This window comes from Brienomyrus brachyistius, unplaced genomic scaffold (genome assembly GCF_023856365.1).
Source record: "Brienomyrus brachyistius isolate T26 unplaced genomic scaffold, BBRACH_0.4 scaffold70, whole genome shotgun sequence".
In the NCBI taxonomy this organism is placed as follows: Eukaryota; Metazoa; Chordata; class Actinopteri; order Osteoglossiformes; family Mormyridae; genus Brienomyrus; species Brienomyrus brachyistius.
The window spans coordinates 924183-1052362 of NW_026042345.1; the positions used below are offsets into that span (position 1 = coordinate 924183).

At 45.0% G+C, this 128180-nt stretch overlaps 8 protein-coding genes across 16 annotated transcripts; 4 read left to right on the top strand and 4 right to left on the bottom strand.

Annotated features, from left to right (window-relative positions):
- Positions 1-38070: 38070 nt before the first annotated feature.
- Positions 38071-43924, bottom strand: LOC125726357 (eukaryotic translation initiation factor 4E-1A). Its single transcript, XM_049002672.1, has 7 exons — positions 43774-43924; positions 42503-42609; positions 42036-42131; positions 40662-40725; positions 39687-39800; positions 39455-39594; positions 38071-39055 (listed from the first exon to the last, which is right to left on the bottom strand). Exons 1-7 carry the CDS (start codon positions 43891-43893, stop codon positions 38941-38943), a joined length of 756 nt encoding a protein of 251 aa, XP_048858629.1. The 5' UTR covers positions 43894-43924; the 3' UTR covers positions 38071-38940.
- A 550-nt stretch (positions 43925-44474) lies between these two features.
- On the top strand, positions 44475-51579 carry metap1 (methionyl aminopeptidase 1). The gene is made up of 11 exons (XM_049002666.1): positions 44475-44671; positions 46848-46899; positions 47056-47162; positions 47346-47406; positions 48134-48225; positions 48536-48619; positions 48734-48872; positions 49100-49231; positions 49609-49752; positions 49849-49914; positions 50255-51579. The coding sequence occupies exons 1-11, from the start codon at positions 44558-44560 to the stop codon at positions 50419-50421; spliced, it is 1158 nt and encodes a 385-aa protein (XP_048858623.1). The 5' UTR covers positions 44475-44557; the 3' UTR covers positions 50422-51579.
- A 292-nt stretch (positions 51580-51871) lies between these two features.
- Positions 51872-56755, bottom strand: LOC125726355 (alcohol dehydrogenase class-3). The gene is made up of 9 exons (XM_049002669.1): positions 56637-56755; positions 55640-55741; positions 54388-54529; positions 53985-54072; positions 53658-53877; positions 52926-53186; positions 52523-52658; positions 52231-52369; positions 51872-52071 (listed from the first exon to the last, which is right to left on the bottom strand). Exons 1-9 carry the CDS (start codon positions 56652-56654, stop codon positions 52047-52049), a joined length of 1131 nt encoding a protein of 376 aa, XP_048858626.1. The 5' UTR covers positions 56655-56755; the 3' UTR covers positions 51872-52046.
- An 847-nt stretch (positions 56756-57602) lies between these two features.
- LOC125726354 (alcohol dehydrogenase 1-like) lies at positions 57603-63875 on the bottom strand. The gene is made up of 10 exons (XM_049002667.1): positions 63768-63875; positions 61777-61878; positions 61069-61210; positions 60772-60859; positions 60582-60593; positions 59988-60207; positions 58817-59077; positions 58606-58738; positions 57964-58102; positions 57603-57835 (listed from the first exon to the last, which is right to left on the bottom strand). Exons 1-10 carry the CDS (start codon positions 63783-63785, stop codon positions 57799-57801), a joined length of 1152 nt encoding a protein of 383 aa, XP_048858624.1. The 5' UTR covers positions 63786-63875; the 3' UTR covers positions 57603-57798.
- Positions 63876-64504: 629 nt separating this feature from the next.
- LOC125726351 (alcohol dehydrogenase class-3-like) lies at positions 64505-71423 on the bottom strand. 7 transcript variants are annotated; one of them, XM_049002662.1, is made up of 10 exons: positions 71352-71423; positions 70095-70138; positions 69756-69857; positions 69227-69377; positions 68278-68365; positions 67605-67824; positions 66857-67117; positions 66418-66550; positions 65979-66117; positions 64505-65777 (listed from the first exon to the last, which is right to left on the bottom strand). In XM_049002662.1, exons 2-10 carry the CDS (start codon positions 70110-70112, stop codon positions 65750-65752), a joined length of 1140 nt encoding a protein of 379 aa, XP_048858619.1. In that variant the 5' UTR covers positions 70113-70138; positions 71352-71423; the 3' UTR covers positions 64505-65749. The 7 variants fall into 7 exon arrangements, 6 of the variants coding, with proteins under 6 accessions (XP_048858619.1, XP_048858617.1, XP_048858616.1 ...); XM_049002660.1 differs by having other exon boundaries at positions 65964-66117; positions 70943-71407; XM_049002659.1 differs by having other exon boundaries at positions 70943-71405.
- Positions 71424-71815: 392 nt separating this feature from the next.
- LOC125726356 (AP-1 complex-associated regulatory protein-like) lies at positions 71816-81251 on the top strand. Of its 2 annotated transcripts, none has more exons than XM_049002670.1 (11): positions 71816-72193; positions 73735-73777; positions 73973-73999; positions 74115-74140; positions 74767-74863; positions 75534-75635; positions 76322-76377; positions 76885-76940; positions 77061-77174; positions 79878-80068; positions 80101-81251. In XM_049002670.1, the coding sequence occupies exons 1-10, from the start codon at positions 72105-72107 to the stop codon at positions 80054-80056; spliced, it is 789 nt and encodes a 262-aa protein (XP_048858627.1). In that variant the 5' UTR covers positions 71816-72104; the 3' UTR covers positions 80057-80068; positions 80101-81251. The 2 variants fall into 2 exon arrangements, with proteins under 2 accessions (XP_048858627.1, XP_048858628.1); XM_049002671.1 differs by having other exon boundaries at positions 71817-72197.
- A 4534-nt stretch (positions 81252-85785) lies between these two features.
- LOC125726350 (leucine-rich repeat, immunoglobulin-like domain and transmembrane domain-containing protein 3) lies at positions 85786-96416 on the top strand. Its single transcript, XM_049002658.1, has 4 exons — positions 85786-85912; positions 87623-88089; positions 92012-92317; positions 93613-96416. Exons 1-4 carry the CDS (start codon positions 85797-85799, stop codon positions 94638-94640), a joined length of 1917 nt encoding a protein of 638 aa, XP_048858615.1. The 5' UTR covers positions 85786-85796; the 3' UTR covers positions 94641-96416.
- A 2288-nt stretch (positions 96417-98704) lies between these two features.
- Positions 98705-118755, top strand: egf (epidermal growth factor). Of its 2 annotated transcripts, none has more exons than XM_049002656.1 (22): positions 98705-98982; positions 101366-101565; positions 101876-102057; positions 103420-103647; positions 103992-104197; positions 104729-104869; positions 105438-105560; positions 106522-106644; positions 106731-106856; positions 107185-107321; positions 107857-108005; positions 108290-108394; positions 109059-109282; positions 109374-109541; positions 109658-109807; positions 110230-110394; positions 110585-110701; positions 112002-112164; positions 112436-112600; positions 114720-114822; positions 115720-115822; positions 116472-118755. In XM_049002656.1, exons 1-22 carry the CDS (start codon positions 98799-98801, stop codon positions 116630-116632), a joined length of 3423 nt encoding a protein of 1140 aa, XP_048858613.1. In that variant the 5' UTR covers positions 98705-98798; the 3' UTR covers positions 116633-118755. The 2 variants fall into 2 exon arrangements, with proteins under 2 accessions (XP_048858613.1, XP_048858614.1); XM_049002657.1 differs by having other exon boundaries at positions 114726-114822.
- The last annotated feature ends 9425 nt before the right edge of the window (positions 118756-128180 follow it).

The window sequence follows — 128180 nt, forward strand, 5'->3', positions numbered from 1 at the left end:
TTGCATAGGTGTCCCTCTCCAGTCACACATATGTTCTTAGGCCAATTAACATCTTTGAATTGCCCATGATGTGCAGGGTCTGTGATAGACGGGCGCCCCCTAAATTGTGTACCCTACCCTCGCACCCTCTGTCTTGGGATAGGCCTCAGGCCCCCGGAGAAGGCACTGGAAGATGGATGAAGCACAATATTAACTCCAAATGCTGTTGGCTCAATAAAATGATCAAGGTTATTATAAATGTTTTACGATGTTGGTTTCAGCAGCCTCACGTTAAAGAACTTGGTTTATGTGACGTCTCCTTAATGCAGTGTCTAAAATGGTTCTTAAAATTAAATTAATTTCAGACCCCCGATTCAGGCCTGCAGGGGATGAGTCAATAAGCTTGAGAAATTCATGTTTCACAAAAAAATATATATATATATGTATTCAGTCTGGATAACTCTTTAAAGACACAACTCTTATATTTTTCACAAAACTTGGGATTTGCGGGGCTACTACATTGAATAATGCATACACACGTATAGGAACATATGCAAGAAAGGGTGAGAGTGCGTGGGACACGTGATCAGCAGGCTGTAGGGGTGACAGGCGTGCGCCCTTTGATCCAAGCTTATTGTGGTGCGATCTTCTCTCGGCCTTCATGTGGAATCGAACACACTTGGGCAGCTTCCCTCATTTAGGCGTTTTTTTTTTTTTTCCCCATGACACAGCTATGAATTTTGTGACATAAAAGACCCCCTTGATGCTGTTGGAGCGTGTCGGTCCTGAAAGTAAAGATAAGAAGAGAATGGCAGCTGAGATGTGAGCTAGCAATGCCTGCGTGAGTCATGTGTTTTTAAAGGCTGGACGATGAATGTTACATGAGGCCGTTGAGTGAGTTGCAGGTATATAGTGAAGCCTGCGCCCCCCCCCCCCCCCCCCACTGAAACCCCACTCTACACAAATCACCGGCCCCCTGCCCTCTGTTCTAGTTAGGGGTTCGATCTCTTCGTTCCCCTGCAAGGTGAGTCACATGTCTCAGCTGTGGTCCTGACAGCTCTGACTGCAATTCAAGGTCAAATCCTGCGGAGGTCACAGCTGCAGCAACTTGCAACCACAGTTGCGAGGGCAGCGTGAACTTCTCAAGGCCTAGTGGATGGACATCTGCATGCCTCACTTTTGGGAGTGTAACACATTATGTTGGCTTTTTTGAATCAGATTTGAGTCAGACAGGGTTTTCAGTCGACCATGTATAATAAATCGGTGTCTTTAAAAATGAAACAGCACAGATGTGTTCTATGCTGATGGTTGCGGGATTGGCCAGCCAGGAAGGGCAGACTGCTGCAGTTGATGCATTATAGATGCACATACAACAGTCTCAAGTGCACAGGTCAAATCATTTAACTTTGTTTGGGCGGCCAGGAGACCCTCCACTCAGTTCAACTGAAGGAAAACTGTTTTCTATTTATACATATGTTTTATATTTATTTAGATCTATTAAATTAAAATGCTCTTTTTCCGAGAGGGAAAACAAGTTTTTGAATGTTTTTGCTCTGTGTCCCATAGCAACAAATCAAGCATTTTAATTACACTTCATTTTTAAAAATCACTTTATTAAGCGAGTGTTCAGAATCGATTAGCAGGGTATAAAGTGTCCGTCCATTTTCCAGGATATGATGTAACAGTGAGCCCCCCCCTCACACAAACAGAGCCAGAGCCAGGATTCAATCCCTGGAGTTGGAGGTCACTGTGCCTCCCAGCTAGCAGCCCTTATCTTCCATATTTTATACATTAACACCAGCACACAGACTGCTGGACCATGCATCTGCTTCTTAACGTAATGCTGCAATGGATAGCGGTAAAAAATAATGTATTTCTTTGCATTTATGACTTGTTACTGGAGGTCTGTTGTCTTTAGATAAAAGCGGGAAGCAATGTTGTCTTGCGATAAATTTAATTGCAGCGTGCTGGGTGGGGCACGAGTTGAAATCTATTCATTTCGCTGGGTGTTAGGGTAGGATTTGATCCTGACTTTCATCTTTAAAAGTCATTTTCCCCGGCGAATATCGTGAAATTGAATAGAAATAGTGTAAAATGAAAATCGATAGTGGATCGTTTTGACGTCTGATATTAGTGGCACTTGCAAAATGAATTGGCGTGAAGATTCATGGAAGGAGGGGCTGTTCTCCGAATGTTTGTCGCTTCACTGGAGGTGATTTTTTTTGTGCCGCACCTCAGTGACATAGCAGCGATCGTGATTTAACAATGTACACATCTGGAGGATCTTTCAATTGCAAACAGTCTCCTACGCCAAAAAGAGAATACATCCTTCAATTCGCTCTCATCCTAGCTGGGGCAGAAGAAACAGAGAACATGCTGAAGATTATTAAAATTCGCATATGTTAGTTTGGGTGGCAGTGGTGCAGCGGATAGCACTTAATACCTCCAGGTTAGAGGGTTTGAATGCTGTGTGTGGAGTCTGCATGTTCTTCCTGTCTCGCGCGGTTCTTCTCCAATACGCCAAATTCCTCCCACAGACCACATACATGCAACTGAAGAACAAACTATCAAACCTCACTCACCCCATTTTTTGTTGTTTATGAAATGAGACTGCCAATGACCTAAATTCAGGCTGTTACGGGATTGGGAGCCAAAACTCACTCTGATTTAGTCCAATGAAAAATTGTCGTTAAATTTCCAAAAGTCGTTAAAGTCTGCCAAAATCCCGTGAATTTTGGAATTCTTCGGTGGGTCTCAAATTGCCAGTCACATTTGACTGAGCATGTGAGTGTCTGTATTTATGTCTCCTTTGATTGATCGACATCCTGCCCAGGATGACTGCCAGGCTCCAGGCCTCGACACCAACCAGAAAAAGATGGAAGATTGGATGCATGTATGCCCTTTTAAAATATAAGATTTCTCTTGTTGTTCCAAGTAAAGCTCTAAAAATAATTGTCAAGCAGGCAATTTAATAAGATGCATCACTAAGAGCACTTATATAAATTGCATAATTGAAAGTCTGATGCAGCTGCAGTCATGGATGAGTCTGTTTATGGATAAGAACAGTTCATACATTTACTCATTTTTTAGCTACGCATCCAGCACAGGGTCTCAAAGTGCCTTGACTCCATCATGCCTCCTGATGTCACATGTTTATTCAAGCAACAAACATGCTGTTCCTTTCTCAAAGGTACAGCAGCAACATCCCTGCTCAGAGCGCAGTATTCCTTCGCAAGTTGGGAGCCAATCAAAAACGCAGCACAGATGTAGTCAACGTCATGTGGCAAAAAGTAGCCAATCGGAGCCTAGAGCGGAAGGTCACAACCCGGAAAGATACAGATGGAAGGGGAAGAGCAGAGATGGCTTCCCTAATTGGCTCATTAATTTGTACTATTATACTGCTGCCCATTTAAACGCTAAAGGCAATACTGATAGGCAAGGCCCAGAGCAACACATATGGCAATAAATCATGGCCGGACCATTCACTTTTAGGTAAAGTGCTTTGAGACAATGTAATGTTGTGGTAACGCACTATAAATTTGTTGTTGTTGTTGTGTGTAAAACATGGCTGTTTCTCTTGCATATCGCTAGCCCCACATACTGCTGGGGTATGAATAAATAGTGAAGGTTAGGGGGCGGAGCAAAACAGAATGTGGCTGCCAATAGGAGGAAGGATTTCGGTGACGGTATTCATAAATCACACGCTTTAATGATTCACGCTGGTTGTACCAGCCAATCGAAATTATAAATAATCCTCCCATCAGCCAATAGGCACTTGGCCAGAGTGGCGCCAGGTCTCCACCACTAACCCCATGCCAGCTGCGTCCTCCCATTTTCTCCTCGCCGAGGATTATGGGGCTCTTTTCACTTCTGAGGCAGCCAACATTGGCCATGTTGACACATAACGGAAGCCAAAGTCCACCCTGAAGCAGAGAGCATTGGCGTCCTCCTTCCTGGAGTACCCTGCTCCTGCAGATTGTCTTATAACGCTCATGCGTGAGGTGTGTCCGTCTCCTACACCTGCGTGGGGTTTGAAAAGCCACGACGGGCTGAGTCAGAATGACACTGCGCTTTATTGCATCACAGACAAACACATGCCTTGGCTCCCGGCAACTTGTAAAATAATATGCGCTACACAAATGACAAAATCTGTCTGCGAAACTTTCCATGTTGCATCTAACAGCTCACTGATATTGTACAGAGACATTCTTCGCTCAGGCTCATGTTCGGCGAGAATGCCTGCTTGTTTTTGACGTGCCCTGTCGCGGGGTAACAAAGTGACCTTTGATGCGACCACCTGACTGAGCGGGTCGGCGTGGTGTCACTGATGAGAGGCGAGAGCTGGAGAGAGGCTGACGTCTGCCTCCGTAATTGGGCTGCTTCGCGCCGTTACAGTCACGGCGGATGGAGATATGAGAGACTGGTGGGGGTGGAGAGGCGGGGGAGCTGAACGTACAGGCTCAGTGCAGAAAAGGAGCAGCGAACGAGGCCGCGTCCAATTAACAGGGAAAAAACTGACTCCAAATTCCCCTACTGGAAAAATTGGTTTTCAAGTATTTCCAATGTTTAAATGATTGGCGGGGATGGGGGGGGGTGTCTTATGTCTGGCTTATATCATAACTGTAGACACAGAGAAAAGACCATGCACCCCATACCCTGACAAAGCTGAAAGGATGTGGAGAGAGGAAGGGCTCTTATGTCACTTTCTTTCACCCCCAACACTATTACACTATAATCCTGGGGATGAGGCTGAGTTAATCATCGCACGGAAGAGACCAGGCCTCATGACGCAGGGATCATGTGCCGCAAAGCAACATGCGACAGCCGAAGAGCCGCCTTTGTGAGGTGTGATTTCATTAAATGACTGAATAAATCAGAAAGATCTTGTCGTTTCCTTAGTAATTTCATAAATATGTTGGGAGGAGTCTAAGTCGGGTGGTGGTCATGTGACCCCAATCAGGCCGAACAGCTCCTCACGTCGTTAGGCTGCGGGATTGTGGTAGTCCTGACTATTGGCGTATGATGCAGCCCTCCAACCGGCTCCGGTGTAATCGAATGGGCATACTGCTTATTCATTATCCCATAAAGCCCTTAAATCCCATATTTAAAATAGAGACATATTTCCTCTTGTCATCTCAGCCATCTAAATGTAAATGTAAAGACAACATCGAGCTGATAGGCTGTGAGGTCATTAAGTCCGGCCGCAGCCGACATCAGTTAACAGGATGAAGCACACAGATGATGCAAATATCGATCGCTGGGTGTGACGGCGCGGAGAGCAGGATACCGCAGATATGGATTCCTGCCACACTGCATCTGCTCATTTGACAGGCAGGTGGAGTCTTTGGGACAATCACACTCCAGTGCAGCTGGGGGGACAGTCACACTCCAGAGCAATGGGCGGGGACAATCACACTCCTGTGCAGCTGGTGGGGACAATCACACTCCAGTGTAGCTGGTGGGGACAATCACACTCCAGTGTAGCTGGGGGGACAGTGACACTCCAGAGCAATGGGTGGGGACAATCACACTCCAGTGTAGAGGGCAGGGACAATCACACTCCAGTGTAGAGGGCAGGGACAACCATACTCCAGTGTAGTGGGTGGGGACAATTGCACTCTGCTGCTGTTTAGTCAGAGCAGTTCATACTTTTTCTATTTTAAAAAAGAGATTCACATGATGAAATGTCTGTAAATTTTGCTCTGGGCTTCTAGCAAGTCATACAAAAAATAGAAAAGTTTGCATGCACTGAGGAAACGTCGGGTTATTATTATGAAAATTCAGTATTCATCTATTGTCCATAACTGTTTATCCTGTACAGGGATGCAGTGAGCTACAGCATATCCCACAATGCCCTGGGCTTAGGCCCAGCACTCACTGGAAGCATGCCTGTTTATCACCATGGACTCACTCGCACACTATAGGCAACGAGTAGTGAGTGGCAATTCTTCATGAAGACCCTTCCGAAAGGCTGGTGATTAAGGAAAGGGGGAATCAAGATGTGAGTGGTGGGGGGGGGGGACTTTCTACTGAGGTTTCTACATAAAGGTCCATTTGTAAAAAATGTGAAAGTTTTTACAAAAAGAGAGAATAAAAATTCCCCATCAGGGATGTCAGTAGGAATCACCGGGTATCCAAGGAATTCCACAGCGGTCCAATAAAAGAGAAAATAAATAACCCCCCCCCCCCACCCACTGAAAACTGCACTATTTAATGGGCATATTCTGAAGGCTAATCTGGGCACAGTGGGCTTGAAAGGTCAACGAGCATGAAGAAGCAGTCATCAGCGCATTTACTCTGTCAGGATGAAATGGCGGGGAATTTCCGTGACGCCCACTTTGACGGCAGCATTTATTTTATGTATCTGGCCGTCGCTTTTGTCCAACGTGAAGCACAAGCCATGACAGAGTGAGGTTGAGGAAAATCCAGAAATTCAGTAGCAGTGGACCTTACCCAAAGACCCAATGGTGATATGATCCCTTGCATAGACATAAGTTTTGAACCTACATCCTTCTGGACACAGATTCTCATCATCCATACTGTATACTAATTAGATTGACTTAAGGGTCTTACAAAAGGTGATATCACTCTAACAACCCTGGAATTAGAACCAGTGACCGTCTAATCAACTGCCTAACCCACTGTGCCACACATCAGCGTTTCAAGTGAAGTGTTTTCTGGATCCATTTGTGGTCTAGGATATATAATATTTATAATAATATACTCACTCGTCTGTGAGATACACACTCTTAATTAAATAAATATTTAAATATAATTTATTTATTTGTTTTTTTACCCATGTTACACTGTCTTGGCTGAAATGGCCTTATATATTAAAAAGACTTCGGTCTGCATCATGATTGGTTCTTTCAGGTGTCATTCACTCTCAGAGGACCAATTGAGTTTTGGGTGTGGCTGGCTAAGGCCTGACATCCTCTGCTAATCAACATCTCCAGGCCTACCAGGCCTGTGGTCTACCAGGTTAATACACTCTTAAAGCAAGACTCCCGTCCTAATCCAATTCTTCAGCTGCATAATCTGTAAATACACAAAAATTAATTTAGTGCATTTTTACTAATTGATTATCTCAACTAGCAAGAATGTCCGTGTTCCTCCTCCGGGATTTTAAAGCAATCAAGTCGTCAGGCTTTCTTTAAGCGAGCTGCCTGTCGTTCATTATCTGCTAATTAAATGTCCCAGATATTCCCTGTAGCTTAATGGATTTCTGAAACATCCCCTTATTCAATTAATTTGCTCCGCATTTTCCCAGACGCGGCTCCCACCTGTGAGCCGGGATGGATTAACAAGCCTTTACCTTAATGCCGCATAAGCCTTCTCCATAGTCTCCGCCCTCATTATTAAAGCCACGCCCTCCAATGCTGTTTGTGTGGTAATTACACAAATACAGCTGGTTTACCCTGAATGTCAGTATATATGTTTGTATGCGATGCTGCTGGAAGGGGGTCATTTTCAACCTGTTCCTTTTATTAATAATTAGAATTATTAACACTAGTATAAATGATATTTTCATCAGAAAGGATGTCTTTCTCTACCTGTCTTTGTATGGGTCACATTTACTTTAAGTACAATGCTGAGGAATAAAAATGTCATACACTAGCATACCAGTACACCTACCAATGCGTAACCCCGTAGCCCTGCAGTCAATACTCTGACCCTGGGGCTAAGCCCCTCCTGCCCCTGCATCGCCCAACTCCGAGGATCCCGCTTCTGGGAGTGTTGGACGTAGGTGGCTGGGTGGAGAGCAAAAGGAAGAGTGAGAGGGAGAGCGGGTGGGAAAGGGAGCGAGAGCTTTTGGCAGATTTCTGTTAGCAGGTCGGGAGGGTCACCCGTGGCGGGGGAGGGGATGTGCGAGCTGTGGGGGCGGGAAAAGCAAGGAGACGCTTGGCGTTAGACTCGGAAGTAGCGGTAAGGGCTGAGGGAGGTACGCTGAGTTTATCCAGGGCCGCCCAATGATCCTGGGCTAGTGAAGTGCAACTCGGAAGCCCGGATCACCGTGGCTGCGAAGGAACAGCGATTCGTCAGGCTGTACCTTGTCTTCTAACATTTTCTTGTTTTAGTCAATAAAGCATATCGATAGTGCAAATGTAAGAATGAGCACGATGATAAGGAATGCATCCCATCCAATCAATCGATCAATCAATCACTTTATTAATAAAGCACATTTAAAGACACCACGTGTCAGCCAATGTGCTGTATAGAGTACCAATAAACACAATGAAGCACAAAAATACACTTACATTATCATCATTGCATTCAGCACACCAGGTCAGCACAGTGAACCACAGCCCCCTCATACCCCAGTGGCTGTATGTTTGAGTCCCCTTCCCATGTGTGGGAAGTTCACATGTTCTACCTGCGTCACCTCTATAAACTCCATTTCTGTCCCAAAGTTCAAACAAATGTCATCCCAGGGTGCGTACAGGGTCAGGCAGTCACTGGGCCTTGCTCCAGAGCCAACATCAGTCAGAGGATCCTAGGATCTGAACCAGTGACCTGGAGAACCGACATGGGATTCTTATAACTTATATAGTACAAAAATGGCACATAACAGAAAATACAAACAGATACACAGGACTGGATGCACTGCACCCCCTCTGATGCAAGGGAACCCTTGGTGAAGAAATGGATAAGCGTCCATAGAAACTGGATTGGTTGCGTGTGGGTACCACCCCGGTTGCTAAGCAACCACAATTTCCATTTTTTTTCTCCAACTCTCATTTTTACTTCATTAGCCAAGACTTGCCGCCCGATCGCAATCATTCCACAAAGCAGAGCTGGCTAAATTCTCTACCTGACAGTCGCATTATTTACTGCCCGTGTTAGCTGACAGTACATGTAATTGCATTAAGGACTTAATGGGCTCCATTGAACAGCACGGCTGCGCAGATGTGTTATGTGTTAGGAGGTAGCCATGAGCTAAAGTGGGACAGGAAGAGGGTCTCCACTTTTCTGCATGGGGGTTTGTTTTACGTACAAAAATTTTCTCAAGTACAAACGTTTCCAGAACGAAAATGTCCCACAATGAACAATTATGTAGTTAAATGTAATCAATGTTCTTGTCTTCTGCAATATGCATGCATGTAAACACAGGGGGGGTAGCAAGCAAGTTCTGGGCCCCCTGACAAACTGTCACCTTGGGCCCCCTCACTGCATTCTGCCAAGTGGGGGGAAACTTTAATTCTGCCGCTCCCTCCATAATCCAGGACCTAAGTATGTCTGCATTATGCATGAGTATAACCAGGTTTATAAATGATTTACTTTAAATATTTTATGGATTGTATGTTGGATGTGCTGTGGTGGTTTGGGGCAGCATACTAGTTTATTCCCAGTTTCTGGGACTGGCTCAGGACCCCCACAAACTGGAAGACTGCGAGCAGGTATGGAAAGTGAATGGACCGTCAGAGGCATTAATGATAAGCAGCTGCTTCTTCCAGTTTTATCACTTTTTCAATGGAGAAATGACATGTTACTGTAGCTATGTGGGCATGGTACCCAAATGTTTTTGCACATGTATTTTAATATGGTGAAATGATAGTGAAGAATCATCAATCACTGTCTCAGGTGCCTTATGTGGTAACGGGGCAGCTGAACATCCAAACCACGCAGCTTGAAGAAACGCCTGCTTTTACCCCCCTGACGTGCATGCGATCTCTCCCAGGAAAATCACAAGTCAAGAAGATGGCATGGTGTTATATTGTTGGGATTTACGGAGGGAAAACAGATGGTGCGGCTTATTGCTCATCATCTAAATTACGGAGATTCCGATAGAGGCTTCTTGTGTTTGTACCTGACTGAGCACGGCTCTTAGACGTGAAGGAGACCCGCATTTTCCGCAAGATCGATGAGAAGCCAGTTCCCCGCACAGGACAGTGCAGAGAAAATACAGTCCTGCTGCCACTTTGAAATATTTCCCCCGCTTTGTTCAAGGACGATTGCAACACGTGCGCCTAATGTCGCAGCCGTAATTGGAAAACCATCTCGGACCGCGGCTAATTGAATCCGCGCTTCGTACGAACAAGAAAGCTTTTGTTTTTGCGATTAAATTTATTTATTTTTATTCCCCAGAAACGGAAAATTCTGGAGCTTTTGAATGTGTGAACCATCATGATTTGCTCTCCTTTTTTTCCATCAGCACGGCGGCCCAAGGCCTCTGTCCCCAGATTCTGAGTTTCAGGGAAATCGTGTGTCTTGTTGTGGATCGTGTACCAGAGTGCCTCCAGTGGCCAGTGAAGGATCTGCAGCTCTGGGACCAACTTTATCTCCCATTTCTCTGAGCCTGTGTTGGCTTTCCAGCCCGGTGACTCAGAACCACATTTACCACAAAGGGAGTGACCCCCCACTTTGGCTCAGCTCTGCCAAGTACACAACCCAGGCTTTCCGTTGTAAATCCTGAATAATTCATGTGGTAGATCCTGTCTGATTTCAAAAGGGCTAATGGCTATGCAGTTTCACAGTAAAATCAGTGGAATCAAAATTAAAATCAAACATAACCATACACATGAGGCCGTTTCGGATTACGTGGTGCACACTAATATCAATTTCAATTATAAAACTGTCAAATAGTTACATGGGAATAATGAAAATTTGACGCCTTCTACTTGATGCAGTGGCTGTGGGCAGCAGTGCCGACTCACACCTTTTCAGGTCTGGGTTTGATACGCACCCCCAGCTATGTGTGGGGATATTGCATGTTCACCCAGTGTATCAGTGGGATACCTCCCAGAGTCCTTAAATAAGCTCTCAGTTGGTAGAATTGCCATCTTTAAATTGCTCATATTTTGAATGTGGGAGTCTTAAAATACTTCCTGATTTATCTATTTCAATTTCACTACATCTTTACATGTTTACCGAAACCCTAAAAGTATTATATGCCATAGAATCACATTCTGTAAGCTGAATATGTCAGTTTTCCCTAAATGACCACGGTTAGCATTTTGCTAAAGAATAGCATTAAGCTGGACTGCTGCCATAGTGACCTTGGTCTGGGTTTGACCGCACAGATGTCCGATCCTTTGGCTCCAGGCCCTGCAGCAGGGCAAAGAGAAGCAGAGACGTCTGTACTGGGACCTCAACGCACTTAAATAGAAAAGCAAACAAAAGAGGAAAGTGCAAGAGAGGCTGTCAGCCTGGTTATCGTTAAGTTCCTGCAACCAGAAAAGGTAGGCGATACTGACATTTTGACTACTAAGAATTCGAGGCCCACATTTCCATAACAGAGTTTTTTTCTAGTAAGAATTTAATTATAGATCTCTTCAATTACATTACAGAGATCTGAAATTCACATTTCGGATCTGTGCAATTTCAGATATCTCTAACGTAATTGTAGAGATCTGCAATTAAATTCTTACTAGAAAATAACTGAGTTATGAATATGTGGGCCTGTAATTCTTACTACTCGAAATGTGATTACAGATATCTACAATAATAGCTATTTCTGGGAAGAATTGAATTATAGAGCTTTATAATATGGCGTTTTACTAGTGAAAATTAAATTTAGGATGTGTGAGGCAAAAATACAACAGAAGTCAAGTGGAATATATGACTAGTAAAAACTGAATTACAGAGCTCTGTAATATGAATTCTTACTAGTAGAAATACAATTGTTACTAGTAAAAATGATCATTCTTACTAGTGATAATTGCCTTGAAGATATCCATCGATCCATCCATCCATTTTCCAAACCGCTTATCCTACTGGGTCGCGGGGGGTCCGGAGCCTATCCTGGAATCAATGGGTACGAGACAGGGAACAACCCAGGATGGGGGGCCAGCCCATCGCAGGGAACACTCACACCTCATTCATTCTCACATGCATTCCTACGGGCAATTTAGCAAGTCCAATTAGCCTCAGCATATTTTTGGACTGTGGGGGGAAACTGGAGTACCTGGAGGAAACCCCATGACGACATGGGGAGAACATGCAAACTCCACACACATGTAACCCAGGCGGAGACTCGAACCCGGGTCCCAGAGGTGTGAGGCAACAGTGCTAACCACTGCACCACCATGCCGCCTTGTAGATATCTTGAATTCATATTCTTACTAGTAAAATGTTTATTTTTCACTAGTAAGATTGTTCTTATTGGTAAGAATTTAGTTATGACGAGTAGCCCTTATACTAATAAAAGACAATTTGACTTCCCTTAGCAGAAACTTTTGTCCAGAGCAACATACAAGTGAGGCAAATAGCACATCGTAAGCTTCTATGCTGTGACAGAGTGAACTAGGCATAAGTGCAGCTAGGCTGAGCTTCCAGCGGATGCCCAGGTATGAGTGTAAGCAGGACTGGAGCTGCAGCTACACAACGTCTCCCAAACAAAGCAAGAACCTAATAAGACTATTCAAGGACTAGAAGTGCAACATTAGAACATTCGGCTAATGTAAAAAGAGAAGGGAATTAGTGCTAAAAGTATATTAATGGACAGTGTAACTCAGTAACAGCTCTTAAGAGGACATTTAGCTACAGAATAGCTGCAAGCATAGGTGGCTTCAGGGGTTCACCTACATTTATGAATTTTATGAATATTTTTAGCATTCAAGGGCCCCTGTCAAGTGCTGGACCTCCTAAATCTTCCAGGGTGTCCATGCCACCCTGGTACACATTGGTGGCTTTATCTGGCAAATTGTCTTGACTGGAGCAGGACGACAAGCAGAGAGAGCAGAGAGAGAGCAGAGACAACGCAACTGCGCCCCCTGTAGGGCAAGAAGGTGCACCACAGAGGCCACAAAGGTCGGTTTAACCTGACCTCTCAGATCAAGGCAGAAAGAAAGTATTAAAAGGAGAACAACAGTGCATGTTAGGAAAAAGTTAGTAAAAGATGGGCAGACTGAGCTGTGCTGCCTTACCAGTAGGGGGCGCTCTGGGTCTCGAGGGGCATTCGGGCAAAAAAGTGGGAATGGAGGAGGAAAGAAGAGGAAGGGAATCTGAAGAAACAGGAAGTGCAAGACAGTCTGGGGGCAGCCCTCCGGGGACCAGCAAAGTACGAGTAGGAAGGCATCCTCGATTTCGAGGCGTGTTGCGGGCAGAAAGACTCAGAGAGGGTCCGGGGGTGAATTATGGAAGCTTTGCTCTCTCCACACTCTCTGGTCCTGCCAGCCACGCAGATTAGAGCAGAACAGGATCTGTACAGCAGCACTCTAAAGCAGAGCGGCGTGTGGAGGGGAAAGACACTCTGTTACCGTACACAGCACATGTGACGCGGCTCCTCGATACCCCACCACTCAAACACGTCACAGGGGGCAGCGGGGATCTGCCGCTCGCGGGGGTGAAAGGGAGGGGCGGTGGAAGAGGCAGATCCGCCAGCGCGGAGAAGTGCTCCGATGACAGATGTTGGAGCAAGAGGCACGGAGCTCGGAGAAGCGTGGGGAGGTGCTTCAGGTGGGCCGGAGTGGCAGGGGGTCCTGGAGAATATTTTGGACAGGAAGCTCATGTATCAAAGGGAGTCGAGTCTCAGAAAAGGTAAAGCTTCTGTATCAGACACAGTTCATTTCTGAAGTTACCCTGAAGCATAATCAGCTGCGTTTCTCACTTTCTGAAATATTTTGCAGTCAGATCACGAGACAAGCCTCCATCGCGCCTCCAAGCCCCTCTGCCAGGCCCCCATCACATCACAATGCTTTCTGCCTTAAAGGAAAGTTACCCCGCCGCCAAGTTCAAAGGCAGCTGATAACGCTTATTTACCTGACCCACTTTCTGATCCTGATGTTTTCCCTTTAAAGCTGTCATGCCACATCATCTTAGTATTGCTCTCTTACGGCAAAACAAATAAAACGAAAAAATACGGAGATGAATACAGTACAGGTGCCCCCTTAGTTACGATGTCCGTGTTACGATATTTCGGACTTTACGATGGGTATTCCAATTCCATTCAGTTTTTCACTTTCAGTACATTATTCAAGAAATTACATGGGATATTCAACATTTTTTATAAATTATGCGTCGTGTTAATGAGTTTGCTCAACTGCAGGCTAATGCAAGTGTTACAAACATGTATATAAGGTAAGCTAGGCTAGGATATGAAGTTTGTTAGGTTATGAACTGTATTAAAATGCATTTTCGCCTTACCCAATCAATATTTTTATTATCATCGGAACGTAACTCTATCATAACCCGGGGAGTGTCTGTATATAGGCACATATAGGGAAAATCTCACCTTAATGCAGCAACTCGCGTGCCTCCGACATACTGGAAAATATGCAAGAAACAGATAAACAAAATCAATAACACTGTGACTCAATGCAAGGACTGAGCCACGTAAGAGGAGTTAGGCTTCTTATGCAAGAGGTAATGCAGTAATTAATATTTTCCCTGATACATTTATTCAAGTATATACACAAAGCAGACAATGAGAGGATATTTAACTGGCCCCAAATGTCAACTGTGACTCCAGTTCAGATTGAGTCAACGATAGACAATCGTAGAGAAGGACACCTCAGAATGGACCGTTCATATGCATAAAATTCTAATTAAAAATATGTGGCAAAAACCATGAAATACATATTTTTTTAAAAAAAACTGAAATGCCCTGTAAAAAATGTCCTTGTGGAAAGTAGATAAAAAACACAGAATATCTTGCCTCCAACCAAGTAAGACCATAAGCTAACTTTGAGGTCAATTTCCCAATTAAACATGCATTTATATGTATAAAATGACCTTGATTCCTTCTCACCATGCTAACATGCATTAAGTTCTCATTATTTTAATAAGTACATGAAACTGTTTAGCGAAGCAGTGTAGCTTGTGTGATACAGCAATAAGACAGCTAAGTGAAGCTAAGTGAACTCAATGAAAACATGCTCGTTTGTGTAATATCAAATTAAGTCCTGTTCTCTTGTTTTCCTCCCCTTGGGGGAATAAATGGCTTTAGTTTATTTGTATGACATGCAGAAACATTCAATGCTAACCTTTCCTTTTAGCATCTGTAAGCTGCATCCATTACAGACAGTGCAGTGCGCTGCAGTGATCAGTCCCGGTGGCACTGGGACTATGCGGGAGTCGCACGTGACATCAAGCCCTGTCGAGTGTTTGAAATGAAAATGCAGACAAATGACAGAATCGTAATGAATCTCATCTTGTTAAATTTCTCGCTTTAAAATGCATCGGCTCTTTAATACACGGACTAACGGGACGGACGCTGAAAAGTGTTCAAACTAACCTTGTTTCCTTACTTGTTTACATGTTTTATTATAATAAAACTCTTACCATCGCCAAGGTCATCAGCTTATGGTTGTCATTCCCCCAAAAATGGCCACTTTAGCAGGTACTTGAAAAAAATTGCAAAAGTACCATAGTTCAAGGTGCTGGTGTTCTACTGGCATAAAAACTGGTATCGGTGCTGAATAACAGCACAGTGTGAGGTGACTTGCGGCATTAATACCAACATCGCATGTTATGCACATGTGATTCTCACATCGCAAGGACCGTGATAGTCAGCTAGTTCGAGATCCGACTTTTTCTTACCTTCATACTGTACAGACATTGTACCTGGGCTTCTCCAAGACGACCATTTTCATCCAGGCAGTTTAAATCACTCATTAACAGGTCTTTGAGAAATTAATTTTGAACCCCAGTATGTATCACGACAAAATCACATTTCGATATATTTTTTTCCAACATTGTCCAGCCCATTTGAATTACAGCAAATGCTTTTTTTTATTTCTTGTCGTACCATCCAGACCTTCTTCAGGTTCTTCCTACCAGATTGCAATTAATGCTTGGGTCTCGTACACATACATTATTAATACTTTTCTCACTTTCTTTATCATTGTTTTGTGAGTTTGTTATTTATGTCGAGACATATTGAGGCTATTTGCGTAACATGTAGACAAAGAAAGCAAGTCCCACCCTAAAGTACCAAAGTACCATAAAAGTACCCAGCAGGTTTGGTACTTTAAGTACTGGAACTTTTGGTTCTGGTTCTCGACCGGAAGTCAGTGGAAAAGGGAAAGTACTGAAGGCACTGCACCAAAAGTACCTGGTGCAGTAGAAAAGCACCCTAATAAAACAGCGGGGAGCCTCTCACAACTTAAATTGCCCAGGAACCTCAAACCTAGTTAATGTGCCTCAGTTAAAAGGTCACAGAGCTCAGCACAAACTGGATTGCGATGCAGTGATCTTTTGAATGCTGCCATAAGCAATGGCAGTGGCTCAGTTCAGGTGTTTGTCATGCCAGCCGGAGTCAGTAGCGCCATCTGCGGGAGAGATCTTCCTGGATCGAAGAGAAAGGCTTCCTGGATCGTTTTCGAGTTCACATGGCAGGACGCCGTGCAGCAACATTTATGGTGACAAACGGAGATCTGGCAAAAATTCTTTACATCTACGCTATTGTGGATACTGATTCTGTTTGGTCTATAGCTAGGCAGGTTAGCATGCTGTACCTGTAACCAGAAGGTCACTAGTTCAAATCCCTTGGTTGGTACTGTGATTTCATTGTACAGCCCTTAAGCAAGACCCTCAATTGCTCCAGGAACTGTCTGACCCTGATTTGTAAGACAGCAGTGTCTGGGTCTTATGCTTATCAAGCTGCATTTTAATATAACTAGCTCTTTCCTTTAGCTAAGTTGGGATTCCTCTTCTCTGCTGGCTTTTGGATTCTTGGACTGCGTCTGTGATGCATTTCTTTTTTCAAACATTTGTTCAGTGCTTTGGAGAACCTTTTGTTTTTAAGGTTGCAGTACAAAAACATGAACTGAATTGCTATTACACTGCATCTTACATTCACGTATCAGCAGGTGCCTTTATCTAAAGTCATGGATGTTTTTGAGAGCAGGGTCAGATTTTCCCTGGAGCAACTGGAGGTTCAGGCCTTGCAGGGGGGCCAAATGCTGAAATCGCCCATGGGATTTGAACCAACAACCTTTTGCTCACAGATGCCACAGTCTGACCCACTGAGCCACACACTGCCCCCTACTGACACACTTTTGTGTGTAAATTTTGTGTCATTATAAATGCATTTTTTTTTTTAATAAAAAACTTTATTACAGCATTGCTCTTCTTATGCTGGACTTGGGGGGCGGCATGGTGGTGCAGTGGTTGGCACTGTTGCCTCACACCTCTGGGTCTCAGGTTCGACTCTCCGCCTGGGTCACATGTGTGTGGAGTTTGCATGTTCTCCCCATGTCGTCGTGGGGTTTCCTCCGGGTACTCCGGTTTCCCCCCACAGTCCAAAAACATGCTGAGGCTGATTGGACTTGCTAAATTGCCCGTGGCTGTGCATGTGTGAGTGAATGGTGTGTGAGTGTGCCCTGGAAAATGGATGGATGGATGGATGGATGCTGGACTTGCAGAGCTCAGTACAGCTTGGTTTTTAAATTCAAGCATCTGACAGGAGACAAACAGCAGCAGACCGTCTCACTCCCAGCGCCACCAGCAGACAGGAAACATGGACGGTGGCAGACTGGAAAGCAACACTGTGATTGATTATGAGAAGCAGCCAGAATGAGCTTGCAAAAGCTTCTCTGCTCAGACTATACAAGACCAGGTAGCAGTACGTCTGGGTCAGAGGAGAACCATGGGCACCATCCTCATCTCTGCAGCAGACAAGGCAGTAAGGCCGATGTAACACCTGCCGTCTCCTCTCCCACGTCCCGCCGGATTCTCCGGTCTAGCGGCTCTCATTTCAAACATTTGTCCTGCGCTGTCTGCTACATTCTGACACATATACAAGAATTTTTCCTCTCAGGCCAAAGATAGAAATATGAACAAACGGGGACCCTCACATATTTCATGGTAAGAAATGTTTTTAGAGCCATTTTCCAAAAGACACTGTTGCAGCTATGGGTTGGGCTGTAGTTTGACTTTGAAATTCTTTTTTTTTTAAAACAAAAAACAATGTGTTACTTTAATTTGGAGCAAAGATACATACAATGAGCAAATTAGCTAAACATGAACGATGGGATTCTCCAGAAAATACCTTCCACAGTAGGGCTCCTGTTGACCTTCTTCGGAACATACACCTCTTTCAGACTGCAGGTTGATTATGAAACTAGTCACACCTCCCGCTGTGATGTAAAACCAACATGCAGTGGCAAAACAGAAGCCTTAATATTCATTTGCATTTTGCTTTTGGATTTCCAAGGGAATGTGGCAATTATCCAATCCATTTAAATTATCCATGTACAGCACTGCTTGCCTCAGCATGATGGGGGAGATTCTGAAATGATCCTCTTCGCCCTATCAATCTCCCGGACCTTTTGGGATAATCCCTGCTGGGACCTGTGTGACCTCACGCTGCTGCACAAGCTTCAGCCCAACAGCACCCCCTACCCCACACTCCAGGACATGGACTATCACTGTGACACATGCTGGATGACATGTCATTTGTCAGTTGGCTGCCATTTTTGTAGTTTTTTTGTATTCAATGAGCATTGAAGCTCAATTAAGGATTCGGTCCAGGAACGGTGCATATTATTCCACCAAGGACCATGTCAGCTGACTAATAATCTCCTCCCAAGATGACGCCCCCCCACGCACAGCTATAACATATCAGGAAGCATCCATTGTTGAAACAACCGAGTGCAGTGAAGCGGGATATATATCCATCCATCCATTTTCCAAACCGCTTGTCCTATTGGGTCGCGGGGGGTCCGGAGCCTATCCCGGAAACAATGGGCACGAGGCAGGGAACAGTCCAGGATGGGGGGCCAGCCCATCGCAGGCCTATATATATATATATATATATATATATATATATATATATATATATATATATACATATATATATATGGTATCTCCGTAATATATATGGTATCACTGTAATATACATGGTATCTCCCTAATATATATGGTCTCACTGTAATATACATGGTATCTCCCTAATATATATGGTATCACTGTAATATACATGGTATCTCCCTAATATATATGGTATCACTGTATTATTAGCCAGGATTTGGCTTGCATCCACGCCCCCTGGATGCCCCTAATCTGCCTCCCTAAAATCAATATCCCTATGTTAGGGATGTCAGGGATACTGTAGGGTTGACTATACTTTTTAAATTTGCTTTCTCTGTACTCCTTTCTCTGCACTATATGAACTGTCTTTCACTTTGTCTCCTTTCACACTATATGCTTGTTGACTGTACTTATATACCTTGCTGCAGTACACACAAGAACTTCCCCCGGGATCAATAAAGTTCCTCTTACCTTATTTTAACCCAGATTTGTTTGACGGCTGTACAAAAAGCAGACGACAGTGGAGATGCCCCATCCTGTCGGTTCTTATGCTTTATGTTCACAGAGAGGCTGAATTTGCATTCGATTCTTTTCGTTAATTTGCCAAGTTTTGTTGTTCAGCTTCCACTCTCCAGCCACGACGAGAACATGGAAGGTCACTAGCATTTAAAGACTGGTGGAATAACCCTCCAGCCTACCCATCTGCCACTGCCTCTTACGCCACCATTCATATCGTCATATTTTCTCCTAAACCCTGAACTGGATGTCAGAAGACATGCAGCTTGATGTGCAAGAGTGGGCATCCACCTCGAAGCCAAAGCAGGTTATAAATCAGCATCTTCCCATCATTGACTTTGATGTCTAAGAACTTTCCTCAGCTTTATGTTTTTCCGCAGTGTGTTTCTTGATATTACTATGGACTAGCAATTCGGGCGTCTAATTCTGAAGTCAGTCATATTCCGGCTGATAAGCAGAACGCGGAGAGCTGGACTTTTGTGTTTTAGTCGGTGGCAGGTCCCCGGTGCTGTCTGCAGCGCATCTCATTCATGTTACTTTGGACAAGAACTTCCTCTGCTGGAAGTTCCTGAGGTCTGAGAGGGCTCAGAGGTCAGCAAGGCCAGCGCTTCTGCAGTCCCCGTGGGCTGAAGCCCTCACCGACATGGACAGGGTCGGACGAGGGGGCGCTGGGGAGACGTCTGTCCACGTTCAGTTTGATGGGCTGCAGAGAACATGGCTACAGACTTAGAGAAGTTACAGGTGATCGGCTATAAAAGGGAGGAGGTGGACACAGCAGTCAGAAACAAAAGAAGAATTTCCTCACGTAGGCATACTGCTAGCACCCTCTGCTTTTACCTGGCATATAAATAAACTCTGTTTTGTTTGTGATTGGGGAATATAACGAGCTAATTTATTTTTTTGTTTTGTTTTGTTTGGGGAAATTTTATTACTGCCAAAGGCAATTAGCGGCAAGTGCGGCACCAGACATAACCTCAGGGCTGTACATTGTTATTCCAGTCAGGTAACAAGAAAATCATTTTCTGAATATCATTCCACGCAACAAGCCGAACGTAGACATTTGTGCTAGTTTGTTTATCTGCAGAGCTAATCATTGGTTTATGCTAACTGAAACCCACTCTGTAAGATTCCGGACAGCTTTGTCAGTACAGCATCAGACGTTTAGTCTGAGGGTACAGAGTTTAAGTCCTAGTAATCCTGTACATTATTAATATTCATTATTCATTATTCCTGTACATTTTCAACAAATTACATGGGATATTCAGCACTTTTTATAAATTATGCATCGTGTTAATGATTTTGCCCAACTGCAGGCTAATGCAAGTGTTACAAACATGTAAGCTAGGCTAGGATATGAAGTTTGTTAGGTTACGAACTGTATTAAAATGCATTTTTGCCTTACCCAATCAATATTTTTATTATCATCGGAACGTAACTCTATCATAATCCGGGGAGTGTCTGTATATAGGCACATATAGGAAAAATCGAGATAGCACCTTACTGCAGCAATTTGTGTGTCTCTGACATATACTGGAAAATATTTTAATTATATTTAATTAATATCTATCCCTGACAAATTTATTCATATATATACACAAAGCAGACAATGAGTAGATATTTAACTAGCCCCAAATATCAACTGCGGCTCCAGCTTAGATTTAATCAGCGATAGACAATCAATGATCCCACACAGTTTTGTCAGTACAGCATCAGACATTTAGTCTGATGGTCCAGAGTTTAAGTCCAAGTTTGTATCACATTTCCTACATAGGCCCATGAAATACGTCTTTCTTAATTTAATCCTCAGCAGTCAATCAAGTTCTAGTATCTATCTAAACCAAAATTGAAAGACTATATATTTCATTGCAAAAATATCACTAGAGGTAGTTAATTTATGGCCTTGTGAATGGAGCTGTTTAATGGCACTCCTGCATCCTGAGATTCTGCCATTAAACATGTGCCGTCTCAGAGAAAGATGGTGACTTTGTACGAGGCTGGTTTCCCCGTTTTTCAGAAACACCGCCACCCTCCTGGGCCATCAGGCACCAACCCCGCTGCCACGTACCTCTGCTGCTCCGTCATGTGGTGCGGCTCCATCGCAGAGGACGCCACACGCGCCGCCACATGCCTCCGCCGCTCCCTCGTGATGTGCGGCTCCATCGCATAGGACGCCAAACACGCCGCCACGTGCCTCCGCCACTCCCTCGTGAGGTACGACTCCTTCGCAGAGGACACCACATGCGCCGCCACGTGCCGCCGCCGCTCCCTCGTGATGTGCGGCTCCACCGCAGAGGACGCCACACGTGCCGCCACGTGCCTCCGCCGCTCCGTCATGTGGTGCGGCTCCATCGCAGAGGATGCCACACGCGCCGCCACGTGCCTCCGCCGCTCCCTCGTGATGTGCGGCTCCATCGCAGAGGACGCCAAACGCGCCGCCACGTGCCTCCGCCGCTCCCTCGTGAGGTGCGACTCCTTTGCAGAGGACGCCACATGCGCCGCCACGTGCCTCCGGCGCTCCCTCGTGAGGTGCGACTCCTTCGCAGAGGACACCACACGCGCCGCCACGTGCCTCCGCCGCTCCCTCGTGATGTGCGGCTCCATCGCAGAGGACGCCACACGCGCCGCCACGTGCCTCCGCCGCTCCCTCGTGATGTGCGGCTCCACCGCAGAGGACGCCAAACGCGCCGCCACGTGCCTCCGCCGCTCCCTCGTGATGTGCGGCTCCACCGCAGAGGACGCCACACGTGCCGCCACGTGCCTCCGCCGCTCCCTCGTGAGGTGTGACTCCTTCGCAGATGACGCCACACGCGCCGCCACGTGCCTCCGCCGCTCCCTCGTGATGTGCGGCTCCACCGCAGAGGACGCCACACGCGCCGCCACGTGCCTCCGCCGCTCCCTCGTGATGTGCGGCTCACCGCAGAGGACGCCACACGCTCCGCCACGTGCCTCCGCCGCTCCCTCGTGAGGTGCGGCTCCACCGCAGAGGACGCCACACGCGCCGCCACGTGCCTCCGCCGCTCCCTCGTGAGGTGCGGCTCCACCGCAGAGGACGCCACACGCTCCGCCACGTGCCTCCGCCGCTCCCTCGTGAGGTGCGGCTCCACCGCAGAGGACGCCACACGCGCCGCCACGTGCCTCCGCCGCTCCCTCGTGAGGTGCGGCTCCACCGCAGAGGACGCCAAACGCGCCGCCACGTGCCTCCGCCGCTCCCTCGTGAGGTGCGACTCCTTTGCAGAGGACGCCACATGCGCCGCCACGTGCCTCCGGCGCTCCCTCGTGAGGTGCGACTCCTTCGCAGAGGACGCCACACGCGCCGCCACGTGCCTCCGCCGCTCCCTCGTGATGTGCGGCTCCATCGCAGAGGACGCCACACGCGCCGCCACGTGCCTCCGCCGCTCCCTCGTGATGTGCGGCTCCACCGCAGAGGACGCCAAACACGCCGCCACGTGCCTCCGCCGCTCCCTCGTGATGTGCGGCTCCACCGCAGAGGACGCCACACGTGCCGCCACGTGCCTCCGCCGCTCCCTCGTGAGGTGTGACTCCTTCGCAGATGACGCCACACGCGCCGCCACGTGCCTCCGCCGCTCCCTCGTGATGTGCGGCTCCACCGCAGAGGACGCCACACGCGCCGCCACGTGCCTCCGCCGCTCCCTCGTGATGTGCGGCTCACCGCAGAGGACGCCACACGCTCCGCCACGTGCCTCCGCCGCTCCCTCGTGAGGTGCGGCTCCACCGCAGAGGACGCCACACGCGCCGCCACGTGCCTCCGCCGCTCCCTCGTGAGGTGCGGCTCCACCGCAGAGGACGCCACACGCTCCGCCACGTGCCTCCGCCGCTCCCTCGTGAGGTGCGGCTCCACCACAGAGGACGCCACACGCGCCGCCACGTGCCTCCGCCGCTCCCTCGTGAGGTGCGGCTCCACCGCAGAGGACGCCACACGCGCCGCCACGTGCCTCCGCCGCTCCCTCGTGAGGTGCGGCTCCATCACAAGGGACATGTGCTACCACGTGCACAGACACTCTGTATTGATACAAAAATACAGAGCTCCACAGCTTTCAGCTACAGCCATAAACAGAGGGGAGAGGAGAGATGATGATGGTCGTCTTCCAGATGGCATTTGTGCGCTGGTCATGGACCTTGCCTAATACATTCATGCCTCACAATCCTGCCAGCCAGCCCGGCGGTTTGGCCCACATTCCTCATGGCTGGGGGTACAAGCACAGCCTTACACAAACACAGAGGCTCTACTAACTCCACAAGGCAGCTGAGATTCCAAACTCCTCAAAATTCTAGCATCCCTAATACTGGAGAATCACCAGGAAGGAGACCTTTGTACGGATTTTGGCTTATTTCAAACCTCATTGGCAGTGCCTAAACAATAAACTATAAATTAATGGTAAGGGCAACAAAAGGAATTTTTGAGGTGGAGGGCATAAGATCGGCCATATTCACACAGAGGGGCCGACCTCATCAATAGCGAATAATGTGTTTTGAATTGGTGAGTGATGGGGGTGGGGCCCTCTGGAGGCCAATAACTTTTCAGATGGTGCTCCTGTGGCCCCCCCATATACATCCCAGGGTAACGGTGTGTTTGTGTGCAACTGGTCATCAAAGGTGGAAAGTTCAGGTCCAGAAAGTACAAATCCAGACCAAGGTTTTGTTTCAAACAACCAGTTGAGTACTTTATGATTACGATTCTATGCTGAACTGGTTGGTTGGAACAAAATCTTGGTCTGGATTTGTATTTTCTAGACCTGCGCTTTCCAACTCATGCTGGTCATTGCTCTAATATGTTGTCATCCCACCTGTCTCCTGTACCTCCGGCCTCAAACAGCCCCCTCGCCTCTCTGCCTTATCGAAGGACACAGAGCATGGAATGGTTCTGATTTGGCCAAACGGGTCAGCGACATGGTAGCGGACGACTCTTATCGGCAGAATTAGCCTGGAGGGGTCTGATCCCTCGGGAAGCCACAGGAATTGAACATCAGGTATATAACTGGAAAACTAAAAAAAAGATGTTGCCATTTCTAGGTCTGCATAATGAAAACGATTTCGGAAAAGGTACCTATTGAGATCTCATTGCGCAGACAGGAAGATTTAGCGCCCGAAGTCTTATTTCATTTAAGTTTGTGTGGATTTCAGCAAATCATTGACTAATCTCTACATGGTGTATCATTTGATTTGTGCGAACAACAAGCCAAACTATCGGCTCACTGCTGTCAGCGAACTCAGAAAAGCACAGTGTGTGGATTCCCATTAACTGAAAGCAGCGACTGAATCAGGGGTCTAATTTAGAGGGTAGGAATACTCTCCGGTGAAAACAAATTGTATCTCCATAAAACCCATTACATGGATCAGAAGTTCTCAAAACAGGCAGGCCTAGAACTGTGTCTTCCTATGAGGACGTAGAGAGATGTTTGATTTTTTTAAGCTTGGATGATCTTATACACCACTCTGGTTTCCATCAACATGTCCTGTTTTCCATGTGACACATATTTCAGCTAAAAAGCATTATACCGGCTTGGGTAGAGTTAATGGATGTATTTTTTTTTAACAATGTCCGAAATTAGTTATCAATTTCATTAAAAGAGAATAGAAAACCATTTAATAATGAATTTTTAGATACTGATGACAAGATCGATAGATATCCATCTTTTAATACTTCTAAAAGTTTTTTGGAAATTTATGATACCACATTTCGTTTCTCACCAGCATTTGTCACCCTGCAATTTGTCACTTGCGTTTTATCTTCCTGCCAGTGAAATTTGTGTCCCCGTTGTTTTAACGCAGCGCGCATTTCAATCCACGTACAGTGTACGTCAGCATTTTCCGACTCGTTATAAAAAGGCACCATGCTGCGCCTTGCGCAGGAGTCTTGAAAGTGATCCAGGTTTATTTTCGAAATTTTTAACGGCCTTCCATTCATCAGCGTCTGTCAAGGGGGAGCTTTCAGACTTGCAAGCTTTTCGCTCTCGTCGCATAACTTCAGGCCCTTGCCCTTCATTTTACATATTTACACAGATTCCACAGAATGAGAGAAACCCGAAGCTGTGTTAATCATCAGGCCTGATTATCAGGTGCTGAGTCCATGTTGGGAATTGAGAGTCCTCCTCATGCTTTCAGCCATTTAATTCTTCCTCTACTTAGAATCTTGCTGTTCGCCCTTATTGGGGAGGGGGGGGGGGTGGTCTTAATGGCTAGGGAAACGCGCTTGTAATTGAAATATTGCTGGTTCGAATCCCTGACCAACAAGGCACCACTGAGGTACCCTGAGCAAGGTACCGCCCCCAAGCACTGCTCCCCGGGCACTGAATTAGCTGCCCACTGGTACAATGTCACATATGGGTTAAAGGCAGAGGACACATTTCTTTGTTGTGCACTGTGTGCTGTGATGTGTCAACAATGACCACTGATCACCAAATTCGAAAAAATTCCAAATTCTATTGTATTTCCTGTCCGCTTGCCCTTGTCTCCTGCCCCCTAGGGGGCGATGTCTGAAGTCAGAAATCAACAATAGAGAATAACCACGTTTTTTGAGGGTTTGCGAATGAATGATGAGACTGCAGTATAAGAGGCACCTCCTGGGTCATTGGACAAAGGTGGGTTAGTGTACGTGTCTTTGTGTGAGTGTGTGTGACAAAGTTATGTGTTACGATTGCTTGCCTACCTATCTTACATTCACACTTCATCCCTTTTTTTACTACAAAAGATGTTGCCCCTTCATTTCCTCTACTCCCATCTATCTGGGATTTCAGAAAAGGAATCGTGGATTGATTATGTGTCACATTTCAGAAACTCACTAGTATTCAATGAGGAGATTCAGTCCCCAAAGCATTCTCCCTGTTCAGAGTGCAGAGCAGAAAACATCCTGTGGTACATCTACAAGAGAGGAACAGCTGCGTAGTGCGGACCATCTGAGTCGCAGGTAGATCCCTAAGGAAGTTATATTTAGTTGGTTAGAGAGCGATTAAGGTCCCACATGACTACCATCATAATGAGCATGCTTGGAAAGTCCTTCTGAACAAATACAGACTTAATAAGTCTTTATTACACTTTTTATAGAGAAAGGCAGATCTTCAGGATGTTTTTAAGCCAATTAACTGTTAGTCAACCAGCACTTTCATACGCAGAAGCACCAGAAAAATGGCAGCACCAGAAAACAACACTTTATGCACAGAGGGTTCCTTTGATGTCAGCGGTACACAGCAAGCCAGCGTGCTGCCTTCAGCTTATTTTCACAGGAAATTGGGTCCTGAGGGACCCAGAGATGATCTGTGAACAAGGCCAGGTACCATGAAGAACCGAATCCTGAGGGATTCAGCGATGATCTCCGAGCAGAGTGAAATGCCAGGAGGAGCTATAGATGATCTCTAAGCGGGGCTGGGTTCCAGGTGGAATTCCACCATTGCCTAATTTTCAACAATATGGAACTAGTGCTGGTGCTGGTTCTCTCTTGGTGCCTGTTGAGAACCAGCCTGCGTTTCCAACAGGTTTCAAAAAGAACGAAACAGAAATGTTACATAGGCAGTGAAAGTAAAGCAAAGGTTAATCTGTAATTAATTTCTTGGATTTATTATGCCAGTCTGAAAAAAAAAATTCCAGAGTATGACTCGTTGCGCCCTGTCTCTATTGCCTGTATCCGCTTTTGTCTCCTGAAACAGGATCCCCCCCCCACCCCCCACCCCCCACCCCGTCTGTGTATGTAAGTAAGTTTATTCTTTATTCTAGCTTGTTATTTTACCGCTGTCCTTCTAAGGATCACGCAACAAGAGTCCGCCTAAAACTAACCTTTGCAGTCCGTCTCATGATCTCTTTGCCTCTCAAATGCCATAATGTTTTATTTATTCAACCTGTGACATATTCATACTTTATTATTAAATCTGGCCAGCAGATCCAACTTTCATTTTCCTCAAAATATATAAAAATGATGTAACCTCATTCTGCTAATAAGCTGGCAAGTTATTTCAATAGCAGCACTGCCAATATTAAACTAAATTGTATTGGTTATAGACTGATTTTTTCCCAGGTATACGGAAAGTTTGGATGCCATAGCTCGCCCCACCTACGCTGATGTTATGCCAAATTCTAAGTCCAGCTTTTCTGTGATGCTGTGCTGGAGCCATTTTTTCTGACCCATGGGCAGTTTTCTTAAGTGGAAATGCACGGAACCAGTGCCAGATTGGGAAGACGTTTGGCACCAGGCCCGGCACCGTGTTGGTGGAAATGAGGCGCATGGGGGAGTCTCCAAACAAGGCCTAGTTCCAGGAGGAACTGAATATTGAGGGAGTCAGAGATGATCCCTGAACAAGGCCAGGTTCCAGGAGGAACTTAATCTTGAGGGAGTCAGAGATGATCCCTGAACAAGGCCAGGTTCCAGGAGGAACTTAATTTTGAGGTAGTCAGTCATGATCTCTGAACAGGGCCAGGTTCCCGGAAGAACTAAATCTTGAGGGAGTCAGAGATGATTTCCTAGAAAGGGTCCGATATATCACTTGATTTACTGATGTTGAAAGGGGTATTTTCTGAATACAGAAAGCTAACAAAACTCACTTCTGATGCTCCCGGCACTAGTCTGAATTAGGCTGAAATAATCAGAAACCTGCTTGCGAGGTCATTCAGGGTTCATGAACATGTGGATCCCAGTGCCAGAGCCATGTAGAATATGAAAGGTCTCACCTTCTGCTACTCGTAGGGAATGTCCTACACGCATGGGTCTGGTGTTTAAACCTCCTGTTTAGAGGCTACTCCATTTTATAACACTGTGCCGTCTTTCCTTCCCTGTAGAATATGCCATTAACTGCCGTTGCTCTTATGCAGTCACAGCTGAAAGCTAAGAGAATTTCTGATGCCAGAACTTTGATGAAGTGCAGATGGACTCAGAACATCTTCCTCTAAATTGCTGCCTGAATCCAGTGGGATTATATGAGGGCAATGGAGAGTGAACCATCTCCCTTTACTACCGCCCTGGTTTTGTACAAGCATGGGGAGCGCTAGGTGGGGGTGGGGGTTTGGCGAGGCAGCGAGGCACCTTTCAGATATCAGCAGGGGGGGCCGTGGGGCATCATTGTCGTGCCTCTGAATCGCTAGCGGTGTGGTCTCCTCGTTTAAACTTCCAGTGCTCAGGCATCAGGTGACAACAGATCTACGATAAAAATAACAAAAGCGCACAAATAAAGGCCTGTAATGGCATCGCCTGAGATGTATCATCGGAACACAATGAGAGATCAATTTGGCAGCTTAGTGCTTAGCAACAGGCTGCATCATTGGTGTGACTCTATGTTAAGGCCACGCCCACGAGGGAACGTTCACTCTTCAACACAGCTGTTGTAACAAGCTGAACCCCTTCCTGTAATTTGCATACCTCCATGTTTGGCTTTCCGATTAGCTGTTCCAGTTTGTGACACCTGATATAACTGTATTATATCTGCTTCTCATCAGCTTCTCTCAAGTGATCCATTTAGTTCTGATACTGATGATGCTCTATGTCAGTGTGCTTCTAATTTCAGAATCATCTGTCCAAGAGTGAGAGCTAAATATGAATAGAAATATTGGCTTTGCGGTATGTGTTTTAGTGTGTCGCAATGCAGAATTTCCGTTAAATTCTAATTCTAATTGCGTTAAATTACTAATTTTCAGTAAGACGTTAAGTATTTGATTGCAAGACTGCAAGGAAATGCACATATTTACCAGAGGAAATACACCATGGCTTTTTGAAAGATGAACAAACAGAAATCCTATATTGTTTGTTTGAGTTTTTCCCCCTTTCACGTAATGGGGGTTATGTCCCTGAGAGAGGCAATTATCTAGGCCTTATAGATAGTGTGCCTCCCAAACGACCCCCTGTCCGTGGTGAACATCTCCGGCTATGTCTGCCATGATCTGTCATGACATGGAGCTCCAGCACATTAGAAATACTAGCCTTCATGGCACTGGGCCACGGACTGAGCTAAAAACAAAGGCAGGTTTTGTCAATGACAAAGTGCAGCCCTCGCGTTCGACCTACACTACCCGAAATTGGTCCTCGCGGTCATGGTTAGGGAAGAGGCACATTACGAAATGCCCGTGTCAGCGTTTCCTAGGGGCCCGTGTGTATCGAGGCCATTAACAGAGACTGAGTGGGAGGGGCTAATGCACATAGCAGCGAATCAAAACTGAGCTGACCTCAGCCTCCGATTCTGGAACAAGCCAATGAGCATTCAAATGGGCAAAACATTAAATCTTAGGTAGTCAATCAGACAGGTGGCACACAGTCAAGATCCAGCGTATCACCGTTAACTTAAGTGGTAGAAACCCTGCTGTTATTAGCATTTAACATTTCCAGTACTCGTTCGAAAAGGAGACATTTATCACGATTATCTGAACACATACACATGGCATGAAGGAGATCTTTTAATTCAATATTCAGCCCTCCAAATATACATTAAACATGTTGTCAAAGCACCCTCTACACTGCATAATGAATAACATATAAATGTAGGTATATAGTGCAATTCATATAACCTTAATTCCATTTATAACTGAAATAGTTTATCATTCATACTTTATTGTTGCCTCTGATCCAGCTAATATATTAGCCAAACATTAATTATATATTCTTTGTGTTAGCATGTCCAATACATATAAATGAAGATCTGAGATATTACATGGCTGTCCTTTCCTAGATTCAGAGTCTTCACAGTTAAAACTGTAGGAGTGTTTAAATCCTGGAGAAAAAAAAGAACATGAACTCATCTTGTGTGAAAAATGAATATTATTATTAATATAATTCATGAAAGCAGCACACATTAGGTGATCATGGAAGGCGGATGTGGATCTTATAGCTCTGGAATGGCAGTTCTCCGCCCAGAAAGCACACGCCTCGTCCTCCTGCCGCCCGCCAAGACCCCTACCCCCGCTGCAGTCTCTCCACACGTGTGCTATTCCTGTGCTTTTTCCACACGAGCGAATTTAAGCACCGCTAACTGAACAAAAGAGGGAGAACGTGTCTTACAATGGCAGGTGCTAACGGGACCTCCTGCCTGAGACTAAGCTTCCTATCCACCCATCTGAAGCACTTCCCCCTGCTCCTTTATCTTTGGACGCACACATACCTGCACACGCCAGTGTTATCGGGCAGGACCAGGCACATGCAGAGGTGGGGGCTGAGCACCTCCCTCTATTGCGCAAATGACTGAAAGTGCCCTGCCCCCCTTAAGGCCATACGTGCCCCTTTCAACATTTACTGAAGGTGGGACCCCCTATTATTTTGGCACCCACCCATCGAAAAGTCTGTGTACTGTATCGGTCCACAGTGCCCCTTTTCAATCATCGACAGTCACCAATCATTTTGCTTTGGGGAACCGCCCCCACAGCCAGTTCTTTTGGCAAATATAATCTACTCCCTGTTCAGTAAATTCAACCTAGGGCAACCCCCCCCCCCCCCCCCCCCAGTTGACAGAATTTACCGGTCGAGCACCTGCCCCTGGTAAAGCATGTCTGCACGGCCCAGTGGGACACCCCCACTGATGGAATTTGGACCACAGGGAATAATGGTTGAGTAACTGCAATAGAGCATCTGCTGTTAGATCAGTGAGGCTAAGTGTCTTTTGGGGGGCGTCTCCAGACAAAATTCTTGAGAACCAATGACTAACATGACTGAATATAAGTTTTACACCGTTCCCATGGTGACATCCACCTTCACTGTATTTTTCCAGTGATTTTCCCAGGAATATTACAAGGAAAGAAATCTGTAGAAGTATTATGCATAAATATGCATGCAGCTATAGATACATTCCCATGAATTATTCTGTAGAAAACAGCTACGTGCAGTTCTGCACATGAAAATTGGTGATTTGGGCTCAGTGTAAAACAGGGTTTTATTTGACCAATAGAAAGGAAAAATCTCATGACAGGACACTCCCTACAAGACCGAGGCGACCAATCAGGCAGCCAGTATACCTGCGTGCCGTCGTCACTGGTGACTGAAAATGCTATGATTGCAGTGCGACAGCTATGGACACACGGACCCCCTGATCATGCGTCTCCACTGCATCGCAGTGCCACTGGGCGGTAATCAGGATGGAGCAGACATCTGCAGACTGATATTCTCCATCGGGTTGGTGTGTGAAGACTGAGCATACTAACCAATCACGAAAATAGATTCTCTGTAAAAGTACGTGCGTAACAGCTCCCTGCCTGCATTTTTTCTATGCGGGGGGGAGAGTAGCAGCTCCTCAACATGTAGCCACATGAACAAGATAAACTAAATAGAGAGTTAGAATCTCAATTACTGTAATTCTTCCTTTCCATGGGTATAAGAAGGCCTACTGGCCCCATAATGGTCTTTTAAATTTATCATACCGTAAAATTAGTGCCAACAAATTTCCGCTCCATCTCTCTGGTGACGATGCAACAATGTTTTCCTTGCTTTTGCGTCCCAGTGCCCAGAAATGGGAGGACATTCTTGGGCCCGGCACTAAAAAGCTTACAAAATCACGCCAGCAGGCCGTGCTGCGGTCAGACTTGGGAGAAGCAACCGAAAACTCGCCGGCGACCTAGAGGGTCTCGTGCGAGTCGACTCTGGAGTAGGAGATTAAAAATGAAAGGTAACTGGAGGGCTTTTTTGGGCATGGGCATAGTGACTGAAGAACAAAAGAAAATGACATGAGACAGAAAAGATGGAGGGAGCCAATCGTGAGGGCGAAGATGTCCACCTCAACAGGGGTGTATGCTCCGGGACAGTCAGATATGACTGTGTCTCTTTGAGGTCCATGGTCTGCTGGTGACAGATTTGGGTTGGCAGCTGAGAAAAGCTGGATCGAAGGGCATAACTGGGGAGGGTGGACATTCTGCTCCCCCCAGGCCTATGGATGCCCACTACCGACTGCCAAGAAAACACATGCCTGAAAGGCGTCACCAACCCGAAGTGCTGATGACACATGGCAACCATTACAGTCGTCGCGGTGACACCCCTAAGTGGGCTGCATTACCCATAAGCCCTCTGGGCTGCCTTAAAGTCAGGCGACAATGATGCTCATGTCTTAAAGGGACATTATGGCATAACTGAGTGTTCGGGATTCCAGAGTGATCAAAACATGGGAATTTTAGTGGGGAGGTAAAGGTCAAAGTTTAAATCAGGCCAGATGTTCAGGGTTCAGCAACACAGAATATGGGGCAGGAGATGATCTGAGAAATGGTGTCTTTACATTCAGTGATGCAGTAACTAATCAGAATTCACAATGTATACAGCGTTCTATAGAATTAGTTTATGTTGAGAAACACTCCGACAAATCATCACGAAGTCCTACAGGGGATACAGCTGTGGTGTGATTTATGAAATCTCCATGCAGAGCAGGAGGAAAGCGGACGGAAGGGGTGGATGTTAGTGAGGGCGTAACTTTGGTTTGAACATTGAGGGGTTGGGGTCTCTGCCCATTTACGCTGGAGACATGATTATTGGGGGGGGGGGGGTTTAGAACACCCCAATCGTGCCCATAATTTATGACCATGAATGTCAGGCTTGGAGAGACAGTTGAGGATGGATATTCTGTAAAGACCAGTGTCTGTCTACTTGGGGTCACGTCAGCTCCTCATTAGGGTGAAAGGAATTGCATAATATAGCCATTACGTGACCATATGCCAGAGAGGTAAAGGTTACTTCTATTACGCCAACACTGAATTGGGCTCACCTAGACATGGTTATCACCGGAATAATGTGGTTTCACAGTGCAATAAATAGCAATGGCCTTTAATTTAGGCAATATATTATGGCCATCATAGACCCAGAGTGGGTGGCTGGGGCAACAGCGCTGGGCTCCGGGCTGTCAGCTCAGCAAGTTTGCATGGTCCTCCTATGTCACGTGGGGTTCCTCGGGCTTCCCTTTGTGCGCATGCGCCGGGTTTACGGCACGACAACGCCCCCAGTGTTACCGCGATGGTACAGCACCTTCTCCTGTGCTTTGAATATGCCTGTCCTGCTTGGAGAGACTAAAACGCTTTGAACCCCCCCAGTGGAAAGGTCTTTCTTGCTTGTGTTTATTTGCGCCGCATTCCTTCTAAATGTTATTCACAGCAGCGTGAAACCTGAGATTCCTTCTTTCCATAAAATGTGGGTTTGAAGAAATTCCGGTAATGACGGAAAAATACAGTTAAATTACACATAGGCAGTAGTCTCCATGTCTGATTTGTTTTAAAATAATTGTAAAGGAATTGTTCTAAAAATTAAATAATCTTAGGTACGCTATTTGTTTTTCTTGGCCAATTTCCCCTGATCAATCTGAATAAGCCTCCCCGTCGGTGAGTTTCTACTCCCCGCCTCTTTGCCTTGTGTTTGCTTGATTGATTCACTTTGTGGGAAAACGTCTTATCCACACAAGACATTTACTCGTATGTTTATAACAATTATTTATTCGGCGTGGCTCGTTTGTCCCAGAGGAGAAGCCATTCTCTCTAAATTGCATGTGAAATTTCCAAATAAAATAGTAACTGTCAGTCTGCGACTCTGAGATTAATGTGTGCAACATCTAAACAAATACTACAGCACAGTGAACTGAGCGGCGTTCCCTTAATTTACAACTTAGTGAAAGCTCTCCATAAAGCATTTTATTCCGATTATATCAGGGGATTCAGCTCGAGCCAGAGACCTCCTGCCACTAATGTGTTATCGCTAAAGTTACTAAGGGAGGGTGTTAATATTTATTGAACAAAGGGCTGGGGTCCTCCTTGATTTTTTTTTCGGGTTGCATAAATAATAAGTGTAGACTGTAGGGGCATACTAAAACCGTGGGAGTGGGGGACGGGGGCTGATTCGGTCCCGACCAATGGTGAAAACAAATTCGCACTCTCGTGGCAAAGGTTTCAATCAATCAATAATTGTTTTTTTTCGGACGTCGTTCAGTTAACAATGTGTGTGTGTGTTTGTGAAAGAGAGAGGGGGGGGATTAGGTTTATATTATATTGTGGGGACCATAATGTGATAAAAACCTGTTATTTTAACGTTGTGGGGACCTTTTCAGGTCCCCACAAACATCTGTAAATTCAATAAAAAAAAAAAAAAATGCCTAAATTGTCATGTTTTATTTGGTTACTTATGTCTAAGGTTACGGCTGGGTAGGGGTTAAGGGCGTCACGTAGGAGTTAGAGTTTTCCCCATAGAAAAGAATGGAGAGTCCCCACAAAGGTATAATTACAAACGTGTGTGTGTGTGTGTGTGTATATATATATATATATATATATATATATATATATATATATATATATATATTGCCGCCCTTTAAATACAATGCTTAATTCTCGACTCGGGTCTGGCGTAGGTGGACAGCATCGTAATTAACTTCCCTTCAGAAAAAAGTACATCACCCTTCTTAATTGAAACTCAAAGTGTTGGTATCTGGCGAAGCTTTAACGGGAACCTCTATCATGCTGCTCTTTGTTTATACTTCAAATACAACTTACTGTTGAAAATGGGGTCAGTATACAGCGTAATGATATAGATTCAGTCTGTCACGTCTTCTGTATACTATGTGATCTTTTAAGGCACCATCCTCAAACATTTGGGCCATTTTATTTACTTGCGCCTTTATCTGTTTTGACAATGAGAAGGAGAGAGTACGGGCTGTTTTTCCTGCCTGAGATTATCCCTCACACTCATCGCGGATGCATTAGCACATTTTAATGCAGTATTTCTACCGCTTAATAGGTCTGCCGGATAATTGCATTTCGCGTCTTATTAGCGTCTGTACAGTGCGACGTGTCCGTCCGCTGCACTTAGCGGGAAGCGGAATGCTGGCTTGGCTTGGGAAATAACAGACCATCCAGACATGACACCGCGGTATAGCAAAGCTATCCGCTTTTCCCCCGGGGAGGGGGGGGGGCGGCGTTGGTGTAAAACTTCTTGCCGGTTCATTTTACCGAGGCGCAATAGCGGAACGACAGATTTGCGGAACGTTGCGCATCATTCGCGGGTGTCAGGGAGCTGCTGCCAATTTGCGGGAGGCTGCCGGATCTTCCCGGAGAGGTTTGGTATTAGCTGCCCTGTGTACCTATACTAATAAATTCAATTAAAATATGGCTTCAAAAATATCCGCTATTTGATGCAGTTTGGCGCGTCTCTCCAAAAGAGCCGTGCTAGTGGAAATGTGTGCTTGAACTCAGAGAATATAAAACAATTTGGAAGGTTATGTAAGTAGCCTACAAGAGGAGAGTAGAAAGGCGATCAATAATTAATTTACTCTCAGCAGACTGACAATTAGCATCCTTTTTTCATTCTCACCCTATAGAAGCGGAGGCTACGTCTTGCCCTAATTTACACTGGATTACAATGCAGCTGTACACATGCAGCTATATAAGGCGTAGGCAAAATTACACGGATTCTGAGTGCGTAATAATAATGTATCGCTGGAATAAATGTTTCATGGAATCATAAATACAGAAATATAATCAGCTCAAGTCCATTTCAGATCCTTTGATATTTCAGTTAGAGTGTGTCATGTATAAGTGATCAGAACTTTTTGTTTTATACGAGATATGAGAAATATTTAATGTCCGTAGAAATCTATATTAGCTGTTTTGATTGTGTCTGCTTTGCAAGGGGAAAATGAGTTGTAATATAAATGTTACAGCTGCAAGAATTGGGTAGGGGTATTTTCAGTTATTTAACGGTTGAAATGCAAAGAAACGACGCTTCGTATCTCCAGGTGTGTCACAGTCTTTTTTGAGAGTGTCTTCCAATAATGACAATTATAACCGCGTGATTATGAAATATCTACAGGCTGTCAGAACATTGTCAATTTTCTCCTTCGGATCGATTGAAACGCTGCCTGATGCGCAGACGCACACGACGCTCGTAACGTGACTGTATGTGACGATACTTTCAGTTAACGGTCTAATCTTAGATGACACGTTCTGTGAAAATCAATTTGATACACTTGGTTTACAAGATAAGAATGTTTTAAAAATAGGAGAAATCTGCATCAATAAGATGGCTGAAATCCAATATTACATTCGAACAGTGCCCCCGTTTTTTACTGTGTCCGAGTGATAAAACCATGTTTGACTACCGAATTAAAGGGATACGTCCGTTGGTTAAGATGTAACTCATGCAGAAACACCAATAATAATAATAACAACAACAACCAGTGCTTCTGGAAAACACCCACACTTTCCTCCGCATCCCAGAATAATTCACATCATCTTCTGCCTGAAAATCTAGACACTTCCAATATGCCAGACCGTCTCACGCAAATGTTTACATCTATAAGACAGATAACGTGATCGGGCTCATAAACGGTAAACGTCCGGGAATAAAACGCGATTAGCTTTTAAAAGTCCTTGCCCCTGAAGTCTGGAGAAGGGGCTCCGTGGACAGCGTGTTTGGAAAAAAAGACCGCCGTCTTTGTTTTTCTCTAAAATAAAACTGATTTGGCTTCCAACATCACTCCAATTAAACACTCCATAAGCTATTATCATGTAAAAGCATCAGTATGGACGTTGTTATGGCTCGACTTAATTGTTCATGTCCGCATGTCTCAGCGACGCCAGTTCCAGCGCCGTTTTCTAGCCAAAAGCCGAGGAACCCAGCTGCGCTCTCCGCAGATGGACCCAGCTCGCCATCTAGTGGACATCCGTATATCCACCACATTCTTATTCGTTTACTTGAACGAAAGAATCATCCAGCTGTTTCACATTAACATTAGCGACACATGGATGATTATAGGAGACTGACCAATAAGCACCACAGCAAGGCAGAGCCCATAGGAGGGTATTCGGGGTATGCATCCACTCACACTAGTTCGACACCAGTCCACTTCACTACATATCATGGGACTGTGGTAGGAATCCAGAGTACTGGGAGGAAATCAGTCCAACACAGGCAGAACATCCACACAGCAAAAAGGCAGGACTAACTCCCTTACCCTGTCAGCTGGAGTGGTAACTCTGAGGCTAGGGATCTGTGGCAGTAACCGGAAGGTTGCTAGTTCAAATCCCGTGAATGCCCAGATTGATTCTGCTCCATTGGGCCCTTGAGCAAGACCCTTAAGCAAATGCTTCATCCTGGGTATGATGTTAATCTACATCCAGCCCTATAAGGAGGTCCTCCAATTTACAGGGAAAACCTGGGGGTTGCTGGCAGGATCAGCACTCCAGCCACTGGAAAAAAAGTCACATTCGCACCGGTGTGGAGCTGAGGTATCACCTGCCATATGGCTTCACTCAGGTTCTCCTCCCTGAGGTGCTTTGTCATGTGGTGCGTGTGGCAGCACACAGTAATCAGCGCACGCTCCTTACCTCTACCTCACCTGTAAGTATGAAGCAAGAGCACTATAATCTATTGTGCCACCAGGCCATGTCTTAATGTCAGATAACATAAGGCCAGACGGAGAGATCTAACTCAAATAATTGCATCACTCTGTGCCGTGAAGTGATGTGCATTGTTTCAGCCTGCAGGTTTAAACCACTGAAAGTTTTAATTCACATTTAGCTGTTGGGAAATTTTGTTTAAAATTTATCTGCGCTTTTCTTAGGGTTACATCATTGTAGCAGTAAGTGGGGCGTCTCGTATGCCCACGACTGGCACCTGACCCGTTTGGAATATCTCGAGCTTACTTCGCTATGGGCAGGGCACAGCGGTGACGATACCGAGAGCGGCCTGTTGCCAGGCGATTGTGAAGCGGGCTAAACAGAAAGCACCTGTTGTTTACATATCTTGAAGGTCAGTATCCTAATCCTGCACAACAGCTAGACGCAGCAGGCTGCTGGTCTGCTAGGGGCCGCTGACCAGTAATATGAATGTGCATATTGCTCAGCAATTAGAACACAGATGTGAACAGCTTGGATTTTCAATTCTGACACTGAAGTTAATAAAAAAATAATAATAATAAAAAAAAATCACACTCCTTGAATAAAGACAATTAACTGTACACATTTATTTACAGTTTTTTTTACACTGCCTTAATGAGTGAAATTTAACTGAACACATTTTAATGAACACAAACAGAAATGCTTAAAACAAGCCTTTTGGTGATACGTGCAACTGTGTGAGACAAGGAATGTAATAAAGTCTAAAAAAAAAATAAAAAAATGATATACAGCTGCAGTAACAACCTTTTCCTTATAACCAAAATAATATTTTAAGAGGAAATAAATCACACCAACTATTAATTCCAAAGCCCTCTAAGATACATATACAATAAACCAGCCATTTTAACCTTCAAAGTTAAGGAAATAAAGTCTCAACACTGTCAGAACAGCTACATAAAATAAATTACAGTGAACCAGAGGATTACCGCAGAAAACCTTGGCGGTAAACCGTGAAAAGCGTTGGCTAATTAGAAAAGCTTCACAAAGAGTGAAAATCATCCGCCACTAAATGGATCAATACGATTTTAAAGTGAGCACGGTTCTTAAATTTCGTACTTTAACACAAACTACTTTTTCAGGTTCTCTCTTTCCCCCGGAATTTAAAGTCGCCTAAAGAGACAGCCAGCCGTGAAATGAGGTCATCCTTTGTTTTCCCAAAGTCCATCTTTGTTCCTGCGACATTGTCCAGAGGAGCGGAGACAGGCTACGGAAGACCGGGTGTGAACTCAGAAGAGGGCTTCCAACTCCGAGCAGCCTGATCCTCCACGAAGGGACTTTGGCTTTAACCTGGGCATGGATTGTTCGACGCTATTTTGGAACGTTAAATGAGTAAAAAAAATAACAATAATAATAATAATAAAATAAAAAGAACTTAAATTGAGAAGGTGCTGTGTTTCACAGGCTCTGATGGCCTCCCTACACAACAAACTTGTTCTTGGTGGTAGAACCGCTTTTTGTGGCTGTGTCTGCGTGAGACTGGTATCCGATGATTATCTTCGATGGGACCCCCAATCTCTCCTTGTACACTCTTCTGCATAACAGACACATATAATCAGTGTCAAGGCACCACATCTGGTGCGTTATGCATTACTTACATTTAAACCGAAAGACTGCTTCATGCTAAACATAAAATAAGATAGACGATGACAAAAAACAATCCCGTCTACAATGAAATAGGAAACACCTCTAGATTTCTACAATCTTCGTTAATAAAATAACTCTAGTACCCAATAAAATAGTGCCAGGTCTTTTTAGTACTTATCCTTAGGGGGCGCACAATCATCAGATATCACTGGTCAAATTAATTTGTCCTTTCAAAGAGAATATGGGCAGTTACCATCTGGCTAACCCTAACCCTAACTTCCATTGAGAATCCAAGCAAACAGTTTAAGATCCCCACACCTGCCGCAGGAGACCATGTCACACTCACCCTATGTGCGTTACGGCATCTTTGTTTTCATAGTTAGTCGTCCATATCGATATTTTGTCCCCTTTTGCTCGGATGTTGACGACAGCGCCACATACATCGTCGCTATGATCGTCAAAGGCTTCGCCTACAAGGCACAGGAGCTGCGAGGAAAGACGGATGGCTTTAGGCCGGCTGAGCCGCCTCGCGTAGGATGAGGGAGGAGCCAAAACAACCCCGGATCACGCCGACTCACGGTCTCGAGCCAGAAGCGATCGAGGTCGGCCCTCCGCTGCTGCTTCGAAAGGGTGATCAGCCAGCGACCTCCCTGCTTGTTTCGCTCGTCCTCCCACATTGGCTCAATTCCGTCCTGTGCAGGGGTCACAGGCTGAGTCACGGCATTTTAAAATTACTTAAATAAAAACTCTTTTGGTGAAGAGGAGTGAAAAAATATCAAATGGAAAAACAATTGAAATGTTGTGGCAGCTTATGGGGAAAAAGTCATTCATTAGTTAAAGTCAACTTTATTGTCATTGTCCGCATGCACAATGAGATGAGCTGATAGGCTCTTAGAGCAAAAATAACACTAGTAAGTGTTAAACAAGGCAGTACAATAGAATAGTAATAGAATAGTACAAGATTAAAAAAAAACAGTGCAACAATAGTGTCTTGTGTAAGGTGCAAGGGTCACACATATCCAAAATGACATGGTGCAAACATTCGTTATCATGTAAAAGTGGTTAAATGCACCAAATTATTTTACACTTCTTCAGCTGCTTCCATAAAATAAGGAGACTATGACTTGTGCAAGACATACGATAGCTACAGCTGGTGTAACGCATCCTAACAAGTGCAAAGCCTGGCGGTATCCAAGCACGTCGTCGTTATGACAAAGAGGGCTACTCGGGGCATGTTTGACCCCCTTAGAGACAGAAACCTTTGACTCTGAAACGAAACTCGGGACGAGCTGCTAGGTAGTACAGACACGCACCATGGCGGAAGGGAGCGGGAGACGTGGGGGGCCAAGACAATTTGTCAATGGAGGCCAATACCATGGGCTTTTACGAGGTCAGTAATTAATACCGTTAACGACGACAATCATCTGAGGGCTTTTCCAGAGCCCAATCACATAATTATCTCACGCAAAAAAATAAGAGGCAGAAATGCCCAAAACTCCCCTTTTAATGTGACTGGATTTTAAAGCGAATTCCTCACAAACGTCAGCCCCTACCTTGAAAAGGCAGTAGTCACAACCCGACATCAAGTTGCTTGACAGCTGAATGTGATTGTAGAGACTGCAAAGACAGGACAACGAATGAGCAGAAGTGCAGAGCCAGACGCCTTGACATCACATGCACGTCTATTGCGAATGGTGACCTCACATTATCCAGAACAAAGAAATGGCAAAAATAAAAGAAATGATGCAGTTAAAAATCTTAAAATCGTTCATTCAGAAACTGCAATAAGCATTCAGGCAATACCACACATAATAAACCACAGCTGTGGGAATAATGTAAACATTTTTTTAAAACCTGTGTTGAATGTGAAATTCTTTTGGGATTTCCAAAATTTGGTCAATTTCTATGTTAAACTGTATAGAGAGACAAAACTGGAATAGCAGCAAATTGATGAGCATCTGGTTAAGTATTTTAAAATCTAACAAGGACCATAGAAAACAGCTTCCATTCAGTTCCATTCCCATATCCACCGGAGGTTAACATTTAACTAAGCTTAAGGGATGTCACAGTAGCAAGACCCGGATTCCCGGATAAATAGAAAAAAATAATAATGACTGAGATGTTTTTTTTTTTTTTTAAATAAATCTCATCACCATGGCAACAGACTTCCGCACACAAAACAATATGTGCTTTTATATGACCTGTATTACGGAAAACTATTAATTCAAAAAAAAAAAAAAAAAAAAGGAAAGACGGTTGAATCCTTATGTAGAATGTCATCAACTCCCACAGCAAAGAGAAACATGAGTGTTGAGGACAGGAAAATGTAAAGTCATATACAATAATCCACACCTAACTGCAGACTTTCAAAGAAAATAATTGTCATCACCATCCTGATCACACTGTAGGTGATATTGTCACCACACAATGTCATCTCACTTTCAAGCAGATGATTACTGCTGCCTCACCAATGGAACAACAGAGCAAAAGGGTCAATTTCTAATAAACCTGCACGGCAGATATTATTTCTCTGTACTACTGAAAGTCAGACTTACACAGGCTTTCCTTAAAATCTGAACATACCCAAAACAATCAGCCTATTCCTGTTATCAGTTCTTTCTGTTGTAATTTTATGTAAATATCTAATTTCTGTCCTCTTCCCAGGTTCAAAATCACCTAAAATGTTCAACCATACAAGGCAGAATATATTTAATATTTTGTTCTTAAATTTAAATAATAATAATTTTAAATGATCTTAAAGCCACAGCTGCCCTTTCACTGGACAAAAACATAAAACGATTACTTAATATTGCTCAAAATACATTATTCACATCACACTTACCATGACACTATCAACACCAATGCAGACAGACAGACAGACAGACAGACAGACAGACAGACATACATACAGACAGACGATCGCTTACGCCCAGAAATCCTCAACAGTGTCGAACTTGGAGATGAGCCGCAGATTGGCCTGCCAAGTTTTGCTTTTGTCGTTTTTGAAGAACCAAAGTGCCCATCTGTTTTAGAGGGGGACAGTCATTACAGCGGCGTGAGAGAGGCTAGAGAAACAAATGCTGCAAAAGGTCCAAATGTATATTCACACACACACACACACACACACACACACACACACGAGGAAGGCCTCAGAAACACGATTAGCTGATCCCTAGTGCAAACGGAAGATGCATAAAGGTGCAAACATTATAGAATTGTATCAGCATCACCACAGTCTGCATAATTAATATTTAAGCACACCAATGGGTAAGTCAAATTAAATGCTTATTCGAGGCTTTGCCCGAGACCGAATCTGACACTGATCGTGGACTAACAGCATTTCAGAACACTGTGCTCCTTCAGCTGGGGTGGAACGGCTGACAGAAGGGCCCACCTGTTCTGTAGTGGGTGTTTGACGTAGTCTTCCGGACACACAACTTCCTGGCTGGCTGCTTCGGGCTGCTTCTCCTCGTCAGAATTTTGGGAACTTAAAGTGGTTTCCTTTAAAAATAAAATAAAGGTTGGAAAAAAAAACCCCGTTTAGCTAGATTATGAAGTTGATGTTCCTTTTGAGACTAAAAGTTCACACATGTACATAAATAAATAAATAAATAAATAAATAAAAACAACTGAAATAAAAATAAAGTACGTAAATGAATAAAAGTTTCGTAGAACTTTCCCAGCTACTACAGCCAGTTCACGTTCAATCAAATTATTTGCGGCATCAAGACTTTTCAGTTCAAAGACAAATAAGCAAGAATACGTTTACAAGAAAACAGGAATAATGATTCATTCATCTTATGATGAGAGACTATTATATCCTTCTGGATTGCAGCCTTCTGTCTTGTCATCTTTTCCCTTTATCTACAACTTCCTAAACTCACCCATTCAGCCAGAAAGAAGTGATCCCCTCTGATTTTATTATGGCAGCTTAAAACTTCATGCCCAAGTTGCTTCAAGACTTAATATTAACTGCATACTGAATTCTGCATACTTCACAGTAGCCGTAAGTCGTGTTGCCCGAGTCGTACGGATTTGGGGCACAACACATGGTACCGTTTTATGTTATTTTTATTCTCTTTTAAGTGAGGTTTCGACAATACAACAGAAATCCATAAGGAGAAGAACCGCTTGAAAAGAACCTGAAACGGATTGATAGAAGTTATTATATTTTAGTTTACTTCTAGCCTGAATTCTGATGACTAGGAACCCGCTGCGCACTGACCCTTTGCCAGACATGGAGTATAAAAGTATGATTTTCTTTTTCTTGTTTTGCAGCGAGTTAATGAGCTTGACAGAAGTGTTTTGTTCTCTCCCCTGAGGGTATGCAGGCCCTGCTGGATGAAACGAGCTCAAAGTATGTAGGGGGACCTGCATCCGCGGGATGCCGCCAGCCTCAGTGCCTCTGCTAGGGCCACCCGCCACAAGCACCCCTCTCCCGGGGCTCCGCCGCCTGCCATAACGAGACACTAACGGGACAGAGAGCAGCAGTTTCGCAAAGACCTGCACCGTTACACCATCGTCATATAAACACACACCGACACCAGGGCACTCCCCTCCATCATTGCGACACATCCGTCGCCCGACGCTTTGCAAAAAAGGCGACAACCAGAACCAGAACCCGGCGCACGACATTCTATGTCTCAGAGGGCTGCGTTCACTCACCGGTTCCGCGGTCGCCATCTTATAGCAATCTGACTCAGAGGCCTCTGGTATGATCATAAGAGCTGATTGGCCCGAAAGATCCAATAAAAAGCGGCCTACGATGGCGTCCTCTGTGCGCATGCGCACCAGCAAGTTCCTTAACCGCAACCAGGATTACAGGATACTACATAAAATGAAATTGGGTCTTAAAACAAGAGGAGCAAAGGAAATCTATTATTCTATAACATTTTAGGGGATTATAGAAAAGTGAATGGAATATTACAGAATGACGAAAATACATGACTACTTTTCAATAAAGCCTTACAAACCACATATGTATTATAATTCATAATAAAAACATCTAATAACATTGTTCCTTCGAGGAAATTGGAAGATTACTTGAGGGGGGTCTTTGAAAATTATGTAAACTATTTAGTTAGTTTTTCCAATAAAAATATTTCATAGAATTTTAATTTATAGAAGGCAACAAGGGTGAGTTAGGGGAAAAAGTGATCGAAGTTGCATCCGCACCGCTAGACTGTTCGGTTATGTGAAATCGGCCCTATTTCCCAGCCCTCTCCCGCAAACCCTACCATCCCTGGTGGGTGCCCTTAAATAATGTGGAGTGACTGTATTGCGCTCATGTTCCCTACAGACGCACGGGGGAGGGGGCGGGTGGATGCGATGAATAGGCAGCGTTGAGCGGGGCGGGCGACGTTTAGCTGGCCGAGCAGCTCTCGGTCAGTCCCTCCCCAGTGCGCACCGCCAGTCCCTCCCCCTTTCCTCGCCGTGCCGGGGTGTCAGCATGGCGGCGGTGGAGACCAGAGAGTGTGAGACGCAAGGCTGCGGCAGCGAGGCCAAGCTGCAGTGTCCGACGTGCATCAAGCTGGGTATCCAGGGCTCGTACTTCTGCTCCCAGGTACCCACAACGCCGTCCTGCATGGATCACACGCGATCGGGCGCTACGACTTCCCCGCACACGCGTTTTCCCTGGGAACTCCTGTGTCCCGGTTCACGGCGCTGAGAAAGATCAGACATTTTATATCGACTCTGTAGTGCTTCGAGACAAAAGTTCGGCTTATACAATGAAATTCTTCTCGTTTTTCATTCACTTTTGCCCAGTTTTGTAGTGTTGTCACCCCGCCTCGTGTTCCTCAGAGAAAGTTAATGATAGGCCTCCTGACACGTTTTTTTTTGCAAGCTAGCTGGCTAACTCCGAACTTTTCTGCATCTTTTACACGTGTCTACACGGTATCGTGCTCCCCTACACGTCTCCGCGTGATTCTACAGGATTCCTCGGGGCTCCGTGTGATTCTACACGTCTCCACGAGCCCCTACACGTTTCCACTCTCGCCCGCTTTCCGTCATACGTGTAGGTCAGGCGATCACCGTCCGTGTCTGTCGCCCATCCGCGCATCCCACCTAACTTGGGCACCGGTACCGAACGGTTCCGGTAACCCGTTCATCAGAAATCAGTTCACCGATTTAAAATCCATTTATTTGTCCTGCTAGATGCACCTTGTTGTTTAGTGTTCATTAAATATCATGTCAAATATTTGCAGATGGAGTCTTTATTGGGCCATGAAAATACAAAAGGTGGATAATGAATTGAAGAATGTTCACATTGTAGTGCTAAATGATGATTAGAGGATGCACAGTATCTCATACAGGCTAAGGTGCTAAGCTTCAGAATTTTCCATCCATCTTTCTTACATCCACTTATCCAGTACTGGTGTGTGGGGGTGGGGTCTGGAACCTATCCTAAGCAAAACTACACATAAGGCTTGTGTAGGACACAAATTGGATGGGGTGTCAGTCTTGGTAAACATATGAATGCACTCACCCACCATAAAAATGGTAAGCTTCTATTAAAGACCTTAACAGTCTCTCCTCATTAAATAACAAATCAGACTGGAAACAGAAGTTCCAGGTCATTGATAAAAGCCATGTTTTCAGTAAAATGTTTCAATTCCGCTAACAGTTGTGGCATATTAGAAGTTTACTGATGTAGAGTAATGATGCTCATTTTCCCGCATCTATTCTTGGTCCAGAATGGTTTCAAGCTACTATTCATTGTTTTTTTGCTTATTCTGGTGCCTTAGTCAGTCGGTGGGTGGCCTGTTGGAGAGCAGGGCAACCTGCAGATGAGGATGGCCTTAACTATGCAGCTGTCTTGACCATCAAAATCTAATGATCACAACTGCTCTCTGGACCCTTAGTTTCTCTTAAAGTGCCGTCTACAAGGGGCGATGTTTAAACGTCCCCCGGAAGCACTTCGCAGGCCTAGTCTGCTTGCCACAGCTCTATGTGGTGACTTCTCCCGCTGGTAGCGTCGCCCAGAATGGGCATATACAGGGGTGTGGCCCCAGGGGCACTGGTCCCCCGCTGAAAGCTGATTGGCTCACGGAATCCCCCCCTCCTCACTGTTTCAAAACATATCATTGGCTAATGATAAGGTTGGCCCCCTTCAAAAATCCTAGAATCACAACTGTCATCCACAGTCCATGCTATTTTTACTCCTAGCCCTGCCCTTTTGACACCAGTAGACCTTACTGACAGATGTATAGCCTGGGCTCTTACTTTACATGTCGTCCATAAGCTTTTACTAGACATTAATAATCTGTGTTTGACGATCGAAATGCTGCGATCTTGGGCCTAAGGAGCAGAATGGAGTCGGAAGCAGGTCTTGCTGCTACCTAACTGGCCCTTCACAAGAACTGCTGCCATTATCACTTTGTGTTTATGCCGAGGGTCCAATTATGAAGTCTGCCGTTCATTTTATGGAGACCCTGAGAGAAGAGCTGCAATTCCGCTTACAAGTTAAATCCCACTGTTTCCGATTAGTGAGAGTCTCACTGTCACTGCTAGTGAACTTTGCAGTAGTTAGTGAAGCACTGCTTTTAAATAAAATGCTGCAGTTTTATTGTAGGGGTGCAAAAACTGGATCTATCGGCCTTACCATATATGAATATGAGCGAGCGCTCCGTACATAGCCATGTACGGTCTACTCAGGTCACATATTAGCTGTGTCGTCTCTCTTAGAATAAACCAGTCAGTGTGGTTTAAAAAATGTATATTTTTTATCTCTCTTCTAGGAGTGCTTCAAGGGAAGCTGGGCCACCCACAAGCTGCTGCACAAAAAAGCAAGTATGTGTTTTTGTGAATAATCAGCTTGTTTATTTTTGTCCAGTCTAATTCAACTGTGAAATGCTCGTTATGTTGAGTGTCTTTGTCACTTGCTGGTATGACATAGTCCTGGCTGGGCTTCTAACCGGTGTCTGTCTTTCCTGCTTTTAATTGCAGAGGAAGACAAGACCAAAGATGTCAAGAAGAAAGTCGAGAACGATATTGACACAGACCCCTGGCCAGGTTACCGTTATACCGGAAAGCTGCGGCCACACTACCCCTTGGTAGGCCTCCCCCAAGAAGAACTGTGACCTGACCGTTGTGGGAATAGAACTGCAGTGTGGGATGCTGGGTATTTTACTGACATGCTCTGGAGTGAAGTTCACTCTTTGATGGATTTTGCCCGAGGCTGGTCTCTCTTCCAACTCGTATCCCTCCCTCTATCCCTCTCTTTCTTTCTCTCTCAGACCCCAATGAGGCCTGTGCCGGAGAATATCCAGAGGCCAGATTACTCTGATCACCCACTAGGTAACTGCTGCGTGTTCTTGACTCGATATGGCAGAAAAGGCCTATGTAGTGCTGCCTGCTTCAGCACCAGAAGGGTATTGTAGGATGAGTATGACTCTGAAGAAACATCAGTCATTCTCGTCTAGAAAGTCGACCCCGCGTCTAAGCGCGCTTTACGGCACGGTGTGCTGTTATCGAGGTCCCTCAAAAGTGTCGGAGCGGCTGTGGTCTCTAGGAAGCAGTTAAAGCTTTCCATTTTCAACATGGAAGTCATTGTTTGGCGTTTGTCCCTTTGCTAAGGTGCTTTAGCATGTAGTGCATTAGCAGCCATATAGATACCTATTAGCATAGCGTGCCTTAAGGCTACTGTGTGCACCTTCACACCTGCAGAGCACCAAGAAAACGTGCTACATCCCCCAGCCTAAGCTCTGCTCTAGTAATTATGTCAGTTTTCCACTTTTTCTTATCTCTCAGCCCACACATCTGGGATTAGACGGGTGTTGTTTTTTTTTCCCATGTTTGTTTAGCTATGTTTGTTTAGTGGTGTTTGTTTGGAAGTGATGCTGTGTGGTGAGGAACATTTTTTTCAGCATTTTTATTGGCAGCGGTTTCTGCAGTTTCAGAACATTGTGAAAACGACTGACCCATACGCCACTTTACCTCATGACACTGGTTGGGTTTTGGATCAGATCTGACTGGAAAAAGTGAAGCAAAAATGGTTTCCGTCTTCATTTCGGTGTCGTTCCAGGAATGTCTGAGGTGGAGCAGTCTTTGAAGGGGACCTCTCAGATAAGAATTCTGTCTCCTGAAGACATTGAAGGGATGAGAATCGTGTGTAAAGTATGTCTGTCTCCCCACCTGGTCATTTTTATAGATATCTCAATCTCTTTAAAAATTCCTGTCATCTGGACCCTCGTCTACCATCTTGTGGAGTAAATACACCATGACCAGGTTCAGCACAGGTCACATGTACCTGGATCAGACATTATGCAACCGTGTGTAACAATGCATATTACAACTATGGTCTGAATAGAGTATCCCTGAATTGGATCATCTCTGGGCAATAATAACAGCTTAGAATGGGACTTGGGTTCTGTTATGGGGCAGATAGGGTTTCATTCAGATGGTTCATGGTTATTTACACCTGCAGCTGGCCCGAGAAGTGCTCGATGTCGCCGCCCTGATGGTGAAGCCGGGCGTGACGACGGAGGAGATTGACCATGCTGTGCATTTGGTGGGATAATCCGACACTCTGCTAAACCTCGTGGGGTAACTGGGGAGAGACACCCCCCCCCCATTCCACCAAAGAAGCCAATAACCAGTAACCCCCCTCCCACTCCCCCTGCAGGCCTGCACTGCCCGGAATTGCTACCCTTCCCCTCTCAATTACTACAATTTCCCCAAGTCTTGCTGCACGTCTGTCAATGAAGTCATCTGCCATGGGATCCCGGACAGGAGGCCCCTCCAGGAGGGAGACATCCTCAACGGTCAGAAATCGAACCCTGTGCTGATGACAGAAAACCTTCATTTCCCATAATGCTTAGCTTTAACACTGTTCAACAAAGCCTTATACTTTTCTTTCGTGTACATGTTGCCGATTGGGGAAATATTATGGGATGTTTAATTCTTTTCCCCCCCCTCTTTTGTGACACGTGTATATTGGTCGCACTCTCCGTTACTGAGAGAAGCATCTACTGTCCTGTTTCCCATTCAGTGGACATCACCGTTTACCGCAACGGTTACCACGGTGACCTCAACGAAACTTTCTACGTCGGGGAAGTTGACGAGGGGGCCAGGAAGCTAGTTCAGACCACTTTCGAATGCCTTATGCAAGCCATCGACGCGGGTAAGGGTAGGAATTTGCTAACACACTTAGGTTACCTGGGAGCAGTTTGGTCGCTATAAATTCTGCTAATCTTACACTGTCCTTCCTAAGTGTCTGGAGGTATAGAGGCTGCTGAGTTGCACTGCGTGTTGCCATAGCCACAAAGATGCTGGCTTCCACTGCGCGGAGAGACTTAATTGCCTTTGTCAGCAAAGTAAAAATAACAGCGTCTTCATTCTCTGAATATACTGAGCTTTTAAAGGCATTTGGCTGTGGGTCCAGGGTAACTCCAGCCAGGTGTTTGGGGTTCCTTTTTACATCATAATTAATGTCTGTGATGTAACCCCGTCGTCGCCGTGGCAACAACCTCTGACCCCTTTCTCTATTTCCTGCTGCAGTGAAACCAGGTGTCCGTTACAGGGAGCTGGGCAACATCATCCAGAAGCACGCCCAGGCCAACGGCTTCTCGGTAGTGCGGAGCTACTGTGGCCATGGCATCCACAAGCTTTTCCACACCGCTCCCAATGTGCCACACTATGCCAGTGAGTGGCGCCGCCCTAGTGGCCACCTCTCAGAGCAAAGCGGCCACCTCTCCTCCTGGTTGTTAACCAGATTATTCTCCTCTGTCCTATCTATAGAAAACAAAGCAGTGGGAGTGATGAAGCCAGGCCATGTTTTTACCATCGAGCCAATGATATGTGAAGGTAAGGAAGGGCGCCCTCTGTTGTTGGTGCAATGCAGTTACCTCCTGGGTGACTGGGTGTAGTTCAGGGCCGAGTTGTCAGGTGAAAAGGTTTTGTAGCTCTGTGGAGATGTTTCATTAAAGCAAAGAGAACTCCAGTCGTCTTGCTCATAATCTGTTGGTTTTTGTTCGTTTAGTTCCAAATACTTGATTTTATTAGATTTTGCTCAATAGATAAATTACCAGAAGTTTGTCTGGGATTTGCGTGGGTCTGCGTGTGTTGCTGTACGTTCATGTTCATCTCCAATGACCTCCAACCCCCCCCTGACCGACAAACCCCGTCTCCCTCTCTGCCCCCCCAGGCGGCTGGCAGGATGAGACATGGCCTGACAGCTGGACGGCCGTGACGCGGGACGGCCGGCGCTCGGCACAGTTCGAGCACACCCTGCTGGTGACGGAGACCGGCTGCGAGATCCTGACGCGGAGGCTTGACGACAATGGACGGCCCCATTTCATGAGCCAGATATAGAGCGAAGCTGCCCCCACACCACACACACACACACACACACTAGTGAGGGAGCCAAGTTTGTCTAATCATCAACCCCTTGATCATCCCTCATTTTCCCATGATATTTTTTTTTCCTGGCTTGTTTTTACCCTATGGAAACATCTGGAATTGGGTTAATTGAGACAAGCTGCAGAAGGCGCACTCTTAAAATGCCGGAGCTTGTGAAATACGATGAAGGGTCATTTTGGTGGCCTCCCTGCCACTAGGGGGTGCCAGTCATGGGTGTCACGTACTCTGTGGATATATACTGATATTTCCCTTCCCTGTCTGTGTTATAGAAGTATCAGCTGGAGCTGCAACAGTCAGGGCTGTCTGTTATACTTCAGATAAATTCACTGTAAAAATGTAGATCCTCTCCTGTTTCCCCCCCATTCGTAGAGGTGCTGAAACGCATTGTAGCTCATTCAGCCGAGGCCAGTTTAAGCTGCTTGGCTGTTGACTGACGGTAATGGAAGTACATGAAGTAGTTTTAATCAAATAGCACTGTACATGGATACCTGCAGTGTTTTTTTAGATGTAGCTGTGCCATTATTATTTTTTTTGTTGCAGATTTTATTTGAAACGCTGAAAAATCAGACTTGGCACCCTGTGTGTACCTCCGGCTGGTTTCCAACAGTGTTCAACCCAAAGATCTTGTCTTGGAACCAGGCTTCTAGCATCTCCTCGGAAGAGTGCCTCACTATTTCACCTTGCACGTTTCCTTTAATTGTCAGTACTGTTTTTTTCTGTCCCGCATCATGTGATCTACACCCAACCAATCGGATTACTGTGTGCCCTTGCCCTAATGTTGCCAGATCCATAATGCTGAAACAAATGTCTTACAGTCCTCAGAACTGCTTTTATGTAAAGTTCAGGGGGAAATGTTGGCTTACACCACCACATTGTAACAATGCTGCAGTGTATGGTGCTTTGTAATGTGGGAGTGCTGTACTTTTTTTATGCTTAACTTTCAAGTGATCCCAGTGAGGATCGGTGGTTGTCAATGCTATGGTCACATGTTTATGTGTAAGTGAGAGATTGTGGAAGATCCGCTTCCACTTGCTTCACCGTGATTGGCTGAGCCCATTCACTTGATTGGATTGTCATTAAAATGAGATTTGTCCACCTGGGACATCTGTAGTGCAGTAGATCACAACGTCTCTTGTTTTACAGTTCATCTCACAACTGGGTGAATACAACTTGCAAAATATTTTTACTCATTTCCTTAGTTTAAGACAGTTAAATTTGCGTTTCTTGGGCACTTGTGTTGAATTAGCCTGTTAGAACATGTTCTCTATCCAGAATTACAGTCCATAGAAACGATCTTTGCACAACATAGGCTTTGTTCTTAATTTAAAGAAATGTATAATCAGTTACCTGACAACCCTCTCTTATACTCTTAAGACATACAGAGGGGGAAAATGAAGCAGGCTGTAATTTCAAACGGTTTTAATTACCCTAGTATGCGGAGACACTCCCTCAACGTTAATACAACTGCTGATTACCAACAAGATCAGCTCATTAAGCTGTGGGAAGTGCATGGAGCCAAGAACAGCAAGGTCTTCAGTGGCTAAGGCAATGGGGGAACCAACAGACCGGCAGGAGCTTCAGAACTTCAGAACAGTCCGAATGCTGCAAGACGAACAAACGAGCCAAAAATATCCAGCCTTATTAATTTTATATTTATGAAATCCTAAGTCAAAGACTCAAAACTTCCAGCTACTTCCTTCATTGACTATGAGCACAATTTCACGTGTTATACAGCTTCAAATGTAACACTGGAGATCTTACCTCTTGCCAGCATGCATGAGGTCAAAGCCCTCATTTATCTGGCCAAAGGGCAATGTGTGGGTCACAAACTCATCCACCTTCAGCTTCTTGGCCATATAATCATCCACCAGCCTGGGAACACTTTCCACACTCTTCCAACCTACAGAAAAAGTAACGGTATAATCAACCCATCGACAAAATCAGCCAAAAACATGGTGTCAGTACTATGACATTCAGCTACAGCCAAAGTCAACGGAACATCCCATAATATACAGGGTTTCTGCATTTAACGCACGCGTCCACTGAAGCTCACCTCCGAACGCTGTTCCCTTCCAAGTGCGCCCTGTGACCAGCTGGAATGGGCGTGTTGATATCTCCTGTCCTGCACCAGCCACCCCAATAATGACACTGGTACCCCAGCCTTTGTGACAGGCTTCCAGAGCAGCTCTCTAGAGAGCGAAATGAACAAACCAGAATTTAAACTCAAGCTTAATATTTAAGCCAGAAAAAGCCCAGTCCAAGTTTGAAATATCTGCTACTTCGGTAAGAGTGACATCAAGCCACGATATGCTGATGCACTGTTAAAGTCTCCTTTTGTAAACAGGTGAGCTTTTTAAAGAATTTTCACAAGAAATGCATGAAAAAAAAGACACAGAACCTCTGTGTATCTACATTGATTTCCTGATGATCAGCAGGAAAAGTGCATCATAGCTCACCATAATCCCAACATTGCCAATGCATTCAAAGGAATAGTCCACCCCTCCATCGGTCATCTCCACAAGAACCTCCTGGATGGGCTTCTTGTGGTCCTTAGGGTTCACACAGTCCGTGACTCCGAATTCCTTGGCTTTCTCGAACTTATCTGTGTTGATGTCGATGCCGATGATGCGGGCAGCCCCGGCTGACTTGCACCCCATGATGGCGGCCAGACCCACGGCGCCCAGGCCGAACACGGCACAAGTGGAGCCTGGCTCCACCTAAGGGTGGAGAGAGGCCATGACACCACAGCACGAAGGACAAGGGTTACACCACCAACACTGTCACACTATTAATCAGCACCAGAACCAGAACTTAACAAATGTTAATGCTACTGGTGTCCACATGAAAAAATATATAGCAAGAAGCCTTTGGGCTGATACACTTTAGCATGAATTACCAAGGTCCATGGAGAGAAGCTTCTAGTGTTATTTGTGTCACACTTAATCTGGGGCCACTAGCGACAAATACAAATCATATACAAGTCTGTAAACCATGACCACTGCTGCTGGTGATGAAAAATACAGAGTTTGCTGACACCAATTAGCTGAATTTTTCAAAGTCTCTGCAGGCCAGAGAATAATAATGTCAATCTGTGGTCCAGATTTTGGCCACATGTCACGATGTTTATGAAACGATCTCGGTACTCTGAGACCCCCGTGTCGACGGGTCCGGCCGTCTTCCCGTCTCACCTTGGCTGTGTTGAGGGCGGCACCGTAGCCCGTAGAGATGCCACAGCCCAGCAGGCACACCTTGTCCATGGGGGCCTTCTCGTCCACCTTGGCCAAGGAGATGTCTGCCACCACCGTGTACTCGGAGAAGGTGCTGGTGCCCATGAAGTGGAACAGCTGCTTGCCTTTGCAGGTGAACCTGGACGTCTTGTCGGGCATCAGGCCCTGACCCTGGGTCACCCTGGGGGACGAAAAGGTCAAAGGTCAAGCAGACACCCACAGTTATATACTAGTGCCTACCGCAAATAGGGAACCATCTGAATTTTGAAGGTCCGACTGGCTGGTTACCTAATCTTCTGACAGAGGTTGGTCTTGGGGTTTTTACAGAACTTGCATTCTCCACACTGCGGCACGTACAGCGGTATGACCACGTCCCCTGAAGAGAGAAAATTATCCACTTAACGACACTTTTAACTATCAATTTAACAGCAGTTAACTCACTGGAAACAACTCATATTTAGTTTTAATTTTAGCCATTACTTTTCTGTCAAGTTTGTAGCCTTGACCACCACTTAACCTATTGAACTGTAACATTTTGGACATGATCAAGGGTAGCATCCGTTATCATCGCTTTATTTTTCAATATTCTATTCTAAAAAGTCACAGAGCTTTTTGGACACATGCAAAGGCAATATTTAGAGATATTCTAACAACCGATTCTAACCCCTCCCCCCCCCCCCCACTACCTCACCTGGCTTAAACTTGGTGACCCCCTCTCCGACGCTCTCCACAGTCCCGGCACCTTCATGGCCCAGGATGACCGGGAAGAGCCCCTCGGGGTCGGCCCCGCTCAGGGTGTAGGCGTCCGTGTGGCACACACCCGTCGCAAAGAGCTGCCGAGATTATAGCAGAGGGCCGGCATTCACACCCAGCACCGAACACCCACCCACCCCAGAATCTCCCATTCTATAAATGCCACACCTATCCAGAACGTGTCCAGTAGGGGGCAGTGTCCATAGCATGGAAATGTCCAGAAGGCTGATATTCTTAAACCAAAAGCATGTGTATACCCAAAGTTATGCAGGATCAGGAGTAAATCCAGGATTTTTAACATAGGGAGCGCAAAAGAGATCGGAATTTGTACAGAGGTGCAAACCGTATTAGCTAATACATTTTGAATCAGTGAAAGACAGAGGGGATTGGCCAGGGGCCAGTCAGCGATTAACTGGGGACAGTACCTCTGTAGCCCTGTATACCTCTGTAAACAACATGCCTAATTTCAGTCTTCATTTTAAAGGTTCTTCACAAAAACTGTCCATATCACAGTAGAATAAAGAGCTGAACAAGGTATTTCAACAATTTAATGCACAAGTAAACAGACTCAAAAAAACTGCCCAGAAAACAAACACTCCTGTTTTGCCAACAGTGATATGTGGTGCATGGGGCTATATGTGTTGCTTTCAATATGCTACATGCTAACACATAGGGGAAAAAGGAGTGTATGAAATTGTTGAAGCAGTTTTGCAGCTGTGGAACGGGATATGAAGGAACCCCACAGCTGCTCTACTAAATCCTGACAGAAAGCAAAAGGCTCATGGGAGTTTTACTTGTGCAAAAATGTTCTGAGGGCAGAACAAAAACTGATTGGTGAAAGCAACTTGAGGAGGCGGGGCCAACCAATCAGATGTCTTGGTCCCACCTCCTCTACTGTCTGAACCTGAATGAATGAATGAATGAATCATTTTTCATTCTGCCCACAAAACATTTTTGTGCAAGTAAAACTACCATGAGCAAGTAAAAGGCAGGACGGGGAAACACTGCAGGATATTCATTCCAGCTGCCTCCCACTGCCACATAATGAACCCACATTGCTGCTTCACCCGCCAAGAAGCACGCCTTCAGTTTGACACGGGCCACCACCGGATCGCAAGCTCCTTCATGCACTGCTCTATGTTCATTGACAAAATGTGGAAGTCGGTGATCTCCTGGAGGGCTGGCGTTACCTTGATGCGGACTTCGTGGGCCTTAGGTGGGGCCACCTCCACGTCCTCGATGGACAGTGGCTTCCCCGCCTCCCAGGCCACAGCAGCCCTGCACTTGATCACCTGTTTGGCAATACACAGGATCGCAATTTGCTATCATTCACTGACACCTGAAACATGGGCCAGCCAAGCAGATTTTAAGCATAGGCGGCCACCTAGGGCGCTGACTTGCCACCCAATTTCACTTCAGAGGGGGTGGGGGGCGAAAGGTAATTGGAGCTACCTTGTCAGAATGACATTCACCACATAAATTAAATAAATCTGAGGAAATTTGAGCTCTTGCTCATTAATGTAACCTGCACATATACCCGCACTTCACAGAGGACTTTTGCTGAACTTAATGTGGTTAATATGTCAGAGCGATTATTGGACTAAACCTCGGAGGTTGATATTTCACAAAGTCAGCTGCCTCGACGTTAATATCCACGTTAACGGTACAGCGTCTTACTTTCTGAAAAGCGAAAAAAATACGCAAAAATAGATCATAATAACTGCATCCGTGCACAACTGCAACTTGCACTCATTAAAGAAAAGCGTGCGGCTTCTGGGAAAAATAAATGGTTCGCTGAAACTTCTGTGCAGTTCCGCTAAATGCGACACTTATCTCCGAGAAAATTATTAATTAATCCCTAAGATCTGGGTAAATGGTATGCTGCCTCTCTAGAAACGATTATTTTTGTAAAAGCGAGGATGAACTTAAGTTAACAATTACATAACGCCATTGCAAGCCAAGCACACCAACACCCGGACACACAACGTTTCTTTGTATAAAATTTGAAGTCCAACTTTCAGGTCAACGTCCATTAAGAAGGAAAGAAAAACTAAATATACAGCAATGCTGAACATGAAACTCGAGGAACAGATAATATAGTATAATGTGTACAATATGCATATCAACGTTAGGGCGGCGTACGCGTTAACGGCATCAAGTAATATTTAAAACAACGATCATGCTCACTTTGCCAGCCGTGTCCATATTCGTATTCCCACTGCGGAACAGCGAGCGTGTACGACCCGGGAATATGAATAAGCAGCTGTCAGCCAATCACCAGAAACGTTCAGCCAATCATAACGCAGAGGTGTCACCTCGTGTTATAGTTTGTAGCGTGCGGCCAATAAGAGTAGGATAAGATGCAATGGGCGGTGCTACTGTGTCAAATTTCAGTTACTTTATTGGTCAGAATCGCAGTGGGTGTGTAGCGCTTCTTCGCCTCATAAATGTTATGTGTTTATGTCTGGAGAAACAAGCTCAGAGCTGTGTGGCACCTGACGGCTTCATATACTATTATACATTAGTAAGATTTAGGATAATTTTGACGCCTGTCATTATTGACTTTTACTTAGCAGTCATTAAAGAATTACCTTAACAATGAGCATTTATTGCGTTGTGTTATAACTAATCACTCATATACTGTACAACGTATAGTACCAGTCAAATGTTGGAGTACACTTGCTGGTAACTTTTTTTCCTCCATGATCTTTAACAACGTTTATTTTTTTCTCTAAATACATGAAAGCGAAAACAGTCTATGAAATATTACATTATACGAAACATAAGAGATAAAGAAGTCTTTACGAAAACTGAACATCTTGGATTATGGACTTGTTTCCATGACAGTCACATCCAGTTCTTTTTATAGACAAGTGTAAGTTTAATGAATAAAAAGGTATGGTTTTATGTGTGTCTATTCAGACATTTGACTAGTAATGTATAATATGACGTGTCATCAATGACACAAGTTCACTGTATTAATCTGTTCGGCTTTGTGTGTGTCACTGACCATCTGCAGTTGTAACCGGACACAAAGAACGTAGCTGAACAATGATTTTGACATTGACGTTTTGCTAAGGTAGAGGTACCTTTACTGACGAAAGGTTTCGATAGTACAACACAGACATGTTGAAAATTACAAAAGCTGTAGGGTCGGATCTGTTATCGTCGCTTTATTTTTCAGGGCTGGAATTACAAAAGTGCAACTGGTAACCCAGGCGAAGGACAATCGAGGATAGAGCCGTGAATCACGAGCAGCAGTGAATATTATTATGAGCGGTAAGAATGAATTTTCTTCAGCGAACCAGAAGTCATGAATCTTTAAACACAAGGCAGGTCGCGGCACTTCTCAGTTTCCTGCAGACACCTTTAGGACTGTTCGAATGCTGGAAGACAGGGTGGGTGGGGAATACAGTGTCATATGAAAGGTTACAAAGCTGACATCAAACATTTGCTTGCTACATGAGCATGGGGCTGTAAACACGCTAGCAGAAAGCACAGGCAGGCACAGCACCTTTTCCCTTGAACCAAAAGGTCAAAGGCCTCGTTAATGCTGTCCAGGGGTAGAGTATGGCTCACAAACTCATCCAACTTGAGCTTGTTGGTCATGTAGTCGTTGGCCAGCATTGGGACACTCTCCACACTCTTATAGCCTGTAAAATGCAAAGTGCTCCCTGTGAGCTCATCTCACAAATGACGTTGAGGCTGTCCATTGAGACGATCAGAAAACGTATTGATAATATGATTCAACCTGCTAAACTGCAGTTATTGGTAATATGTGAATTCTGAACACATATGGTATTGTAACATATGAAACCAGAGCATTGAACTTAATTAGATTTAAATATATTGTATATATTCATTCATTCATTCCTTCATTCATTCCTTCATTCATTCCTTCATTCATTCCTTCATTCATTTATCTTTTATACTGCTATGCAGGGTTACAGGGGTCTGGAACCAATCCTGGGAACTTTGTACATAGGGAATATCTCTGGCCGGAGCACCAACCTATGGCTGTAAATATATTTATTTGTTTGTTTGTTTATTAAAGATATTTATTTCATATGTTTTGTAATACGCAGGTCGGGAGATTACATGTAATTGGTTATCAGAGCATTACTAAGGAGAAAAGTAAAGGTATCTGAGCGCTTACCTCCGAACAGCGAGCCCTTCCATGTGCGCCCGCTGAGTAGCTGAATGGGCCGAGTGGACACATCGTGGGTGTCTGTGTAGCCCACCACCACACTGACCCCCCAGCCCTTCACGCAAGACTCAAGCGCACTTCTCTGGCATCAGAGAACGAAAAACAGAGGTGAAGACCAATAAATCAGACAAAAATGACAGCAGCGGAGTTCTACACCCACCATAACATCCACATTGCCGGTACACTCCAGGGAGACGTCCACACCTCCATCGCTCATCTCAGCCAGCACCTGCTGGATGGGTTTGCTGTGCTTCCTGGGGTTGATGAACTCGGTGGCACCAAACAGCTTCGCCTTTTCAAATTTGTCCTCGTTGATGTCAACTGCGATGATCCTGGCGGCACCAGCGGCCTTGCAGCCCATCACCGCTGCCAGACCCACGGCACCGAGTCCGAACACGGCACAGGTGGAGCCGGGTTTGACCTGTGTGAGACACGTCCTGGATAGATGCATCCAACTCACGGAATGATGATACAAACCATGAAACAACAATGTTGCTATTGATACTAATAATGATAATTCACTACCTGTCAAAAGTTTTTGAACAAACTAAGAGTTTCTACATTTGCATGTTACTCACTTAGTTACCAGAAATACACTCAATATTCTTTGCTAACAAATAAATTTACAGCATGTTCACTATTTCATTGCCTTCATTAGCAAGAAAATGTCAGATCTTTGATTCCTCAAGGTCACCACCTCTGGCAGTTATAACAGCAGAGAAAATTCGAGGCAGTCTTTCTACATGTGGCATTAAATACTGCTCTGTTTCTTGGGAGGCAAGAATTAACTAGTTCATATAAAATTAAAAGACAGCCTTTTCGAATTTGACTCTGCCATCACCACACAAGCAGTTAACAGGATGTCAGACATGCACTGTTACATACTCTTTCCATGATATAAAGAAAACTTGTTTTACTTGATTTAAAATTTTATTTGTAGTTGTTCACTCAACTCCAGCGCTTAACAAGAATAAAAAAAATCTGCAGTGTATTGTGATGCCTGACCCGTCCGCTCCTCATGTGTGCCACGCCCCCTGATTACCCACGTGTGCTTCCCCGATTGTTTCCAGCCCCGTCCGATTATGTTGCCCAGCTTTAATGTATTTAAGTCCTGGTCTCCCCTGTTTCCGTGTCTGTCATTGATGTTACTGGTCTTAGTGGATGTCCGTTTTCTCAATTAAACCCTCGTTTGCCCGATTTTCTGCCTGCCTGCCTGTTTCTGATCGCTCGCGCTGCCTGAGCGATCTTCTGTCCTGCGCTACCCGTGACATGTATGAAATAAATGGAAACGTGGTAAAAACTTTTGACCGGTAGCGTAGTATCGGAGTCACCTTGGCAGTGTTAATGGCGGCACCGTAACCTGTGGAGACACCACAGCCCAGCAAGCACATCTTGTCCAGCGGGGCAGAGTCAGGAATTTTGGCCACTGCAATCTCACTGACCACAGTGTACTCTGAGAAGGTACTGGTCCCCATGGACTGAAGGAGGGTCTGTCCCTTGCACGTCATCCGTGACGTGGTGTCTGATGCCAAATCATACCTCTTTCCAGGCCTATAATCAAAGGAAAGTGCACCAGGAAGGTCACAAAACCTTCCGCCATATTCTCCTTAGTCACATGACCTAAAAGTTTATATTACTGGAAGTCATGTAATGCTGCTATTACAGACACAAAGGTACAGGGTGCACTGCATGCTTTCAGTCACTTGGTGGCAGTATAACACCAATCCTGATCACAGCACCCCAACTGCTGGAAGCAAAGCACTGTGTTTACATTACAGTGATATGAAGCTCTTAAAGTGATTTATAATTATTGCTTAAGGATACCACAGCTCACTTATGACCCTGACAGCAGGTCACCACAATTTTTTTGTTCAAAGTTATTTATTTATTTTTTTTACGATTAAAGTTAGGTAACAACGTCTTACCTCAGGCTTGACCTATGGAAAAGCAAAAAAAAATAAAATTAAAAAAGAAGAATATTAATAATACATTGTTTGGTGCTATTTATAAGTCTCAATGAACAACTTTATAACCTTTTAATTCCCTTATGATGTTTTCCCCATACAGTAACATAACAAATACTCCCGCATTTGTTGCTGATGGCTCCCTGCTTACCAGTTCATGTTGCAGTGGTTGGTCTCAGGGTTCAAGCAGAAGCGACACTCCCCACACTGGGAAACAAACAGGGGTATTACCCTGTCCCCTGTATGACAGAATAGTCTTGCTTTATGTTCTTAACCTTGTTACAATACAATATGGCAATGGAGGCAGTTACAATAGAGTGAGGTTATGCATAGTGCCAGAAGCCTTGTATCGAGGTGATTCTGACACTTAACATAGTCGAGGTTGCTAAAGAATGTATCCTTTTTAACCAGCAGCTAAATAACCGGTGGTGTGCGCACTTCTGCTGACCTGCTTTGAGTCTGCTCACTCCAGGGCCCACGCTTTCCACAATCCCCGCGCCCTCGTGGCCCAGCACTGCTGGGAAGCCCTCGCTGCTCGACCTCTCACGCAGGAAGTAGAGGTCCGTGTGACACACCGCCGTCGCCACGATCTGGCCCAAAGGTAGGGGATGCAAGAACGACACTCATAACTCATAACTGCTCTTGTTTTATGTGCTTTTATAATAAATATATACTTGGCTTTAAGTTGCATTGATTATAGGAATATGTTTTTCTTTGCTTTTATTGTCTGGATTGGTTGTGTATTTACTGAGATTGTTTACATCTTTATATGTGCTCTTCTCTTGACAAAGAACCCAAGGACTATACATGCAGACTATGTTTGTGGCTTAATAGAACAGAATTACACAATAGAATAGAATAGAATGTCTTTATTGTCATTGTAACAAGTTACAATGAAACAATGTTTACAGAATGTTACTGGTAGGTATTGTTCCTGTAAATAAACTGACAAAAAAACCAAACATATATGGGGTAGAGGTCCATGCAGGTGCCTATATGATTCAGCTGCCAAAATTCATGGCCATAAAGCCATTACACCATCACTTTTCCTGCTTGCCGAGGATATCAGGGCTGGAAACATCGTCCTCCTAAGATCTGGGGGCTCCAGCTCATACTGTGAGTGACAGCCGATCAGCATTTTGTGTCTAACTCTCACCTTGATGCGGACCTCCCTTTCTTTGGGGGGGGCCACTTCGATCTCCTCTATGACCAGAGGCTGGCTGAGACCCCAGGCTACAGCCGCTTTGCACCTGATTACCTGTGGAATGAGGTGTCCTTTATTATGGGCTTCTGAATGGTGATCATTCTCACAACCATTCCGGAAGCGAGATCACTATATGCTAGTTACAATCACACTGATTGTAACAAAGTGAGTTTCCCGAAGCTTTCTTAGTGCTACGTAATTTGTAGGATCTGTATTTTAATTTAGAACTTATGAACAACATAGCATTAAGAAGGCTTCGGGAAAGTCATCCACTATCACTAAGTACGATATATATTACATTGCTAAAAGTATTGGGGCACCTGCCTTTACACACACATGAACTTTATTTACATCCCATTCTTAATACACAGACTTTAATATGGAGTTGACCCATCCTTCGCAGCCATAACAGCTTCAACTCTTCTGGGGAGGCTGTCCACAAGGTTTAGGAGTGTGTTTATGGGAATTTTTGACCGTTCTTCCAGGAGAGCATTTGTGCAGTCAGGCCCTGATGTTTTATGAGAAAGCCAGGCTCGCAGTCTCTGCTCTAATTCATCCCAAAGGTGTTCTATCGGGTTGAGGTCAGGGGTCTGTGCAGAGAAGTCAAGTTACACTGCAGCAGACTCGCTCATCCATGTCCTTATGGACCTTGCTTTGTGCACTGGTGCGCAGTCATGTTGGAACAGGAAGGGACCGTCCCCAAACTGTTCCCATAAAGTTGGGAACATGAAATTGTCCAGAATGGCTTTGAATGCTGCAGCATTAAGAGTTCCTTTCTCTGGAACTAAGGAGCCAAGCCCAAGCCCTGAAAAACAACCCCCACCAGAATCCCCCCACCACCAAACTTTACACTTGGCACAGTACAATCAGGCAAATACCGTTCTCCTGGCAACTGCCAAACCCAGACCCATCTATCGAATTGCCAGACAGAGAAGCGTGAGTCGTCACTCCAGAGAACACGTCTCCACTGCTCTAGAGTCCAGTGGCAGCGTGCTTTACACCACTGCATTGATGCTTTGCACTGCACTTGGTGATGTAAGGCTTGGATGCAGCTGCTCGGCCATGGAAGCCCATTCCATGAAGTTCTCTACACACTGTCCTTGAGCTAATCTGATTTGAAGGTCTGTAGCTATTGACTCTGAACACAGTTGGCAGCTTCTGCACACTGTGTGCCTCAGGATGCGTTGTCCCCGCTCTGTGATTTTACGTGGCCTATCACTTCGTGACTGAGTTGCTGATGTTCCCATTCACTTCCACTAACAGTTGACCGTGGAATATTTAGTAGTAAATTTCACGAATGGACTTACTGCACAGGTGCCACCTTATCCCAGGACTACGCTTGAATTCACTGAGCTCCTGAGAGCGACTCATTCTTTTGCAAATGTTTGTAGAAGCAGTCTGCATGCCTAGGTGCTTGATTTTATACACCTGTGGCTATAGAAGTGTTCAGAAGCACTATTAATATTTGGTTTATTACCAAAGTTCTGACATGCGTGACGCGATAGTTAGACTGACCCATTCTTACACCATTTCCAGAAGCGTATTCAACATAGTTAGTTTATGAAATAGGAGAATTTGTTCCATGTTTGATTAAATATTGGATTTTTTTGTGTGGTCTTGATAAGTACCACGAATCCTTTTGTATCTGAGTAAGTATTTTTTATCTATCAGTTTATTTACTCTCATTTATGATTAAGATAGGACCAAGATAAGTCCCTGAAACAGACATAGGAATGATTGAAAATGAAATGGCATAATGTGAAATGACTCCCTCATTTAGCAGTAGTGGAAAACCATTATTATTCCAGTAATTTAACAAGGAAACATAAGGGATAAGCAAACACTGTAATGAGGCTTTTAACTTATCGTATGATGAGGTTATCAAGGGTGATATTTGAGTTAATAAACACCGAACATTAAACATTCCAATATAAATTACTTACCTTTCCTGCTGTAGTCATGGCTGCAAGTGTAGATTCTAAGATCTGTGGACTGATCTGTGGACCCGCAAAACTGTGCAAAAGAGGTCTGCTTATCTGCAGTAAATAATTAACATCCACAGTCGCTTTCTTTTACGTTTATTCAATGCACTGCCACAGATCTCGCCATCAGGTCCGTCTGCATTTCCAAACCTTTTCACTAAATATATTTTGTGTGACACCGGTCTATGATGCACCACCAGCAGATGGTGGAATAATCACAACGGTGTTTTATTACCATTTAACTGTGTGACACAAAAATGTATGCGGCTGCCAAGGCAACAAATGCCACTTATCTGGTCACTATTCCAGACACTCTGGGGTCTGTGGTGTTATTTACTGCATCCCCACCCACCAAAAAAAAAAAGAAGATAAAAAGCAAAATTGCCATTTATCATGCTCCATTTGCTTTCCAAGATAAAGAATAACTTTATGCTTGAAGTAAGCTTGAGATAAAGATATATATATATTATCAATAATTCCCAAAACTTGATTTTCAAAATTCATTTGCGCACATGGTAGTATGTAGCGTAGCTATACGTAAACGCATCAATGAATGGCAGCATTTAGCATAGCGATACCTAAATGCATCCTTGGATGGTAGCATGTAGCATAGCGATACCTAAATGCATCCTTGGATGATAGCATGTAGCATAGCGATACCTAAATGCATCCTAGAATGACAGAAAGATAAGAGTCAATGAAGTAACTAAATGTCATTTAATGCAGTTATTGTAGATGACAGAGGTATAATGGTCACTGCATGCTCTCAATCATATGGTGGCAGTAAAACTCCAAATCTAGGTATAGAAACCCAGCTGCTGGAACTGAAGAACAATTCACATTACCCGTTATCCGACTTCACTTAATGGATGGAAATTAGCATTTAACCGCAACACAATCACATAAAACATCATTTTAAAACTATTTCTGCAGTCAGTGATGTGTGTAAGAGCTGAACATAGGGGCTTCGAATTCAGGACCTTCATCTCTCTTCATCACTTTCTTTTCATCGAACAGGCTTTACCGAACAAAGTTGCATGAGTAGAACTACAAGAACAAATGTGTAGGTTATAGAAGGGAAACAGGAAGTTCATTTGCAAGTAGTACAGGCCAGACAGTGATTTGGCTGAGCAATTCAAAGCTACAGGTGTAACCAAGACTATCCTGTGTATAATTACACAAAATCAGTGTATTTTATGTTTCATTTACATCATACCTGACAGCTGTGTTCTCCATACTTGCTTGTTATATCTTATTGCATTTGGCTCCACCCCTTTCCCCCCTATGTTCCTCCTTTTTTTAAGCGTAAATCCCAGCTACTTTTAATATATACTGCGACAAGGTAGGTGTATGTATGTCCTGTAAATGATTTCATCATAGTCCATTGTATTGTCATTCCTTTCCACAATCTAATGCTACAATCATACCAATAATGTCTCATCGCACCCATTTTATATTTATATATTTGCAGCTGGGTTTACTAACTTGATTTTACCCTTGTGTGTTGTTACCTTGATGTGTGGTGTTGCGCTAATATCCCCACGTCTCAGGTTTGCATGTAGAGGCCTGTATGCTCTAAGTTCTAAGTTATTGTTTCTGTTCCTGTCAGGTTTTGACAATAAAAGGAGAAAATCTCCAATGGTTCCCGAGAATCAGAGTGTTTTTGACAAAAACCACCACAACACAGAGTTACACAGGCAGTATGTTTCAAATCATTTGTCCAATATTCTTGTGTCCTAATGCGGTCTGACTTATATACCAAACAAACAGGCTCTATACAATATTTTCCAGGGGTGTCAGCAGGGGTATAAATCTTACAACACAAAATGTCTATCTGCCTACCCCCACACGCATTAAGCAAGGAGTCCGATCAGGAAAACAGAGATGGGCAGTATGTCCGAGAAGACATCTTCAGTTCTCCGTCTTCAGATTGCAGCAGCGATTTATTCCATCTTTATTACCGATCTAATGCTGTGGACAGGAAGCAACAACACAAGCGGTTACGTCTTTTTGGCTACACAAGAAATATCGACATAATTGCAAATGTAGTGCTAATAGCAAAATAGCTACTCTCACACCTTATAACCACAGCGATACAGTGCTAATATAAAGAATAATAAATAATATAGTAATAAATAGCAATTTCGGTTCATCTACCGATTTTGTTGCTACCTTTCTCCCCTGGTCATGAAGTTAAAGGCCTCGTTAATCTGATCTAAGGGCAGGGTGTGGGTCACAAACTCATCCAACAACAGCTTCTGGTTCATGTAGTCATCAACTAGCCTTGGCACACCCTCCACACTCTTCCAGCCTGGTGAAATAAAACATGCCACCTAAACACAGTATGTCAAGAGCATTCTCGATACAGCAAACCATCATTAAAACAAGAGCTCGGAGCGTACCTGAGCTGTACCTAGGTTTCAAAAACTCACTAGTCAAGCAGACACTAGCATTCTTAGGGGACACCAACAGCATGCTGGAGAGGACTGAGTCCCTCGTTTTCTCTCATTTACACTGTCTTGGTGAAATGTGCTGTAGTGGTGAATGAGAAAAATCTCCTCTTAAATCGGTGGCAAGTGCTGCATATTTGGAGAGCGGATAAACCCCTCACCGCCAAAGTAAGTCCCCTTCAGGGTACGACCCAATAAGAGGTCATAGGGGGCCAGGGTGAGCTCCTCCAGCTCTGTCCAGCCCACGATGACACATGTACCCCAAGCCGAGCGACACGATTCAAGGGCAGCCCTCTGGAAAGAGAAGCATATGGCCTCACAGCAACAGAGCACCATGACCGAGCCGGAGCGGATTTGGGTATTTGTACAGACATCGTAAACTACAAACAATTCAATGTCATTTCCCTGTAATTTTAAATCCCAAATAATAATTTAAGGACTTTCCTACTTATTGCATGAATTAAATATGACCTGAAACCTCAAGACTTAATAAAATGTTGATAACATGAACTCCATCATAGGACCACATAACCTGTACCTATGGATTCCAACCACGTCAGACATTTTTTTTAAGACAACAACATCTCCAGCTATACACACCATCACTGCTACATCCCCAACACACTCCAGGGAGAAGTCCACTCCTCCGTTGGTCATCTCAGCCAGCACCTTCTGGATGGGCTTGTTGTGGTCTTTGGGGTTAACAAATTCGGTGGCCCCAAAGACCTTTGCCTTCTCAAACTTGTTCGGGTTGATGTCCACAGCAATGATCCTGGCGGCACCAGCGGCCCTGCAGCCCATCACCGCCGCCAGACCCACGGCACCGAGTCCAAACACGGCACAAGTAGAGCCGGGCTCAACCTGGGAGGGAAGTAAATCCTAGTGGTGACTGAAAACAGGCCTCTTCAGTGTCTCCTCAGTGCCTCCAGTAGGCTCTTGTTTTAACACTTGAGTTTTTCAGTCACTATTTATATGTATGGTTGTGTTTTTATCTATTAATTAATTTATTTGAAGCCATAGAGGCTTGGTGAGTAAGAGAAGCTTCTGGAATTCAAGTAGAAAGAATGCACAGTTACAAACGGGTAAAACTTAAGAATTTTTGCTACTAGCCAACTAGGCTAGTTCAGTAAAATTGTAGTCGAACAAGGCTAGTGCCCAGTTTTTTTGTGCAAACGCTTCATTCAAATCACTCACCACAACACAGTGGCCAAGCTTAATTCGCAGCCCTGGTCACAGATATCAGTCAAACGTTTTCAAAAGGGGCTCATGTTCCCGTCCTTCCATTCCCCGACAGCACATGGTATAAGTGTGTCTGGCGTTAGAGCGGAGGCTCTTGGGAAGCAGTCACCTTGGCAGCGTTGAGAGCGGCCCCGTAACCCGTGGAGACGCCACATCCCAGCAGACACACTTTATCCAGGGGAGCATCATCACGGATCTTGGTCACCGAGGTGTCCAAGACGACAGTGTACTCGGAGAAGGAGCCGACGCCAATGAACTGGTACACCTGCCTCCCATTGCATGAAATCCTGCTCGTGCCATCAGCCAGGACTCCCTGCTGTGTTTTGGTCCTAATGGAGAACAAGAACTTCAGAATAAAAGTCCTCTTCTCCAGATGGATATAGTAGTGATGGCCAAATGAGGCTTCATGAACGATTTGCTGTATTTCTGACCCCACTAGATGGTGCTCATGGTTTGCTTTGAGCACCTGTTGAAAACTGTTTAACACAATCTTTGAAAACTGTTTGAAACATTGTCAGCATCGCTTTCTAATCACCAGCTCACCAGGTTAACAGTCACACGACTTAAGACATGGGATTAAGATAAATAGAGCTTGATTTGATTGAAATTAGCAGTCACTGGAAACTGTTTAGGACTACAGTGTCATGAATATTTTATAATACTTAAATTATTTTTAGAGTAATGACTAATTCCTGGAGGGGAGGGTGGGGTCAGTCTATAGTTTACATCATTAAAAGTTTTTATCAGCAGCCACCACTGACATAGACGATGTATAAACTCACCAGTTTTTGGTACACAAATTAGTCTTTGGACTGAGGCAGCATTCGCATTCTCCACATTGTGGCAGGAAAAGAGGGATCACCTTATCCCCTGAAAAACAGTCAACCAGTTTCAGTTTGAGGTTACGAATGAGAGTAGCAGCTCACTGGCAGCATGGCTAAAATCAAGAAGGGCCCTCAAACAAACTTTAACAAGCAAAATACTCTGCAGTGTTTCCTAACCGATCCCACGACTGAAATGTAAACTGCTTATGGTTTTTACGCAGCTGGTAATAGACATCTCACCTTCTGCATACTGATTTCAGGGAGGTGGATGAGGGACAACCAGGAGGGGGGTGTTCGGGTAGTCCGGCATTGTGCCAGTAAAATTTCTTGCCGGCGAATTTTACCGCCACTGAAAAGCTGAATGACAGATTTCCAGGCCACTGCGCATCATTCGCGGGTGTCAGGGAGCTGATGTTAATTTGTAGCAGACTCCCAGAATTTCCATGACAGGTGGCTCATGGGAGTGGTACACTAAAATGTTCTGAGGGCAGAAGGAAAAATAAGTGGTTCAGTGAGATAACCAATCAGATTGTAGATGAGGTGGGTCCAAGCAACTCGAGGAGGCGGGACCAACCAATCAGGTACCTTGGAGCCACCTCCTCTACAATCTAATTGGTTATCTCTCTGACCCAATCATTTTTCATTCTGCCCTCAGAACAGTTTTGTGTAAGTAAAACTCCCGCAAGCTGAGAGGTGGGGTGCTGGTGGCAATAAACATTCAACCCAATTTACAGTTTGCCATAGTTTATGAAGAATATAAGTCATGAGCCTCTAACTGCGCATATTTGCCGAACTCTCCTCTATTTTAACATAGCATAGTAGACATTACGCAGTTTACATTCAACTCTAAAGAATGGAAATGATTTACACTGTGCCGTACTTAGGTTGTGCATGTGCACAGACTCACCCGGTGAGAACTTGGACACGCCGGGGCCTACGCTCTCCACCACTCCTGCGCCTTCGTGGCCCAGAATGAGGGGGAAGGGCCGCATCTGCATGCCCTTGCCAGCCTCAAACAAGTAGGCCCAGTCTGTGTGGCACATGCCACTGGCTGCGGTCTGACAGAATGCACGAACAGCGCCATCACCGAGACATATTTCAAAAACCAAAAGCTCAGGCGGAGAAGTATCTTTGCACACACTGTTAACCGCATAGACAAAAACACTCATTCAAAAATGGGGGAATTACCTAACCACTTCACCCACATCTCTAGGGGATTTATCAGTAGAGGAGAAAAAGCTAAACACTGAAGTTAATTTATTTTAATTGTTTTTAAAGCGAAGCAGAAACACACAAAGTTAAGTTTCTCCACAACAAATAATTATTTTCCTATTGGACAAAAAAAAAAAATACAGGGAAAATTTGTTTAAATTCATATGTTTGGTGAGTCACATGGTCAGTCACATGACCATCCATGTCTGCCACTGGATTACCACCTTGATGCGGACTTCGTGGGCTTTGGGAGGGGCCACCTCTACGTCTTCAATGGACAGGGGCTTCTCCGCCTCCCAGGCCACTGCCGCCCTGCATTTTATCACCTGGAGGCCACACAATGGTTCTCATATCTCAGATCCATGCAAAACTTTACCACACACTCCAGACCTGCAGTTCATTCCTTCACGCATGTCCGGCAGGCAAACTGATTAAAATAAACAGACCATTTCTGAAATCGCAAATTCTGAAATCGCAAAGGTGTCTTTATAATACACAATGGTGTTTCGAGTACTGTATTTAAGTAATGCATTTGCAGGAGACATAGTCAGCCTATCACATACCTGGCCCACTGTTGCCATGGTTCCTTCTATGACCAGTTGATGTCCTTATCCAGGTAGACAAACAAAAAATACAAAAAAAGAAACCTACGGATTGAAACTTCAAACAAAATTACTACAAAATCAAACATCTACATATATCTACCAAAGTACATGCATACACAAAAATCACATTTCACAAAGCATGTGATACACCTATGGATCAGTTATATTTCAGACCTGTTCCATGTGAAAAAACTAGTGACAAGCAGTGGATGGAAAACTGTGTCAAATTCACAAAAAGATAAATGACAGATGGATCAAGATGGATTTAAACGTGCCGGTCTTTTAAACGTGCCTATAATACAGGTAACGTATAACATGAAAATTAAACGAATCCTTATAACAGCTCCAAAGATGAGAATTCAAAGAGGAAACGTTTATAAATTGGGAATCGTTGAAAGAAATTGATATCAAAACTGCATAACTGAAAGACAAGTTAAGCGACCCAAACTGTCTGACGTTACATTGTGTTTGCGACACTAATCAGCGCACATGCACACACATTTACATGTGTAAATTGTAAATAGTCTGTAGGGCTTGCAAACTACCCCGACGCTTTTGATGTAGGTAATTTTAGGTTTATAATGGAATGATATAGATTTGCCGGAAGATTTCCTGTGTGACAGTTGGCAGCCATGAAACCGCGTTTCGACAGTTAAGCAGTATATTTCAAGGTCCATCCACCCATGTTTCGTACCCGCTTGTCCTCGTCACCTCAGCATGCTTTGGACTTTGGGGAAAACCCGGAGGAACACCGGTAACGCCAGGGGAAGATCGTAAACATTGTACAGTTAAAGGCGTCAGCTCACCAATGAAACACAATGGCGACAAACGGCACCTTGCAAACACTTTTTGTCGCGTTGATTTGTCTGACGCCACAAATGGAGTAATAAATTGACACGGATATATATATATATAACTTAACAATCCAGCGAGTATAGTGAGTGGAATTTCATCTGGCACAATTTGAACACATGGCTTAATATCCCATGTACAAAAAGTTCTCCTATGCTTGCATTTACTGCATATAGTTAGCATTAATTAACAAGTGCCTACACGCGTCGTCTTCTTAATGCATTGAAATATGGTATCCTCAATAACACCATATTCCACCTATAGACACCAAATAGCATAATACTTTAAAATTAAATTTATATACCGTAAAGCACAATCTAGTTAACATCCATTTATGTTCTTTTTTTAAACTTATTTGTTTACCGTACGCGATGATGAACAGGCGCCGCCTCCACGCCGCCAGCTCAGAGACACACCCCTCTGCGGTCTTAAAGGGCAAGGACGTACTGAGTGTGTGTGTGGGGGGGGGGTTATTATTTATCTACTGCACGGGTGTCAAATTGCAGTCCTTGGAGGCCGGAGTCCTGTGTAGTTTAGTTCTTTCCCTGTTCCACCACAAATGATTCAGCTCAAGAGCCGTGTGATTAGTTCATATTATTTTGCTCTTTACATTAATAGAAAAATCGGCGTGACAGATTTGAATTACTCGAGCAGCAGCTGTGTTTCTTCTTGCCTGTACTTTGGTACATTTTTCCAGACCTGTCGCCAGCATATTTCACACGCTATGCCCTCATTTAGCTATGACCATAAAGTAGCCTAGTTCTAAGTTCACTGTACTGGCGTGACACATCTTGCAGTTGCATTTTACCTTTGAGTAAGTTTGACCCTCACAGCGTTCCGTAGTTCAGAGGCAATCACATGTGTTTCAACAAGGAAGAGGGGTTCCTTCTGATAGTTTATTTAAATAACACGATGACTGTACAACGATATTTCGTCAACTTAAACCATGTGAAACGTGTTATATGCTTCGAATAAATGAAAAAGGCGTAGTGTATTTTGCTATAATATATATAAGGCGCTAGATTAATGCTTCGGTACATGTGGACGTTTGTGGCGGTGTGTTGACAGAGGTGCCTGAGTCATTGACATCTACTAGATCTAGGTGTTGAAAATTTGATGATCTTTTTGACAGCATGCAATGGGGAACTGCTGGACCCAGTGTTGTGCGATATTCCGAAAGGAAACGAACAGGATCAAAAGAGGAGGCGGGTAAAGTGGCTACAGACGTCGGATTCATTTACATCTACGCGGTTAATTTCCCCTTTTATCGGGAAACATTTAAACAGAGCCTTATGGAACACGTTGCATATGACGGGAAACTTCAGGGTTTCCATTAAAAAGTCTTATTCTTGAAAACTTGCCACTTCATAAAAGTGATTTACGAAGTTGCCCATTTTTATAAATAGCCCCTGATATATTGGTGTTACCTGCCCATTATGTCATTAACGTAGCGAACAAGCAGTAAAATTTGGGGGAAAAAGTTTAAAAACTCTGGTATTCATCTGGATCGCAATCGGCTGGTAAATTACCAGTACAGCAGCTTTTTGTTGGTGTATTTTACCCGCTTTCTGTCGTCTGCCAGATGCGGAAATCGATACTTGGCAGCATTTGAAGGCGGCTGCCGGGCATGGATAATTAATTTTCAATGCTAAATTTCAAAAATAATGTTAAGGCATTGAGGACCAAAGACGCATGCGTCATTTTAATGAGATGACACCATAATACCTAGCTTAACCACCCTAAAATTGCTGTTGGTTTTAGAACACGTAAGCTTATTTTAGCCTAAAATGAAATAAATGTTTTATTCATACATCTGTTGATAACTGTATGTTATAAGAGCCGGACATCAAGCCCTGTCATTTCTGAATATGCTTTATTTGGGTCGTCTGTACAGTATATAAATATTTACTATGCAAAATAATAATGGCGTTCAAGGACTGTCCATTTTTTTTTAAAAGCATGCGTCTGCGGTATCAGCCAAATAACACGAACATCAATACGATATAGTACATTTGTAGTGTTGGGGACTCCCAGGTAGTCCACGTTTTTGCTCCCTCCCAGATCCCTGTAATGTGGACTGTCTGAGGGTCCCCAGGGACTGGGTTGGGAAAAAAACACTGTTGTCGGGTAGCACAGTGGCCCAGTGAGTAGCATTATTGCATCACACCTCCAGGGCCGGCGGTTGCTGTGTTTGCCCTGTATACTTCCTCCTGACTTTCAGCTAATTGCTGTATCAGGCTCCATGCCCCCCTATTACCTTGTTCAGGGTTAGTCGATGGACATGAAATCTGCTGCATTTATTTGATTCACAGAAACAAAAGAATGAATAGCCTGTTTCATTGTGTTATAATTTTGCATACACTGAAATACAAAAGTAAATTTTGAAGGCTCTGATTTGTTCATTTGTTCAATTTTCATTGGAGGGCTGATATTTAAGGATTGACGCGCTGCATACACCCGCGAAGGCATTCTTCAGAGACCTTAACCCTTTTCCCAGCTTCTCTTTGTAAAATAGCACAGTCCTCTCGCACAATTCCAAGTTTCTGTCAGTTTCATAAACTGAAAAACGGAGGCACTTCTGTAACTAGCAGATGCTTCTCATCCTGTGAAATAAAGAGATCGATGTATAAATGTGCATTTTCAGACAGAAGAGTCTCCGTTTCCTTTCTGTCCACTTTTCATGAGTGGTTTCATTTTTAATATACTGCCCCAAGCTTTCTCCTGACTGCATTTATTTTTTTCACAGGTCTAAATACTTTAAAGCTGTTGGGGACCATTGCACCGTAGAGGTATCTGGATTTAATATTTTTATATTCTGACCACACTTAGTGTTTTTTTAAGACCTGGGTAGAAGTGAAACAGTTTAAAAAATGTTTAGGAAAAACCAGGCTGAGAAGTATTTTGTACTCGATACTCGTCGCCATGAAAAATCTAACTTTTCACGCGTCAGTGTCACACTCAGAGTTCTTTGCTTGCCTTCGCAGTTTGAGAACCTAGTGGAGAGCGATGAGGTAAGTGCGCTATGTGCCGTGGTCCAGCCCGGGGACACTTGCAAGCTGTATAGGGGAATCCTGTGAAGGACCCATTTCTGAGTGTCCTCATGTTCTTCTGCTTTGTGGTTTTCAGGAGGGAAACCCAGGCAGCTGTCTCAGGTACGCCTTAATCACCATTCACTTCCTTCAGCATTTCATATCTGGATTTCATCCATCCATCCATTTTCCAAACCGTTTATCCTACTGGGTCGCGGGGGGTCCGGAGCCTATCCCGGAAGCAATGGGCACGAGGCAGGGAACAACCCAGGATGGGGGGCCAGTCCATCGCAGGGCACACTCACACACACCATTCACTCACACATGCACACCTACGGGCAATTTAGCAACTCCAATTAGCCTCAGCATGTTTTTGGACTGTGGGGGGAAACCGGAGTACCCGGAGGAAACCCCACGACGACATGGAGAGAACATGCAAACTCCACACACATGTAACCCAGGCGGAGACTCGAACCCGGGTCCCAGAGGTGTGAGGCAACAGTGCTAACCACTGCACCACCATGCCGCCCCCATCTGGATTTCAATCAACATAAAAAAAAAAAAAAAAAAAAATTAAAACACTTGTTTCCCCCATTGATTTATCCTCAAAAAGCCTTTCTGTGACCCAGGAGAGAGTGTCAGCTGTCATATTTATGATAAAAAAACACGTTAAATTTGGTATAATTTAAAAGCGACGAGGACCCTATTGTAGCGGATGACTCATGCTGTCGCTCGCCGTGGTACCACAGAGCGATCAGCGAGGAAGAGATGGCCCACCTGAAGGAGCAGCGGTACGCCGCCATCTCCGACAAGCAGACGCTGGTCGACGAGCGGCTGCGAGCCGAGGTACGGTGGGGGTCAGTCCGACAGGCCACCTGGGCTTCGCTTGAAACGGAATGGGCTTCCATCTGAGGAGAGTGGTCTTTGTAACAGAGCCATAGGGTCAATCTCAGTTTGCATACTTGATCGTTGTTCTTGGGAGGCTGGTTAGCATGACCGATGTTGGCAAGACTGCAAGCACAATCTTTGCATTCTTGGTATTGAGATTCACCCATATAGTGAGAACTCAACCAATTCAGTAGCTCATCATTGGTCATCATTGTGTCTGATCACATGACCAATCAGGAAGTTGATCACATGAGTAACAAACCAATAGGACACTTTATGGCCATGGAGAACTCAGACATTACAGTTTATGTTCTACTTAAGGTAAAGTCATTGAGTGTTTGATTTCCATTGGCCATCTATTAAATAAGCAATTACCTTTAATGTCCTCATTTTAGTTTTTGATTGTTTCCAGCAACATTTTTTATTAAAGTTCTGGATTTTAAATATGCTGTTTAATAGATTCTCTGAATCCTGTATTTGAAATAATTGTGATTAAATACCAGCCGCCTGAGCAAATTCACCACATTAGTGCTCTTACCCTAAAACCTGTAATTTGTTAACCTTTTGTGGCCTTAATTTTTTCCTTTTTTTGACCACCGGACCACGTTGCACTGTTATTCCCACCCAGTTAGCGGCAGAGGAGGAGAGACTGAGGCAGGAAGAGGAGGCGGAGTGCACGGCCCAGCGAGAGGCGTCCAGGAGGGTACGGGAGAGGAGGTGGCAGCGGGAGGTGAGGCCCCACAGTGCTGCGGATGCTCTCTCGCATCTCCTCAATGCCCCCCTTATTTCACTCAGCCATGGAGGAGGGTGTCCCACATCAGCTCCAACTCCCAGTCCCTACCTTCTCAGTTCATGGTATCAGGATATAGAATAGTGATACTTTATTCATGCCTTGCTAAAGAGCCCAACTGCAGCATCTGTCTGCCGATCCTGGGATTCGAACCAACAACCTTCCGCTAACCCTCTAAACCACACAACGCCCCTCATGGGCTAGAGCCCAGTGGCATCCTTGCCTTACTACACATCTATGTCCTTAGACAGCCTGCAGAAGGAAGGTGAATTTGGGTTTGGATTCAGATCCTCTTGTGAACCCTCTGGCGTGACACTGCTCATCCTCCAGGGGGCGTACTTGTGTGCTGACGTGAAACATTAACGTAACTAGCACTGCTGTTTAATGTTCATCCTTAATCATACGTTACTTTAATCCTGAATTTCCAATATCTACTTTTAGTCACGAATACTCTGCTGTAGTAGAACAGATTTGTAATTAAACATGGATTACAGATGTTAGATTCTCTGGTGCTTCCCAAAGAGAAGTCAGTAATTTTTGGAGAATATTTAAAATGGTTTTGGTTAACAAGCTGTACTGCCGGCTCTTCTGTGATTTTCCTGTGAGTTTTCGGTGTTTTAACACAGCAGGCACAAAGCACGAACACTACGGCAGAAGCTGGAAGCTGTGGAGATCCTCAGACGTGAGTAGATGGTTCTATATTTTGTTGATCTGATCTACCAGGCATCAATGAGCTCTCCGTACAGTCTGATTCAAAATGATTTTTTTTTTTTTAATTCAGAGCTTCATTCACAGCTTAGACAATTGACACAGAAAATTCAAACTGTAAAAACAATTGAGCCAGACTTCAAGCTGTAATGCTACCTTTTGCTTTGTTGATTACCGGAGCCAAATTTATAAATCATAGTAATTTTACATGAGAATCCTTTAAAAATTACAGCTGCATTCACTTCTTCAGAAACCCACAACATATTTTTAATCACCCAGGAAATGTTTTTTTTTTTTTTAACATTCAAATATATTTGAGAGAAGAAACCGATTTTTCTAAAATGCATTAAACGTGACTGAAGTGTTTTTTAGAAACCGAAATGATCACCCTACAAAGAGGACAAGTTAAGCTACCATATTTAAAGATGTACCGTCTACGGGACGCAAACGGACAGTGTTTTACAGACTGTGTGACTTGTAGGCTGGTGGCTGGAAGCAGTACCGGAGCCCCCCAGCAGGAGGCACTCAGGAGCAGTAGTAAGTCCAAGGGCATTCGCATTTAAGCCGAAATTGTTCGTTGCAGACCTGTTGCTTTCAGCTACATTAGACTTCATTTGGCACACATCTGCCTGGCTTCACCCTTTGATCTACACTTAGGCATTGCCATGGCAACACCCAACACTGGGAGCAGTCGTGACCTCATCAGCAGAGGGCAACGTTCCCTGAACGATGATGGCTCTTCAGAGGACCTGGAGTGGGATGATGAGGAAGGTGAGTAGTGGGCATTACACTGTCCCCGAAACCTTCATGCTTTAATGTACATTCCACTTTAACGTCGAGCAGGTGCGAATCTGGGATTTTTTTTTTTTATGGTGGGGGGCAGAAGAGCGGCTAAATTTATACAGAGGGACCAACCATATCATTAGCCAATGGTATGTTTTGAATGTAGGGCCAATCAGCTTTCAGCAGGGGCCAGTGGCCTTGTGGCCCCGCCCTTGTGAACACCCTTGATGTCGAAACCTGAAACAGTCTAGACCTTGTTTAAACTTCACGCTGCGCTGTGTTTACATTCAGCAAGCTTTCTGTTCTGAAAGGAAACGTCTTAAGGTACTTCAAACAACGCCTGGACAAAACAAAATCAAGCGTGTCAGCGAAAACCATCTCCCGCATGCTTAAAATGACACCACGTTGTTGTCATGCCACAACTCTAGAGGGTGCAGAATATTTTCAATGCAGTTGTCCCACATCAAGAGCACAAAAACATATTGCGGCGAGTGAGTGACTCATTTTACTAAAAGAGATGACATCACTTTTTAAATGGAAGTTGCCCTCTGTATTAACAGGCACTGTTGGTCTAATACTAGCAGCAATTCTTGACGACACATGCACTCTATGTCTAACTATATACAGTTTTGACATTTGCTGTGTACAATATAAATATACAAATTAAATGACACTATTTACAGATGCACACGGTGTGGCGCAAAGCATGCTGGTAACTGCATAATTAGTCCTGCTGACCAGTCTTGTGCCATCACGTTTATGTCAGCCAATCATGGACAGTGGGTGGGATCAGAACAAACAAAAAGAAAAATTGCCTCAGGGACCCTACACAGGTGTTATGCCGAAACGCTAATCACCGCGGTGATCACCGCCCATTAGATGTTGTATTGGTAAACTACGTAGATCCCATCGATTTCTCATTTGGCCATCTTTCACTCTCTCTTTGAATCCCTGTGTTTGTCACAGCTCAGGCAAAGTATGCAAGAAGATCACTCCCTGCTGTGATGTTCACAGGGTAGTAACAGGGTTTGAACGGACGTGAAAATCATGGAATTATATGGGATTTTTTTAGATCTATCTGTCTGGACTGTACTGCAAATGTTGATTACATTCTCGAGCAGTATCTCGAATATACTTTCCGAACCACTGCAGGCTGTTGGGGCAGAAAACGAGAGAAAATACATCTTGACACGGGATTTTCCCCCCTCTATTCATCTCGAAACAGCACTTTCCTACCAGCACTGGCATTAAAATACGTGTTTAAAAACCCGTGATGCATTTTTATACTGTACCAATATGATACAAATCTGCATGTCTTTCAGTATTAAGTACTAAAAGTTATACATTCAAGGTCAAACAGTCCAGTCTGTAATGCATTATATTGGTTGCTGCATCGTGTTGCTTGGGTTATATTCTTGTTACCATATGATAACATTTCGGCTTTTAGTCATAACCACTGATACTCAAAATGTGTAACAATTACAACAAATAGATTTGTTCTGTCTGATAAGCTGGATAATATGCTCTCCTTGACACCCAACAACCAAACGCGTTCATGTAGTCATGTAGCTAAGATATACAGTCAAACCTCAGATTGCGAGTAACTTGGCTTGCGAGTGTTTTGCAAGACGAGCAAAAATTTGTTTTATAAATTTTAACGTGATAAACGAGCGAGGTCTTGCAATACGAGTATTATTTATACGCTTTGTCTGCCTAGCGTCACGTGATCACAACTGAACCGATGGTTATTCTCTCTCTCTCTCTCTCTCTCTCTCTCACTGTGGGATTGTGGGTAATTGTCTGCCATGCTCGGTCTCAGTCACTCGTATAGTCAAAATTTAGTAGAAAAGCACCACCGGAATAAGGGTGAGGCAGTGTGAACGATTCATCTCTTTAACGACAATGCAATGTCCACATTTCCGCGAAATCGAAAAGGAGGCAAAAGTGCCTGTTATTGGATGGGTTCCTTGTTTAAGTCGCACAAAAACAAAAATATTCCAGTGAGCCAGCAGATAGCAGTGATTCCGTTATAGTGAAAGTCATCCTACATAATAACCCTCCTCTTCTCCTCTCGCTCGTCTCCCTCACACCATCCACAATTCTTTTCAAAGGTAAAGTGCAGGGCAATTTGTTTTATGTATTTTTACTTTATATTTTGTATTAATCATTTTTATATGAATATTTTTTGGTTGTGGAACGAATCATCCGAGTTTCCATTATTTCCAATGGGAAAATTTGCTTTGATATACCAGTGCTTTGGATTATGAGCACGTTTCCGGAACGAATTATGTTCGCAATCCGAGGTTTTACTGTATGTGGGTTTGATTCCTGACCCAGAATCTGCGTGTGTGGAGTTTGCTTGGGTCACATCCCACACTCCAAATAAGGGCAGCTAGGTGGGTTGGTGTCTGCAGATGTTTATCTTTGGGAGTGGCTGGCCTGCTTCATGCACTGTTCATGCTGTATCTGTAAAAGGATGCGCAGTGACAGTGTATGACGCTATAAAGCTTGTTAGCAATGGGAGACATTATTCAGGACATGAACGGCCTGATGGTAGAAGCCTTTTCTCTGACCGCTTCTGATTTGTTATTCAAAGGTGTTTATTTCTCATGTCACTGCATTGGATTTGTTTCATATGCAGTGCCATTAATCACAGCAATGACCTAGACGCATTGGTCATACCCCCTGTAGGTGCACCCCAGGCAGAAATGGTTCAGGAATCTGGCGCCCGGGACCATGGCACCTCCCTGGAGTGGGAGGGCGACTTCGTTAGTGCCCGCGCTGAGGACTGCGACGACCCGGAGTTCGACGGCTTCGTCAATCCTGTCCTGGATGCGCCATCCTGGGACAGCGACCAGCAGGACAGATAGGGCCAGTGGGAGGCGGGGCCAGTGGGAGGCGGGGCCAGTGGGAGGCGGGAACAGAATGGGGGCGGGTTATAAAAAGCAGCAATACCAGCAAAGGCACCAGTTTCAGCTGAGACTGCACCGAATCCCAACCCATCCTCTAATAAGAAAGAAAAGACTAATCATTTCCTTAAACTGGTAATGGGCATTTGGTAAACTGGTGTGCACAGAGGGGACTAGTTATCATTTGTTGTCATCCAAAGGATGAAGGATTATTTTTTCCCCCTTTTTATCTTGCTCCTCATCAGAACTTTCCTTTTTATTTTAGCGATTATTCCATTTAATTAGTTGCATTTCTGTAATCCTTTTTCCTGAACAGGGTATCTTAAAGGGCATGGTGTGCCTGTATCATGGAACCAAGTGGGCTTTGTAGAACATGGTCTACACCTAAGTCGTTATACCCCTGTGTGACTTGCGGTCTACGTCACAGGATGTCTGTTCTAAACCCTTTCGCCCCTACCTTGTTTTGTTTGGCATCAGCCCAGTGACCAAAGGCACCATCTTCTCAGAAATGGGTCTGCAAAGGGGCTCTGCCCCGACCCCGGTGCCTCGCCTAAGATAATCATGCTGTGGTTCTTCCAGGCCGAACGCCAGGACTCTCGGGTCCTCCTTGTTCCCGTCCAGGGTGGTCTGCTGTGCCAAACTGATGTGTCTCCTCCCCGAAGCAGCCTGGCTTGTAATTTCCAGGAAGTTCTACAGGTGGCTGTCCCACATCCTGATTGGGTGCAGCGGTGTTCCGTCACCGTAGAAACGTTTGATTCGGTAACGACGAGTGTGTGTGTGTGTGGCTGGGTGGGTGTAATGTTTTCTAAAACAAACTTTATCTTTGTAGACCCTGAAAGTAAAAACTGGAGACGGCAAGAGAAATTTTGACATTTAACAAAAACAGCTGATTCTCTTGTTGGGTTTTTCTTTTGGTCTCCTCAGGCACAGTCCCTGGGTTGAAACTTCTTTTCCGTTACCTATTTTACATTCTAACGGGCGATATAATGGGTGGTGGAAACCAGAATGATTGCTCATCACAGCTTACTACCACTCCCAGTCACACCTCCTCCTGAATGTATGTACTGGTCGGTTTAATTGTTTGGTTTCTGTTTTATACAATATTTTCTCTTCGAATGAACGTCTGTTGCTTCATAAATCACTGAATTGCAAAATACATTTTTCTCGTCTAGTTTCTCGTCGTAGTTTAGATGTGTCGTCTGATCTTTCTCCCGTTTTGTGTCGTACCAGTGCCGTTCCTTGCCCCCAGCGTCTCACAGTGCGAGTGCAGTTTCACGTGACGGGCTTCTCGGATTCAGCAGTACGTCCCAAATTTCCCGTAGAACTCGTAGATCTCGACTCCCGGTGCGAATACGGGTGCCCGAGGCTTGCTTTGTAACCGTACCCGTCGTTAGCTCACGCATGACATTCTCGGAAAGCTGGTAGCGCACTTAGCGGACCGCAGTGCTCCCGCGAGAGATCAAACGCGCACCCTGGGTGAGATTCCCCCAGGGGTGACGCCACATTTTGTACGCCACCTCCAGAAGTCAAAAAGCACCTTTGTAAATGTCTCTGCAGTTCATTTGTAGTTCAACTCTCCTAATATCACCTGTCTATAATAGCAAATATTATTTTAAAAGCTGCTCTGTGCTTTACACTATTTAAAATGTATTTTTTTTAAACATTGTTTAGTTTGTTTCTGTGCCAAATGACACTGCACTGTGACCCTTTGGATGGCAGTAATTGATTTAAGGATGGATGGTTGAATGGATGAACAAGCCACATTATGAATACCATAGTAACAAGTCAGTTTAGCACACTGGTTACATGTTCAAACTAAGAGATGGACCACATCCAGTGAAACAGTTGGTGTCTGCAACGTCAAATGCAACTGAAATCCAGTTAATACCTGACATCTTCTAAGTGGGTAGAAGGTAACACTTCTTTCTTTAGAGTATTCATTAGATACGGCAACAGCGGTTGTAGCTAAAAATCACAGATGAATCGTTTATGTCCATTCACAGCAGACTGAAGTCTCCACATCGAGTTTCCGTGATTCAAGATTAAGATTCAAAACATTCATTGTGTGCACATATGATAACTTTAGAATAAGCAAAAAAGACAAAAACAAAAGCACTGTAAATGACATACAAAATATGCACCCACCGTGGATAAAAATATTAACGTAAAGAAAGAAAATAGTTACTAATGTAACTCCAGCCTGCAAATGTGCCATTTCTCAAATAAGAGTGAGTATGGGAGCTGCAGGACACTCGAGTTTCAGATTCCTCAGACAGTACAGATGGGCTCGTGTTCATTTCAGTGAACACCCTTCCATGGGTCCTCGACCTTCCCAAGGGTCCGTAATTCCCAAGGCCTCACGCTGCTTAATGCTACCTGCTGAGAGGCAACACGGCTCTCCCTCGTACTTTGTGTTTTACAAAGCAGCGTACTGGATAAAGCCTATTGGCAATCAAAAAAAAGATTAAATCAAAAATCAGTATCTCAGGGTTTATATTGTAGCTGGACTTTGGGTCTGGCCTCCTTTCTGTGTGTGTGCTCAGTCAGTCATGTGAAGCATATCTACTATATTTAGTGGAAACATCATTTATTATTTAAAAACCAGGCACAATATGCTTAGATTGCCATCCCCATAAATTCAAAGTCTGCTGTGTTTTAAAATGGGAATGTGGTAGATAACCATCTCCAACACCCAAAAGCACATGGAATTTCAGCACTGTGGCATGATGTGTGCTATCGCATTTTGAGAAATAAACATTTGTTTGGTGTAGGACAAACATATTTTTCAGGAAGATAATGTGAAAATGTTACATTTCATACACCAAGGGGTGATTTGGCGTAAAAAGGTAAGGCTACATGCACATGGTAACAACCACGAAATTCTTCTAAAAATTAAATATAGTCTTTTTAGGATTAAGTACATTCTTTCATTTCATTTACATAGTCTACATTCACATTAAAGAACATGTGAAATGCTGACTGGTGGTCAAAAACAACGGAGAATAAAATAAAATGAAAGTCATCTTAAGCAGTGATATAATGGACTCATTTCTGGGCTTTTTGCAGTTTGCGTTGGCCCTACTTCCCATGCATTCCATTACGCTGAAGATCAAAAGCATTGAATTCGGCAGTTTGAAGGGTGAGGTCCGCCACAAATAACACGTTTAACGCAGCCGAACAGCAGACCCCCCCGCGCATAACAGGAAACCTCTCCTGTCCGTCAACTACTAAGTTTCATTTGCGGTGATGATGAATTGAGGGTGTGCAGTCCCGATCGTTTGTACTCCAAGTCACCCCCCCACCCCGACAGGTGCTCAGTGGGTAGAACGATTTCCTGCTCTCTATATCGCAGACATGCAGTTGGCTAACTGGAATCGTTATATCACCTACTGTGCGTGTGTGGCCTGCGATGGACTGACATCCTATCCAGGGCGTTCCTACGCCCGATTATACTCATCACCCTGTACTGCGTACATATTTGGAAGAGAGATGGGTGAATGGAGTCATACCTGAACAATTACATCAACCCATTCTTCAATTGTATACATTTTAAAACAATACACCTCAATCAGGTTTACAAATGACTTGAATCTCCTCCCTCCAAATCAACCCTTAACATTCAGTAATCAATCTAATTAAGGGTCCAATAAGAGATTCATCCGTGTTTTCTATCGGTGAGATACCAGTCGCAGAATAGAGGCAAAAAAAATCATTTCCGCGTCTACTTCTGGATGAAGATGATGACGAGGCACAGCACTCCCACCAACCCGAGAGCCTGCAGTCCCAGGAACCCGAGCATAAGCCAAAAAAATATTATCACCACCGGGTCCACAGTCTTCTCCCCGAAAACCACCTGTGAGAAGCCCATGCTGCGCAGACATTTGTTGAGCTCTCCAAACAAGGTCCCCAGTCTCTGGCAGTCATCCGACCCATGACGGGAGGCGCCGGCTTTACTCCTGTCCTCATCCTAAGGGAATGGAAAGCCCCATTAATAAACTGCGCTATTTCACTTCCTTTTTACTGACTGTGGTAAACCTTAAAAACTGCTTTACACACACACAGCCAATTGTCGCAAGTGAAATTAACGTGGGTTTCCGAGTGAATTTCCACAATCCGAGTAGATAAACAAGAAAACACCTACTAAAAAGTAGCTACTGCACGTCTCGGTGAGCCTAAACTGGATGCGCCCGGCGTGCAAACCCCTAAGGTTTACGATAAGCGCGGAAATGATATCTGACGGTAATAAACCCGCAACAACCAGCTTGTTTCACTGGCAGGTTAATCTAGTACAAGTGGGACGATCTGCGCGGATGGCAATACAATGTTGATTAAATACTCCCTATTCACCTACAAAAACAGGCCAAAAAAGCAAAAAACAGTTTAGGTCATAACTTAGGAGCATTTCATATTCACGTAACTCGCTTGCACAGCTGCCCATGATATACTCATGTTGGTATTTTACCTGGTCTTGTAAGGCATTATGTGCGTGATCCCATCTTGTAGTATTGTCCAGTTCTTGGAAATCAAGTCGGTTACTGATACTGGGGTGTAAATCGGAGGACATTTCACTGTAGGGTAGGGGGCTGCTACAGGCGCGCTCCTGCAGGTGCGGCTGTGACAGCGGAGATGGAGCCCGGCCGAAACGTGCGCACTTCTGCGATCCCCTCCCGCGGACGTCACGGGGAGGAGTGCGAACTCGGCCGGCGGGGGAAGGACTGTAATAAGCCGGATCCGGCGCTTCCCCGGCCCCACGACTCAGGCAAATGCAGCGAGGCGGAGATCCGGCGCCCAGAAGTGGCTTATAACTTAAAACTGACTTGTAACTTAAAATCACTAAAAGAATCGGGGAGGGGGGATTCTAACTTTTACGAGTCGCATTCAACTACTTATTTAAAAAGATTGAAAGCAGGCATATTAAAACCATCGTGATTTGAAAATTTCACATTTCTTATTATTTGAATACATGTTAAATACACCTAACCCAATAACTCAATAATATTTTATTGGTGATTTTAGGAAAAGTGAGTTAAAGCCAGCGACGTGAAATGAGCAATAGCGACCAATAGATGGCAATGGTCGCCGCGGCCTTTAGTCCTGCGCGTCAGCTGATGAACGATTATGTCACGCGTATTCAGAATAATGAACATGTGCCGCATAATAAATACTGTCGAGTGGATTATCATTAAGAATAAACGGCATAAAAAGATTTCTACAAATGGATAGTACGCTTATCTTTGACGGTTTATGGTACAAAGCATAAACTACAACATGTCTTCAGCAACAAGTGGTACTACCTGAAATAGGTTTGCACTCGCATTTCAAATAATCCTAAAATAATACTTGTTTGACAAACTTCGCCCTAAACCATAAAACATTACAAAGTAGATATTTGTATATATACCTGGTAGTTTCTTTTTCTCACGAAGTTTCTGCATTTCCTCTTGTTCACACATGACTAATTGAACTTTTTCGGATCCGCCTGTATTACCCTGCACCGCCCGGCTAATTCCCCAGGCCCCGGGCGACCTGACCCACCCTCGCAATCCCTCCGTTAATCCGGTCTCTGTCTTTGTGCTGCACGATGGTCGGACACCCGTGAACTCTGTGTGCATGCTGTCTGGAGAGGTGTCGTCGTTGAAGACCCTGCCATGACTGCTTTCTCTCTCTCAAACAGGAGAATTTTGCACCAGTCTCCTTGATCATGCCTGTCTTGCTTTACCTCCATGTCTTCCTAAGCTTCTTGCGGGTGGTCTGTTCCTTCTGCCCATCGCAGTGCACCTGCACAGACCACAACAGCTCCGATGGGACAAAATCGAGGTACGTGGGGCCCTCTTACACCTGATCGTCACTAACGTCACCTTGCGTGTTTCTGTAAACAAATCGATTGCTCATAATTTTCTGTTCTAACTGATTGATCTATACTATCCTCAAATATAATTGTATCAGAAATAAACAATGCAATAAAGTATGGATGTAAACGTGAATAAGTCCTTTGCAGAGGTTGTTGCGTGACAGAAGGAATATTTACGGTTTAATGTTTCCGTCTTTGCTGCGTACGTTCTACTAATCTCTAATCCACTAATACAGCACTCCATCTGGACTGTAGAGGGAAGGCCATGTTGGTTTATGAGTAGGGCAATGCCTTAAAATCCTAAATTGTATTCTTAGATTTCAGTCTCCTAAAATAAAAACCTTTTTTTTTTGCCTAGATGTTTTTAGAAACCCCCAAGTTTCACAGCCAGATGTTGTTTGCTTGTCTTCTCTTGCCCTGGGAATTCCAGGAACAGAGCCTGGCCATGTAGTTTTCACAATGTTAGCCCCGTTTTCAAATAAATCTTCAGCGTCTTTTCAGTCTTTTCAGTTCAGGTGTGAGATGTCCGGACCTCCCATTGATATTTCTGTAGATTTGGGTTATTACAAGACGAAAAAAAAAACAGCTGGACACCTATTTTTTGGCACTATTTAGTTTTTATTTTCATTAGTTTTCATCTCTCATTGAAAGTGCTTCTTGCAAATTTTAATATATATATTTTTTTATTTTACCATGCTTTAATTCCCTCTCTTAATCCTGCGAGTTCCCTTCCTTTTAGCCCTCACAGATAACCCTCCAGTTGGTTTTAACACCCAAATGCGTAGTTTTCAGGAATTATGAATGATTTGTTGGATCTGAGAAACCGATGTTTTTAATCATCAATCCACCATTGTCATTAGGCACTAGTGGAAACGTCCTCTCCTAAACTGATGCCTCTTTACGCTCCCTGGATGTTCTAATGTTGCATTTCTGGTCCTTGAATAGTTTTAATAGGTCTTGCTTTGTTTGGGAGATGTTGTGTAACTCCTGCTCCAACACTGCTTACAGTCGTAGCTGGGCATCTCAGCCTAACGAACCTCATGGGCGCCGTTAGGTCTGTTCACCTGGGGCTATAGCCATGAATATTTTTAATCCCAGTCCTGAGTATTTTGGCTACGATGCCAATCTTCCTTCAAAGGCAAAGCAAGTCAAGCCCCAGGTAAGCTTGACTTAGCCCCTGATCTCCTCAATAGCTAGAAACGCCGCTAGCTGAACTCACGCCTATTCGACTCTTTGACAGCATGTAAGTTTGCAATGTGCTATTTTCCTCATCTGTATGTCACTTTGAACAAAAGTGTCTGTTAAATGTAAGTGTCATGGTTTGCTATTATATGAAAATTTTGGCCGTGATCTCGACACAGGAATAAGATGGATGAATTACTGATATACTGCTCCAAAGGAGATTGTATAAGAAAGGTTTGCCTCTCTGCATTGACCTAATTATCGACCGTCTCTACAAGTATAGCAAAAAGTTGGTATCCTTGCTAATATAATAGGAAAAGTGTTAATTCCAGCCATGTTGAAGCTATTATTCAAAGTAAGAGGTTAGCCTTTAGCATATTTACAAACAAGCTGGGGCAAAATGATTGCTGTACCCTCTCACTACGAAAAGTAGCAGAGTTAGATCTTGTGACTGATACTAAACATTCGTGCTGTGCCACTCTCCCCCCACGCAGATCTGTGCTGTGTGACGACCCAGACATGTCAGACATTCCGACCAACATCCCCATGGACACGGTTAAGCTGCGCGTGGAGAAGACGGCCGTCCGCCGCATCCCCGCCGAGGCCTTCTACTACCTGGTGGATCTACGCTACCTCTGGGTGACCTACAATGCCGTGGCACTGGTGGAGCCCAGGAGCTTCTACAACCTGAAGGAGCTGCATGAGCTTCGGCTGGATGGCAACCAGCTGAGCTCCTTCCCGTGGGAAGCGCTCTGCGAGACGCCCCGCCTGCGAACGCTCGACCTCCACAACAACCGACTGAGTGGCGTGCCTGCTGAGGCCGCCCCCCTGCTGGTCAACATCACCTACCTGGACCTGTCCAGTAACAAGCTCTCCTCGCTGTCCCCTGACCTCGTGGATATCTGGCCCCCCTTCTCTGGTGTGATACGGAGCTCCCATGCCTCCCAAAAAGTGGTACTTGGTGAGTTGCAGCTATGGCCCCCTAGGGGGTGCTGCACCCTTGCAGTGAATAGAATAGAATAGAAGCTTGTGGGAGTTTTACTTGTACAAAGATGTTCTGAGGGCAGAAGGAAGAATGATTGGTTCAGGGAGATAACCAATCAGATTGTAGAGGAGGTGGGTCCAAGACATCTGTTTGCCTTCCCTAGTTGCTTGGACCCACCTCTTCTACAATGTGAATCGTAACCAATAACCAATCATTCTTCCTTCTGCCCTCAGAACATCTTTGTATAAATAAAGCTCCCATGAGCAGAATAGTATAGAATAGCGATACTTTATCGATCCCGTGGGGAGATTCTCTTTATCGCTGTACCCCATCTTGCAGTCCATGAAGCTTAGAGCAGTGTTTCTCAAACCAGTCTTCAGGGACCCCCAGGTCCTGAGGTGGAGGTAAGAAGCACACACTGATACAGTGCATTGCCCCTCCCATCACACAACAAACCAGCTCAGGGATGAGAACCTGAGTGCAGCCGTGTGGTGGGTGATACCTCAGCACCACACTAGTCTGAATGGACCAGTGTTTAGGTTTTTGCTGGTGGTTGGAGTGCCAAACCTACCACCAACCTCCAAATATCCCTGTAAGTTGGAGGACCTCCTTGCAGAGCTGGATGTAGATTAGCGTCATACCCATGACGAAGCAATTGCAGGTTAAGGGCCTTGCTCAAGGGCCTAATGGAGTAGGATCACTCTGGGCATTCAAGGGATTTGAACCAGCAACCTTCCGATTGCTGGCATAGATCCCTAGCCTCACAGTAACCACTCCACCTGCTGAGAGCTGGGAAGGAGCAAAAATGTGGACCATCTGAGGGGTCCCTGAAAGCTGGTTTGAGAAACATTGGCTTAGAGGTCATAGTGAAGGGGCAGCCACCTTGTGTAATAAGGAGCCCCAACTGGCTCTACCCCTGTCTGTTTTTGTGACTTAAACCAACCACACTGAGTAATTGGGTTAGAGCCCACGGACATACGATTATTCTGCCAAGACTGGGCTAGAACCAGCAGGCTTCATATCACAGGCATAGTGGCTTAGCTCACTCAGCCATACAGCACTCTGAAAGGTCAGCTTGTTTGCTTGTTGCTTGTTCCCCCCCCCCCCAAAAAAAAAATGTTTGCAGACATAGCTCATTGTATGGGGTTTGCAAGTTCTCCTCATGTTTATCTGGGTTTTGGTTTCTTTGTTCAGTCCAATGACTGGTTTGGTGAATTATCCTTTCTAAATTACCCATAGTGAGTGGGCATGGAGCCTGTTATATACTAATATCCCTTGATTCCACTGATTTCCCTTCATTGGTCTCTCGTGTCTGGAGGAATGGATGGATGGATGGACTTTGCATGTCATGAATGACACTACAAAACGCTTGGGTCAAAGTTTCATTGATTAAAAATGTCACGTTAGCAAATCAATTTACGCCGAATTAGATTGAAAAATGCCTATAAATACTAAAGTATAGCTGTTGCATATTAAAATGTGACTACTTACAAACAAGAATTTCAAAGATTACATTTATCAAAACAATTTTCACACGGAGGGCTGCCCTCTTGCATTCAGGGTGCCGTTCATCTCTAAATATAATGCAGGATGGAGGACAAAACCTTTTAATTAATGTGCTGCTCTAATTATTTAGCATGATTACATAACATACCACAAAACATACAGCGAGGGAGATAGTGCCGGTGATTGAACTTGATTAAAAATTCAGTGTAAAAATAGTCCCAAATGAGCTACCCAGAAGTGCTTGGTTTCGTACTTTGGGGTTTCTGACGAAAAAGTGTACTGAGGTCTTTGGGGCCTGCCGCCATGGAATGTTAACGTGGGGGGGCTTAGAGTAGACGTAGCCTCTGTTTATCCCCTTACCCCTGGCCATTAGCCCTCCACCCCTGTGGCCCCAACACTCACGACATCCATCGATTCCACCCCTGTGGAGATTAATGGGGTGCTTGAGGTCTGACCTTGCAATCTGCTGAAAAAAGCCAGTTGTGGAGGGCTAGGGAAAGGACACGTGGGGGAGGGGGGGGGCTTCAGAGTTTATGTAAGGGCTCAGAATACAGACCTCCGTAGGGCGGAGCCTGTTGGTTTCTGTCTCAAACCTAGCCTCCAGTAACCATGAGTTTTGGTTCTCTGTGATATAATTAGGATATACATACGCATCTGAGAATGTTTGCGGTACCAATTAATAAAAAACAATAAATTACATAAATATATTGAAGTCAAAATAGCTATTTACTGTAATAATTCCTATTTTGCATATTAAAACTGTCTACAACCAGGTTATCTTAGATGGGAATGCCAGACCGAGATAAGGAATACCATTTATTTATAAGAAAGTTGGATATTTCCAACTCTAGTGCTGCCTTATGCTGAAGAAAAATGTTTTCCTCAAATTCAAACCCAGTAGGGCAGTAATGTTAACGGTCATATATAAAACGCATATGGTGTTTGTAAGTTTGAAGTTAGCCAAAGAGCTAATGCGTAGCTGTTTCTTCATTCCCTCTAGAATATTGTTACAACTAGAGTAAAACACCGGAACGCTCCATTAGGTTCCCTTTTTGGCCAATAATGAAGCTAAGCGTTTAATGGGAGCGATGCCAAATGGAGATTTCGTGTCTGTGGTCTTCCACCGGTTAAGCGCTCGGGACAATAAGCCGGTTAGCAGGACCTCGTAAACAGATTTCCAGCACATGCTTCGTACCAGTGATTTGTCTTCTTGTGTCAGGCTGCTCTCCGTCGATGCCAAGCTAAGGCTCCTATATTTAAGCGTATGTGGAGCTTCTCCCAGAAATGCGGCCTGACTCTTCATGCCGTGTGTGTTTATTTGTGTTCGCCTTTATGTACACATGTTTCATTCAGTTTCTCCTGTTTGTTTCCTCTGAATGTGGCCAGGTGAATTCGTAGGCCTATCTCTCCGTTCCCCTTAGTGTCTGTCCTGTCTGCGGTGCAGCCATACGACCATGACTGTGGATTAGATGAGAGAGCTGCCCCTTTGATGTTATCTTTCAGCGTTAATCACGTACATTAAAGAAAAGGCCTAATTTTCAAACCTTGGCAAAGGGTTATGATGGTTACATTCTGGAAGGCCCGCATTGTGGCTGTGTCTCCGGGTTTGGCAGGAGACCGTTTTAGATTAAAATTTCGGTCCCCCTTGAAGCCTTTGCTGCAGTTACACCTAATCCAAATATTAACCCAAAGCACAGAGCATCAAATATTAACCCTGGCAACAGAGTTGATTTAAAGTGGTGCATCTGTTTGCCAATGGCACCAAGCTGTGCATTTAGAGGGTAAACACTGATAAAGAGGAAGGCTTGCGAGATTTCCTACTTGTACTTGTCTGTTGACGTCTGGAGATGCGAGCAGCAAAGCCGGCTTCACATGTGGTAATTCTGAGGGTCGGTGTTACAGTGACCCCCCCCCCCCCCCCCCCAAATACTCATAGCGGCCCCTCGCACAGGTGAACTCTCCAATCATCTGGGTTTTGAAACGTGGATGACTCTGCTAACTTTGTGCTGTAGATACTATGGGTTTCAGAAGATTAACATGATTGGGAAGCAGATCAACGTCACGTCAGTTGTTTTTTTGACCTCTCGCCATGCTTTCCCTGTTCATGTCACATGGCTGAAAGATTTTTTTTGTCTGCAGATGGGAAGCACAATAGTTTTTCTGCCACAACAGTGTGATACCTCAGAAATTTCCAGAATACACATAGCTTGCTGTAAAAGGACTAGTCCTGGCCTGCAAGATTTGGGTGTTTTTTTTTTCTTTAGCACGGTTTATAAGCCAATTACCTCTCCATTAAAGAGTATCACACCTTGTATGCTTACATCGTTGTTATAGTTAAATTAGTCACTCAGTCATCTGGATTGGTGAAACACTCTCATGCTTCTAATTTCAGGGCTTCAAGACAACCCTTGGGTCTGTGACTGCCGGATCTCCAAGCTGATTGAGCTTTCCAAGATGACGGAAACATCAGTGGTACTGCTAGACCAGCTCCTGCTCTGCAGTGGGCCCGAAAACCTGGCCGGCGTGCTGTTCTCTCGGGTCGAGCTGGACCGGTGTCACAAGCCAACGGTCATGACCTCTGCTACCAAGATCACATCGCCCCTGGGCAGCAATGTGCTTCTGCGCTGTGATGCTACAGGTCTTCCAACCCCCAGCCTCATCTGGACCAGGTCCAACGGCTCGACCGTCAACAGCACAGGTAATATCAGAGAGAGGGTCCACTCTTTTAGCTGTAGCGCTAAGCTTTACAGACAGCCATTTAAATGCTTGCAAGCTATTGCAACATCTGATGTTCATCGAGCCTTTGGTGCTGTCCTCATGATAAGGGATACCATATTTCCGGGTTTCCCCAGACACGTCCTCTTCTTGGTCCCCTGTCCAGACATCTGGGTGGTTTTTCAACAATTGGCGGTTTAGCTCTGCAACCAATATGACCCAGTGCTGCACGTTGCAGTGGAGTACAGTGGAGTACAGTGGAGTACCAAGTGAAGGAAAAGCCACCTATTTTCAATATACAGCAGCTACTCAGTATCGTCACACAGTGTTTCCAAGGCGTGCGCACATTTTACTTTAAAAATTGAACGATACACACTGCTCTACATGTCACACTCCTCTACATGTCACACTGCTCTACATGTCACACTGCTCTACATGTCACACTGCTCACGAGTGACATCAACTTCTGGAAACCACTGGCACTTTGACACTTTATTTTTGTTTTCGTGTCGATTCGTTTGCATCGTTGCAAACTTTAGCTTATCATAAGAGAAGCACTAATTCGTAACAGGCTACGAATGCAAAAACTCATTAATATTTATGAGAGAAGTGCTACTGGATTGGTCGGTGAACATGAAAACTCATTAATACTCTGATCTCCGGACGGGTCTTTTTCCTCTCACCAAATATGGTAACCCTACTCATGACCATGCACATCAAGACTTCTGTCATTTGCTATTCTGCTTTCAGTGCCACTACTAAGCATCCCTAGCTAATCTTGGTGATACCCCTACTTCAGGCTGAAGTTTTGTCAGCTAGCGTGGTTAACATTGACCTGCCCTTCCCTGAACATGGGTACTCCCAAACCAGCTATAGCAAGCTGACCCGCAATATATTAATATTGCTCAGGAATCTTTGCTGTTGCAATAGGTCCCCCTGAATGTCAGGTAGGATCAGCAAAGCGTAATAGATAATTAAGCTTAATCTGAGGAGCTCAACGTAAATGTCTGTCTAAAGTACCTTGCATGCTGATCTTCCTATTGATAATTCTGAAGGACACTCAAATGTGACATTTTATCTCATAAGGAGAAATTGATTTTTTGCAACTTTCTGCTAATTCATGTCGCATCTTCAAAATTTTAAAAGACACTAAATATTACAGGCAGGTCCTGCTCTTTGGGATCGAGTGTTTGCATGTACTCATTGATGACCTTAGCAAAGGTCACTGTACTCCGGGGTCTTTCACTTTTGGTCTTGTGCTTTGCTTCCTTTGGACAGTTGTTCAGGAATCTCCTGGCGAGGGTGTCAGATGGTCTGTTATCAGCCTCAATGGAGTACAGTACAGAGATGCTGGGGACTATCGCTGCAAGGCCAAAAATTTGGCTGGGACAGTAGAGGCATCCATCACTCTCACTGTAGCAGGGGATACAGACGCACCTGCAAGCGGAGGAGGATCCGCCCAGAAGTCTGGTGTGGAAAAGGAGAGACAGGCGGACGCGGTGCCGGTGACCCCCATCGCCACCCAACATACCACCACCAGCACCCTTACCACCACCCTGTCCCCACCCCCCACCAAGAAACAGCCCCCTTCACTGGACGGCCAACAAGGGTCGCCTGCCAAAATGCATCGGGGGAACCTCAACGGAATGCCGCCACAGGATGAGAATTCCAAAGGGAACAGCACCAGGCTTGCCTTACAGAAGCCGTCCATCAAGAACATCCAGGTTGTTGAGGAGAACACTGACAGCGTGGTGCTGGTGTGGAAGGTGGATGTGGTCCCTGGCAACGTGCCGCTCACCGTAGTGTACTCCCCATATGAGGGGAAGGTGAAACAGACGGTCACCACTGAGGTAGGTAAGGGAAAGCTAGCTTTGGAGGGTCTGAAAGCCAACACCATGTACATGGCTTGCCTAATCGTCAAAGGGGGACAGTCAAGGCGAGACCAGTGCGTGAGCTTCTCCACAGCCAAGGAGGTGGCAGAGGATGGCACCGGTCCGACGCTGATGATCATCAGCAGCTTTGCATGCGTCCTTGCCCTGCCCATGATAGCTCTGCTGGTCTACAAGATCCTGTCTCTGTTTTGCAAGCGCAGGAGACGCGCGAGGGAGAACGATCTCTCCAGGGAGACTTACGTGAAGTTCGAGACGCTGTCTCTGAAGCCAAGGACAGCAACCAATCAGGCCACAGAACTGTGGAGACACAGACAGGGGCAGGAGTCAGAGAGGATGCTCCTGTGCTCCAGGTCCAGCATAGACTCCCAAGGAACCTGCAAAAGCGGAGGTTGCAAAATGGAGTTCTTCTGCTAGCCAGGGTACCTACACTGTCGGTACTCAAGTCATTGAACACTGTTCATGTGGATCCTCGCATACATGGATTGATATGTTTGGTGACCAGTTTTAAATGTTCTTAATCGAGCCTTAATTTTGATGCAAACCTTCAACTTGTTGTCCTAGCTCACCGTCACTTTGTTTAACTTTTCCGTGATTATTTGTGAAAATGTTGAGTTAACCTCTTTTTATATCAGAGTTATTTTGCATGTTGGGTGTTTCCCAGCATTGCAAAAAAAAAGCACGTATTCCTCAGCTGTGATAAACGGATCTTACTGTAGACTGAGGGGAAGTAGAAGAGCAGCAATGGAAAAGGTTTTATGCTGCGTTCAGCTGGGGTCTTTGAAATGAGGATGGAAATCTTACTCAAGGTGCAACTGTACAAGACCTCCGGAAAGGGGTTAGAAGTGGTGGGAGACTGATTTGTCTGAGAAGTGAAAGTGTGAAAAATAAAGAGGTGTGCGTGTATGTATATATAAAGTCACTATCCCATAATGCATTTCTGCCCTACTGGTGACAGCCGGGTGACTGATGTGTCTGCCAGCACACGCTGTGCCGGTCTATAGTCGGCCCCGCGGCGCGATTGTGGCACTGTCTGGAGTGGTGCTGTTGACGGAGGATTCCAGTGCTATCAAACTGGTGTTAAGTTTTCTGAATTTCTTTTGAAGAGGGCTGCCTGATCTTTGAGGATAAGCTGTAATTCCTACCTACTGTAATTCCTGGCCCTAGACATTACGTATGCTTCTATTTTTGGTCCACTCCCTGTATGCAATTACAATGTAATTGCAAAGCAATTACAATAATTAACACATATACCCTCAAACATAGGATCTGAATTCAGGGCTTACATGCTTAAGCATTACTTTCATAATCCTTAATTCAAATTTCATTTCATTTAATTTCTTTTAAAGCAAATATATCATCAAATTGCTTCGCATATTATCATACGTGAATTGACATGTTGGAATCTGGTTTGCTTATTATACCTTGAAGTCTTCCACATATTTTTGCATTATACGTAATTAACTGAATTTTTAACTGGTTAACGGAAACAAGTAAAACAACATCCAGAATCTCTGGAAATGTCTGTTTACTAGGAAGGATGTATTAATACTGCAACAATATTTTAAAAACTCGTCAGTTTCAAATAAAAACAAGTGGCTTGTAAATGGAATCGAATAAGACATTTGGCTGGGACTGTCCGGCAGTCTGAATATCTGGACGTTCGGCGCTTAGTCTTTAATTGGATTAATAGCTCTTTCGGCTTCGAGGCGAAGGAGGGCTCCGTCTTTCTCCAGTCCGGTCTGTGTGAGCGCCCCCTAGTGTCCGCGTGAAAGCGCTGCTGTGATATGAATCTCTGCGCTCTTGCCACACAGTCTGCGGCAGCGATTGAGAAACGCAGGAGATCAGCTTGAGATCGCAGACGTGACGGCTGGAGATGCGCTTCCCTTTGAGTTCCGTCTTAGCCTTAAGCGTCTGCACACTTCGCTGTTTATGGTTTTATTGTCCTGTCTAGAGAAGCCTGCAGTCTGTCACGTCCCAAGATGCCTTACGAATGGCTGGTAAACTCTTGATAGCTCCGTTAATGGATTCTAGCTCAGTATCAGATTCCGATGTTCGGAAACAAACCGAGTGTAAGTTTCTTATTGTATATCCGGAACTGCATGTTAATGGGATAACAGTTATTAAAAAAAAATACTACAATGATACAGGAATTATTATATAATATTGCACTGTAATGCCAATGGCGAATTGCTGTCAAATGTGCTTTTACTTCAATAAATCATTGTTATACTGATTGTTTTCATTAAACATGTTTCCTGTGAATATGAGTGTCAGTGTATGGAAGTGGCTGGGCCTGTCTCTCTCCTTTTCTTTCAAACTTGAAGTGGCCTGTACCCCAGAGAGTCTGAATCCAGATACTCACGTTCCCATTTGCATTTGCAAAGGAATCGCAATAACAGAGATAATAATGGTCTGAATATTAAAAAAAAAAAAAAAATTGGTTAATCTGTTCTGTTCCCATACGTCGCCTGTAGCCGTGCTTTCAGACAAAAGCATGATATGCTGCAAACTGGGAAGGATAAGACTTCAGTGACGTGGGGAAGTGGGCCTTGAGTTATAGATTTTCCTTGCCTTTCTTGGTAGGCAGCACTTCTGATGAGGTGGTCGCTGAAAAACGTTTATCGATCTTGATTAATGAGATTAATCTATAATGTTTTACATTAACTGCCGCCATAATGCCTTTATAATGCATTCATAGAACATTCAGTGCACCTTCATAAAGCATTCATAAAACATTCATATGCAGCATGTTAGTATACATTAACATCCAAACATACCTTAACAACATTAATAATAAACATTATATGATAATATAAGTATAATGTTTGTTATTAATGTATGTTACAGCTGTCATGTGTTGTTCATTGAAAGTAATGAAAGCAATGCTTTAAGACAGGTTAACGTACACTTACATGCTTCTTATGAATGTTCTATGAACGCATTATGGAGATGCAGTGATTGTAAAGAATTACCCATTAATCTTTTTCCATCTGCATCAGTGGATACTTGTGAGTAGTTTCTGCTTCACAGCTTCCAAATGCACGTTTAAGAGGGCGTAGGCTTATGGGTGAAGCAATTGGGAACATCCCATAATGCACTTTGCGTTGCCTGAAGTCAGTGCATGTATCTTAAGGTCAGTGAATGATTTGTATTGCTCACAGTTAGCGAGCATACCCTGGCTGACGTGGGCAGCCCACAATCCCTGCTTCAGAGTTAATTTCCCAGTGAGTCATGGCTAGTCACGGGTCTAGCGGTCATGTCAGTGGCAAAGAGATGTTCTTATGAATTCCTCGGAGCTCCAGCTGCAAGTGTCTCGGATCTGCCAGTTTCCGACAGCTGTTACACCTTCAGATCTGCCTATCCAGACAGCTGTTACACCTTCAGATCTGCCAATCCCTACAGCTGTTACACCTTCAGATCTGCCAGTCCCTACAGCTGTTACACCTTCACAGTAATGTCCAGGCTGGTTGAGGAGCAGATGTCCAGATCGTCAGGGAGCTGCCCCCTAAATTCACCTGAAACCCCCCCATCAACATACCTAAGAGGAAAAACCGATATACCCCACAATAAACACGGCGTTCGCTTCATTTTCAACCAGGTAATGAGTCTTGGCACAGCTCGACATGTATTCTGTGGTTGCTGGTGATAAAAAAAAATATGAATATCATTTATTTTACAATATTACAATAGTGTTTTTTTCCAAAGAGAGAAAAATGACGCAAAAAGTTTTGCAGTAAGTTGCTTCTGCACATTATACATTCAATCTTTTACTTATGTCTGATTAGCTTGGACTTCAAAGGAAATAACTGTACGCCAACACAGCCTACTTCTGATTTGTATCAAAAACTTGATTCTTCCGTAATGGTTTTCATGAACAGAGCGGCGTCATTGTGTTGCCTGCCCCTCACCTCACTGTCAGTGGCTAATCTAGGCCTGGTTCTTCCAAGAGCCAAAGTTACAGTGACCTGCAGCCCAAAACTGTGCGCCTGGACTTTTCCCACCCAGCCGGGGGCCACCAACAGCAGCAGCAGGGGTGGGGTATTGATGGCAGCAGCTCATAAACAGGGGGCAGGGTTCAGGGTTGAGAGGGAGGGGGCACTTATGGTCACCCCAGGAATCTACGAAAGGGAAGCACATGGCTATTCAGACGAAAACCCCCCTCCTCCCATTGACAGCAGGCAGGGGGCGGTGGCGATTGTGAGGAGGGAGTGGGGCAGGACAGGGTAGGCAGTGGAATGGGGGGGGGGTTATTTACTGCGACTTAGCTGCTTCGCCTCATTTCTTGCATATTCCGCATTCTGGGTCCAGCGCAAGACGAGCTGAGCAAGGAGAGGCCGCTGGACCTGCGACGTGTAAAATTTACCACGGGGGTGTCAGGCATTTCGAACTTTGGCTCCAAAACAGCCAGTCAGCCTAGGGGCCGTGGAGAGGAGGCCGTCGCCGGCCAGCCGGGGCTCAGTGCCGTGCAGAACGCCGTCGAGGTCGCAGCTTAGGGATGCTGCCCTGCCCCCCAGCGCTCCTCCCCCGGGGCCCAAACAGAGACACGCCGTCCTGGATTCTGGGAGCTTCCCCATGCTTCCACGCCTGCAGCGAAGCATGAGCGACGCAAGCGACGTCGGTGGCTTGTCGTTTGGGACACGGAGGTTCGGGAGCATGCTGCTCGCCACACTCGCCACGATACTGGTCCACCTGGCAAGCGGTGGGGACCCCTGCAGGCCCGGAGGACAGTCTGCCACTGGCAACAGGACCTGCCCAGGTGAGTAAAACCCACTGCAATAGCAACCTCCCCAGGTGGGGCTACGATCTCAAAACTGACCTTTTATTGCTAAGCATTGGTTAGGTAATAACTATAGCTAGCTGCTATAATAACAGCCATAGAAATTCATTAAAAAACTACTGAGAATAAACTTCAGTGGAATACAGCTAGTCTTACCAACAAGGAATTCATTTTCTTACACATTTCGGTTGAATATAAAATCATTATTGACTTTGACTTTGACTGACTTGAGTTTGACTGTCGAGTCCATGTGCTGGACATTACCTGTTACTATGTCCTGGGTGAAATCTGTCAAAACGAAATGAAAAATTTCACCACTGCATGGAAACTTGGGAGATTTTTGCTATTCACACCATTAATAATATTTTAATGCTTTTTCAGAAGTACTTATACTTATATTATATTTATTGAGAGTGGACGTGAAGCAGATAAGGTGTTTACGTATCAGGGAATACGTCCAGGAGTCCTGAATGGGCAAAATTATTCTCCTGGAAAAATCGTCCAGATGAAAGTAAAATCGTGCGTCAGAGGCGCTGGCTAAGGACATGGTGTGAGGTGCTGTGCCTGTGAGCTGGTTCGCATCCCGCCTCACTGTCTGGGCGGCTTTGCCATTGCTCAAGGTCTGCAATGCTCTCCTGAGGGAGGGAGACGGGACCTACCCAGGGCAAGGGGCTTCGGTTGGGGGACTGAGCCAAAAGCTTGTAGGATCTGTGCACCACGGAATGCTTTTTCACTTTTTGTTATCGGTAAGATGTTTATCTGAATCGACAAAAGGCAAAACGAAGACCCACCTGGTATAAGGTTACGTGTCGGTGTCCATTATTGCTTTGAAGGAAGGAACAACGTGTTTATACAGCACTTCCTAAAGCGATGGGAAATAAGCTGGTCTCACTAACTATTTCAGCTTACGACTCAAGATATAATGATGGCTGGTCTTGTTTGACATCGCACCCCAGCAGGGTAGTCCTTGGCAAGTCCGTGCTGGTCCACTTGCCCCCCACCAAGGACCCATCAGCTGGACACTAACACAACTGAACTTGCCTGTGAAAATCCACTAAGGTTGGGACTGTGAACACAATGGTCCTTGGGGCCAAAATTCGAGGACCAGATGTATGATTGATGTCCTGCTCTTTCGCAACAACGTGCCAGATTCACACTTCGGTCCCTTTTTAATCATCCAGATTTTTCTTTTAAGCAGGGGTGTCGTTAGCCCCCCCCCCCAAATAAATGTATATTTATTGGCTTAAGTCATGAATAGCTTTTTATGTTATACGTAAGTTCGCCAGCCCCCTTTCTATTCATCTCTAGCTACATCCCTGCTTTTAAGTAAATAGGTACTTTTATCAGATCCCAACCATTCTGGACACACCTTCATCTGAAAAAGCAAATCAGCCATTAGTTGTTGGATGTTGACTCCTTTATTTTTGGTGGTATGGAGCAGTGAGGTCTTCCTAGATTTATTTGGTGTTACTTTAGAGTAGAGCATCATGTCGTATCCATATTTAACTAAGGCTTCTTACCGTGTGCGATACACACTGTGCTTTTCTAAACCTTATTCTGAAACTCTATGATCACCTAACAATATTCCCTGTAAACAATGGGCACCTCAGCATCATCCTGTCGTTCAGGGTACACAATGCTGCGTATTACACACTTTTCCCATGACCTTCTAAAATCTCTGCGTAAGCTCAAAGAAGCTGTTTGTTTACACGGTTTCATTAGGTTTATATTGTTTAGCTAGCAGGTGCCGTTGCTAGGAAATCGAGGCTTTGCCCTTAAACAGTCCCGGGCTGCCGTGAGTCTCACGTCATTGTAGGTGTGAATGGACTCATCACTGAGGAACATTGATTTACCGCATTTAACAATGATGTCACTAGTGGAACACAATAGGAGTGGGGCTGGGGGCGGGACTGGGGGGGCGGGGCTGGAAAGATAAGTACAAATGTTCCATTATGTCTCTCCCCATGTCCGAACATTAACACATAATCTTATTATAGTCCTGTTCAGCTGTCCATTACCAGGACAGAGCACACACATCTCATTACCGTTTCAGCCTGCGCATTCCGGAATTCTCTAAAGCAGCCACGTTCTTGGTTTGCAATTGAGAACATGTCTGTCGGCAGCATCGTCTTTGCTTCTGAACTTATTTCCCAGCTACTGGCCTTTGTTTGTGTTTTCAGTACAGCATGAGTCTCCTACCAATTACTTATTCTCATTGCAATAAAAACATCAGTCAGAACTCGGGAGAATGAAGCGGCGGCAGGTCGGTGTCACTGGGGTGTGTTTGACCTTTCTGCCCTTTCGAGGTCTAACCTCGACGACCTTCAATTGAAACCCCTGTCTCCCCGTGCCCCTCAATTAGCCCCCGAGGCCTATCTCATCTTCAGCTACGGGCAGGCCGTATTCCGCATCGGCGCTGATGGGGGGACTCAAAGGAGGCTCCTGAGGGGCGCCGGGGCCGCAGTCCTGCTGGATTTCCACTACACTGATGGGAGGCTTTACTGGGTTGACACGGAGTTGGGGATCATTCAGAGGACACTGTTGAATGGGACGCGTCGGCAGGTAGGCTTGGTGACCACGAGGGGCGATGCCTGGAGCACGGCAGGCATCGTCTGATGTTATGTTATTCACCATATGATCTGGTTCACATCCTGGGAACCTGCACAAGCTCTAACGGACAGACGACTTAATGCACAATGACATCCTTTGATTGCATTTGGAGCAGTATAAAGGTTTTCAAAGACAATGTTTAACATATTGTTGCATTAAATGTGTGCTACTTCCACCTGGCTGGTGCTGTTTGTGTTAAAATATGTGAAAAGTATATATCATGTAGCAGCTTTATGTGCCTTTTTGTGTATGCGTGCCCCAGAAAGTTCACTCAGCAGGAAGGGGCGTAGCAGGATTTGCTGTGGACTGGATCCGGAACCAGCTGCTCTGGGCCAATCGAGACAAGGGATCCATAGAAGAAATCGGTTCAAACGGGAAAAATCTGAGGACGGTTTTAGCAAATCTGTCCAACCCCAGCAGTATTGCAGTGGATCCAACCAACAGGTACGGTGTCACAGGTCCTTAATCAATTTTTATATAGTTTAAATCTCTATAATGGATTTTTTTGGAACCTTGACACAATAGGTATGACTTCAGTACTTAAGTGAATCCTTTTCCTTTGATCCATTTTCTTTACCTTTGGATATTTTACTGGTTAAGGTGCTTGGTTCTGGTAGGACTCTGTGCCCATGATCAAAGGTGGCTGGTTCAAAACCAGTGGTTGGTGGAGTGATATTGCTGGGCCCTTAAGCAAGGCCCCTATCTCCAGTTGCTAAAGGCTGACCCTGCTTTCACAATAAATAAATATGTACAAATAAATTAATTCAAATACTTTTATCAGTAGTAGTAAAAATGTCTCGTTAGCACGGCAGGTCACCTGGCATACTGGGCATTTTCCTGATGGAATGATGACTATATGAGCCAGCAAAATCTTTCACGGGGGATCGCCCCTCCCCCCACACACAGACACCCCCAGCCCCCACCCCAGTTAGCAAAATCTAGGGCCGATTTTTTAACCCAGTCCAACTGTGCTCCTTCGACAGCTTCAGGATTGGGTGCCATGATTACTAGATGCTGGTGTGGTGAATTCCAGCAAAAAGGTTATGAGGGTGCACACAGCCAGACACGGACAGATCTCCCCCAGGCCCCCTTGTCTGCCGCGTTTGCGACAAGGCTGCACCCATAAAGGAGTGCATTCCTTCAAACATGGCTGGCACATAGGTGCAAGCTGCCTGGCTGGGACTCAACCCCGTAAGGCCTTGTGTGAAACCCACCCCTGCTCTCACGTTTGCATTAAGAGCCCCCCCCCCCCTTCACACACATTACTCAGGCCGTCCTGTGTGGGCTTGTTTCTTGGATTTATATATTGTTTGTGTTGCTCAGTGTTGGCACAGGCCTTAACATGGCCTGGACTCACTGAACTTATTGAAATAATGACTGGACAAAATCAAAGAGATAAACAAGGCAGAAGGGATGTTTATGGAGGCTCTCCTTTTTAATATCTATGCAATATAAAGACATTTGTTTGCAGTTGTAAAGGTTTTGTTCACTCACACATATAATTACTAGATCGATTGAAAAAACTAAATAATTGCACATTTTGCAGTGAATTAATCGCAATTAATCACGATTAAAAACTTGTTTAACGCATTAATTTTGACAGCCCTAATAATTACACCTGTTTTTTGACACACTGCATTATTTTTGGTAAAAAATTTGATCCAGTCAAATCAGAGAGTGGTATTTCCAACAGTGTCAGATTCGATGATAAAGATTTCAGTGTTTGCAGTTTTATCACTAATACAGGAGTGCACTGCAAAACCCTGAAGGTGAGTGCCACTTAAATCTCACTGCCTTTCCCCCCAGGTTTATATTTTGGGTATCAGACACCATAACTTCAAGCATACAGAAGTCAGGTCTGGATGGTGAATCGACTATCTCCATCTTAAAGACGTCCAGCAGACTCGGGACACTCTCCCTAGACGTGGCTGACAGGAGGCTCTTCTGGGTTCAGTCCAGTTTAGGTGGCAGGGCTACCATTGGGTCTTGTGACTACGATGGAAATGCCATCCACCTCATGAAGCAGCCTGCAAAGTAAGGAGACACACACACACACCGCAAATACATTTAAACACACGTAACTGCTATGCTTTGAGAAAACTACTTGATTTTGCAGAATTTACATACGCGGATAATTCCGGCATTATGAATATGACACAGAGACTCATATTAGCAAATAATATGCCTCAGAGCAAATACAAACTCAGCATCAATGACTTGCTTGCATATCTTCTGTCCATGTTGAATATAGAAAAGAGAAGTTCTCTGTCTTGGGCTTATGTGAATTTTGGCGAAAACATACTGATCTAAGATGTGAACTATATCATCTTTCTGCTTCTCAACTACCTGCCCCACCACCCCCCCCCCCCCCCCCCCAGCTCAAGACCTTTGGGAATGTCTGTGTTTCTGGGCCATGTGTACTACACAGACACGAAGGCCCGGTCCATTATACGGATCAGTAAGCACACAGGTGACAAAGCGGTGAAGATCACCACCAATCACATGCCCAAGCCCCCTGTCTCCGTTAAAGTGGTACATCCCTTCGTCCAGCCCCTGCCAAAGGCTCCACCCACCACGCTCAAAGGTCAGAGTTCACACCTGTCACTTTACCGGAACTTCCTTGTGAAATGGTCGTCTTCCATGTTTTCAGGAGCAGAATTAAAATAAAAATTTTAGTAATTATATTATTTAGACTTAAGCTGTAATCTGTATACTTCAGTATAGCATTCATTTTTGAATAAATATATGTAAAGAATATGTAGAATTATGGGCTGGCCCCCCATCCTGGGTTGTTCCCTGCCTCGTGCCCATTGCTTCCGGGATAGGCTCCGGACCCCCCGCGACCCAGTGGAATAAGCGGGTTGGGAAATGAATGAATGAATGAATGAATGAATGAATGAATATGTAGAATTCTGTACCATACCTTAGTGCGGACAAACAGGTTGTGCAAAAGATGTACGTATTCGATTTAACGGTATTGAGAACATGAGAACATTTTGCAGGAGCTCCCTCACAGTCATGATTTTTCACAAGAGACATTTTAATATGTGCCAAGATCTGTTGTTTAACTCTATCCTGGAATGACACACGTGTTTCTCCATGCCGGCATTGCCAGGTGGCCTGTCCTCCGACTTAGATGGAGGCTGTGACGTTCTGTCGGGGGATTGTGTAAGCGTGTGCACGGCTCAGGACACGACAGGCGTGTGCCAGTGCCAGGACGGTTTCGTGCTCAGCAGACACAGCAACTACTGCGAAGGTAACTGGCTGACGGACCCAGATTTACTCAAACCCTTTAATGTCAACTTGTGCGACAGCTTTAATTAAAGGTACCACGTGCTGCCTGTTTTAACCTTCCAGTCCCTGCCCCTCAATAAGTCTCTGCAGAACTCTGGTCACAAGAGAATCCCTGAGTTGTAGTTAAAGTTTACTGGCTTAGTTTCAAATTCATGAAGGTTATATTTTTAATGAAAAAAATGTGCCATTATGGTGCTCAATAGGGCTTATTATAGCAAGCAAGCATCGTAATATATAGTACGCTCTATTCTTTTTATTTTATATGCTTTTACTTTAATTATATATTTGTTTTACTTCTAATTTATGTCTTTTAATTACTGTAAAGCACACCAGTTGACCCCTATGTATGGAAATGTACCATACAAAATACTAGCCTTGCCTGTCATTGGGAACAGGACAGAGATCACCTTTCTGATGTGGATCCTGAATATGCCCCAAACACAGCACACCGACGCATCTCTCCTGCCCCTCACGGCGATCGACTGTAAATTGTTTTCTGAGGGTCTTCCTTGCATGTTTCAATACCCCAGATATCAATGAGTGTGCCCTGTGGACTCACGGCTGTACCCTGGGCTGCGAGAACGTTCCGGGCTCCTACTTCTGTACCTGTCCTAAGGGATTTGTGCTTCTTCCGGACATGAAAACCTGTCGTGGTGAGATTCTTTGCCGTTTCTTGAGTGGTGATGGCTATACTTACAATTCATGCTGGTTAAGGCTGGTTGTGTGGTAGGTTTTTATTCTTCATATGGTTGAATTCAGTTCAGTTCGATCATATAGCGACTTTCACAGCGAGAGAGTCACCTCAAGGAACTTTACACGCGTGTGCTGTGATACACGGCAACATCATTAAGACAGAATAATACAAAAACAAACAAGAAAAAAGGAATAGACGGACAGACAGACAGACAGACAGATAGATAGATAGATAGATAGATAGATAGATAGATAGATAGATAGATAGATAGATAGATAGATAGATAGATAGATAGATAGTGCCTTACCCCCCTCCCCCCCAATATGCTACAAATATTGAAAAGGAAAGAGTGGGCTTGCTTGCTAACAGCAAGGTGTAATTGTTACATTTTGAGTGATATCAGTAAGAAAAGTAATTATTTCCTCAGGTCAGACATTACCTAGTATACATGCTCAGACTGTTCTGCAAGGATAATGGAACACTTCAAATCATAATTCTTTCTCATAGTGTCTAAAACCCAAAACCAAGCAGATTTTAAGTAATATGCCCTCCCCCATTACGCGATAAATTTGTGGGGGCCATGTGATGGCTTTAAACTATTCCCTGCCTTGAGTACACTTGCCCTAGTGCCGTTAACTAAAAAATTGGGGCACAGGCCTCCTATTGTGTTGTTTTAGCAGCCTGTGATTCCTACCATGGACTGGGTATTCAGTGTTTCTTGATTGGTTGGGAGTTTGGCAGGAGCAAAAATGTGGACTGTCTTGGGATCACGGAGAACTGGATTGGGAAGCACTAGACTAATTCCTTTAAAATTGTGTGAGTAATAAGTAGCCTCTGCCACGTTACCCAACTCGGCCTCACTACTCACTCCCTGGTTGACCTCTCGATTATCTCGATCTGCCACCCTACGCTCCCCCCAGAGCTGAAGCCGTGCACGAAGACGACGCCTGCCTGCAAACACGGCTGCGTCCAAACAGACGACGGAGACATCTGCGCATGCCTGGGGGGGTCCGTCCTGCAGCCGGACGGGATGACCTGCACCGGTGAGGGTAGCATGAAGTGACACGTGGTCAGAAATCAGCAGTCCCGGTCCCAGCTGAGCATGGGGTGGGGGCGCTGCCACCTACAGGGTGCTCTCAGCCAGACAACGGGGGCTGCAGCCAGGAGTGTGTGCCCCTGGGCCCGGGTCGATGGGACTGCCAGTGCCGCCCCGGGTACAGCCTGCAGGGCGACGGGAGGAGCTGCATGGCCACAGGCGAGTTCTCTCCACTCTAAACACTGCCACACATGGGGGTCCGGCAAGACCCACATCCCCCGTTACCGTGGCAACCGCATCCGGCACCCAAAACCATTACATCTACTTAATAAAGGAAAACTAGTGTTCAAAAGGACTGAGCCAGGTGCCATGCCAATAATATAATATAATATAATAAAATAAATGGACAGGTGGTATAAAAAAAGTTTAATGAATGATTATATTGCAATACATGTTATACTATTCCTGTATTAATGGGATATTTTATATATAATAACATGCTTTATTTTTACATTAAGTGACTTGTTCTTTAACGTTTATCCTCCAGGTCCTCGGCCGTATCTGATATTCGCCAGTGCCAGAGACATCCGACGCATGGATTGGGACGGTACAGGGGATCGAGGTCTGCTGGAGGAACCACAGGGGACCGTCTTAGCCCTGGACTACGACCCCGTGGAGAGAAAGGTGAGCAGATGTTTCTGATCTTCGTGTTAAAGCTCTCAGATTGCAGCTTCATACGGAATGGGCATGAAATGCAGTTTAGTTTTAGTTACACGTAATGAAGCAAATAATCCAGTAATCTGTCTCATGGTTCCTGAATGAGATTTTATGTCAAGCACTGGAATGTCGTTAAAAGTCTTGCTACAATGAAGAGCCTGACCTATCAACCTAAAAAGTAGTTTCTAAACTGGTTGTCGTTCAGTTTTTATAGATAGCCATCGAAGAGGAAATTCCCCCGACGAAGCGCTACATGTACATACTTGCCGCCCCCTGCTGGTTGTTTGCAATGAGTGCAATATTTGTGTCCGGACAAAAAATATTATCGGGGAGGAGAAAGCTTTGGTCATAATGCTACTTGTTTGTCTGTTAGTGGGTATATGTGTGTATGATGCATTATAGTGTAAGCGCAGTCTTATGTGAGGTACGTATGGGTTATATGAGATATGTATATATGATATATGTGTACATGAGCATGTTTAGGGGGTTTGGTGGTCTGCAGGTTTACTACGCCAGCGGCAGCCTGCGGCGGATCGAGCGAGCTAGTCTGGATGGCAGCGGCCGCGAAGTAGTGGTGAGCGAGGGATTGGACACCCCTGAGGGCCTGGCCGTGGACTGGATTCACCGCAAGCTGTACTGGACAGACCGGGGGTGGGTCACTTGACCAGCAAGAGCGGCCAGAGAGACGGACGCCGGCACCGCAGATGGGAGGACAATCCCACTTGTCGCTTCTGCCACGTTGGATTTGCAGACTGCCTAATTTTTTCCCACATTTCCCAGCATGCACTGTAACGTCTGATACACCTACACAAGAGCCATAATTTTTTGATCTTCCATCTCTGTCATATTTCCTACAATGCGATTGATAAGTGACATTAAGTGATAAGTGGTCAGAGATGAGCTTTCGTGTACACAACACCTCTCTTCCGCCTCAGACTCTCGACTATCGAGCGGAGCGACCTAAACGGACTCGAGAGGGAAATCATCATCGACCAAGAGCTGCAGAAACCTAGAGGAATCGCTGTTCATCCCCAGGCAGAGTGAGATCCTTCTCAACAGTGGATGTCTTCAGAATGTACCCTCCCCACTACAGAAATCGCCAGTGTAACCCCTACAGATCAGAGTTTTCTCTTGAGGATGAGGATACTCATTTAACTTAGGTCACTTTCCAACATTCAAAGCACAGCTCTGCTCACTTGCTTAAGGGAACTTGAACCTAGTCTGTTTGGGAATCAATCCAGAATCCTGGGCTGTGAAGTCCTTAAATAGAACACCACCTGCTGTTACACCAAATACGTTTTAATTGGTTAATTCTTTACCTCAGCTTTTGAGCTCTTGCCTTCTTTAAGGGTAGAACTCTTAGAAGTCTATTCCAGTGACTGATTAATCTGTTAGTGTCACTCCCTCCACATTATTTTTATCTAAGTAAGGAAAGTGTAGGGTCAGAGTGCAGAGTCAGCTGGCATCCAGTGTGGCTGGAGCAGGTGGGGTTAAAGTACTTACTCAAAAGCCCAACATATATATGATTAGTCTGCTTGCTATGGGATCTGAACCAACAACCTTCTGGACACAGGAGGATCCTGACCCACTGAGCTACACACCACCTCTTACTCATTAGTTTATCTGATCTGTACTACCGATAAGTATTATGGGGATGACCTGACACTGATCCAAGCTGTTTGTTGGGTGTCATGTCTTTCGTAGGAGGTTGTTCTGGACAGACATGGGCCAGAGGCCAGTCGTGGGAAGTGCTTCTTTGGACGGGGAAGACCGGGTAGTTGTGGTTAGCACTGGCCTGCTGGAACCCAGTGGTGTTGCCGTGGACTATGCCGAGGGGCGACTCTATTGGTGCGACAGCAAGATAGGGGTCATCGAGGAGGCGGGCTTGGATGGGTCCAACCGCCGCGTCTTGGTCGAGAACCAAGTAGGTGAGGCTTCTAAGGCAGGTGTTATGACTGGGTCAGGATACCCTGGGCCAGTCCCTTGGGACTAACTGCGGTCCTGCTGGCTGCCGCCTAGGTTGTCCATTTGACATCGCTGTCTTCGAGGACCTGCTCTGGGTCACTGACTGGGACCGGTATGTGGTTCTGAGGCTGAACAAGCGCACCGGACAGAACCTGGAGCGTGTTGCAGGTGACGTGGTCAGGCCAGCCTCCCTGGTGGTCGTCCATCCACTCGCTAAACCAGGTATGACAAAAAACAGACCCCCTCCTGTTCTGTGTTAATCGGCAACATTCTCCTAGAGAACTTCTGCAATGTGGAGAGAACAGCTGTGCTTAATCCTGATTGGCTGTGCCGTGCAGGTGCAGATGCATGCTTGCATAATAATGGAGGGTGTGACCAGCTGTGTGAAAGCAGGTTTGGATTGGCCCAGTGCTCCTGTCACTCAGACTTCATCGAGTCTCCTAGTGATGGTACCTGCCTGCCATCCAATTCAACTATGCCAAGTCCAGGTGGGCAGCACTGCTTTTAGCTTCCCTTTGCAGTTATGACTTTGATGCCCTGTGGCATCAGCAACCAAAGGAGCTGGTTGTCACCGATCAAGGTTCCCCAGTTCTGGTCCTGATGGGCCAGAATCCAACACAGTTTGCAGATTCCCCTGCTCAAACACACCTGAATCGGCTAATTATCAAGTTTAGTAGGTGTGTTGGAGCAAGGAAACTGCAGACTTTGTTGGATTCTGGCCCTCCAGAACCGTAATTGGGGAACCCAGTCATAGATACTTCCTACTTCTCTCTGCACCTCATGGAAGATAAACCTGGGCAACTGGACCTTAATTCCAGTAAATTAATCATCTGATTGCTGGTATCCAGCATGGGTGGCTGGGGGCTGAGGTGGGGGTAAGGTTCAATCTTTAGAAGTACCCTTCTTCCAGTGCCCTTCCAGTCCGGAGAATCTGGAGATGATGAGAGTCACAAAGCCGCGGTCGTGAAGAACGAGACCTTAAGTGATGAAGCTCCTCTGGTAATGGAGACGGGGCCGGAGCCCACTATGGAGGACGAGGCGGTGCTCACCTTGGCCACGGAAAAGATGGTGTCAGGTGACGGACGTTTGGTGTCGAAGCACCACCTTTCAACAAAACACTTGTGCTTCACCTGACTTCAAACCAAACAAATTTAATCATCCAACCATATTATATGTTTATTTGTTGTTGGTAATGAGGTCGTGTGCCTAAGAATGTTTATTCGATATTTTACTGATAACCGTCGTTTGGTTCTGACCCGCTGCAGACCAGGATGACTGCTCCTCCCTGCTTTGCCCCACCCATGCTCGCTGTCTGCAGGACGCGGGAAGCTCCACCTGTCAGTGTCTGGAGGGCTTTGTCAGTGTCGGGAAGCAGTGTGTGGGTGAGTGAGAAGGGCGGGGCTGCTGTGCAGAAGCCCATTGGCTGGGAGGAGGAGGGTTGGCCCAAGGGGTGGGGTTATCATTGCACGTACACAGGAAGTGGCCCCTGTTGCATTTAAAGTCACCCCTTCCTACTTATATCTGTCAGTTAAACTTTTTTTTTGCACGATAAAACAAGTTCATTTGCAGGTATAGTTGTGTCTCACTCCACATCTTATTTAATGCTTTGGAACCGAACGCTTATGTCTGTGGAAACAGGAAAGATCAGCCGCCTGGTTAAGCACATTCTGCATTCTGCATTATGATGGTCTTTCGAGGAGCAGACAGGTAGCTAATAGGAAGACACAGCTGTGATGAATTTCTCCGTTTACGATATGCGTCGTCAGGTATCCGTGTCCCGCTCAGTGGGGTTATGTCCTTAGAAACTCCATCCTAATAAGGCTTTCTGGAAGGTTCCGGGGGCATGTAGGTGATTAAGGGGCTGAGCCCGTAAGCGAATGCTGCCAATTGGACAGCGAGTTCATCAACATTGTGCCATTAAACACAGCACTAATCTAAATAACCCTGTATGTACACTTCACCATTTAGTGCCTGTAAAAGTCGATCCTGAGATGAGGCTGCAGTCAGGGAATCTGTCAGGCTGGGATGCTTCTGGGTGTCACCCTGTACACTCCCATTACACACTGGTGAATTCCCACTCTAACCATCAAAAATATAAAATATATCAGCTTTAGTCAATACGGTGAAATACTTTCTTCGTAATTGTTTCTAATAATGTATTATAAATGTAACGTATAATACTGATTATGATCCATCCATCCATTTTCCAAAACGCTCATCCTACTGGGTCGTAGGGGGTCTGGAGCTTATCCCGGAAAGCAATGGGCATGAGGCAGGGAACAACCCAGGATGGGGGGCCAGCCCATCGCAGGGCACACTCACACACCATTCACGCACACATGCACTCCTATGGGCAATTTAGCAACTCCAATTAGCCTCAGCATGTTTTTGGACTGTGGGGGGAAACCGGAGTACCCGGAGGAAACCCCACGACGACATGGGGAGAACATGCAGACTCCACACACATGTGACCCAGGCGGAGACTCAAACCCGGGTCCCAGAGGTGTGAGGCAACAGTGCTAACCACTGCACCACCATGCCGCCACTCTGATTATGGTCATTTTATATATTTATATTCCACGTTGTGTGCTTCTTACTTAAACAGACTAACATGGCTGCTGACAGGGATGTACTTTGTCTAAATGATTTGTGCTCGTTTTTCTCCCCTTGGTGACGCCGCAGAGTCTCCCCGCACCTCTTGGGTGACCACTGGCACCCCTGCGGATGTGACCACACAGGGGCAGGACCGAGATGGTGTGCAGAATTGCCCCCTGTCCCACGAAACCTTCTGCCTGAACGATGGAGTCTGCTTGTACTTCCTCGAAATCCAGTCCTACGCTTGCAAGCACGTACCTGAACGCACCCTTGCACATCTCACACCAACAGGGTGACCAGTAGGAGGCGCTGACAGGCAGCTAACTGAAGGAAACACACTCAACGTGACCCATGAGTTTGTGTAATACTAAGAGTGACCAGCAGATGGCAGCAGCGTGCTACAGCTAACCACATCTTGAAATAGTGTCTGTTTTGGGATGCTTATGCGTGAGTGTGAATGTCTGCGCTCCTGTCGGACCGCACGCGTGTGTGTGGGGCTAACAGAGCCATGCTCTCCCCAGCTGCGTGCCCGGCTTCATGGGCGAACGCTGTCAGTTCAGCGACCTGGAGTGGTGGCAACTCCAGCAGGCCGAGCAGAAGAAGCGACTCAACGTGACCATCGGTGTCTGCATGCTGCTGCTCGTCATCCTGCTCTCCGTGGGCGTTGGCACCATCTATTACTACAGGTGGGTTAGTGCCTTTAGGCTCCGCCCAGCCACTTTTGAATATGATGTTCAAAAGTGACAAAACAGTTCATCCAACGTGTTACGTCTGATCGGGGGTGTCGTTAGAGATTATGTTCCAATTTTTTTAGGACCCCTGTTGCTCCAGTGTAGTACAGAACCCAACCCCCTCCCCAAAATCAGAGAAACAAACAGATCCTGTAACTTTGTCCGTTATGCTATAAATATAATGATATGGCAATTTCTTGACTTTACTCCTGTCCAGCGTGCACCCCAGCCTCAGATCCTGTGCAGCGTGGGATGGGCTCGAGGCCCCCCCCTTGCCATCCTGATCAGTATAAGCAGTTAGAAAATTGATGGCGGGTTAAATTTTGCATAATGTTTTCCAAAACATGATTTCTTTATGTCAGAAAACTTTACACGGGCTGCTACTTTTTAGAAGTGGATGTTCTTTAAGCCGAGCGGATTGTAAGGCAGTCACAAAGGCCCTTGGGATGTGATCCCGGCGTTCCTGACGTTCCCTCTCCAGCGGCACAGCCGAGCTGTCATGTAGCGAACAGAGAGGGAACGAGTATGAAATCAGGGCCTTTAATCTCTGCTTATGGAGGGTGTCATCCAGCCTGGGGTGTTTAAGGATTATGTGTGTGGGGGGGGGGGGGTTATGTGGCTGGCGGGAAGCCAGGGTTCGAGAACTGGGGGTGGTGGGGCTCCTGCTTTTATTTATCTCTCCGGGGCATCGAGGAGACACAGGTTTACAAATTTCTCCACAGTTGCTGGTCATGCCGTCCCCGGTGGTCGTTTTTTGACTCGCAAAGCAGCGCCCCCCCTCCTTGCTGCTTCCTTGGACTTGCACGCATTCAATTACATGCTTGGTTCGGCTTGTACTACAGCAATTACCCGTCAAATTAGGTCATTTCTGTGCCCAAAAATGGAGCCAGCGATCTATAACCTTATTTAAACGGCACCCGCTCAGCATTATTTCTGCCCTAAATTGCCGTCACACTCGACTGCCGGTGTTTTCGCATCGTCTGATTTTTCTCTCCACTCCCCCCCCCACCCCCGACTCAACCTTCTCTCCTTTCTCCCCAAAAAGCTACACCATCCGCTCACTTCCCAAACCTGCATTTCCTCCTTGGTCGTGATTGTGGGGTCACAGGGGTTGAATATTCAGATTTATCTCAAAGTACCCGCCTCTGCGGATTCCGTGTCCGGTGTGTCTGCCAGTTCTACGGCACCGGGAGGATTTTCACCAGCCTCACACACGCTCTGCCTGCCAAATCAGATTCAATTTGCAGCAGCACTTACATGGGTGTGAGGATGAGCACCAGCCTTAAGCGGGTTTTTGGGGGACAAGAGGCGGTTGGGACCTTACAGCCCACCGTTTCCGGATTGCGGCCCACCACGTTTCATACTTACGTTTTTAGCATGACGCTTTTGTCCGAAGCAACGGACAAGTGCAGAAAGCTTTTGGGGGTCAGACAAGCGGGATCATTCACCATTCCTGGAGCAGTTGGGGTTAAGGGTCTTGCTCAGGGGACCAGCGGTGAAATGATTACTCTGGAGGTCATGGGAATAGAACCCACAACCTTCTGGACAAAGGCAGTGATCCCTCACCCATTGTGCTATACACAAATGTATTTTATATTCGTAGATCATTAACATCTTCCGACTCCCATGAGGTACAGAACAGTCCAAAAGACGGCTGCTTCTGCACCTCCTACTTCCTACTATCCACTGTCCAGATCGGACTGTTAGATGGCATGGGGAGAACAAGGGTGCTGTTGAAGGATATGAGGTCCAGTCCCAGTGAGTCTGCTGAGGAGCAGATAGTGAGCCATCTCAGATATCGCTCTGCAGTCATGGTCGTGGTCATACGGTTAGGGGGTCGTAAGCCGCGATGTTGCTATGAGATGCTTGAGCGAAGAATGGAATGTGAAATGTCCGAAATAAAAACACGAGCAGGTTCCAATCTCAGCACATGCGACTCTGGTCTCAGCTCGCATTTCATCTTTTCCATTTTCCCTGTTAAATCCGCATTTCTGTCCACCCTAATAAGTACAGTACTGCATTTATGTCTATCTGAGCCCAGCAGCACGCCTCAAACAGGTATGATTTCTGCCAGGTGCAGGCGGCTCTCCCAAAAGCGCCCCCCAGCTGACGACATGAGCGATACAAGCGGAGCTGAAGACAGCGGGAGCGCGACCTTGGACCGAGGCCCCCTGGAGGTGGGTCGTCGCATTGCAGCAAGGTTATTAGCTGGTGCTGGGGGAGGGCTTCTCTGTCGGACCCCAGGTCCATGGCTCCAGGATAAGTCTAAATATAGACTTTTAATTGTTTTAAATTTTTTAATTCTTTTTCAATTCCCATAATGGATTATGACATTGAACCTTTCATTGCTGAAATTAATTATTCTTTTTGTTTTTATATATCCAGTATTTTGTTATTGGTCTGATTCTGTTTATATGTACATTTTGTAAATAATAATATATTTACAACTGACTGTTACCTTATTTGTAGCAATGCACAGAACACTTTACTTTTTACTTTACTTATCATCGCTGTGTAAAAGGAGATGGCAAAGTAAGAACTTCACTGCATGCTCAGGACGCAGTGATCCACACTTTCTCAGGGTGGGAAGCGGCAAACGGCAGATACCGGAGGCAGACGCTTGTGCTTTGGGCCGCGTAACATGGCTGTTCCAAATGAAACAGAGGGAGGGGGCACCGGGCAGCACAAATGAGATTTGGATTGGGGTGGGGGGAGGGGGTATATGGGAATTTACTGCCTTTGTGTTTTTCTCTGTTTGGAATATCCAGAGACACCCTTCAGTCTCTCATTATCAGCGCAGGATTGCGGAATCTTAACACCCCGTAATCCTGGCTCACGGCTATCAAATTTGAAAGGGAAAAGTGGGCAGGAGGGGGGGGGGGGGGGAGTGTCAGAGGGAGTGATTATGTGTCCTGAAAAGGTGAGGGAGACTTTTCTTTCCTTTGGCTTCGGCAATTTATACACCACCGGTAGCTGTAAATGTCAAAGTGTTACGTACCTCCGACATCCGCCGGTAATTTAATCGTCCTTCAGCGTTTCTGAAAGGAGGTCCTCCTCTCCTGCCTTCTCCACAGTTCTGCGTCACTCTGGAGTCAGGCCCATGTGGAAACGGCAAAGATATCCACCACACCGGGTGCCAGACGGGTCAGCGCCGGTCCTCCCTGACGGCTGAAGAAGGTCCCGCTATTTGCCCACCTGCTGTGATTACTGACATTGCATATTTCACATTTATATCGATTTATTTACTAGATGCTTTTGTCCAAAGTGATGTGCAAACAAGACAGACAGACGTCACACGTTTGGGAACCCCAGACGGACCAGGTTTTTGCTCCCGGCTGGGAGGGAGCAAAAACATGAACCGACTGTGGGTCCCTGAGGACCGTACTGGGAAACAGTGCTATAAACACAAACACCAGCCAACAATCTAATAAAAAGTCTGATATACAAATCCAGAGCATTCACACTGTAGAGGTCACAGGTCACTTAACAGCCCTGCACATGGAGCTGCAAACCACCAACATGGCAGACGTTACATAGCAGAGACAAGAGCTTCTGTACATACCGCTAATGGTCTTATGCACCATGCCCTTTTCAGAGGTGGAAAGTCCAGGTCCAGAAAGTACAAATCCAGACCAAGGTTTTGATTCAACCAACCAGTTCAGTACTCTATAACTGTGACTATTTATTCTGAACTGGTTGGTTCAGAATTGGTTGTACTTTCTGGATCTCAACTTTCCACCTCTGGAACTTATTTACTAGTGGAGATAAAACAGGGCTTCAGCCAGAGGTCTTGGTTTGAATTTTCTTTTGGTCTTTGCTCCTCTAGGGGAGAGCATCATATCACAGCCTATCAGCTTGCCCCGCCCCGAGGTCCCCAGTACTGGTGTCCACCTCAAGTCCGTCGACAACCTCATCTTCCTGGATGACCCCAGTGCCAGCAGCTCTGAAGCTGTATCCACTGCAGACATGTGCCGTCAACAGATATGACGTGTACACAAATACAGTTGCTTAATGCCAGCCAGTTATGCTGTAGTCAGAGTCTTCACACCTGTGTTACCAGCAACTCTGAACTCTGGCGTGCCTATCAATAGTCACAGAGGCCAAAGGAACTTAAAGACCAGGAAAAAGCTATGTGTAGATATGTAAGTGTTATATGTTTGTATTTGCGAGGCTCTTTTCCATGTTGCACCTTCTATTTTATTTCTTTCAGCTCCTCATATCCACACCGATCCTGCGGCGAGTTTCAGACCGACTGTTAATTCTTGCTCACCGTCTGTCGTGATTTTCTGGTGGAGTTTGGGGAAAACTAGAGACGCGCAGCATGTGAGAGCTGCATCATGTTATTGATGTGAACAGATCAGATAGATTCTAAACAACCTAGGACATCTTCGAGTCTATCTACCACCCGTACATCTACCCATCTTATGCTCATCGTATTCAAGAACGTGCAGATCAGTTTCGGCCTGGTAACAGAGTTAACATTGGCAGTGACATTTGTGTTAATCTCTTTATGTTGTGTTCAGCCGGATGAACTATACCAAGGCTCACTGTAAATGTCGTTAATGAACGACCAATCGCAAAATCGAAACGGTAACTCTGCACCATTTTCCTAGTGCAGATCCCTCACTTCTGCAGTTTTTAAAAGCCCATTTAAACCCCCCTCCCCGGGGACCATCAGCGATTCCACAAATCCCGTCTTTGGATGAGCTGAGAGCGCAGCGCTCTGTCGGGTTACTTCAGGTAAACGTGCAGGTGCTGGACGTTCGATGTCGATCTGCCTGCAGGTCTTCGAGCAGAGTGGGGAAGAACATTCTGGAAATCCAGTTTTTGTTCATTTTTGCTCTCCATTTTCAGAGGAAGTCAATATCTTGTTAGATCCAAAACATTTGCTGCAGGGATGAAGCTGGGATTGACGTACATATATACCTCCAGGGTGTCGGAGGGATGTAGAAAGTCTGGCAGATTCAATGGGCCCAGCACTTTAAAGCCCCCCTCCACCTCCCAGCAAAAAGTCTTGCCCAGGGGCCCATAATTCCCAGCTCTTCCCCTGTATGCCTCACAGACATATACAGCACATGGACGTTCATAAAAACTTTAATCTGTAACACTGCTGATGAGTATAAAAGCCAATTCTAGCCACCTAAAGAAATCGGATTCGTATTTGTCCAACAAACTGCTTTACTGTTTTCAGTTGTAACTTTTTAAATAATTTGTTTTAGTTTCTACTCGTCGTGAATGCTGCGCTTTTTATGCCTTGATCGTCGCTATTTTTTACGTAAGGACAGGTCGTATTTCAGCAGAGCGTTTTTATCGCTGCCCAACTTGCCTGTGTCACTGTGTTTCAAAAAGACGCCATTTGTCACGCTCCCAAAAATGCAGTGATTTCAGTTACAAATCCATGCTTGTCCCTTATTGCGGCATTAATAAATGTAGAGGAGAGTTACTACGTGCGTTTTATGCGAAAAAAATACTCCCAGGGAAATGTTTCTGTAAAAATGCTTATTATAAAATATGGATTAATGCTGTGCTAGCGACTTAATCGAATGAATGAAATGGGCGGAAAGAAATGAACCACCTTTAAGATGTATATGTGCAGGTCGGCGTTTGTGAATGACGGACATCTGCCGGCGAGCCGGATTGTCCTGGAGCCCCGTTAATCCCACACATTTCCAGGGAGAGGAAATATTTCTGTTCAAAGGTTCGAGTGCCGCAAAAAGGCGCTGAACGGCGCCGTTATCCTGAGCCGAGCCTGGGGGCAGAAGGATTCGATCACCGCCCTGCTGCTCCGGCAGCAGCCATGTGGTTGACAGTTTTCAGGTCTTACCGGATCTCACTTTCAGCCTGCTCCTAACCTTCTCTCCACTGTTGTGTAGCATACAGTCGGCTTAACTTTCAGATCCTACATAATTCGTCCTGGTATGGAATGTCTTCCATCTATATTTCTATATTATTAACGTGAATCAGACTTTCAGCCAAATACGAATAAAGTACAATACAGCCAATGCGTGTAGGGTTTATACTTTAAATTCTGAAGATATAGGGAGGGGAATTGATTGCTTGGTCCAGAAATATTGCACAAATCGCGTCCCGTACTGGTTCGGAGCTGGTTAATCCCAGGGTTGCTAACTTTGGTCAGCTGGCGTCTGCATACGCATTTACATGTATGTCACAGTTTTATGACCTTGTAAATAGTCTGTAGGGTCTGCAAACTACCCCCAACGCTTTTAATGTTGCTGATTTCAGGTTTATAACGGAGTAATATAGATTTGCCGTAAGATTTCTTACGTGAGTGCTGAAAGCGTGACTTTCACGCCAGATGCGTGAGACTTGGTGACCCTGCAATCCTGCATTACATTGATTAAACTTGCAACCCTAACACCGTGAGTATAAGGATTTTTTTGGTTAACCTGTAGGCAAATACGGTTATTGCAGGGAGGTCTGTGTGCTATTTGAGCAGAAGCCCTTGAAGATGCGCCGTCACCATTTACTGAAGCATCTCCAAGGGCAGCCGATACAGCGGGGACAGTGCACCCCCCCCCCGTTTCCACACCCACGCTGCCCATCTTTGTGGGGAAAAACAAAGCGCTTTGCCTCAAAGCCATCAGAAGCCAAATCAATATTGATTTTATGAAAGGACTCTCTTATCTATATATTGCCCCCCCATTAGGACTAAGAGACAAGCCTGGATAGCCTTCTAAATAAGACTGAATTGGTCTTGCAATACAGACGAAATTGGACCAATGTCAATTTCATCTATAGCCTATTACTCTTCGATGGACACAGAAGACCCAGATGTCTATTTTTCCTCTCCTCAAAAAATGCTTTTTAAAAATGATTATAACAACAGACACGCCGTCAAACTCGAACGCTAAAAGAAACGTAAGGTATTACTGATTATTACCGGGTTTTCTGGATATTATAGAATGAAAACAAGTCATATTCTCCGTCCTGTTTGGAGTGTTAATGAAACACATAGGCCGATTGTGCAGAGCAAAGTTCTCCGGCCAGGGTTAACAATGTAAGAGCCACGTTTCCCTGATATCGGTTCAATGTAAAAAGCAAATAGAGATGGCGCCCCCGCTCGGAAGATAGCCACATGGCATGTAAAGGAAGAGACGACGCCCCCCCTCCCCCCGAGTTAATAAAGACCGAACCATAACGGAAATGCAACAGCGGCGTCTTTTCATTACATGATCTACTGCCAGAGGAAAAAAAAAAGCCAAGACGGCTGATTGTCATCACTCGGGATAACAGCAATAACAGCAAGACGCTTTTAAAGAAAAACTCCCGGAGGCGAAAATGGGTGTGTGTGTGTGTGTGGGGTGGGGAGATCTTTAGGTTTTCTGTCGGCGTTGCAGTCGGGTCACATTTTCAGTTCAGCTGCTGGGAATTAAAAGTGGGATGAAGGGATGAGCGTGGTAATCCATGTGAGAAGCAGAGGGCCTCGCATCACTGACTGGGCCCCCACAATATCTGTTTTCTAATTTCTCTGTTAGACAGACGCGGCTGACCCATGGGCCTCGGTCACCCACCCCGCCGGACGGCCAGGCCAGCTAAATAACACATTAGCTGCCCACTCAAAGGCTTTGCTCTGATCCGGCAGGTCACTGCCCCGTGCCCCCTGGGTCTCTTACAGGGCAAGGTGGTGACCTATTTGCTGGAGGGTGCCGGCAGATTTAGGGTCAGATAATGTGTGTATTTAGACGTCTCACACATATGGTCAACGCGGCCTGGAAGTTAGCAGGAGGCAAAGCAGCACATCTGCAGGGAGTGTGAAGCAGCGGAGTGTCACTCAAAACGGCAAATCTATATTACACCACCATAAACCTAAAATAAGCTACATCAGAATCGTTGGGGTAATTTGCAAACCCTACAGACTATTTACAAGATAATAAAACTGACATACATGTAATTGCGTGTGCAGACTTGTCTGGAATTGAAAGTTGGTAACTCTGATGGTGCTACTGAGTATAAACAGTAAAATACCTCCACGTTCGGTACTTAGATCAGCGGTCACCAACATGGTGGCCGCGGACCTGTTCTAAAAATAGCACAACTCGCCAGTGAATAGCGTCTAAAATTAAATTTTATCCTGTTGCTATTCTTCTTTAATCACATTTGCATTTATATAGATTTGAAAATGGCAATATCTATAAAAAAATCATTTAAAACGTGTTTATTATAAATAATTTAAGAAGAATGTATCAAACTGGTAGCCCTTCGTATGGCTCAGTACCCGTGAAGTAGCTCTCAATTTCAAAAAGGCTGGTGAACCCTGACTAAGACTAACCAATTCTTTATATGTTCCATATTTTTGATCATACGAACCAAAGGCACAGGTTTTGTTTCAGCATTAGTTGGGAACGTCGCCCCCAAAACACCCACTGCACTCCTACAATATTATTAGGGACATGTCCGTACCGTCCATACCCAAATTTACGCCATTGATTCAAACGCCTAAAATTGACAGTTTTTCGTGGTATCTAAGATCATTTTAAATATAAATAAAATGTTATTTATTTTAAGGTTTAAAACTGTGCATAATTCTTCACCTGGGAGGATAATTTGATCTTTTTTTTTGAGCCGGTTCCTCGTACCTTCTACGCACCATTTCGCTGGCGTATTGCAGCGATTTAGTTACACATGACGGCCAGGAGGTGGCAGTAGTTGACAATAAACAACCAAACAGGACATCCACGTGGAGTTATCAAATTCCACGTGGATCCCTTTTTAGGCTCTGCAGTGGTCAATGCGATTCGTGGTATTTACCAGTGCAAGGGCAAATAAAAGTTTGGGATGTTAGTAGATTACGTCACCGTAGAAGTTAGACAATTAATGAAGCGAAGCGATCTGAATTGATTGGTCCCCTAGTGCTATAGACTATATAGTAAGATACAATTAACAAACCCGCTTAATCAGTGGCTGCATCACAGGCCTAATTGATTTTTCACGAATAAATAAACCAGCCGAAAGATAAAGTAATAATTTAAAGCAAGGATCTTAAACATATTATTTTTTGTAGGCGCCGACAGTTATTCATGTACCAATATCATCCGGTTTCATACAGGATACAAAGATTTATAGATAAAGATTTATAGATAAGAATGGGACCCGACTGAACTTGTTCCACCGGCTCCGGACCCTGTTCCGGTAACACTCCTCTCGCGACCCGTAGTCAGGGTGATCAAACAATAAAACATGGCATGCAAAAGATACAGGGCTTTACGCCACCCTAATACCAAATGCCTCCATCTCAGTAAGCCGAATGGGGATTTACACACGTAAATGTGCAATATTAGGATGGCGTTTCAAAGAATTATTATTAGCAATAAATCTTTCATTCATCCACGGGCTGAAACGTTAAGCTAAAGGCAGGAGAACACGATGGACAGGATCTATCGCCATCCTGTAATATTATTATCATAGCATGGAAACCTTCAGGGGCCTCCCTCTTTGCCAAACCTATGCACCATGGGGGCCCCAAGCGTGGGGGCCCAAGCTGACATTTCATCAAGGGGCCCTGAATTTATAGCTACACCCCTTGACTCTGTATGTTCAGTTTATGTTCTTTGTTCCTGCCGTCAGGTGACTTGACATCTCCAAACCACCTTTATTGTGTGGTGCTGGGCGCAAAAAAACACAAGCCTAAGCAAACCCGTATGGTCCAGCATTGTAAGAGAGCTGGAAAGATGAGTGGGGGGGTTCACAACCGGAAAGGATGTCAGTTAACCCTGCAGCGGTTTGTCGTCATTAGAGGACTATGGCAGTAGGGAAGGTTCTGGGCTCGCAGCTGGCTCTCTAGCAGGGTCCTTTATCTGCGGCCGTTGTACAGGAGAAGTGTCTGCAGTTATGTCTATGAATATATACACGCGTTTATTTGAGACTTCCCACAAAGGCGTGATATGAGGAGACAGGATGAGAGATGGCTTTCTTAGGCAGATGTATGTGGGCCTTTACAGGCACTGCTCCCCTAAGCTGGTACTTCTCAGCCCAGTCCTCAGGGACCCCCCAGACAGTCCACATTTTTGGGAGCAAAAATTGCCCCGGGGGGGGGGGGGGGCACCAATCACATGCAATATCTAAATGGTGAAAATGAGGCCCCAGAAGGGAACATTGTCGTGACCTTTGTCCCACTGACGTCATGAGCTGTATCCTGCCCTGCTATCCCACACCTTCTCCTTCGATTCGCATCAATCAACCATAAAATCTTACGTAGCGATAAAGAGATGCTGGGTACTGCCTGGCACAGGTTGCATTTTATAGGATTGGAAGGAAGATCGTAACACTGGGCACTATTTACAGCATTTTAAGATGTACATTTCCATTTGAACAGAAGAGCAATAGAGTAACATTGTCTATTAATAAAGAGTTGTAACAACACATTATGTAATAGCATCGCACTATATGATGAAAATTTGTTACATTTTGTTGAGTTATTACATAATGTGGCATTTATTACATAATGTGTTGTAACAAGAGTGCTTTTAAACCAAAATTGTCAGGTCTGAGGTCCAGATTTTTGGCTTCCTAGTTGACGGTAGAAGGTAAAGTAATTGGACCATATGACGCTGGATGATTAAAGCCTCCACCGTCATGCGACTGACCAAGGGAAGGTCACAGTAACTATGGCAGGATAATTAGCATTAAAAGGGCACATTTACATTGATTTACTTACCATGTTTATCTTCCAAGAGGTGCCGACGGTGGACATCTGCAGCCGCAAATGAGAATTTATGCCGGCAGCATGCAGGAGAATTTTTACACTGCATATGTTAAATCACTTCAGAGCATCTTGAAATAGGGATATATTCACTCATACCATATGTTAATTGAAAAAAAAAATTGTTTATGTGCCATTAGAATCTTTGGGTTTTCAAATATCCCATTTTCTCTCCTCTGAGACATATTGTGCACGACACATATATGGTTGCCAGAAGAGTTTTGGGTCTAAGCCCAGGGTTAGGCCTTTCATCCAGCACCCCTGGAGTATATCAAGGGGTTAAGGGCCTTGTTCAAGGGCACAACAGAAATGTCTTTACTTAGCCGAGGATGAGGTGTAAACCAACAACCTTTGAGTGACCAGACACAGAGGCCTAACCTGCTGAGTCCCACACCACATGCTCGAAAGTGAACTGTGGCCCATATGGGGATCGAACCCACAACCTACTCGCACCACACTCTAGCCGACTGAGCTAACTGGACAAGTTCCGTCTCATGCACTGGTTTGGACTAGATTTCACCTGATGGTTAAAATGCACATAGAGTACTGTGTAAAAATCTTAGGCAGCCAAAGAAAGTGATGTCAAAATGATCTTCATGTTGGTGTAAAACTATGGTACACCTTAAAAGTGTGTCAGCATAGCCATTTCGGAACTGCTGAAATCACCCCGATATTTGCAGCAATCGTCCAACGCAGCCGTGTATTTTTTGACTCGACTGCTAGCACGCCTGGTTTGGCTAATCAATATCACACTTATTTGAAGAAATTAAGTGAGATGGTGGTGAAATTTAATATATAGATGGAATGGCTGAGGTTGCCCCTGAAGAGAGGTTTGGGAACTGAAGCTGGGTTCGTCTAGCCATCCAGCAAGATATCAGTAACTATTTGGCGAACAAAAGAATTTCTTACTAGTTTTTATTGTGTTACTCTTAATTTGCACATTTTGTAATGTGTTTTTGTCCGGAGCAGAAGTACACTTACTGCCCAGATGTGAGCAGGCAGGGACGACCTTAGCCGCGGTTGATCTTTCCGGCGCAGATGTTTGCATCTATGCAAACGTGCCGCAGAGTAAATCTCCGGATGACGCAGAGCGAGCGAAATGCCTCTCGTGTTTTTTCGTTAAGATGAACACGATGGATGTCCTGATTACCATTTATACTTTGTTCCACTTCCAGTTCCTAAAAGTGGGACCTTGAGTGTTGCTGAGGACTGTAAAAAAGACGCAGGACAATCTGGAAAAATCTTCTGGCACTATTTTCTTGCACTCCAGCAGATAGGAGTTTGTGCCGTTGTTCCCATTCAAAGCAAACACCTTTCTCTGCAGAATCACTTCATTCCCCCGTCCTGATTTTATCTTTTAACCAGATGTCAGCACGATATTGGGCCTTGGTTACAGAGCCTCTTCACATACAGTTTGCCTAAAGACCACTGCAGTATCTTACTGGCCACATATTTCATGGAGAAAGAAGGAGAGACACCACATGTGAAATGTGAACGGATTTTATTTTGTGCACGAGCAAGAATGACTTTGCATGTCTGTAAGGTGCAAGGTGGAAGACTCGCTTGGTCAGACGGCATCTTGAGGGTAATATCGGTGACTGCAATGTACAACGTGAGCGTGATTTATTCTGTCCCAGGGACATCGAGGCCATGAGAAGCATTAAAACGCAGCCAGACTACAGCAAATCATTCACGGCTAAACTCTCCCCCAGCCTCGGCTAGTTACCAGGCAACATCTGGACGAAGAGTTTGAATTACAACTAGTTCTACTTGAACACATGGTCAGAAAGATTCCATCCATTTCAAAACAACTAAAAGAACACAACTGTCTTAAGCTGTCAAAATCCTAAATTTGTACTTCTCACTGTAATTACACACAAGAACCTTTATCTGTATGTCTGCATAAACAGATTTACATACAATAAGACACTTATGTTTATAGAGGTGTATGTTTGTAAACCGTCATCTCCTACAGCACATTTAAGTATAATAAGACCATCAGCATGTTATCATACATCTTTATTATGTGAAAATTACAATTAAGTCATCCAGAAAATGACACATTACGGAATGGATTCTATGCAACAGATTCTAGACAGACACATGGTAGGGGTCCTTGATGGGATTCAGGCCATCTTCAACATTGCCTTCTCTACATTCTCACTAAATTCTCACCTATTCTATACAGCATGTAGGGCAGTTCTGGCGGAAAACAATGAGGTATTTAGAGCTCACCTAGACCAGCCTGCCGTCACTCAGTTGTCACTTGGTGCCATGTTGACTCAGGCTATTGAGAGAATAACCCTCATTCGCATGAATACCAATCTTTTTGAGCCAGCCAAGGATTTACGAAAGCGACGGACCTGTTCTTGACCCAGTGCGGGGGGGGGGGGGGGGGAGGGGGGGCACTGAAGTATGTTTACGGTGTTTTTTCACAAAAGCATCAGAGCTGGTGAGGTGAGTTGCCAGAATCCATTTTAAGCCGAGGTGTCAGGATAAATACGCGTCGGAATGAACAGGAAGTCACGCACAGTCTGTCGTCCCTCCCCAGAACAAGTGCAATTAGAAACACTGCTGTGTCACGGAACACACAAAGAGCAGTATTACACCCTCTAATCCCAGTAAACAACGGGAGGTGATGTTACAGTCAGTTACCATTCCCCTCGGGGTCCTCTTTTTCTCCTGTGGCAGTTTCTTCAGTACACTGCAGCACACCTTCTCCCAATAGCAGCGTTCGTTAAATACTGTATACCTACGCTCTCACGATTGGTCACTTGACGGAAAGACAAATACAACTTGTCGACATCGCCGAACAAAAACTTCAGAAGACATATTATTTGTGAGCGTGAATGTCTGTGTGTTTTGTGGCATATAGATCCAGAGAACTCATATAAATAACGCCCAACGTGAAATCTTTCATTTAAAGACAGGAATGGGACGCACTGCACTCAAACTTTGCTCCGGAATACAAAACTTACAACTGCAATCACCAACTTCCCTTCTTTTGACAGTTTCTATGGTCAGTGGAATCAGTTTACATTGTTTAACATACGTTTCTGCAGATACTTGTGTATATATCATTTGCATTCTTGTACATTTCCAAGGCTGTAGTGGTCCGGTTATTTTGGTTCCACAGAGTGTATAAAATAGTGGCCGATTAATTATGTGCTGACAGTACCATTAGTGAGAGTCATCTGCATAAATTCTCTCCTATGTACCTTCTGTTACATCATCTATAGTCTTAGTGTTCCAAATGCAACTATTTAGTTGCCTGAAACAAGCGACAAGGGATTGGACTCAGATACTTTTGGGCAGCTGGATACCACAGACATCATAAAATAAGCAGCTAGGCAAGTATTTACTGATGTTTACATTGGGCTGCAAAGTTCTTCCACATCCAGATATGAGGATCCTTCCTATGGTTAATTCATCTGTCTGTTGACGCATTTTTTTTTTTTTTATTATAACGCACAGGTTTAATGGCTATGTTTGAGAAGCAGAGTGTTTATGTGTGTTGATGCTGTTCACCCACATGGGCATCACACTGTCTGACAACGGAGAGGAAGTGGAGAGAGGTGTGGCTGGGGCATAGAGGAGACGTATGTAAATACAGACCACATGGGTGTGCGGCATGGGGGTGGTGGGGGAGGGGAGTCACATTTCAGTGCTGTATTACGGGTAGACCACCATGAACAAACACCACACATGATTCACGAAACGGGGACACGATCACCACAGGAGCTGCTCACCTATCACACTGATCTGAAAATAACGACACAGACACGCCCATATCTCCCACAATCCTCCAGGCTCTCCCCACGTTTATGGGCGCGTAAAAATCACTCAATGCCCCGAAGCTGCCTCTTCGACTGACTCAAATCCCCAAGGCTACTTTTCAAATGCATACAAACGTCGAATTAAGGGACCACGTTAAAATTAAAACACGACCCGACATCAACTGGTAGCGCACGCTGTAAAGTGTAAGGGGACAGACGGCAAGCGACCTTCATTTATGACGAAAATCGACACCTTCCATCAACGACTGTCACTGATTTCGAGTCGCAGCCCAAACTGATAAGCTGTAACTAATGTGCTTGTTTATCAAAGGGCTGTCTGAGGTGACATGACGTGTTTGAGGACCCACAGCTTTTGAGGAATACGTCTCTATCTGGGGGTGCTGGGGGGGGGGGGGGGGGGGGGGGGGGGCGGCCAGGTGCAACGGAAGCCTCCACGTTGGTCGCCATGACGCAAAGCAATTCCAGATTTCAGCGACGTCGTGCTTAAGGATACAAACCAGGGCACACATGGTCATTTAATGAGACCTTTCAATCTGTTCCATAAAACAGGAGGAACAGTGATAGGCAAACACTATAAAACACTCGGAACACCTTCTTATAGCAAACTGACGGTTTTATATTTTCAAGCGTCACCGGAGAGTTTTAAAGAGACAAGAATCGGGAATGAACTTCCCGATCCAGCAAACTTCCCGCCCATTACAGCAGGGACTGCAATCAAAACGGCTCCAGAACTTCAGGTGTGTTTTGGAAGCGGTTCTACTTGATTGATGTTTGTGGGACAGCAGATTTCAGAATATGTGGTATCGGGGCCGAACAGACATGTAACTATATCTGTAAATCTAATAGGTGAATAAAAAATGTAGAAAAATGGGGAAAGGATACATGTGTATGATGTGGGTGTACAATAATCGCAAAAATGTTCCATCGAATGTCAGCAAACCAAAAACCCTCAGCTTAGTTTCAGAAATAAAAGTCAGCGCTGAGCAAGGCTTGTCGATATCACACACTAAATGAATGG

Excerpts from the sequence above, each read along its gene's own strand:
- LOC125726355 (XM_049002669.1), bottom strand. Across the intron at positions 54,530-55,639 it reads CCCACGAAGTCCGCATCAAG|CTCTTTGCGACGGGTGTGTG; the intron begins GTAACGCCAGCC and ends TAATCTCGGCAG. Across the intron at positions 53,878-53,984 it reads AACCTCTGTCAGAAGATTAG|GGTGACCCAGGGTCAGGGCC; the intron begins GTAACCAGCCAG and ends TTCGTCCCCCAG.
- LOC125726350 (XM_049002658.1), top strand. The coding sequence starts at position 85,797 with ATGCCTGTCTTGCTTTACCTCCATGTCTTCCTAAGCTTCTTGCGGGTG. Across the intron at positions 85,913-87,622 it reads TCCGATGGGACAAAATCGAG|ATCTGTGCTGTGTGACGACC; the intron begins GTACGTGGGGCC and ends CCCCCCACGCAG. Across the intron at positions 92,318-93,612 it reads CTCGACCGTCAACAGCACAG|TTGTTCAGGAATCTCCTGGC; the intron begins GTAATATCAGAG and ends TCCTTTGGACAG.
- metap1 (XM_049002666.1), top strand. The coding sequence starts at position 44,558 with ATGGCGGCGGTGGAGACCAGAGAGTGTGAGACGCAAGGCTGCGGCAGC. Across the intron at positions 48,873-49,099 it reads GGAGGGAGACATCCTCAACG|TGGACATCACCGTTTACCGC; the intron begins GTCAGAAATCGA and ends TTTCCCATTCAG. Across the intron at positions 49,232-49,608 it reads TATGCAAGCCATCGACGCGG|TGAAACCAGGTGTCCGTTAC; the intron begins GTAAGGGTAGGA and ends TTCCTGCTGCAG.
- LOC125726356 (XM_049002670.1), top strand. The coding sequence starts at position 72,105 with ATGATCTTTTTGACAGCATGCAATGGGGAACTGCTGGACCCAGTGTTG. Across the intron at positions 76,941-77,060 it reads GGAGGCACTCAGGAGCAGTA|GCATTGCCATGGCAACACCC; the intron begins GTAAGTCCAAGG and ends ATCTACACTTAG. Across the intron at positions 77,175-79,877 it reads GGAGTGGGATGATGAGGAAG|GTGCACCCCAGGCAGAAATG; the intron begins GTGAGTAGTGGG and ends TACCCCCTGTAG.
- LOC125726351 (XM_049002659.1), bottom strand. The coding sequence starts at position 71,171 with ATGCTAACTATATGCAGTAAATGCAAGCATAGGAGAACTTTTTGTACA. Across the intron at positions 70,139-70,942 it reads GTCGCCATTGTGTTTCATTG|GACATCAACTGGTCATAGAA; the intron begins GTGAGCTGACGC and ends TACCTGGATAAG. Across the intron at positions 66,118-66,417 it reads GAAGGGGACTTACTTTGGCG|GCTGGAAGAGTGTGGAGGGT; the intron begins GTGAGGGGTTTA and ends TTATTTCACCAG.
- LOC125726357 (XM_049002672.1), bottom strand. The coding sequence starts at position 43,893 with ATGCGCACAGAGGACGCCATCGTAGGCCGCTTTTTATTGGATCTTTCG. Across the intron at positions 42,132-42,502 it reads AAACACCCACTACAGAACAG|ATGGGCACTTTGGTTCTTCA; the intron begins GTGGGCCCTTCT and ends CCTCTAAAACAG. Across the intron at positions 39,801-40,661 it reads GTGACTACTGCCTTTTCAAG|GACGGAATTGAGCCAATGTG; the intron begins GTAGGGGCTGAC and ends ACCCCTGCACAG.
- egf (XM_049002656.1), top strand. The coding sequence starts at position 98,799 with ATGCTTCCACGCCTGCAGCGAAGCATGAGCGACGCAAGCGACGTCGGT. Across the intron at positions 104,870-105,437 it reads ACACAGCAACTACTGCGAAG|ATATCAATGAGTGTGCCCTG; the intron begins GTAACTGGCTGA and ends TCAATACCCCAG. Across the intron at positions 107,322-107,856 it reads ACGACCCCGTGGAGAGAAAG|GTTTACTACGCCAGCGGCAG; the intron begins GTGAGCAGATGT and ends GGTGGTCTGCAG.
- LOC125726354 (XM_049002667.1), bottom strand. Across the intron at positions 58,739-58,816 it reads CCGGCAATGTGGATGTTATG|AGAAGTGCGCTTGAGTCTTG; the intron begins GTGGGTGTAGAA and ends CTCTGATGCCAG. Across the intron at positions 57,836-57,963 it reads CTTTTGGTTCAAGGGAAAAG|CATTCGAACAGTCCTAAAGG; the intron begins GTGCTGTGCCTG and ends CCTGTCTTCCAG.